The 126,154-nt window shown below is 41.3% G+C and overlaps 3 protein-coding genes across 8 annotated transcripts; 2 read left to right on the forward strand and 1 right to left on the reverse strand.

Annotated features, from left to right (window-relative positions):
- The first annotated feature begins 20,365 nt into the window (after positions 1 to 20,365).
- LOC131685038 (laminin subunit beta-1) lies at positions 20,366 to 92,783 on the forward strand. 5 transcript variants are annotated; one of them, XM_058968397.1, is made up of 18 exons: positions 20,366 to 20,484; positions 21,203 to 21,517; positions 43,935 to 44,043; positions 44,107 to 44,157; positions 46,001 to 46,256; positions 73,304 to 73,980; positions 74,038 to 74,723; positions 74,782 to 74,808; positions 74,873 to 75,283; positions 75,359 to 75,551; positions 86,462 to 87,426; positions 87,492 to 87,588; positions 87,662 to 88,638; positions 88,697 to 89,049; positions 89,115 to 89,256; positions 89,317 to 89,505; positions 89,567 to 89,711; positions 91,819 to 92,783. In XM_058968397.1, exons 3-18 carry the CDS (start codon positions 43,983 to 43,985, stop codon positions 91,956 to 91,958), a joined length of 5,370 nt encoding a protein of 1,789 aa, XP_058824380.1. In that variant the 5' UTR covers positions 20,366 to 20,484; positions 21,203 to 21,517; positions 43,935 to 43,982; the 3' UTR covers positions 91,959 to 92,783. The 5 variants fall into 5 exon arrangements, with proteins under 5 accessions (XP_058824380.1, XP_058824381.1, XP_058824378.1 ...); XM_058968398.1 differs by having other exon boundaries at positions 20,366 to 20,429; XM_058968395.1 differs by having other exon boundaries at positions 20,372 to 20,472.
- A 9,689-nt stretch (positions 92,784 to 102,472) lies between these two features.
- Positions 102,473 to 103,613, forward strand: LOC131681830 (venom allergen 5-like). 2 transcript variants are annotated; one of them, XM_058962884.1, is made up of 4 exons: positions 102,473 to 102,522; positions 102,667 to 102,938; positions 102,996 to 103,231; positions 103,293 to 103,613. In XM_058962884.1, the coding sequence occupies exons 1-4, from the start codon at positions 102,504 to 102,506 to the stop codon at positions 103,546 to 103,548; spliced, it is 783 nt and encodes a 260-aa protein (XP_058818867.1). In that variant the 5' UTR covers positions 102,473 to 102,503; the 3' UTR covers positions 103,549 to 103,613. The 2 variants fall into 2 exon arrangements, with proteins under 2 accessions (XP_058818867.1, XP_058818868.1); XM_058962885.1 differs by having other exon boundaries at positions 102,478 to 102,522; positions 102,670 to 102,938.
- A 9,117-nt stretch (positions 103,614 to 112,730) lies between these two features.
- Positions 112,731 to 114,324, reverse strand: LOC131681831 (eukaryotic translation initiation factor 6). Its single transcript, XM_058962886.1, has 4 exons — positions 114,056 to 114,324; positions 113,219 to 113,657; positions 112,959 to 113,140; positions 112,731 to 112,898 (listed from the first exon to the last, which is right to left on the reverse strand). The coding sequence occupies exons 1-4, from the start codon at positions 114,160 to 114,162 to the stop codon at positions 112,889 to 112,891; spliced, it is 738 nt and encodes a 245-aa protein (XP_058818869.1). The 5' UTR covers positions 114,163 to 114,324; the 3' UTR covers positions 112,731 to 112,888.
- Positions 114,325 to 126,154: the final 11,830 nt, after the last annotated feature.

Genomic DNA, 126,154 nt, shown 5'->3' on the forward strand with positions numbered 1-126,154 from the left:
ACTATTTTGTGGTAACCGGAAGTCGCCATCTTGGATTTCAAAATGGCGGTGAAAGTCAATTTTCGACGTCTGCTCACCATCTCCTTTCAAATGACACCCATATTGATGGTGGTTTTCACTATTTTGTGGTAACCGGAAGTCAGAATGGCGGTAATGGTCAATTTTCGGTGTCTGCTCACCATCCCCTTTCAAATTGCACCCATATTGATGGTGGTTCTCATTATTTTGTGGTGACCGGAAGTCGCCATCTTGGATTTCAAAATGGCGGTAATGGTCAATTTTCGATGTCTGCTCACTATCTCCTTTCAAATGACACCCATATTGATGGTGGTTCTCACTATTTTGTGGTAACCGGAAGTCGCCATCTTGGATTTCAAAATGGCGGTGGTGGTCAATTTTCGGTGTCTGCTCACCATCCCCTTTCAAATGACACCCATATTGATGGTGGTTCTCACTATTTTGTCGTAACCGGAAGTCGCCATCTTGGAATTCAAAATGGCGTAATTATCGATTTCCCATATCTACTAACCACCTCCTTTCAAATGATACCCATATTGATGATGGTTTTCCCTGATTGGTGATAAATCATTTTTGAAAACATTCTTAGAATAAAAATGGAATATATATCCTCTCAGGGCAAAAGTGGTATATCTTTTTAACCCACTTTTGCGCTAAGGTTTTTTTATCCCATTTCTGCTCTGACTGGTACTTAAACCGGTTTTGCTCTAAATAAAACGTATACCGCTTTTGCTCGCAGCGAATTTTTAACCCACTCTTGCTCTCAGCCTCTCATTTGTAGCATGAATATAAATGAAAAATTAAGTTCCACCACAAATATACACGACTTGTCGTGCTTTATTCAACGAATTTTATTATAATTTTACACGTGGATTGAAAATTACAGTAACTTTAAACAAAAGCACTTCAATGTATTTTTATTTGAATATTGCTGTAAAATACATGACATGAAAGTGTAAAATTGTATGCTTTTTGATGCTCCAATTGAGTGCATTGATTTAAACGTAATTTTCAATCAAATTTTTGATTCAATCCTTGTATGTGTACATTCCTATTGATTTACATGTCGTTTAAATTTCATTATTTTTTGGTGTGTATCTGTCATTTAGTAAAGTTTGTTGATGCTTCTAGCATGACCTGAAAATGACTAAAAGACCGTAAGAAGATAAAAAGGTAAACAAAATCTATATTTTCAACTTTTTGCCTGGAACCACATTCTTCCATCGTAGTTAAATTAAATTTGATGATATTGCTTGGAAATTTTAGGTGAAAATGAATTAATGCTTATTTTTAATTGTGAAACAATAAAAAACAAATAACTTGTAACGTGACAGATCAAAAAGTTGAAAAAGTTCACCCACAGCAACAGCTTGTATACAATGTCTAACCTCAGTCTATCTTCTGATCTCGCACAAAGCAGAAGCAAAAAAAAAATCGCTACGCTATAGCAGGCTATAGGCACCGGTGAATCAAGCCAGCTTTTGTTCTATATCAGTGCACACATATATTGTATCGTTGCCCCCGGCTGCGGAGTGAAATGAGTTTGCCAAGTGAAACAAAAGTGCCCGTGCTAAGGGATAACACGATTTCGATCGACTTTAATAAAACTCGTGTTAGATCCACAGTTCAGGAAGTGGAACAGTTAGATAAGGTTAAAATGGTGCTTAATCTCGCTGAAGTTACGTACATTCAGCTACACCACGCAAAAAACTGTGTTTTGATCACGTTTAGAAGCAGAAAACATCATTGCAAAAAACAACATGCAACACGAGGTCGAATTTAATAACACCAGTTTCAAGATCCCCGTGCATATGAAAACGACATGGTGGACGTACGTATCCATGATTTGGCCCCGCGCACTAGGGATGATTACATCAAACGAATCATGTCGCAATATGGAGAAGCAGAATCTATTACGAATGATACCTGGAGAAATTTTTTCGCCGGCATTCCCAACGGCGTTCGTATTGTGAGGATGCGAGTGACTGAACCAATACCTTCTTACATGAATTCACACCAAAAAAATCTTCTCGTTGGCGTAATTGCAAACATGACACAATTCAACAAACCGTAATTTACGAAATGACGGAACATTACCGTGTTCCGTTTAATTTTACATGAAATATATACTTTACATGCATAAAATTACACTTCCTACCATTCAGAACAAACGCTGTATGTGGAGTAATATTACATGATTTACAAGCGGCTTCACCGCCAAGGAAAATAATTTTTTTTTATTTTTACTTATTGTAAAAAAAATTAAAAGACCCACGGCTCAGTAGTGCTAACGCATTGAGCTGTTTCAAATGAATCATTAGATTTAAACAAAATGTCTAACCTACATGTTTGCCTTTCTCATGTAAATAAAGGCTATGCAATCACTCCAAAAACCGATTTTCGAACCTAAGCCCGGAAGGCCGAGTGTTATTTCCCATTTGATTCAGTTCGTTGAGATCGCAAAATGTCTGTGTATTTGTATGTATGAATGTATGTGTGTGGCAAATAATTTCACTCAATTTTCTCATAGATGGCTGAACCGATTTGCACAAATTTATGGTATAACGCTCCCATAAGCTGCTATTGAAATTTTTAGTTGATTGGACTTCCGGTTCCGGAGTTATGGGGTGAAGAGTGTGGTCACACAGAAAATTCACATATAAACTGGTAGCCCTATGATGTCCGAATGTTGTAATACATATTCATATACGTTCAACATTACTTGGATTTGTCAAGATCACTAATGATCAATTAAAGTAGTTTTGACCCTATTGGTCACCTATGACGGATCATGATGCCCCCTGAGAACTCGCCAAGTTCCTGAGCTAATGTCACACCTATTTTCCAGCAAACTGTTAACCGATGTTTACAAACTTTATTTCAAATGAAAGATATAATACTCCAATTGACTGACTATTGAATTTCATTCAGTTGTGACTTTTGGTTCCGGAGTTACAGATTGGTTATTGCGGTCACATAGGTATTTCTCATATAAACCGGTACAATCGAAATACCTCATAGGTTTTAAATCTATTGAAATGAAAGTCAAAGTACTTCAATTCGCAGGCCTAGGTCATTGATGGCGAATCAAAAATTATTGGAATGTATTCTCCCCTATCGATAATTCCGGAAGTTCCGGGGTTCCGGGCACATTCCAGATCTAAAGCCATTTCGGTGATGACTGAACCAAATTTCACTAACCTGGTCTCAAAAGAGGCAAGATATAATGCGGAGGATGCGTCAGAAATACTTCATTTTATTTCGGTATGCGATATGGATGAAGAAAATGCGAGTGTGATGGTGGTCCAAGGGGGAGGGGGGAGGTGATGAAGTAGGGAGGTGCAAGGGTAAGAGGAGGAAGCCGATGCAATGCAACTGCATACTATGCCTTCCATTTGAGACTAGATTTGTGAAAATCGGTGTAGTCATCACCGAAGAACCAGTGTGACTTTAATGCCCGGAATCCGGGACTTCCGGAGTCGTCGGTAGTGGACAATATATTCAAAGAATGTTTCATTCGCAATCAGTGATCTAAATCTGCGAATCGAAGTAATTTGGTGACCATTTCAATAGTTTTTAGCCTCTGAGATATTGCGATTGTAACGGTTTAAATGGGAAATGACAGTGTGACCTTACTAACCAACCTGTAACTCCGGAACCAGAATCCAAAACCGAATGAAATTTGTCAGCAGTTAATGGGGTTATTGTATCTTTCATTTGAAATCAAGTTTGTAAAAATCGATCGGAAATTTGCTGGGAAATAGGTGTGATATTAGCTTAGGAACTTGGCGAATTCCCCGGAAGTACCATGAACCGTCATAGGTGGTCAATGTGGTCAAAGCTACTTTGATTGATCATTAGTGATCTAGATCCACAAATTAAAGTAATGTTGCACCCATTTTAATATGTTTTACATCATTTGGACATCATGGTGGTACCAGTTAGGGGTCCGGACCCCCCCCCCCCCCGAAAATTTTTAACTTCCTGAGAAATTTTAAAATAGTTTCTATTTCAAATTCCATTGAAATATGTAGATGTAACAAAACGAATTCATCAAATACAACGGAATGTTACAAGCGTATTGAAAATTACATGACTATAGCACCATAACTTAGTCATCAAGTTCTCCTCGCCAAGGTCTCAGCCTGCAGCCCGGTCAATAGGCTAATCAAAGAAGACATAATGATCGCAAAAATAAATTTTTCTTGGTGATGCAAATATTTCAGTAGATACCGCAGCATATATCCACTCCAAATCTACAAACCAAGACTTGTTAATAGGACTTGGTGACCAGGTTTTATGAGATTACGAAGGTTTCAGCTCGTTAGGTGTGAGCTAACTAGCTAGCTGATACGTAATACTGTCAGAGCAGAGAGTTAGATCTAGTAGGTCTCTCCTCCCAAAACAATGTACCTTATGATCGGATCAAATAAGAAACACGATAGCATCTGCATTTTTCCAAATTCAAATATATGTATTGCGATTAAAATGCGGAGCAATTTTATAGTTGGAAGCACTACCGCTGAAATTCCAACAATAATAACCTTCAAAAAACATCTCGCAAATTGATTCTATAATTAATAGTACCCGGGATATAATCAAATGAAATACACCATGTTTGACAAATTGTCAAACATTGTTTATGATAAGTGAAATCAAAACTTTATTGACTAGCAAGTCAATGTGTCAAAGTAAGTAATTATACCAAAATTCCACATACAGTTCAAGCTATCGAAAATCGTAAAAAATTATTTGGCCTAATTTTTGGAAAATTATGCATAGAAAAATTTGAAGCTGATCGGTAAAGCTGTTCCCAACTTACAGTTACCACTGACTTTAAAATCACAGCTGTATTCCATGTATATATTTCTTTTTATTTAGCCTTCAAATATTAATTACATATTTTAAAACAAATATATCTAGCAAATAATTGTTTGGTATTGTTTATTTTAATGTGTGCCAAAAAAGCTATCTCTTTTAAAATAATTATAAAAACTGCAATGCTTCGAACAAAAAATAAATAACGCATGGCTTCCGAGATTCGTATGAAAAAAGGTCGCTTGAAAATCGCATAAAAAGAGATTATGCACTGAAAATAATCGACATGATAAAACCATATGCAATTAAACATCTCTTTCATGTGCGTTCTCGTGTTAAAAAGAAAAGGAAATGATTTTCCTTTGAATTTTGCATGAAAATCCATTAAAAAGCATATGGTGTTTCAAATTAAATTCAAATTCCATGTGAATACGACATATTTATCCATTCAATGATTATTACCATGCTATTGAGTCGTAAAATATGAACTTTCCACATGACTTTCGCATAAAAGACATGTGGCGCATTTCTACATGTAAAACAATTTATTTCACCAATTATTCTGCCGATGAAATCTATAAGCAAAACAAAGTGATATTCACGTTCAATTCATTTGGAAAAATTAAAAATCTTATGATTCTGATGTGCTTTTCACACCATGAATTTCATTTGAAAACCATATTTCCCACACTCGAATATTCAAGTGGCAACCGTGTGCATTTCATGTGTTTGTGGATTGAAATAATTCAATAGATTTCCACATGATGTTAACGTGTTAAGTTTTTTCAGTGTGCTTTCCCACCAAAATTTAAACTGAACCAGCATACATTTCTAGTGTCAATTCATTGAATCACCCTACAATCCCATACCATTAAGTACAATGGTCACACATTGTCGTTGTACTTTCAACCCTTTCCAGCTATGCAAATCTTCTGTCTGCTTGGTGCTATCAGCATTCCGACGACGTACGTTCTTGTTATCAGCTAGTTTGTGGTCGTACCAACATCGGACGAAAGACGCCTTTCCGCTCGTCAAAAACGGCATATTTCGATGGATCGTGCACATTGACCCGAGGTCAAAGCTATGGTGTAATCCTCGACTGATGAGCCGCTTCTTGTAGATTATGTTCCGGAAATTCGTGATGATAACCACGAGTAAGGTCTCACACAAAATGCTCCGGCAATAGTGAAGCGTTAAAGCCCGGTTTGGGTAATGGATTGCTTTCGACAGTGAACGTGGTGATGTTTCCTGATATTTTTTTACATTTTAACGACATTCAATTAGCTAGATATTACTGGGTAGGGAAAGTTATAAAAATTAGAGCCATAGTACTCAATTGAGAGCAAGGATGTGAAGTAAACAGATCGGAAAACTAGAAGTGGCATGGTCATTAGAACAGGCTTAATATCATACGGGCTTAATCTTTGTCTTCTGTTAATGAGGGTCGAGCTTCGGCAGTATAACTACGAATCACCCGAGTTCATTAACATGTGTCCTGGTATCGATAGACGTGTTCATCTTTACCGTGACAACCGACTAAAAAGAAAAGGAAAAAAGTTTTCCTGATACCTTCTTTGAATTGGGCTTGACGCTGTAGCAGCGACGAAGGGTTTCGTTCGAGCCTTAAACGTATGATCGTCGGTATAACGCTGCTGTCGATGTTATGGAGTTCAACGAGTTCAACGGAAGTCTATTGAATATTGCGTTTCAGGATAAAAGCTTGAAAATGGACATTTTCTACGAAGCACTGAAACTTATATGGATTATTGCTTGGTGCGAATGCATCCGAAATATCACACAAGTTAACGATAGTATCAGAATTGATTTTCGATTCGCCAAGTCTCTTCCATGGTGAATATCTTCCAACAATCTATGCAACCATCGCAACATATGAGTTAAGAGCCATGCGCCATTGCTATAGCGACCATTGGCAACGTATTCTGAACTTTACATTGGACCGCCAATATTCGATGAATGCTTCTCTATTCGTTTCGATGCTAACCTTCACCGGTTTGTATTCATACATTTTTTTTGACTCAGGCTTTCTTTCTCTTCGCTTTGGTCGTTTCACCGTTCTAATTTAGCTTCCTGTTGTTCTTAGCTAGGTTGGCCCCGACGCAGAGTTCAACTCCGCTGCTACCGCTATTACCCCTGAGAGCGATAAGCTCGGTCCAGCAGTGATGCAAGCTACGTGACACGGCAAGGCTGTTCTAGCGGGCCTTATCAACCCGAATGAGATGATTCAAATTTGAATTTGCCTCTGCCGCAGTTCTGCTGAACCAAAAAACAAAAAAAATCTCGCGGGCTAATGCTGAACATCGGCGCGGATCATTGATTCAAAATTTTTCATACATGTGGCCTCGATTCTTAAAATTAGAGTTCGGCGTTATCAGCCGCTCGACCGAGCGTTGTTTGCCACTTGATAAGTATACAACATGAATACGAAAGAAAGCATAACGAGTAGTGAAGTGGTGATAATGGGAAGTTCTTATCAGAGTACATTCATTTTCTCGGTCTATCGTAGAGTAATGAAATAAAAAAACGTTTAACCAAGTTTCAAAATTTCAATTGAATTGAGTTGATTTGTGGGGGAAACTTTAATGCGTTGCTATGGTTTGTATGTATACTAGCACTACTACTGAGTTTGTCTGAGAAATAAAATCAAATCCAATGCTATAGGTAGCGCTGGAATTTCCACTTCATTCCTTTCTTTCTTCTTATGGCCGATTATAGTAGAACTGTTTAACAAAATCATCGCTATCAAATGGGGTTTTCGATTGATTAACATCGGTGTAGTGGAGTGCACTGGAACTGCACCATTTTTGCACTTTCTAGCAGAAGTGCAGAAAACTGGGTATGTTCCATTGACACTTCTGCTAGAAAGTGCAAAACCAGTGCACTCCACTACACCGATGCCCATTAATCGAAAATCCCAAAAGTTTCCCCTAGCAGCTGGAAAAAGGCTATCGTCTGTTACACTTAACATCCGGTACTTTCATTTATTGTGAAGCAGCATCTCATCAGGATTTGAAATGTTTTGACGGCGATTTGTTTCAAAAATATACTTGTTGCAGTGGCGATAGTGGTGTCTCGATATATGCAGTTTTGAAAAAGTTGTGCTAGGTGGGAGACAAGAAAAGAAAAATTTGAAATATGGCGAAAAAATTATCAATGCGGATTTCAGGCAGGTTCCCGAATAAAAGTTTTATCGACTGACAACACGGGATGACACTCTCCTTCGCCGATAGATTCACCCGGAAACTGATCTGGCAAGCAATTTTCAGTTACGGACTCAACTCTAAGCTTTCTATCATCAACTGAACGCTCGAATCGCAAAATCTTATAATCTAGAGTGACTGGAAAAATGTACGTTCGCTCACAAAGGATCAGTGAAATTCCGACCAGATTTGATAAACTGTTTCTGGATCCAGGAGGTGCTACAGTGGTAACCTGACAAAAAGCTGGATTTTATCGATAAGGATACTTAACTGCCCAACCGAAAAGTATTGGGCTACTATCAAGGGAAAGTCCTCATTTGTTTTCGAGCGGTCGAGATACAAGTGTTTTGTTGCCAGTCCGTGCAGTGTATAGCGACAACGAATAGTGCTAATCCGCGTTCAAGGTTGTCTTGCGCACACTCCGCCTCGTCGAGGTTTCACTATTTTTTCCCTTGTTTTGTGTTTCTGAGTACTGTTAGCCGGCCAGTGACCAGTGAAGCAGTGCAAGCAGTCCGAATATCGTTACATACACAAGTTAAGTATTGTTTTACGTTTACCCTTTCGTTCTCCTACTAACGTGCACTGGGCAATAGGCCTGTGCAAAAATGACTTCCCCTGACGGCGGTTCATCTCAAGGTGAGATGGACGTCAATACAAAATCGGCTTTCCGGCTCAAAGTATATCCAAGCTCAGCCACTGGGCCCTTTGTGGTCTTCTTCCAAACCAAAGACAAAAAGTGTTTAAATCTGCTGCAAATTTCTCGAGTTCTGACGGATCGGTATTCGGCCGTGACAGAAATATCGAAAATTCGCCCTGATAAGCTTCGGGTGGTTGTAAACCAACCCTCCCGCAACTTGACATTTAACCTAAGTTGCATGAAACCTCCGCGTTTCAAATGATGTCGCCAACATAGAATGCCGTCCACTAATTGTGATACTGTAAATTTCTATGCGAGAAAATAATTCCGTGTCGTCTTTTACGAACTTGTTTTCTTTAATCAAGATGATCATTTCAAAACAACGTAATAATTTAATATAAATACAAACAAGTTAATTCGTCATTTTGGAGTTTCATAATGGGATCACAAATTGTGCCGAACGTAAATGTAAAATGCATGATTTGATTTGAGTGCGCTTCTAGGGTGAACTTTTTCTTCTCCCATCGCCCTCGATACATCTTTCGCATATAACAATTCTCGAGAGTTATTTACGGTGCAAAGGTTTCCACGAAATTCAGAAGTGATAACAACTCATTTTTTATCGGAGAGGGAGAAAAACAGTCCAGTACCATTGTGTGTGTTGATTACATTGCAATACAAATATTATTACCTAACTAAGACTTAATTAAGGTGCTTACTAACTAGTATAAGCGCCGCTTGTTTGTATGCCGATGATTTCAAAAATCATGAATTATTTAAAAATAATGCATCGGAATTTTTTTTATAACAAAACAACACCAAACATAAAAAGTCTTCAAAAATGAATTATCGAAAGTAAAAAAATTGAACAAGAAAATTCATTGTGAACAAGTTCACGCTTTTTTTAGAAATTGCTCTTGAATAAAGATTGATCCGCCATTTTAGACCCACAGACCCAAAAAAGTGGTTTCAACGATTTGTATAGGAGCTCTCAAGTTGTTCCCCCTCTGTTGTAAGCAGTTTAACTCAGGCAAACGATCTTGCTGGCTATGGGCCCTTTACGAAGGAGTACAGGGTGTATATTTAAGCTGAAGATCGGCTGGTCGGTATGCCCTATTAGTATACCCCAGCCGCCTTCAGTGGACAGGTGCTATCGGTGCCTAGAATCCGGCCATAAAGCTTACGAATGCAAAGGCCTAGACAGGAGTAAGCTATGTCGTCGATGCGGCGAGGAGGGGCATAAAGAGCGGGGGTGCACTAAGGCATATAAGTGCCTTATCTGCACCTCTAAGAAGCAAGCCCATAAACATGCTATGGGCGGACCTTCGTGTCCCTTCGGCGAGTTAAATAAGAAGAAGCCGTGAGAGTCACACAGCTAAATCTTAACCATTGTGCAGCAGCCCAACAGCTGCTGTGGCAGTCGGTCTCGGAGTCGAGGACAGATGTCGCCCTCTTATCAGACCCGTACAGCATCCCTGCCGGCAACGGCAATTGGGTGTCGGACGGGTCTGGAATGGTGGCAATCTGTACAACGGGAAGGTTCCCGGTTCAAGAGGTAATACACCCCTCCGCCGAGGGTGTGGCGATTGCCACGATCAATGGTGTGTTCTATTGCAGCTGCTACGCCCCACCAAGGTGGCCAATAGAACAGTTCTACCAGATGATCGACAGGCTCTCGTCGGACCTCGTGGGCCGGAAACCGGTAGTAATAGCGGGAGACTTCAACGCTTGGGCAGTGGAGTGGGGCAGCCGCTGTACAAATAGCAGGGGTCAAGCGCTAATGGAAGCGTTTGCGAAACTCGATACTGTGCTAGCTAATGATGGCTCCGCTAGTACATTCCGTAGAAACGGAGTGGAGGCGTGGATTGATTTGACCTTTGCCAGCCCGAGTCTGGCTCCAGGCATGGAATGGAGGGTAGACGAAGGCTACACCCATAGCGATCATTTAGCAATCCGCTTTAAGATCAACTATGGTGTGCAGCATCCGAGGGCGGGAGATCCCTGTCAGGTACGCGGGTGGAAGTCCAATCACTTCGACAGCGAAGCTTTCACCGCGGCCCTGGGACTGGAGGCCAACACCGACAGTCTAAGCGGGGATGCGCTGGTAGCTGTTCTATCACGCGCGTGCGACGCCACTATGCCGAGAAAAACACTGCCAAGAAACGGTAGATGCCCGGTATACTGGTGGAGTGCCGAGATTGCAGCTCTACGGTCAGCCTGTCTCAGAGCTAGACGTAGGATGCAAAGAGCTCGCACCGAGGATGCAAGAGAGAACCGCCGTGAAGTGTTTCGAGCTGCGAAATTAGCCCTTAACAAGGCTATTAAAAGCAGCAAGAGAGCGTGTTTCGACAACCTGTGTGAGAGTGCCAACGCGAATCCGTGGGGTGACGCCTACCGGATTGTGATGGCCAAGACCAAAGGGGGCTCCTCACCCCCAGAACGGTCTCCGGACCGGTTGGCAACGATTATCGAAGTACTCTTCCCGTCTCGAGCCACAAGCCCCTGGCCACCTGCACTACGAGACAGTGCGGGCACGGTCGAAATGGTGGCTCCAGTGACGAACGAAGAACTACTCGCAGTGGCTAAATCCCTAGCAATGAACAAAGCTCCAGGGCCGGATGGAGTCCCGAACAACGCTCTCAAGGCAGCGATCATAGCGAACCCGAACATGTTCAGGCTAGCTATGCAGAGATGCCTTGACGAGTGCCGTTTCCCCGATAGATGGAAAAGGCAGAAACTGGTGCTGTTGCCGAAGCCCGGGAAGCCGCCAGGCGACCCATCGGCGTACAGACCAATCTGTCTGATAGACACGACTGGCAAACTGCTTGAGAGGATCATCCTCAACAGGCTCACCCCGTACGCGGAAGGTACGGACGGTCTGTCAAGCAACCAGTTTGGCTTTCGGAAGGGTAAGTCCACAGTGGACGCTCTCAACTCAGTGATAAATACTGCCGAGATAGCGATCCAACGAAAAAGGCGAGGTATTCGATACTGTGCGTTAGTGACACTTGACGTGAAGAATGCATTCAACAGCGCAAGCTGGGATGCCATCGCGCTCTCGTTACACCGGCTTAGCCTACCGGTGGGTCTGTACCGGATCCTGGAAAGTTACTTCCAAAACCGCGTACTGCTATACGAGACCGATGCCAGTCAGAAAAGGGTTCCGATTACCGCCGGAGTCCCGCAGGGCTCGATCCTAGGCCCGGTGCTATGGAACCTCATGTATGACGGGGTTCTGAGACTGAAGTTCCCTCCTGGGGTCAAGATCGTCGGCTTTGCCGACGACGTAACCTTGGAGGTCTACGGGGAGTCAATTCCTGAGGTAGAACTAACCGCAGAACACGCGATTAGCACGGTGGAGGAATGGATGAGCGCGAGAGGCCTGGAGCTCGCTCATCATAAGACGGAGGTAGTTATCGTCAACAACCGCAAGTCGGCACAACATGCAGTTATCCATGTGGGAGAAGTCGCGATCACTTCACAGCGAAGTCTGAAGTCTCTCGGAGTCATTATAGACGACAAGCTGACCTTCGGCAGCCATGTCGACTATACGTGCAAGAGAGCGTCGACTGCTGTTGCGGCACTATCGAGAATGATGTCCAACAGCTCAAAGGTGTGCGCCAGTAGACGTAGGTTACTGGCAGGCGTTGCCGTATCTATCCTCAGGTACGGCGGCCCGTCATGGTCAAGAGCACTGAGGGTAACCAGTTACCTACAGAAACTGGAGAGCACCTACCGCGTGATGTGCCTCAGAGTGATATCTGCCTACCGCACGGTATCACACGATGCATCCTGCGTGATAGCGAGCATGATGCCAGTCGGGCTGGTCATTCGGGAAGATGAGGAGTGCTTTGAGCTACGTGGAAATAGGGGAGCCCGCGAGCGCACCAGGGTGACCTCGGTCGCCAGATGGCAGCGTGAGTGGGACAACTCCTCGAAAGGTAGGTGGACCCACCGGCTGATACCTAGCATATCGAGCTGGGTGGGAAGACCCCATGGGGAAGTTCACTTCCACCTGACACAATTCCTGTCAGGCCATGGCTGTTTCCGTCAGTACCTCCACAGGTTCGGACACGCGGAGGTCCCAGTCTGCCCGGACTGCCCAGGTGTAGACGAAACTGCCGAACACATACTGTTCGTATGTCATCGGTTCGACGTCGAAAGAAGAGCAATGTTTGACGTCTGTGGCTGGGACACAACCCCGGATACCCTTATCCAGCGGATGTGTCAAACGGTGGAGAAGTGGAATGCAGTCTCGGCTGCTACCATCCAGATTGCCAGTAGGCTACAGGTAATCTGGCGAACCGAGCAACAGACGGCGGGCACGGCTAACTAGTGATTGGTTAGTTGGAGCGAAAAAGGCCAAGCGCAAAATAAGAGAGTGAATGGTCTGTTCATGCCGAGGTAGGTTGGCGCAGCGAATGGCAACCGCGTAAGGGGTAAACCCAGCCACCCCGAAGCAAGACAGAAGAGTGAGTGTATAGGCGTATAAGTGGACTGCCTCATGCCAAGACGGGAGGGTCGTAGCGTAGTATGTTGGAACTAAGCTATCGATGCCTCATGGCGTGGCAGAGGAGTGAAAGGGTGAGCATCCAAGTCAGTCTCACACTGCATGTTAAGGGTGAGCATAAAAGTCAGCCTCACAGGTTGGTAGCAAGCAAGGAATGAAAAAGGTGAGCACAAAAGTCAGCCTCGCATGGTATGTCAGAAGTGGGGCCTAAGAAAAATGTCCCACATGGGATGCCAGAGGGAGTGACAAAGGTACAATAGAGTGGCACGATTGAGAGTGAATCAGGTGATAGGGTGAGCACCCAAGTCAGCCTCACATGTATGGGTAGGGCGAGCACAAAAGTAAGCCTAGCAAGGAATGAGTAAGGTGAGCACACAAGTCAGCCTCGCATGGAACGTAAAAGGTGAGCACAAAAGTCAGTCTCATGTGGGAGTGTTTGAGAGCGAATCAAAGTGTGATTGAGAGAGCACCCAAGTAAGCCTCATACAGGATGTATGATCGCGCGAGTGAGAGTGAATGAGTACACTTAGTACAGCCATCCCCCCAGAAGTAATACCGAGAGGTAGTTCCTGGGAGGAATGATGGCGGAGCCCAATGGAGTTTAGTCGGTATTAATGGCTGGTCACCATTCGAGTCCGACACGCCCCCAGTGCACCCCGTGTGGTAGATTGGACCCTACCGTTAGCACGTGTACTGGGCTAGGACATAAAGGTCTTCTCCATTGTAAAAAAAAAAAAAAAAAAAAAAAACAGGGTGTATATACCAGATCACAGGGTTGAAGTCTGTGGGGTCGTTTCCGTTTCCGGAGTGTAAACGTTGGAATTCAGTATCAATCCCAGCTGACGGGAAGAAAACATACGTCAACTCAGACTCTTTTCGGGTGACCTTCGTCGGTTCTGCTCTACTCAACTACCTCCTCTTTGACGAGGTTTGTCTACCTGTTCGCCTCTTTGTGCCGCTGGTCATGAACTGTACTGCCTATGATCGCATATCAGTCCCACAAAGATAGGAAAACCCATAGAAAACGGGACAAATATGCGATCATGGGCAGTGTACTAATTGCAAACAGTTGGGACACACAGCCTCCCGTTGTAGCAATAAGCCCCTTGTGGGAAATGCGTTGGGAATCATGAGGATGATTCCTGTGGAAAGGATGTCAAAAATTGTCTCTACTGTGGGGGAAACCCACATGATCTTCCGGCATGTCACGCGTACAAACAGCACGAGGGCAATCTTAAGCGTTCCCTTCAGAGACGCTCTAAGCGATCTTTTGCAGAAATGCTTAATATAGCTACGCCACCTGTCTCTACGAACGTCTATACCAACTTGTCTACTGACGAAGGCGACTGGGATGAACCCCAGGAGAGAACATCTCCTGCTGTGCCTAGAAGCAATTGAAAAAGAAGGAATATTTCCTCTCCCAAGCTTCGTCGTAAAGGCCAGAAGGTGTCTCTTCATGGCCTCCCTGAAATAACTACTCAAGGAAGTACTGGTGCAAAACCGAAGCAAGTCGCTCCCGGTCTCAGTAACCCGAGCTCAGAAAAGGAGTTCCCAGCACTTCCAGGAACATCAAAAACCCCAAGTGTTCCCATATCTCAGCCAGAGAAAGAAAACAGTGCTGGCTTAATAAATTTCTCTGACATTGTGGACCGTATTCTTACAGCGTTAAACATTTCTGACCCCCTTAAAAGTATCTTGATAAGCTTTCTCCCCGCAGTAAAAACATTCTTGATGCAGTTCACTGCGAAATGGCCCCTCCTTTCAGCGATTGTATCCTTCGATGGCTAATTCATCGACCGAGGTCACGGATTTAATCACTGTTCTACAGTGGAATTGCAGAAGCATTATCCCGAAAATCGATTCGTTTGAAATCTTACTAAATAATTTGAAATGCGATACATTTGCCCTATGCGAGACAAGGCTCACTTCAGGAATAACCCAACACTTCCACGATTTTAATATTATTCGCTTGGATCGAGAAGACTCGTAAGGAGGAGTATTTTTGGGGATCAAAAAGTGCTATTCTTTCAATCGAATGGACCACCCCTCGACGCCAGGCATTGAAGTTGTCGCTTGCCAAACCAGAATTAAAGGCAAAGACCTTTGCATTCCTTCCACCTACATCCCCCCTAGAGCCTCAGTTAGCCACCGACAGCGTTGCGATATTGCGGAACTCCTCCCCGCACCGAGGCTAATTTTAGATGACTTCAACTCCCACGGTACGGCGTGGGATTGTCTTCATGACGATAATCCATCTACCCTACTCGATGAGCTTTGCGACAACTTCAAAATGACCATTTTGAATAAGGGTGAAATGACATGGATTCCTGCCCCTCCAGCACGTCCGAGTGCCTTAGACCTGTCCCTCTGCTCGACATCGCTGCGGTTAGATTGCATGTGGAAGGTAGTCTCTGATCCCCACGACAGCGACCAACTGCCAATCGTAATTAATATTGCAAACGGTTCAGAGCCCTCGAATACAATCAATGTTTTGTGTGATCTCACACGAAATATTGATTGGAAGAGCTACGCGTCCGCGATATCCGACAAAATTGAGTCCACCCAAGAGCTTCCTCCGGAGGAAGAGTACGGGTACTTGGCTGACTTGATTCTCGATTCCGCGATTCAAGCTCAAACTAAACGCGTACCAGATGCGAACTTTAGCGGGTGTCCTCCCAACCCGTGGTGGGACAAAGAGTGCTCAGACGTGTACGCGGAGAAGGCCGCGTATAAGAGCTTCCGGGACGAAGTGCTGCCAGTCAGCTACCGACAGTACGCGATGGCGGAAATGCGCATGAAGAGTTTGATGAAAGCCAAAAAACGTGGTTACTGGCGCCGGTTTGTCGCCGGGCTAACGAGAGCACTCTTTGGAGTACGGCCCGGCGCTTACGAAACCGAAACAGTAGTAACGAGAGTGTGGAATATTCAAACCGTTGGATATTTGATTTTACCAAGGTTTGACCGGATTCCGCCCCGGCACAGAAGATCTACCGCGCAGCGTCCACTCACGATAACGCGAACGAAACACCGTTTTCGTTCTCAGTTGCCCTCTTGTCATGTAACAATAAAGCTCCAGGGTCAGACAGAATCAAATTTAACTTGTTAAAGAATCTGCTAGACTCTGCCAAGAGACGCTTTCTTGAGGGTAACATTGTCCCTCATGATTGGAGGCAAGTGAAGGTAATCACCATCCAAAAACCAGCCTCAGACCACAACTCGTATCAGCCGATTGCAATGCTGACCTGTATCCGAACTAACAATTGTTTTGCGTTGCTTTCGAAAGAAAGTCAAATGGCTTATGCTAGCGACGAGCAGATGGCATCTGCTTTCCTAGATATAAAGGGGGCTTTTGATTCAGTTTCTATCAAAATTCTTTCTGAGAAGCTGCACCAGCATGGTCTTTCAATGACTCTAAACAACTTTTTGCTGTCTGAAAAACACATGCAATTTTCGCATGGTGATTTATCGACATCACGAATTAGCTACATGGGTCCCCAGGGCTCATGTCTAAGCCCCCTTCTCTACAACTTCTGCGTGAATGAAATTGACGAATGTCTTGTCAATTCCTGCACGCTAAGGCAGCTTGCAGATGACGGTGTGGTCTCTGTTACAGGTTCCAAAGCCGTCGATTTGCAAGGACCACTGCAAGTTACCTTGGATAATTTGCCTGCTTGGGCCCTCCAGCTGGATATCGAGTTCTCCACGGAGAAAACCTCAGCTCAATCGAAGCTCTCCGTTCAATGAAACCTAGAAAGCACATTCCATGTTTTCTGGGGAAAATCTAGGAGCGCCTGCGTGCTTTGTCTGTAATATCGTACAAGATTACCTTAGTTTGGGTTCCCTCGCATTGCTCCATTCCAGGCAATGAAGAAGCGAACTCTTTAGCTAAGGCGGGCGCTTTAGAGGGTGACATATATGAAAGACCAATTTGCTTCAGTGAATTTTTCAGTATTACTCATCAGAGAACCTTCGAAAGTTGGCAAATGTCATGGAGCAATGGGGAATTAGGAAGGTGGCTACATTCGATAATCCCTAGAGTATCGACGAAACCTTGGATGTGGGTCGGGATTTCATTCGTGTGATGTCTCGGCTCATGTCCAATCACTGCACGCTGGACGCTCATCTCCAACTTATTGGGCTCGCGGATAGCGGTATCTGCACCTGTGGCAACGGTTATCACGATATTGAACATATTGTCTAGGCATGAGCCGAGTACTGTTCTGCCAGATTTCAATTATTGGATTCCCTTCGGGCCCGAGGAAGATCACCCAATGCCCCGCTTCGAAATGTACTGGCAAGCCGCAATCTTCTCTATATGTCTCTCGTATACATCTTCCTAAAAATCATCAATATTCAGATTTAACTGTCCCTATTATTTTTCTTATCATTCTCAGAAGTACCCTCTTCCGCTTACCGTACCCCAACGATGGTTTGATGCGACTCCAAGACGACACAAAACATCCCTGTCGAATGACCCAACAAACACGAGACGCGCAACGCGGTGTGTTACCGATCCGCATTTAGGGCGTACTACGAAATCCTCTGGAGGAACCCCTGCTGGCTCAAGGAAGACCGCCCGGCGTTCCAATACATCCGTCCGAATCTGTAATCCTTATCGTTGATTACTGATGCCGGAAACTGAATGTTAATATCTTCCTCCCCCTGTCAGCCTTGTCCACCCTCTCTCCCCTGTCTCTGATGCACAGATGTAGGACTTCACCCGTACTCCTCCCCCTTGAATATCTTCGCAAAATTTATGCACCCCCATATCTTCTAGTTTTAGTTGATCAATATTTAATCTCGTTAAGATATCCCCAGCAGTACCATTACTTAAAAATAGCTCTAAATAATCCCCCTAATCTTAATACAATTGAACCACTCCCTCTAGTTATTTTTTATTTTAATATGCTTGTAAAATATTTCGCTTAGTTAATAATTGATTGCCGCAATAATCTCCATTCTAAAAATCCTAAAGTGCATTACTATACAAAAACACACAAAATGACCCCCCTCCCCTAATCTTACTTTCGCCATACTAAGCAGGGTGCCTCACTAATTTATTAATTTCTCGACCTACAATCAATGGAATGCGCAAAAATTGACATCAACAGTTTTGCTTCGTTGTTAAGAACCAATATAATAACACAACAGCGCTGAAAACAGTGAAATTCTCGTGTTTGAGCTCAACGAAAACTCGAATCGAAAGCCCCTATTGTTGCGTTACCGTTTGACTCAATGCGTTCAACAAAGATGGCAAACACTGCTCTAACCAACGTCTTCAAATGGGTAGGGTGATAATAGAAACATAGCGAAAATGGGCTCATCACCCTAATATTTAAATGTGTAAACTTCTCGTTTTAAGAAACTCAAAATGTAGAACAAAGAAAAAAATGGCATCTTTAAGCTAACGCAAACGTGCCTTATCAAATATATGATTTGAATAAAAAAAAAACTAGGTCATATGATAAATAAATAAATAAAATAAAATAAAATAAGCGTAAAACACTCGATAATAACGTGGATTATCGTCAGTACTCAATCAGCCTCCTAAATGATCTGAAGGGCATTTGCATTACGGCCTACTTTAAGTGGAAACCCATTTCTGTCCCAATATGGTTTTTCCCTTTTGAAATCATCACAGATAGTTATGGAATCAATATACGGAAAACTAATTGATAATGTCATTGATATTCACAGGGTGTCTTTGGAGGAATTGTTCGTATGAATATTCCCCAAAATCTAATAAAAATTGAAATTAGGCATGGCTTACTATGACCGAACTAAAAAAAAAACTTTTTATGCTGACGAGGTAGAAAGTTTGTGTCTTCGACAAAGTTTTAGAAATGCTCGTAGGGAAGAATTTTGTTGAAGAACTTGACCTTGCAGGACTAAAAGTTATCAATTTATAAGGCGTTTTCTATGGCAACCCCCTTAAACCTAGTTTTTTAATATAACTTTTTTCATTGTGACTTTTCGTGCAAACAATGTTCCAGACAAATGTATAGGAATTAAAACAACATAATGTTTTCGAAGACTGTATGTAAAAATATTCATTTGTTTCAAAGTTATTGAAGATTTTTACATTTTATTATACAAACTTCCAATACGTATAAGAAAGAAAGGAGCAAACCAAAAGGCACGAACAGGTACTTTTATCACTGTCTAAACTATGCAAAATAAATATAAGAAGGTTTGGTGCGTGTCACTCTAGAACCCTACAAATAGGGTAAGCTTACTTTATCATGTTTTTTGACATTTTCCATACAAAAAATCAGCAAAAATTTTTTTTAAGCTTTTGCGAAAATTTTAGTAGTTCTTGGTTTGATATTCAATTAAAAGTATTATTTTCACTTATACCTAAATATTTCCGATTTTATAAAAGTGATAATTTTTAATATCATTGCATTGGAGATCCCAAACTGATATATACCCAAATAGACATGTTAGAGTGAATTCAATGCTTACAAAAGGTTGTCATACCATTATCCCTTTCATACCCAACTTTTTTCTAGTGTATGTAGGGTTTCAAAACTATTTTTCCTTGAAAACGGTGGGGTCAAGAAACTCGAAAAGCCTTTTTACATAAAGATAGGTGCTTCCCTCGCAGTGCTAGAAGCTACTCAATTTTTACTTTCCAATGCTTAATACAATTCTTCTAGAATATTTGCAATAGTCCACTTGATAGATAAAATTGCGATTCGCGCATTGGTTCGCTTGTAAATCTAGTATGTAGTATAATAGTTTTTGCAGATATCGAACTAAATTAAATAAATAGTTATTGGAAAAATTTATGGCATAACATTTTTATTGCCATACATCTTCAGTCAAAGGTTCGTTTTAGGTATTGAGAACAAGTCTCTGAGTACCACAGTCTGGTCCAATGTATCATTTGCTGAGTGACAATTATGCTCCGGAGAAATCCGCGCGTAAACACATTCATCCTCCCTAATCCCACCCTGCTCGTTGGCGCAATGATCTTTGCACACTGCCATACACCCTACACAGCTGCTACGATCCTGATCGTCGTAGTATTCGCTCGTACGGGGCATGCGACATAACCCAGACAGCGGCAGAGAAGCATGATCTCCCACATCCACACTGACGGTGGTGCGCCGTCGTCGTCGGGTATGTAGCTATGCTACACAGGCAGTCCTCTCGCAGTCGAGTGGATTCGGTCGTATCGAGTGGACGTGCGTTTTCTGGCCGATCGCGGTGGCCATTAGGGTCTGTGAGTGTGACAAGGAGAGAGGATCGCCTGGGCGTGTGGATTGGTTCGCGCTGTGGTAACATATGACGAAGACAAAGAAGAAGAAGAAGCAGCGGCAGAAGAAATCCTAAGAAAAATTATCATAAATCATCGACCGAATTCTTGGCTCTTTGCATGTGCAGCGCCAGGAAATTCGGGCATTTCGAGTGGAACCCAGTACAGGATTATAGTTCGTACAATGAATCTGGTTGTTATCACTTTCGGCCGGATTAATGTAACAGTTGGTGCGCTGAAAATGAGATTCTAGTGTATGAAGGTTTTTTGCCTACCGTTGTTTGTGGCGAAGGTGCTGTGTGAGAAGTTATGTTCTCGGTGCTGATCGACGTGACCAGAAAGAAAAATCTCAGCATATTTATGTGACCGAGAAGCCAAGTGGAGTAGCGCGCAGTTGTGGAAGGGAAAACTTCAAGTTACTTCTTTTGGTGCATTTTTCGACTGGGATTTACTCGAGATCGTCTTGTAACCGGGAGAGAACCGGAGAGAGCGAGTTTGGTGCGGTCCGCCAGGAGTGCATTTTTATTGTTGGGATATTCGGTGCATGCTCGAGAGCAAAATGCAGCATCGTAGTAGCACACATGTACGATTTGTTTTTATGTTTATTTTATGTTGCCCTTTTATTCGGTGCGACGGGCGGTGATTCGTTCTCTCTTTCAGTTGAATTGTGGTGCCGTAGTTTCAGCGGTCGTTGGCCAAGATTTCTTACGGATTTCGGTGTTTGTTTTTCTTTTCCACAGAAGTCATCGGTGAGATCGGTAGCGAGAAGTTACCAACAGTAGTAGCAGTTCCAGCAGTGCTGGTATATAAGTGTTCGGTGCCATTTGGTAGAAAAGTGTCAGTGCTTGATCAAAACACGTAATTGTGCCAACGTAGTTCAAATTAAAAAAAACGACAAGTAATTTATAAAAAAGTCCACTAAAGTGAAATAATCTGTGCAGTGTTCAGTTTAGGAAGGAGCCAATCCAACAGTCGTATTTTGAGATAGCAACCCATAGAGCAAAGAGTTGGAGTTTGTGGCTTTTATGAAGATTGTCATATCTTGGTGTTTGAGTGTAAGTGACGAGCATTTTATGTTAAGGCTCGGTTTTCAAACATAATAGTGAAGCATCATCATCATCATCGTCATCATGCTGGATTAATGGAGTTTTTGTACATGGTCTGTTCGTTTTATGTGCATACCGAAGTTCTTTTTCGTTTTATGGTGGGTCGAACAACAAAACAAACGTCTTAGCCCAATTTTGGAAACCTGGAATGTCAGATAAGTTTTAAATTACGTTTCATTTGTTTTGAAATTATGGCGGTGACAACCGGGAGCAGGCCTCCTTGGTAAATAGAATTAGGAATCCTCTTAATGATGTTAACAGGCGGGGCGTGCTTCATAATTATTGTATTTTGCCTAAATTGAATCCAAAAAACTATTGAGATGGTAATCTCAATGATTCAATTAGTTTAGAACTCTTAGCCGTGTTGTAATTCCTATGGTTGTACTTTTACTATGTGTATCTTCTTCAGCTACCTTCAGGCTCTATTAGCTGCATGACACGAGGCCTAATAATGCTGAAAAAAATCTGATCTTTGACAAAGTCGGGTTTATTCACGGTTTCAAAATGTCGTTACGGTATATTCCTCGATAGTACGATAGTACTTAAAACTATAAGCATTTTGTTTTTATTTGATTTTGTAAACTTCAAGAAATTTGCAAAAGGCAAGTCATACGGGCTTCTAGAAAATCACAGCGAATTTTGCTGAAGATTTATGCAATGCTGTTTGAACTTGAACTAAGATTTTAGAATATCAATCCTCTAATATTGTAGAAATTTGAAAGATTTCCAAGAATTTTTGTCGAACTTTATATAATTTATAAAATTTGAAAAAGATCCTACTACATATCTAAGTTCGTACGTGAATTTTATACTACAGAGTACACAGGGTCTCAGGCATATTCTACTTAACTAAGTTTGTTCAAATCCAATAATTTTAAATTTCTAGGAAGTCCTAGAAACATCAAAAATATTCTACGGAATCCTGGGAAGTTCTTTGAACTATTGGTTATTTTTACTAACTTGAGAAACTCCTTCGAGCTTCATCGAGTTTTGAATTCGCTCACGGACAAAACGACGAAAAGAATATGATATTTCTCCCTAGTTAAATTTAGGTAAAAACTAATTTTTCTCCACAAAGGGAAAATTTGGTGAAACCACTTTTGCGCATGAAGGGCACAAAACCTATAAGTAGATTAATTATGCAATTTGCGTTTTGACCTCGTCTCTTCAGAATCCGACACTAGGGGGAGAAAAATTGTTTTTCACCTAAATTTTGCTCCCCAGGGAGGAATATTTAGAGAAAAATGGTTTTCACAGTTTGATATCCATCTTGAAACAGAAACTTATAAATGACTATCGATCCGAAAATTTGGATTTTAATGTTTCGTGTTCAACTCGTTAGTAACTGACATCAACTTGCTATCAGTTAGATGACATATCAAAACTAACACCAAACCAAACAGTTCACACAACATATGTGTTTTTCTGAACCTCACGGAGAATTTGTATAAATTTTATTCATATAGTTTCAAGACAAATAGACCATTCAAAGCTGTCTTGAAAAGGTTACCGCAAGGTCAAAGTTTGAATGAAATACTCAACGAATTTCATTCTTACGAAGAGAAAGGCTAACGACACTAACACGCCACCACGCTCTGGAATTATCCAAGAGGTTTATTTTGTTTATTTTAACCGTAATGAGGTTAATAATTTGAAAGTATGTATTGGAAAAAGGAACGTTTTATGTTCCACGTGCGGATAAAGTGGGGACATTATAGGCGACATGGGGGAGGTATGTAAAATCGGATCCAGTGTCGTAGATCCCACGGCTTTTGGCACGGCTCTAAAAATTGTCATTTTGATTCCAAATGTATGATTTGCGGTGATAATTCGCACAGACGTTTGTCCGGTGAAAGAAACTACAGAATGTTTCAAATGTGCGGAAACAATGAATCGAATTTCTAGGCATGTTCTATTCAAGAAAATATTAGAAATTCTCGTGCATCGCAGTAAAAGCAGCAAATGAAAAATTTACCAACTTCTTTTGGTGCCTTTCAATAAAGCGTTTTCAACCGATTCAAAAGAGAAATACAACTTCTCTACTTACAAGGTTCTTCTATCTCAGTCCCTCCATCCTACAATGTACAGTGGTTTAAAACGCGAAAAACTTGATCGTTTTGAATAACTCCGAAATGGTTTGTTATAGCGATATACTAGCTTCGGATGATAATGAGATGAGTTGTAGTAAATTCTTCATTTTTTTCATTATAACTTCTTCCCAAGATTTTTTGGAAGTTCAAAATGTTCTATAAAACCCTCACAATTAATGAAATACAAAATTTCGGTGAAGGAAGCAACTCAATATGTTGATCAGTTTCTGAGATATTTACGATTTTTGTCCAAAAAAGGCCTACTTCGCACTTTAATAACTCATGAACGGGCAAAAACGGGCGATCCACTCAGTATGCATTTGAAAGTACAAGAAAGATGCTACAAGGTTCTATATCCATCCCAAGTAGCATTTCTAGTTTTATAGCACACTACAAGTGCATTCTAAGTTTTAAGAAGGGCTTCAAGAGTGCCATATAACCTGAATTGTCACTAGGGATGGCTCTGGTAGCAGGATTTAAAGAATATATTTTAACAGTTTAAAATATTTATGCGAAATATATTCGGTGAACTGAAAATATAATGTGGAACTGTCTTCGGCAAAATTTTGAGAAAAGTTCTCACAAAAACATTGTCGAAGACAGAAACCTTCTATCCTGACAGATACAGTGCCCGTGGATCGCCCGTTTTTGCCCGATCATGAGTTATGAAAGTGCTAAGTAGGCCATTTTTGGGTAAAAAATCGTAAATATCTCAGAAACTGATCAACATATTAAGTTGCTTCCTTCACCGAAATTTCAAACAAACATCGCATTTTGCCTGCTTTTGACACCGAGGTGAACGAGTGTTTGGGTATTGAAATTGAAACCGATCTTGGTACCATTTTATTGCTGCAGCGTATTTGCCTTTTAATGCACTGGTGAGCAAACTAATTTCTCGAAAGGAGACTTTTTTGAGACTGGTCCAACTTGAGCTAGTGATAATTAAGGTTTTATGGCGGTTTTATATCCACTCATAAAAGTTACATTTCACTTGGTGCGTGCTATGAAACTTCAATTGTTACTTGGGCTGTCAGATTCACTCACTACAGTTGCAGACGAGACATGGAATGCTAGCCACTAAAACACAGCTTGAGACCAATTGCAGCGAGCCGTTATTCTGATTGTGATATTGAATGTACGGTATCGTGTTCATTGTGCTTGGATGCTAGGTGCCTCTGAAGTTTCGATGGTTTCGTTGCTCCATTTGAGAGTACTTCGTAACATAGCACACATTGTGGAAGTTGCAAGTTCGAGCTTGCTGTACACGTAAATCTAATCGTTACTATAACTGCGCATTTTTTTTATTTTGACTTCCACACCTTTTTTCATCCGATGCATCGATCACAGGTAATTTGGATTCAGTTTTAGATATCAATCCATTTTAAAACCAGGTGTAAATACATTTCTGCAAAATATCGACGAAATTATAGCACAGACTAACAGACATAACACTATAAGGGAATTCCCTCAACAAACATCGATCCGACAATTTTCCCAGAACACTAGCTCCACCTTTTATTCACAGTCCCAAACACTCATTTATTGGTGGGTTACCCCTCAGGTTTGGGAACAATTTTTCACTAGTGGTCTATCCCCCATATGCTTGTTCATATGTCAGTGGCGCCATAATTTCAAATGTGGCCACAGTCCCAACTACAAATATATTTAAAATGACCGTTAAAGCGGGCGAAGCTTTGTTTTTGAGTGTTATGTCTGTTAGTCTGTGATTATAGTGCCATTCACATCCAGTTCTGAAACAGTAAATAACACTCATATGCCAACAGTTGTTAATTTTAAATTTGATATATTTACCTTTGCGAATGACTTAGAAAAAATTGAACAGGGCAATGATCGTCGAAATCGCAAAAACATTTTGCATCGATCTAATTTTATGTCACAACACTAGGATAATAAATATTTAACGACGCTGAATCCTTCTTGAGAAAGACTCGACATGACAATCGTTTGTTTACCATTTATCTGTTAGTGTCAATCCAATCGAGCACGAGACCTGTCAATGTCATTCCAATCAAGCAGAAGACTTGTCAAATGTTGCAATCTGACGAATAATTTTTGGGAAGTATTATGATAGTGAGTTAAAATATTTTGAATAAATTTCCGGAATCGAATCTCTAAGGCAAGGTAAAACATATAACTTTTATCATTACGGTGCCTTCTAAAAGTTGCTTCAACCCTTGCAGTTATCCGTAATGTTGTAATTTTCTGGTAGACTACAGAACCGGACACATTCCGCACGAGGGTCGTAGTTTACCAGTAAGAGAAAGAAACCAATATTTTTAAAACCGGTGGTAGTTTTATTGGTACAAAACTTCACACAGCACTCCAAAATGATAAAAATATCGATGTTGTAACTGTGCGGTAACTGTAGTATACGAGTAAATTGAAGTTTACGCTGTGACAGTGGTGCTAGTTTTCCGAAAATAATGTTGTCAAGTCATTTTATTTAGCTGCGATAAGATGGCGAGTCTTTATTCAGTAATTCAGCGTCTTTATAAATATTATTAATGAGAAAGCAAAAACGATGACCTTTTTCAATAGATGCAATCTACAAAAGAGAGCCTCTCTTTGTTTACTTTCTCTTCCGCGAATTACTCGGTCACCTTTCTGATTTCCCTTCAACTGTTTGCGTAATAAAACCTTGGTCTTTCGAAACATACTGATAAATGTTTAAAAAGTTTTATGGTTTTGCAGTAATAACCGAAAGAGAAAGCGAAAAAAGAGGGCTCTCATTTGCAGATTGGACCGAATGAAAAAAAGTCTTCAAATGTTTACCTCGATAGCGTTGTGTTGTTATTGCGTAAGTGGGAATGGGAACCAAGAGCCAGGGATACCAGGTACATTTTTCAAATGTCTTGCCATTTAATAAAAAAATGTCTTCATTTGTCTTCATCGACCAGGATTCTGAATCGATTTGTGATTTTGAGCCAGAATTCTGCTAGAAATCAGTCAGACATCCGAAAAAAATGGCAAAATGGAAAACCTGTCTTCACAACCTTTCCTGAGTGCATATAAGGAGAGTGACGACACTGTCAAAATTGGAACAATGATTATTTGTCAGTGTCATTCCAAACGAGTCAAATCCATACATTTTGAGAAGTCATTTGTTAGTTTGGAATATTACTGACAGAAAATCATGACAATTGTCTTCACTCTCCTTACATACACTCTGAACCTTTCAAATGTCTTCAAAATGAACACAAGTCTTCACATCTGGCATCGCTGTCAAGAGCTAACCTCGACCATGTGTGTTTCTACGAACTAAATTGCTTCATAGATTTGCGCTATGAGTTATATTTTACAGGTGAGGATGTTTTAAAAATACCGACGTTTAAAATACGCACACCGAGATCTCACGTTCTTACACTATCAATATATATAATGAACATTCTGATATAGTTTGATGAGATGGTACAACGGCTATTTGTTGGCTTTTTTCGGTAAATTTAAGACTAAGAGAAACGAAAACAATGAAAGTGAAAGACGGATAGGATTTCTAGAGCGAATCAGTTATAAACTTAGAACGAAAAACTAGGACTAGGCAGGCGTTGCAACACCCAACTCCTACTTAGCAGAAGGCAAAGGATTCTTCACATTTCCTCTCGACCATGTCCATAAGAGCCTGCCTAGTCCTAGTTTTCCGTTCTAAGCTTATAGCTGATTCGCTCTAGAATACCTATTCGTCTTTCAATTTCACTGCTTTGGTTTCTCTTAGACTTAAATTTACCGAAAATAGCCAACAAAATCGATACAGTAGAACCTTGCGGCAATTAAAAACATAGTAACATGATTCCACAATTACATTGAACATAACAAGCCAATGAATCATAGTTTGGATAAATAAGAAAGGCTACGTGGATTTATACAGGTTTTTTTCTATTATTTTTGTGATTTGTAATATATTATTTCCAAAATTGTATTTTTTCGAGAGTTGTCCTACTGGAGCTGTAGAGCTAGGGTCCCGGCAGGGCTCCCCGTCAGAATCACTCACTACAATTGCAGACGAGAAGGGAAATGTCACCCACTAAAATACCGCTTAAGGCCAATTGCAGCAGGCCATGATTCTGAATGTGATATTCATTGTACGGTTCAGAAATGTGCGGGCGTCGGGACTTCCTGATCACGTGTATCATCGCGAAGTGCTCGAGCGTTTGTGCGTTAACGTGTTCGATCGCGTGGGCGTATGTCGCGTGTGCTAGCGTGTATGTAACATCGGATAAATCCGTGAGTCGATTCGTATATTCGCGTGTGTTCTTGGATGATACCGCGCGGACCGTCAAGCTGAAACTGAATTTTCTGTGTACGGTGCTAGAATCGAGTGAGTTCTGCCACATCACTATAGTTCCCGGTCATGTCGCAATGGAACGTGTTGTTTAGTGAATATGAGCGTCATTTTTTATTGGTCCAACTGAAGGTATCCAGCTTTTTACGTGCCATAATGGCGGTCTAAATTGTTCAGTTCGTAATACGCTTAATTGCCCTTTTTTGACAATAACCGTTTACGCCAGCTTGACAGCAACGCTCAGTTGAAGATGTCGGGCGTTCATTGAATAATCCAACGCATTGGACTAACGTAGGATGACTTAATCTCGCTGGGCGGTTGACGTAAACGATTATTGTCAAAAAGGGCCATTAAACGTATTACGAACTGAACAATTTAGACCGCCATTATGGCACGTAAAAAGCTGGATAGACCTAGGCTGCTAAGACAGAAGAAAGAGATTTTCGGACGTGAACGGTGCATTATCACGCGAACATGAGCGTTGGCAGGTTTCCGCTTGAGATCGCGTTTATAAGTTTATTAGTGTTAAAACATTCACTTAATCACCGGTTGGTTTTCATGTTTGCAAGATCGCGGCTTTGGTCTGCATGGATGATCGCGGAAGTTTTAAGCGTTTGCATGTTTATGTGCTGAATGCTAAAAGAGAGTGGGATTCCTCATATCACTCAAGTTCCCGGTCATGTGGCCATGGGACGCGTTGTTTAGTGGATATTCATCATTTTTTCGATTTGTTCAACTGAAGGCAGGAGCCTATGATGCTAGGTACAAGGGTAAGGAACTTTCGGACGTGATCGATTCATGATCGCGCGAACACATGTGTTAATAGGTTCGCGCTTGAGATCGCGTTTATGAGTTTATAGGTGCTAAAACATTCACTCAATTACTGGGGTATTTTCATGTTTCTAATGCGTTGTAGTACGTGAGCGAAGCTCAAGTGTGTTTGTCGCGCCCGCTAGCGTATATGTAACTTCGCGTGGATAAATAAGATTTCATAACCGTTTGTTCATTTACATTTTCGCGTGTGTTCGAATGATCGCGCGGTCCGTGAATGTGATGCATTATTTTCAGTGCACGGGTTAGATACTAGAAGAGTGGTCCCCCATATCACTGGAGTTCCCAGTCATGTCGCATGGAACGTGTTGTCCAGTGAATATGAGCGTCATTTTTCTGAGTGGTCCAACTGAAGGCATAAACCTACGTTGCTAGAACCGAGGGTAGAGACTTCCGGATGTCCGGATTCGCGCGAGCGGCGGGTTGACGTTTGAGACCGCGATTTATAATTTATAGGTGCTCAAAAGTTCACTTAACCATCGGTTTGTTTCACTTAACCATCGGTGTGAGATCGCGAGCGTAAGTATGTGCGGATGATTGCATTGGCATTTTCGCATTAGTTACCAGAATTGTGTTATCGCGAAGGCCACGAGCATTTGTTCATTCGGAACAAGAGAAATTGTTAGTGTATATAAGAGAATATGCAATTGGTTGTGTTAGTGAGTGTTGTGTTATAATATAATTTACGATATAGTAATAAAAGGAAAAATAACATGCCGAATTATGGAATTACTGTGCAAAAAGATTAAGTAGAAGCGTATAAATTGTCTGATATTATTTTTGGTATACATGAGTAATGGAAAAGCAAACTAATAGAAGTAAAACAAAAACAGACTAATGAAGTAGAAGAGAAGAACACATCAAACTACTTGAACTCGTCTAAATGCCAGCAAATGATACTTTTTTACCATTAACGACAATTGCATTCTGTTAGAATTTTCGCATGCTATGCAGACCGGGAATGAGGATTTACGTGCGTCGGTAAATTAATCGTACCTTAATTTATCCAATCCGTTCTTCCCGAATGAATAGAATCGAATGCACGAGAAAAGTGATCAACGCCAGTTCTGTATCCATTCCCTGACTCAGCTGTCACAAATTCTCAGACGAACACATGCACAGAGTACACTAGTACTAAATGTTACAGTTATTAGTACGTTAACACTAATAGGCTAATATAATTTATAAAATTTCCTTTTTGTTTTTGACATAAGTGCCAATACCTTATTTAAGCTTTTGGTGATATCCAATGGGGACAAACAGATCGAAATGGTGAGTTAAGCGAAAGCTATTATGTGAAAAAAATCCCCCCAGAGGCAGGTTACAATCACTGTCGTCAATGCGATAATCATATGTTCTTTCTGGGACGTCACCATATCCCAGGGATAGCATAAGGGTTTGTGCATTGCGGAGTCCCAAGGGTTGCATTTTCGAATCCTGCCTTTCGGGGGATTTTTTCACATAATTGCTTTTACTTAATTCACTATTTCGATATATTTTTCCCCGTTGGACCTCACTAAAAGGACTAAAAGGGTTTTACTTTAACATTTATTTATTTGCCTGTGCCCGAAGTCGACCGACAAATCGACACACAATAACCCTCACTGCGAGTCGTGTCAACTAACACTGCCATTAAACTATGGAACAATGTTTGCAAACACGGCCCACAGAAAAAGTCAATCCATGTCGACCCGCCTGTCAACCACGCCAGCGTGCACAGTAGACTGCCCAGGAAAACAAAGAATTTTTGAAAACTCAATTGGCCCATTCCTGAGTCGATTGCTAGTCCCACCAGGAATACTTGCTTCACATTTGAAGCAAATTGGACAAGTCTACCTACCGGAATAACCTGACTAAAGTTTGTATGGGATTTTTCGACAATTTACAGGGAGAAAACCCACTAGCGCGCACTTTTGCCGGCAGGTGGCACTGTATGCATCGTATTGTCACTGAAAGTGAAAGCAAGAATTTTTTTTTAATTGTCTACAACCTCGTCGACGACTGCTAGTCAATCCGGTTTTGTTAAAAGAAGTTATTAAAATGTTAACGAAGTGATGTCTGAGTCCGTTTTGCATGGGGCCTAGCAGTGCATGGTTGTGTATAGGTACTCGATTCCCACCAACTTTACGTTTTTGTGAGTTAATGGTTAGATTTAGCTGAATAGTATGTTCAGAAGAACCATATATAGTATTTTCAAAAGAATTGTAATTGAAACGAGTAATGTTTTGGACAGCAAATTTTAGTTCAACCTGTAACCGCATAGAGGGCGCCAATGGTAACTTTTCATAGAAGAGAGATTGAATATCGAGATGTTTGGAAAAATTACTGAAAAATGCCTGTTTTATAACTTGGTAGAAGGCATCTAATTCCTATCTCTCTCCATTGAAAAGTCGGTGTCGGCGCCCTCTATGCTATCACAGGTGGAACTAAAATTCTCTGTCCAAATCATAACTCGTATCATGTACTACATTTCTTCTGAAGATACTGTTCAGCTAAATTTAACTATTATCTCACAAAAATGTACTTCTTGTAACAAATCCGGATTAACTACCAGTCTTCGACAAAGTTGTAGACAATTAAATTATCTCTCTCATTTTCACTTATAGTTATAATAGGATGCATACAGTGCCACCTAGTGGCGAAAATGCGCGCTAGTTGGTTTTCTCCATGTAAATCGTCGAAAAATCTCATGCAAGCTGCAGGCACGTTGATCCGAATTTTATCGTTGACGTAATTGCAAGCATGACACAATTTAATATACCGTAATTCACGAAATGACAAAATATAACCGTGCTGCGCTTAATTGTACATGAAACATATACTTTACATGCACAATGACATAAAATTACGCCTACTGCCATTCAGAACAAACGCCATATGTGGTATAAAATTACATGATTTGCGAAATTCAACGTCATGTCATATATTAAAACGAAACGTCAAATTTAGTCCTAGAAATCGACCAGGGGTAGGCCGACCCGATCAGAATGAAATAACGGTTGTCACGGTAAAGATAGATACGTCTACCTTTATCAGGACACATGTTAGTGAACTCGGGTGATTCGTAGTTATTCTGCCTAAGCTCGACCCTCATTAACAGAAGGCAAAGATTAAGCCCGTACGATATTAAGCCTGTTCTAATGACCCTGCCACTTCTAGTTTTCCGATCTGTTTACTTCACATCCTTGCTCTCACTTGAGTACTATGGCTCTAAGTTTCATAACTTTCCCTACCCAGTAATCTCTAGCTAGTTGAATGTCGTTAAAACGTAAAAAATGAAATAACAAGATTATAACAGAACACAGTTTTTGTGATATATTGCCTTATAAATTAGGTCTCGTTAGTAGTTAAAATAACAGAAATTTATAACAAGTTACAATACGAGATATAGTTTTGAAATATTTCTGTTATGTATTTCTGATCGGGGATCAGATAACAGAAATATTTGAAAACTATATCTCACGTTGTTGCTTGTTATAAATTTCTGTTATTTTAACTACTAACGAGACCTAACTTATAATACAATATGTTTCAAAAATTGTGTTCTGTTATAATCTTGTTATTTCATTTTGATAGGGATAGGGGTCATTTTTTTCTTGTCACTCTAGTGCACAAGCTAGTGGTTGATCGTTAGTTAGGGGTGGTGTAGAGTATAAAAACACAAAACATAAAAAAGGCCCATAAGCCGTCTCGGTCTACTCGATGCACCACTATCGAAGCGTAATGTAATAACCATCTTAAAGCAATTGTCTGTCAGATGTTCTTTAGCACTGATGCACGAAATATGCTGGATGATGTTTGCAATATCGTCAAACTCATCAACCGAGGAGGGGGGAATTGTGTTGGCTATTTTCAGCCAAATGATGACTAAATAAACAAACTTAGAACGGAAAATTAAAACTAGGCAGGCTCATATGAGCATAATCAAAAGGAAATGTGATGAATCTTTTACCTTCTGCTTGGTGCCTGTTGTGCGGTCTACCCGAGTCTAACAGTATAGTCAGCAAGCGAGCATAACTCATCACCCATTCTAACTGAGAGAAACAGATCTAAGTGATGAAGAAGTGGAATAGTGGAAATGAAAATCCGGTAGAAAAATCTGATTACTAGCACCAAGACACCATTGTCATAGGCGATATGGTCGTGCCCGACAACAAGGCAGAAATTAAAATTTTCTCTAAACTGACCACAAAAACAGCCTTTACGGGTTGAAAATAGTGTCATGTCTCGTAGTCGCATACGCGCCAACACATCATTCTAGCATAAAAAGCAACGCAATAGTCTACGCATAAAACAACAGAAAACTGCAATAAATCTCGGAGCGTGTACTAAAACACAATTTGAATCGAAACGAATAAATACTGATACGATTAGATCAGTATGATTGTTTTATACTTTATACCTTTGCCATGTATCAAGCAAAAGAACGCGGCCATGAAAATGACAGAAACGGCTGAATTAAATGACGCTGGAACTTACCAAAAATTTAACCCAGTTAAGGAAATGATGTAACAAGAGTTAGTACGCCCTGCAGCGAAACATTGTCACGTCTCTATAAGTTGATTGACATTCGTGTTTCATTAGTTAGGTTCCAGCGAGCTTTTACTTTTCGATTCCTGGAAATAAAATACCGCCTGTACTATTTAATGAGGCAATATCAACGACCCCACGCTACTTACTTGTTCTATGAACTGTTTCCTTGATGCTCACGATTGAGCTGCACATATTTAAATGCTAATGTCGCAAAACTACATTTGGTTGAGCTATTTTTAATTGCCTTGTCATAACTCTCATTGATGCTAAGTAAAGCCAAACACAGTGCACGTACCATGAAACGTAGTTGGTAGTTGGTCGTATACAGGCAGTATATTATTGACACTAACAAGAATTATAAGAATGACTTGCGAGGTTATTTTGAACTACAGTGGCTGCTACAAGTGGCGGAACGGAATCAGAGTTCAACGACTGAAAAATTGTCAACTTGCTGTGAGTCGTGCTGAATGAAAAAAACTATTTATTCATCATTTCGAATGGCATGGATTCTGAAAATGAGCTATATTCTCATTAATAAATGTGCAAACATTTCCGGTCTACAGTGTAAACTCTTTCTGTCAAGTTTTTAATGAAATCTCCGATGCATAGTTAGGACAAAAGTGCAGTGCAAACGATACACTGTCTCATCTTAATCGCTGTGACTTCCATTCTCCACATAGTTGATGGTTTAGGAAGCTCATTGCTCAGTGCCAGCTTCATTACTATGCACATTTGTTTTAATTTGTGCAGCACCGTTTGCGTTGTTATGCTTATCGCTACTGCCACATAGTATAAAAATAAATCTGACATCAGCTTCCGTCAGACTGGCCAACTAACTGGGTCTTAGAACTTCACAATACTCCGACCACCACAAATGTGCACGCTTGGTCAAATATGATGCTTCCTTTTCGGTCGTTTCAACGGATATTGAACTGAACGAATCGATTCACGAGCCATGTGGCTCCAGTTACCATGCAAAAGCACATACCTTGCAGAAAGCCTCGAGCACCTGACTGCGCGTCTGCACCTTTACTACCAACATCACCAGTAATGAGACGTTGCTAGGGCTTCGAATTCAAATCGTGTGACCGCTCCATAACTTCGTGAACTTTCTCTGTGGTCATAGCTAAACAGTGCGACCGGGGCTAATACAAATATTGCAGGACCGACTTGTCGCTCCATTTGTTTGTGCTCTCCGTGCCAGCCAGCAGGTATCGGGCGCGGCACACGGGCCAGCCTCGCTCATCTAAGCCGGCAGCAGGGTGCAATGTGATGATGCGTGCGAAACATAAAATCGTACCGCGCAGACATAAATAAATGTTTGTCTGATCGTTGCGCCACCGCCGCCACCATCGCATCGTCACCCAATGATATCGAATCTGGTCGTTAGATCAGTCACTGCGACATGCGGGGAACGGTACACGTTGGATTGGAAAGAAATAAATTGTTCCCTAGGCGGGGTAGATAGTAATTCTCTGTTGCGATGTGTTAGGGGCTATTTTTATTGCTCCATTTTGTGCCACGTGCCTGAAGTTTGTATAGATTAGAGATGTAGCAAATCGCTAGAACGAGTTTAGTGTTTTCTGCTGTTTGAATTTGCATAGTGGATCGATAAAAATTTCCGTATGTTTATTGTTCCTTTTGAGAAGATGAAACTAATTTAAGAAGTAGCCCAATGTGGATTGTAGTTGTTTTTAAACAACGGAACAATCTATTTCATTTTTGTCTAAGCAAAAATGGAAACATTGAGTTTGCGGAGGTTGCATGATTATATGCTATATAAAATGACAGTAAGATAATGAAATACATGGCGAAATTTCCATGAATTTCAGTATAGCTAAGGATTCAAATAAATTATTATCTTTATGCAACCATCGGTCAGTTTCATGCATCTAGGTACCTACCGATCATCTCCATCTAGTTTCTACACAAAAAGTCTGTATTAGCACATTTTCGCCTTTCTCAAAGGTTATGCAGTCGCTCCAAACAACGACTCTATAACCGAGGCCCGGAGGGCCGAATCCCACATACCATTCGACTCAGTTTGACTAGATCGGAAAATGCCTGCGTGGGTATGTATGCGTGTGTAGTGTATATGTATATGTGGCAAATAATATTGACTCTGTTTCTCAGAGATAGCTGGACCGATTTGCACAAATTTAGCCTCAAATGAAAAGTACAATCTTCCGATAAGCTGCCATTTGATTTTTCATTAACCAGACTTCCGGTTCCGGAGTTACAGGTTCAAAAGTGCGGTAGCACAGCAAGTTCTGATATAACTGGTACCACCATGACGGCCAAATGATGCAATACATATTGAAATGTATGCAACATTATTTCGATTTGCGGGTCTAGATCACTAATGACCAATCGAAATAGTTTTGACCTCATTGGTCGCTTATAACGGTTTTTGATGCCCCCGGGGAACTTACCAAACTCGGTCTGCGATTGAATTTAATTCATATCTGACTTCAAGTTCCGGAGTTACTGCAACCACATAGGAATTTCCCACACTGAAAAAAAATTGTTCCCAAAATCGTGAATAAAGTGCCATGAATTCTGTAACAGTCACGTTTTTACGTTACGAAAACAGGACCATGAGCAAAAATCATGGCTTTTATAATTATGTTAAATTTCTCTTCAGTAACGCCCGCATAACGCTTTCATTAGTGGAAATATTTGTTTTTGTTTTGTGAATTCCATTCACGGATTCCGCCAAATTATTTCTAATTCGATTCTCAGTACGCGAACTAATTCACAACTTTATGAACATTATTCATAAAACAAAAAATTGACTCATGATTTTGTTCATAGATATAGGAACACTAGTTCACAAAATCAAAATATTGTGGCTATTTTTACGTGAACTATTTCACGAAATTCAGATTTTATTCATGAATCCATTCAATCCTTGTGAACTAATTCATGATCCCTAATATATTAGTCACGATCCAATATCCGTGCTCGTGAAATAGTTCACGAAATCATGAAATATATATTCGTGAACCGGTTCATGAAACCTGGTATAATAGTCACAAATTACCATTAGTTTTCGTGAAATGGTTCTTGAAATCATAAAATATTATTCATGTATTCGTGAACTGGTTCATGATTCCTAATATATTAGTCACCATCCAATATCCGTGCTCGTGAAATAGTTCACGAAATCATGAAGCATCATTCATGTATTCGTGAACTGGTTCATGATACCTAGTATAACAGTCCCGACTTATCATTCGTTTTCGTGAAAAAGTTCACGAAATCATAAAATATTATCCACGTATTCGTGAACTGGATCATGATTCCCAGTACATGATTTACGATCTATTTGCATGCTTGTGATATTTAGAAGATATACCCAATCATTTACAAATTCATGCAACATGGTAATGAAATTTTTACGTGAACTCTTTCGCAAAATTTGGAGTATTATTCGTGGAATCATTTTTGTTCCATGCACTTTTTCATGAAATACCCAACTGCTACAAACCAGTAATAGGCACGAGCAGTAGATATAAAAAAAACTATTAGGACCTCGAACATCGTTATTCATTTGATAAGGTTCATTGTGATGTCTGGATAGAAAACGAAATCTGCACTGAGAACCACAAATAATGTGCGTGATATAGTTCACAGAACCAGTTATCGCGAATGAGTCTTATTTTAATGATCCAGTTCATATTGTCACGTTATTCCGAATACAAAAACTGTTAGTAACCAAAAATAATTGATCACGATAAGGCAAAGAGAATTTACGGATACCATGATAAAACTGCTGATATCATTAACATTAGTTACATTACTTTTTGAAAGTAAGCTCTAGAATAAAATATCATGATAACATGAACAGAAAATATTAAAATCGTGACTAGAATCCTGAAATCATGAACACAAATCACACAACTAGTGACAAAAATATCTAAAATCGTGACAAAGATCCTGAAATAATGATCATGAATTGCTCTATTCATGACTAAAATATCACGATAACATGAACAGAAGTTACAAAAATCGCGACTAAGATCATGAAATCATGAACACAAATCACACAACTCTTGACAAAAATATTTAAAATCGTGACAAAGATCCTGAAATCATGAACATGAATCACTCTGCTCATGACTAAAATATCACGATAACGTGAATAGAAATTACGGGCATCGCGACTAAGATCTTGAAACCATGAACTTTGATCCTGCTAAAGTCATAAGCATTCACAAGAATCGCGAATAAGCTCTTGAAATCATGAACAACGTTTGACTGTCGACTATGTATTCCCAAATCGTGAACAAGAATCACGACAAAAACTAAACATGTACAGGGAACAACAACAGTAACCCAGCCAAACATTCTAATGTAACGCCATGTACGTATTCGGGGCGAACTGGTTTTAGAAAACACAAATAGTTTCATGAATATGAGGTTTATTATTCATAATTTCAGCAAGTTGGTCACGGTTTTCGTAAATCGTTCAGTTCACGAAATCGTGACCTTTCATTCATGAATTTATGAACGGATTTTTTTCCATGCATATAAACCAATTTAATAGTAATACTCCGATGGTTCAAAAAATGGACATAAAATTACCAAACTTTTTTCCCATTTTTTTCCAAACTTTTTTTCCCAATTTTTTTCAAATGGCTGTAGTCTAAAAACGACAAATCCTACAAAAAAAATGTTGTAGGAGTGGTTTTCACAAAATTACTCAAATTTTCGAATAAAAATTTTGAAAAAAATCTTCATTGACTTCTATACTAACAAAAATCGATTTTAAAAATTTAAAGTCATCTCAGAAGCCATTTTCCCAGCTGCTAGTTGCCTGATACATGCAAAAAGTATCAGTAACGAATTTGGTACATATTTATAACAAACTTGAATGAAGACTGGAAGATTGGAAGATCGGAAGATTGGAAGATTGGAAGACTAAAAGACTGGAAGACTGTAAGACTGGAAGACAAGAAGACTGGAAGACTTGAAGACTGCAGTTCATTTATTCCTCTCAAAACTGATAAATTTTATGAAACAATTGACACTTTTCTAAAACAAATTTTATGTCTGATGGAGCAGCAGCACAATACAAAAATAAGAAAAACTTTGCAAACTTGTGTAGATTCCAGTCAAAGTATGAGTTAAGGTTGGAGAGAGAATGGGCCAAAATCGAAAACAAAAAAAAGCAGTTTTTTCCACACCGAGTGTTAGATCTTCATAAAAATCAATCAACTTATGTAAAATGTTGATACAGTACTGCTGATTGATTTTTATGAAGATCTAACACTCGGTGTGGAAAAAACTCCTTTTTTCGTTTTTGATTTTTGCCGATTCTCTCTCCAACCTTAATTGCAGAATGGCATTTTGTTGCAGCATCCCATTGAAAAGGACTCTTTGATGCTATTGCTGGCACTCTCAAGTGAATGACAAAAGAGCTAGTCTTGTTCGCGACTATGGAAATACCATAACAAGTCCCCAAAAGTTAGATAACAGTTGAACAAACTGATAAAAATATCACAAAGTTAATTGATCTGCTACATATTCACTGAACAGCACAACAAAATGTCAGAAGAACTCTAAGAGCTGTATAATAACGCCAAAACAATATCTGGAACTCAAAAATTCCACAGTTTTGTGCCTATTCCTGGGGGCAAAATGGAGATGAAAAGGTTTTCTAATTCAGAACCAAAAATATTTTCCTTGTATAGAAATAATATAAAATAGCATGCATGAAGATAGTTTTAAGACAAATTAAAATATAGAAATAAATAATTATGTAAAATTCAATACATAATTTTGGGGGAATTATTTATTTCTTTGATTCTTCCTCAGCACTAAAAAAGAAAATAAAAAAGTAATAATGGAATATTTGTTTAACGACATAAACTCTTTAAAATGGGTTTCTTGATTAAGGGGTTACATACCATTTAGTGATAAAAATGTCAAGAAAGTTTGAATTTACGTAATGAAAAAAAGGAATGATTTAATTACATCAAATTTATAATATTTTGGTAGTACATTTTTCAGTAAAATAAACAAGCATAAGTTTATAAAAATAAATGGATAACTGGCGAAGTTATGGCTTTTTCCCCGAAACCCTTTTTTATTTAAGAGATTTGCGGTGATCACGATTTTTTATTAGTATATGAGTATTCCTCGTACCTTAACGATTAGTTCAATAAATAATAATTTTTTCCTGCAATCGAGAACATTTTTAGTAAAAAATCGATGTTTTAAGCTCTAAAAATTGTATTAAAAAATTCTTATCCATGAAACAAAAATTTATGAATAAAAAAGGAATTAATTACGATCAATTGAAAAAAATTAAGAAAATTGATTGAGTAGTTTTTCGGCAATCGTGATCACGGAAAAACCATTTTTAGTAAAACGTCATTTCGAGAAAATCGAGCTTAAAATTTCAAATTACCACTGCTCTTGGTAGACGAAGCGCTGTAACTTTCGATCTATTTCTTGGATCTTTATAAAAATTTGGGAAACCATTCGCAAGGAGTTGTACTTTCAGATAATGTAATCAAAAAATTTCGATTTCATGAAAATTGAAAAACCCCTTAATAAAAATATGCTTAATTGCTAAATTAGACAATATCTTCTCACAAACTGAGCTTTATTGGATTCTGAGATGATTATGACTTTCATTGGTGTAGTTTTCGATAAAAATACACTGAAGAAAAAAAAATTCAGTTTGGACAAGGAAAAGTTTTTTTTTCAAATAACATTTTTTCTCAAAAGTGGCCAACTTGAATTTTTGACGGTAGGTAGGGAACATAATTATCTATCTTGGAACAAAATTTCATCCAAATCAAAAATGTTTTTTTTGTAAATCGAATTTAAATTTTTAAAATCGATTTTTTTCAATATAGGAGTCAATGAATATTTTTTTCAATATTTTTATTTGAAAATTTGACTAATTTTGTGAAAATCACTCTTATAACATTTTTTTGTAGGATTTGTCATTTTTAGATTATATCCATTTGAAAAAAATTGGGAAAAAAAAGTTTGGCCCTTTTCAAAAGACAGTCTAGATCATTTTTGGAAAAACACTTTGGCTTTTTGTGACAAAGTCTTCATGTACAGAAAGTTTCATTAGAATCTGTTTCCAGTTTTATAGCACACTACAAGTGCACCATAAAACCTTAATTGCTGCTAGGGTAGTGCTCAAGTGAGAGCAAGGATGTGAAGTAAACAGATCGGAAAACTAGAAGTGGCAGGGTCATTAGAATAGGCTTAATATCGTACGGGCTTAATCTTTGTCTTCTGTTAATGAGGGTAGAGCTTAGGCAGTATAACTACGAATCACCCGAGTTCACTAACATGTGTCCTGGTATCGATAGACGTGTCCATCTTTACCGTGACAACCGACCTTAACTATTAGGATTTTCGAGAAACGAACCATATCCATTTTTCGTTCGTTTCTCGAAAATCATAATAGTTAACATCACCATTTTAATGATTCAGAAGGTTAACTTTTAGATAAATTAGTTTTAAAGATTACTTAGCTTCATTAACAGAAACAAGTGAGGACACCATTGAATAGGAAATTTTCTTAACTTACCAATGGAACTAAAAGATTTTAAATACAAAGTACTGTTTTTGAATTAGATCTATTTAAAGACGAACTAGTTATTGACAGAAAAAGTTAGCTAACTCTGTAACGGTTGAGATTTGATGGTACGTCTAGAACGATTTTTCCCCCAATATGATCTTTCTTCCCCCTAGAGAGATTCTTAACCATGAACCAAACACACTGTATACACTAGCCAATAAGTCTCATGGTGTCATAATTGGGGGGGAGGGGGTGAGTGAGATGGGGAACTCGCTTGTTTACTTCATCTGATTTAAAAGTTACCACAAATAGTCAAACGCCTCACATACAGGACATAAAAACGCCCACGCGATCATACACATTAATATTGAAACGCTTGTGGCCTTCGCGGTAATACAAATCTCATCTCACGCATGCAAACATGCGCACCCACGGTCCGTCGATCCAAACAATATGTTAGCACTTATGAATTTTTAAACGCGGTATCAAGTGTGATTATACCAACTTTTGATCCTAGCAACCAAGGCCCATGCCTTCAGTTTTCGTCTATAAAAAACAAGCTCATATCTACTAGGTATTGAAGTGTACGCAATAGCGAAACAAAACATGCATCCAAGGAATAGATTAACAAAGAAGGCTTCTGGGAGCATTAGATAACTGTATAATAACAGCTCTTAAGGTAACATTAAAACAATATTTAGACTCTTTTGTATGTTTTGTTTTATATCCAGTTCAAAATATCCACCATTTTGCTCAATACAGAAGTTTCATCTTCTTTTCATATCCTTTTCGAGATTTACGTAGCATTTTTTTCTCGCGCGTTGTTTTCAACAATAAATATTCTTTCTTTAAGCTGCTCGAGAGTATACATTTGGACGGAATAAACCTCTTCTTTGATATACCCCCGTAGGAATAAGTCTATCGGAGTACAATAGAGGCTTTAAGGAGCCACAGAATAGACCCAAACAGCCCAGTTCCCCAGCGATCTTGAACGGCAGCATTGAAATTTTTAACAACATTCGTCTAGCCCGATCTTGCTGGAAGATCAATTGGTGCCTCCTTTCGAATGCAACATCTTTCAGCAAGTTGCGAAACTCGCTCCTTCAAAACTCCAAATACTTCATCGCGTTCAGAATCCTTTACATAAAGTATGGACTGACAAGCTGTCGCTCAACTATACCTGTCCAAACGTTCACCGATAGCTGAAACTGCGGCTCAGTTTCAGTTTCCCACGTGTGTTCATTATGAGTGTTGAATGAACTTGCCTGCATAAACGTGCATTCATCAGACCAAAGAATTTGCTTGAGGAATTGAGTATCTGCTTCCACCTTTGTGTTCAGTAGTTTGGAAAGGGAAAACTGTTTCGTTTTGTCACTTTCCAGTAGTTGCTGTACTTGGAGGACATGGAACAGGTGCCTATTTTCATGGTTCCATACACTATGCATTCCTACGCGACAAACATACTGGCCGTTATTCTCATTGTGCTCCTCCACTGAGGAGAAAATTGGATAAAACCATATTTGTACGTTGAGGGCACAAACCAATAACTAAAATAATTATGGAATTAGCGTTTCGACTTGTCGCATCAGAATACTACAGGAACTCTTCCATTTCGGGCGTCAATAACCTCCGGGATATAGGTATATTAGGGCACTATGGCTGGATACTTCAGTAATTCCTTTCAAGAGTTAAACGGTACAATCAAACTCATGGTTTGCCCAAACATGTAAAAACGCATACGAATATGCTAACGCTTACATAACCGAACGAATTTATACACGCGAAGTTACTTACACACGACACTCAGAAGCCCACGCGATCAATCCGTAAACATACAAAGGCTCGATTCCGGCGCGATAATGCACGTTATTGCGATCATCCACACAATACGACGCCCGTGCTCTCACAAATATGAAAACGCCTCGGTGATTAAGTGAACATTTTAACGACTACGAATTTATAAACGCGGTCTAAAGTGCGATAACACAAAGGCATGCTCCCGCGCAATCATGAATCGGTCACAGCCGTAAACCGGTAAGCTCTCACTTTTAGCATCTTAGGTCCATGCCTTCATTTGGACCATTCACAAAAAGTGGCGCTCATATTTAAGGTGACATTGCCGAGAACTCTAGTAATATGCGGGAACTTACTCATTTCTAACATCTGAATCGTGCATTCAAACTTAAATATCAAACTCGTCTGCATGAACATTCAAGATGCTTGAGAATAGGCAAATGACACACACTAGCACACGCGACATACAAACATCCACACGATCAAATACATTAAATGCAAACGCTTGAGTCCTTCGCGATCATTCACTCGTAAACAAAAATGAAAAAGCGCTGGTGATTAAGTGAACGTTTCAGGCTCCAATAATCCAGCTACAGCTCCAAAAAAAAAAAACAAAAAATAAATCTTTTTTCTGCTTGCACGCTGTACATATTGATACAAACTCGAAGCAGTGTATGTAACATTTCGATATCGGCACAGCTTCGAACTTCCTTCTTTTACTATCGGACTGTAGGCACTATCAATTGCTTCTTATCTTGAAAAGTCACACTAGCCGTTAGTAAGGCATGAATGCGAATACCATTCATGAATGCGTCCGATAAGACAACACTCCATTCATCCAGCATACATATTTACATATAATTATGTACCAACATCTGCTTGTAGTTGTAGTAGAAGCGCGCGTTCGTCGAGTTGACACACAATAGCCTTATCGTAGCTTAAAAATAACGACTTCGCCACTTAAAACAGTATGCACACAAACATTCTGGTATATGTGATTGTTATTGATTAAACACCAACCTGCAGTTCGGTTGCAAATCATCAATAGAATATGTAGACCAAAACATAAAACGTACTTATCAGCGGTAGCCAACGAGTGGAACTATTTAATAATACATTTTTTAACGAAGAAAATTGAAATGAACTATACGATGATTGTGTTTCAACGCCGAACTGAGTGCTCCGATGTGATAATGAGGGATGAATGCTTCACAGCAAATTGGAATAATTATAATGATTGGTTCTTGTTTGTTTTATCCATTTCAGCCAAGGACGTTATATTAACGTCCTACTCATGTATAGTTGGCCGCAGAAATGGCCAAACCGAACAACTCGTCATGTATAGGTTTTGTAATTAATTTATTTATTTTTATTAGTAAGTATATTGGTTATTTGTGATACTCTTGCAAAGGGTAATTTTTCCTGTCTTCACTTTCAGATTTAATTTTAAGTAGTAATGCACAGCGAAGACCGTTTACTAGTAATAGGTGTAAGTATGTCTTAAACTTATCAAAACTAACCGACAAATTTGGCATTCATATCAAATCTTTTCACACACCATTTTGGCTATCAAAAACACTAACCGCACTGCACGCGTTCACAATTGTGTTAATCATTTTGTGTTCCACTCATATCTTTCAACATTCATATCATCACGCGATAAGTTTCGTCCACAATGAAGACATTCCCCTCGCTGCAAAAGCACTACTTCCCACATACGAAGTTTATGATCGTTCAAACAGAATTGCCGCCACCGGTTAGCAGCAGTTCCGCTGCCAGTGTTCAACGAGGCGATCAACAACCACCGTCCGGCGATGATCAGTCGGGCGAAGTGTACCGACGGGAGCGCGGCGAAGAGGACGAGGAACCGGATGATACTATTGATAACTTTCAGCGACCGGGCATGATTAACAATCACATCAATTATAACAAGTATAATTCGATTTTTATGAGTTCGAATCCGAAGCGGATAGCTTCGTCAGAGGAGGAAACCGAGCATTTGGGATCTGGAAGACGATCGTTCGCGGTTTATCGTCATCATGGAGGTGGTTTGATTTCGGATTGATTACGCATGGCAGAAGGGTCTAGAATTGGTTTATCTAATGACACCAGAAAGAGCTACGAAACGCTTACAAGTGTCGCTTTGTTAAGTGATTTGGAGGTGTCTCAGCATATTATAAACGTTTACACTATTTTGGTACCGAAACTTCAAGCAAAAGAGCTGGGCATGTTGGAGACGCACGTGCCACTCAAGAAAAAAATAATCGGTTTTATATGTTTCTTCCAAAACTAATTATTTTCTGAGAACTTTTGGCTATAGCTTATTGTAAAAAATGAACTATTAGACGGACAAGATTTGTTGAAGAACATCCCCATTTCAGTACCAAAATAGCGGAACCTTCCAAGCATCCCGTTACACTCAAATGGATTTTGTTTCCAGGTGAAGGAATTATGACCCAAGTGTTAGAACACAAACGACTCGCTAATTTTGTAGCATAACCTAAGCCGTGACCCCAAAACCACCGGCATACTTCTCAATTAGCACATGAAGTCGAATTGCATCATCGTTTTTCTCAGACCATTTCAAGCCGTTCCAAAAAAAAGCAAACAAATTCCACCAAACCAGCGTCAAACATCATCTAATCTAAACACATTTCCATCAGTTAGACTTGTGATCTAATGTGCGAATGGTGAAGTCACAACTTGGCCGCGGATTCACCCGCCCTATCTCCTCATCGAACGAAAATAAATTTGTTATAGTCAGCCGCACAAGTCAGTCGCAGTCCAGAGGCCTACAAAAAAGCCAAACTGCAGCCAACCTGAGGACGGTTAGGTTCTTGATAGCATCATAGCACCGTTGAAGCCGCCATACCTAGAAACAAGTGGAACCGAACAAGTTTCTGTCAACGCTTCAAGGTGGCGGGTTCTGGCCGATTCCGGCTCTAACAATAACGTTTGACATTAATCCGACTCTTCCCGCTTCCATTTCGATATAACATCTAATTTCGATTCAAATCATGTGTGACAGCCGCATATGAGAAACGAAACTCTCATATGCTAATGATAATTTTAGACTCGCATGTATGTTTACAGATGAGGTTTCCTTCTCACACTTATTTCATCTTCGCTTCGCATAAAGTAGCTTCCAACGCATATTCATGTCTTTAGTTTCGGCTTAGTGGCCTAGTGGTAGACTTGTGGCTATATACCCACCATCGGGCATCGGTTTATATTTGTACTAAAAACATCTTGACCATGTTTTCTCCACTTTTCTCTCTCTTTCCCGTACCTGCCTACGCTGCCTGCCTGTGTCTGACCGGGCGTGAGTGTAGTAGCAAGTAGGCCCGTCCATCGTGTTCATCCGTGCGAGCAGAGCAGTTGTTACCCAGCGACGGGTAACCTGCTGATCGGCCGTGAGAACCGGCTGTACGCATCGTCAACGTGCGGTACGGAGCGACCCGAGCGCTACTGCATCGTGTCCCATCTGGAGGAGAAGAAATGCTTCCTCTGCGATACACGGCCCGAGACGGCCAACATCCCGATGAAGAACCATCGGGTTGGGCAGATCATCTACAAGAACCAGCCCGGGTAAGTTTACTTCCGTAGCTAATCGTGTGCACTACTAACTCACATGTGGACGACTGAAATTGAAAGTCGAAAGAGTAGATCCTGCTCCGTTATTCTATTCGAGTGTGAAGACAAAAACTTTAAGTGTAAAACGTGGACGAAGGTTCCCTAGAACGATTTAGGCAGTTTTCTTGCCTTTCTCGTGTAGTTTTATACTATTTTCTCATCAGGGAGAACAAAAATTTTTAAATCCATTTTGTTAATCTTGGGGAGAAGTGTATCTTAGTGCATATTGCATAGAATTGTTAAGCCGAACCATGTATTTTTTAACCATTTACATTTACTTTATTGGTTTCCATTTGTATAGGTACATTTTTTTTATTCAATTCGTTTATTTGATAAGGCACGTTTGCGTTAGCTTAAAGGTGCCAATTTTGTTTTGTTTTACATTTTAAATTACTTAAAACTAGGGGATTACACATTGATTTTTTTAAAATGAAATTAATGCGTTTTTATAGCTATCTTATATATCTACACAAGGGGATAATATGATTTTCGTAGGATTAGGGGGGTCATTTAGTTTTTATGGCAAAATGGTTTGACATTTTTATCAGTGAGATTATTGGATCAAATAATGTTTAACTAAGGGGGACAATTTTTACGACTATCTTAAAAGTAGGAATGACTAGAGGGCATGAATGAATTTTGTAAAGATTCATAATTAGAGTTATTTTTAGTGGGTAGTAGAGTAGGGCATTTTCAACGAGATTATATAATATAATAGTTAAAGATTACTGGGTAGGGAAAGTTATGAAACTTAGAGCCATAGTACTCAAGTGAGAGTAAGGATGTGAAGTAAACAGATCGGAAAGTAAAGGTGGCAGAGTCATTAGAACAGGCTTAATATCGTACGGGCTTAATCTTTGCTTTCTGTTAATGAGGGTCGAGCTTAGGCAGAATAACTACGAAACACCCGAGTTCACTAACATGTGTCCTGATAAAGGTAGACGTATCTATCTTTACCCTGACAACCGGCCGGTGTAGGGGTAGGGGTGTAGGGGTATTTCTTCTGGGTATAAGAGTCAGGGGAGGGAGCGTAGACAAAGATGGCAGGAAGAGAAAATTATTTCAGCTTCAGGCATCGGGAGATCAACGGATGGATTACAAACTCAGGTGGTCTTCATCAGGAAGAATCATGTGCTGGGATTTGTATATTGATGGCTTTCACAAAGGTGTGTATAAGGGACATATAGAGGACATTGCGGCTTGCCAGCACATCTCGAACCGGGACGTTGATTGGTCTTCCTCGGGCCCGCAGGGTATCCATTAGCTGAGACCTGGCGGAAATGTACTCGATGCACGCCCAGACAATGTGCTCGATGTCGTGATAGCCGTCGCCATAAGCGCAGATACCACTATCCACGAGCCCAATACGCCAGAGATGTGCATCCAGCGTGTAATGGTTTGCCATGAGTCGGGACATCACACGAATGAAGTCACGACCCACATCCATCCCCTTGAACCAAGGTTTCGTCGATACCTTAGGGAATATCGAATGTAGCCACCTTCCTAGCTCCCCACTGCTCCACGAAGTTTGCCAACTTTCGAGGGTTCTCTGATGAGTGATACTGAAAAATTCGCTGAAGCAGATTGGTCTTTCTTAAACGTCACCTTCTAAGGTACCCACCTTAGCTAATGAGTCCACCTTCTCATTGCCCGGAATGGAGCAATGAGAAGGGGCCCATACGAAGGTAATCTGGAAAGAGTTGTCAGATAAAGCACTCAGTAGCTCCCATATTTTCCCCAAAAAATACGAGGAGTGCTTTCCATGTTTCATCGAGCGAATAGCGTCAATGGAACTGAGGCTATCCGAAACGATGAAGTAATGGCCTGCGGGTAATGTTTCAATGACTCCAAGGGTATACTGAATGGCAGCTAGTTCTGCGGCGTAAACTGAAGCAGGGTCACTGAGTTTGTAGGAGGCGGTGAACTTTTGATTGAAAATACCGAAGCCAGTGAACCCTTCGAGGTTTGATCCCTCAGTATAAAACATCTTAGAACAGTCGACTTCTCGGAATTTATTATAAAAAATGTTTGCAACCACTTGTGGGCGTATGTGGTCCGGAATTCCACAAATCTCGTCTTTCATGGATGTGTCGAAGAAAACAGTAGATTCAGAAGTATTTATGAAATGCACACGGTTGGGATTGTAAGAAGAAGGGTTAATATTCTGTGCCATGTAGTCAAAGTACAGGGACATGAAACGGGTCTGAGAATTGAGCGCAACAAGCGTTTCGAAATTTTCAATCACCACCGGGTTCAAAATATCGAATGATATGAGAGTTCCCAAAATCGATTTTTCAACGGGAGAACGCCCGACAGCACTTCAAGACTCATCGTATGTGTCGAGTGCAGGCACCCTAAGGCGATACGCAAACAACGATACTAAATTCTTTCGAGTTTGATGAAATGTACACTGATAATATGAATTCGTAAATATAACGAAATCGAGCATGCAATGCACGAATTCATTCATCGTTTTCTGCAACGAAGTATTTTCGTGCATTGTAAATAGTAGGTTTCGTTCATTTCATGAACAAGAATAGTCGCTTGCTGAACGAAAGCTTTTGTAAATTTTACACATTTAATGTACACTGCACGAATGTTATCGTTGATAACGACATTATTTTTCGTCAATTAAACGAAATGTTATGTTTATTTGAATAAACGTTTGTGTATATTACGGACGATTTCATTGCTCACACGAATTTATTTCGTTCATCTTAGAAAACTTTGCGTATTTATTAGCCTGTTGTTGTTTTCAGTCGATCTTTTGGGATCGATGTTTGACAACATCGATTTTTTTTTATTTAAAAAAAATCGATGTGGCCAATCGATTTTATTGTGGTACGAAGAAATGGCCAGTTGATGAACGAAAGCTTTCGTAAATTTTACTTATTTAGTTTACGTTGCACGAATGTTATCGTTGTTAATGACATTTTGTTTCGTGAATGAAACGAAATGTTTCGTTTATTTTAATAAACGTTTATGTACATTTCGAACAATTTCATTGCTCACACGAATTTATTTCGTTAATCTTAGGAAAGTTTTCGTATTCATTAGCATATTCATTTTTCAATGCATAAGTTAAGATCGATGTTTAACAACGGCGATTTTTTTTAACTAACTAAAAGGATCGATCTGGCAAAATCGATTTTATTTCAACCTGCTCACCTCTATTGGGGACTAGAAAGATTGTGGTGTGAAGTAATGGCCGCATGATGAACCATAGTTTTCGTAAATTTTACGTATTTAGTGTACATTGCCAGGTTGTTAACGACATTATTTTTCGTGAATGAAACGAAATGATTCGTTTATTTCCTTAAACGTTTATGTATATGATTAACGATTTTGTTGCTCGCACGAATTTATTTCGTTTATGTTAGAAAGGTTTTCGTATTTATCAGCATATTATTGTTTTCAGTCGATCTTATGGGATCGATGCTTCATAACATCGATTTTTTTTCAATTTAAAGAAAGTGATGTGGCCAAATCGATTTTATCGTGGTACGAAGAAATGGCCGGTTGATGAACGAAAGTTTTCGTAAATTTTATTTGCTTAGTTTATATTGCACGAATGTAATCGTTGATAACGACATTATTTTTCGTGAATGAAACGAAACGATTCGTTTATTTCAATAAATGTTTATGTATATGATGAACGATTTCGTTGGTCGTTCGAATGCATTTCGTTTATTTTAGAAAAGTTTTCAATATACATAATATTTATGTATATTACAAACGATTTCGTTGGTCGCATTCGATCTTTTAGGATCGATGTTTGACAGCACCAATTTTTTAGATCTCGCAAATTCGATTCTACTTCAACCTGCTCATCATTGTTGAGGACTAGAAAGATTGCGGTGTGAAGAAATGGCCGCTTGATGAACGAAAGTTTTCGTAAATTCAACTTATTTAGTGTACAGTGCACGAATGTTATCGTTGATAACAACATCATTTTTCGTGAACGAAAAGTTTCGTTTATTTTAATAAACATTTATGTATGTTACGAACGATTTCGTTGGTCGCACGAATTCTTTTCGTTCATCCTAGAAAAATTTTCGTATTCATTATCGTTTCATTTTTTCATTCGATTTTTTGGGATTGATGTTTGACAACACCGTTTTTTAATTAAAGAAATAGATCCGGCTTAAACGATTTTATTGTGGTATGTAGAAATGGCCGCTTGATGAACGAAAGTTTTCGTAAATTTTACTTATTTAGTGTACATTGCACGAATGACGTCGTTTAAAACGACATTATTTTTTGTGAATGAAACGAAATGTTTTGTTTATTTTATTAAATGTGTGTGTATATTACGAACAATCTCGTTGATCGCACGAATTCATTTCGTTCATATAAGAGAATTTTTCGTATTTAATAGCATATTATTTTGACATTGCTCCTGCAGAGAAAAACTCAAACTTATTCATACAAATCCAACGAGCAGTTCGCGATGGCTCAACTGAATCCGTACTGCTCCGGATTCTGGATCAAATGGAAGCGAAAGAGGTTCAGGAAATCTTCCTGAATCCGGCGGACACGGATATGGCTACTAAATAGTCAGACCTAGACCGTCGTGATGATCAACAATTATCTGACGTATAGCGACAATGACTCCATATTCTATTTCTATTGAAGCTCCTTTGACGTTGACGGTTTGACGAATGGTGCTCGTAAATATTATAAAGACTTTCGTATATACCAGCGAACAATTCGTTTGCCTAATGAAGCCATTTCGTAATAAGCCAACGAAAGTCGTTTCGTGGTTTTCACGAAAAACTCGTAATAAAAAATAAAAGTGTTTCAATAGAACTACGAACGATTCATTGTATGTTCGAAAAATTCGAATATTTTATGAAAATTTTCTGTACGAAACTAATTCGAAAGCAGAACAACCTAATTAGGTCTCCTGGGTGGGCACCCCACCATGTTCCGGTTATTGTACGAAAAAAGTTGATCCTTTGCTGGCATTTCTGTTTCAGATACCGAATATGGCATCCCCAAGTACCTTTCGAGTCGAATCAGACCCCTAGATATTTTACTGTGAAGACCTGAGCGATAGTTTGACCCATTAATGGAAGCTGTAGTTGTACTGGTTCACGCTTTTTACAAAAAAGACAACTAGCTCAGTTTTCTCCGTGGAGAATTCGATGTCCAGCGTAGTAGCCCATGCAGACAAATTGTCCAAGGTATTCTGTAATGGTCCTTGTAGATCGACAGCTTTGGGTCCCGTAACAGACACCACGCCATCGTCTGCAAGTTGCCTTAACGTGCAGGAATTGTCAAGACATTCATCAATGTCGTTGACATAGAAATTGTATAACAGGGGGCTTAGACATGAGCCCTGGGAAAGGCCCATGTGATGTCGATAAGTCACCATGCGAAAAATGCATGTGCTTTTCCGACAACAAGTTTAGTAAAAAGTTGTTTAAAGTCGCTGAAAGACCATACTGTTGCAGCTTCTCTGAAAGAATGTTGATCGAAACTGAATCAAAAGCCCCCTTAATATCTAGGAACACTGATGCCATCTGGTCTTTGCTAGCATAGACCATTTGAATTTCGGTTGAGAGCAACGCAAGACAATCGTTCGTCCCTTTGCCTTTACGAAAGCCAAATTGTGTATCTGACAGTAAGACATTTATTTCGATCCAATTGACGAGGCGGAATAGGATCATTTTCTCGAAAAACTTCCGCATACAGGACAACACTGCGATCGGATGATACGAATTGTGGTCGGAGGCTGGTTTCCCTGGTTGTTGGCAACCCAGTCCAGCGATGACATTACGGTACAGCAGAAACACGATTAGCCCCTTGGATCATCAGTACATGCAAAACTTCAAACCAGTAAAACGTCATATATGACACCTACATCAGACAGAGTCAGAAGTTCGAGGCAAACGTGATTAGAAGCAGTAGTAGTTCAGTTGATTAAAAACCATAATTTTTCATCAGTTTCGGAATAAAATTAAAATTATTGTAAGTCATTTGAATTATATTTAAACACACCTAGGTACAAATTAAAATGTTACATACAGATACGATCAGAACACACAATAGCACTGTTTCGGTAGGACGAATTACACAAGAAGACTTTTACTGTAAGTAACCTAAAAATTAAAACCTAGAGAAGAACTCACAACGAATTAAAATTTCAGCTTAAAGCTTACTCCAACAATAAACCCGAGTTTGCTAAAAGGAGAAGTCCGAACCGTCCTTCGTTACCGTAACAGATCTTTAAGAGTAAAATAAAAACCCACGTGCCGGGTCGAAGAAACGCTCGCCAGATCTACAAAATGGCGGAATCATCGACCGTCGCTCGGAATTGCAGATTGTGCAACCAGCCGGATGAGGTCGACAGTCAAATGGTGCAGTGCGATGGATGCCAGGGATGGTGTCATTTCACGTGTGCCGGAGTCGACGACAGCATAGCTAACGAGAGCAGAGCATATTTCTGCAGTTTCTGTCCACCACCGCACCCTCGATCCACAGCCCCATCATCGACCGCTAGTGCAAAACTGCGGCTAGAGATGCAGCGCTTGTCGGAAGAAAAAGAGCTACGTGAAAAGATGCTACTAGAGAAGGAAACTCAGGAAAAAGAAATGCAGGAAAAAGCTATGCGTTTGGAAAAGGAGAGGAGAGATAAGACAATCGCGGAAATGTTGAATTTAGAGAAGGAATTTATTGCTAAGAAATACGAGCTACTGCAGGCACGGTTGGATGAAGAAGATGACGACAGAAGTGTGCGCAGCCATCAAAGCGCCGGCCAGAGTGTTAACAAGGTACGAGAGTGGATGAACATGCAGCCAGTAGTGACCCTGAATTCCAATCCTGGGACAATTAACCCCACTGGACTCACGTCACGCACGGCTATGAAGACCCCACATTCGCAGTTATTGGCCACGACTAACAAGATCGGTGGTGACGCTCGCGTGTCCTTCCCATCCGTAACGCAAACCGTCGAGAATTTTCGCATGAACTATTCCGGAACACATTACGTCGATTTAATCTCACCCGTTACGACATCCCGTTGCAACTTACCTCCGAATACATTAGCAACGTCTCCGATGATGCAACCGACACATCAATCAACACCACGTTCTCTTCTGTCTAATGAGAACAATTTCGTTCCAGTTCCAATACGGTCCACCGATTTCAACTTATTTAGCGGAAACGTTTATCCAAGAAGCGTCGGTTGCAATCTAAATCCGACAGCTGTATACTCAACTAGTAACCGACTCTCAGATAATGTCGGGTTCGGGGAAAGACAGCGTATAGGTTTCAAGCAGAGTTTCATCACTCCAGATTCTAATCTTATACCGCCCAGTGGGCATACGTTGTCGAACACGGTTAATTATGATCCGCGCCCTTATATTAGTAATGGACATTATGCAGCCCATACATTTGAGAGCACGGCGCAAAATGTACCCTTTTCATTATCCACATACACACCGGGTATAAATCGCGTGGCACTCGATATACCACAGTATCGTCCACCAGTGGTGAGCGTATCTAGCTATCAGACTCCCATATTTTCAGTTCAGCCACCTGCAAATGAGACTTCACTGTTCCCACAAGGGCCAAATGCGCAACAGTTAGCAGCCCGTCACGTTGTATCTAAAGAACTTCCAATATTTTCGGGAAATCCAGCAGAATGGCCGCTGTTTTGGAGCAGTTATACAACGTCCACGCAGATGTGCGGATATACGGACGCAGAAAACCTGATGCGGTTACAGAGGAGTATCAAAGGCGATGCGAAAAAGGCAGTAAGTTGTTTTTTACTACACCCATCGACTGTCTCGGAGGTGATGAATACTTTGCGGACCTTGTATGGTCGTCCTGATGCCATTATTAGTACACTGTTGAACGAAGTTAGAAGCACACCAGCTCCAAAACCAGACAAGCTAGAAACGCTTATTAATTTCGGTTTAGTAGTGAGAAATCTGTGTGCCCATCTTGTGACTACCGGGCAGGAAATGCATTTGGCAAACCCAATTTTGTTGCAGGAGCTCGTGGAAAAACTTCCAGCCAACATAAAATTGGATTGGGCGATGCATAAGCAGAAAACGTTATTAGCGGACCTTCGCGCTTTCGCAGATTACATGAACGTGATAATCACTGCGGCCAGTAGCGTAACGACAATTGTTGAACCCAGTGTACAGAGAAGCGATCGTCAGAAAGGTAAAGCTATCATGAATCCTCACGTGTCGGAATGCGCAACACGCTTTGAGTCACGAAACGCTGGCGAGTTAAGAACATCAGAGCATAGAATTGAACGGCCTTGTGCAGTTTGTAATTCGGTGGGTCATAAGCCGAAGGACTGTGACAGATTCAAAAGAATGGATCTAGTAGATCGGTGGGAGAAAGCAATTGAAGTTAATTTATGTAAACGATGTCTGTATCCACATGGAAGATGGCCGTGCAAAGCTACAGTATGCGGATTAAACGGATGTCAACAACGACACCATAAATTTCTCCATCCGGGAAACCCTGCTGCATCCGGTCATAACCGTCCAAATCCCACCTCGGGAACAATAGGCGTTCATCAATATTTGCATCAACGAACACTTTTTCGGATAATTCCAGTGTTACTGCACGCGAACGGAAAGTCTGTTCAAACCTTTGCTTTCCTTGACAGTGGTTCAGATTCTACGTTGCTAGAGAAGAACATCGCAGACCAGTTAGGTGTAACAGGTCCGGTGTTACCGCTTTGCATGCAATGGACTAATGGGGTAAAACGTGTTGAAGAGGAATCCCAGAGACTACAACTAGCCATTTCGGGAACGGATTCGGAGAAACGATTTGTCTTGAAAGGAGTGCATACCGTGAAAAGCCTTGACTTACCACGACAGTCGATGCGATTTCAGGAGTTAGTGCACAAATTTCCGTACCTTCGAGGATTACCTATAAGGAGCTATGATGAGGCAGCACCCGGAATACTTATTGGACTAGATCACACCAATATGATGACGTCACTTAAGGAAAGAGAAGGTAGAATGGATGAACCAGTAGCAGCTAAAACCCGGCTTGGATGGGTATTGTTTGGGAACTCTGGTACGCCCGACGACGTTTGTTCTAATCGTGTGATCCATGTTTGCACACAGTCAGCCGACCACGAACTTCACGAGTTGGTGAAAGGATTCTTTAGCGTAGAAAGTGCGGGGGTGTCATCACCGAATGCGTTAGACTCGACAGAAGACAGGCGTGCCAGAAATATTCTGGAGACCACTACAACCCGTACACCGGATGGCAGATTCCAAACAGGACTCTTGTGGAGATACGATCAGGTAGAATTCCCCAACAGCAGACCTATGGCAGAACGCCGTTTGTTCTGTCTGGAAAAGCGACTGTCCAAAAGCCCAGAACTGTATGCTAAAGTGAAACAGCAGATTACGGACTACCAAGCAAAGGGATACACTCACCTAGCCACGGAGAGAGAGCTTCTAGGGACAGACCCCAAACGGGCATGGTATCTGCCATTAGGGGTAGTAGTCAACGCAAAGAAACCTGAAAAGGTGCGTGTAGTGTGGGATGCGGCAGCTGTAGTGCAAGGCGTTTCGTTGAATGCAGTTCTACTGAAAGGGCCGGATCTGATGACACCACTGTCCGCTGTGCTCAGCCGGTATCGGCAGAAAGAGGTGGCCATTAGCGGTGACATACGCGAGATGTTCCACCAAGTGCTAATTCGACCAGAGGACCGTCAAGCACAGCGCTTCTTGTGGCGGGATCATCCATCACTGCCAATACAGGTGTTTATTATGGATGTAGCTACCTTCGGCTCCACTTGTTCCCCATGTTCACTACAATTCGTGAAAAATCGTAACGCTGAGGAGAATGCAAACGAGTTTCCAGTGGCTGCCGAGGCAGTAGTAAAAAATCACTACGTTGATGATTATTTGGACAGCGTAGATACGGTCGACGAAGCGGTGCAATTGGTAAAAGATGTCAGAACAGTCCATGCTAAAGGAGGATTCGAAATAAGGAATTGGTTGTCGAATTCATCGGATGTCCTGAAGCAAATAGGCGAGCGTGATTCAACAATGGCAAAAAGCTTCGTGATGGACAAAAGTAGCAGCGTGGAGCGCGTGTTGGGAATGACTTGGCTACCGAAGGAGGATGTATTTTCCTATTCAATCATTCTACGTGATGGTTTGCAGAAACTGTTGACTGAAGACGTGGTTCCAACTAAGCGTGAAGCTTTGAGCCTGGTCATGAGCGTTTTCGATCCGTTGGGATTTGTAGCTGTTCTTCTAATTCATGGGAAGGTATTTCTACAAGATGTGTGGAGAGCTGGTATCGAATGGGACGATAAAATCCCAGCTGAGATGTTTTCCCGTTGGCATTTGTGGATCCAGTTGTTACGTCAACTCGAAGAGGTGAAAATTCCACGATGTTATTTCAAAGGATACAATTCGCACACATATGATAGTCTAGAATTGCATATTTTCGTTGATGCCAGCGAATCCGCATATGCTGCGGCTTCTTACTTTAGAGTGATAGACCGTGGAGTGGTGCGGTGTACTCTCGTCGCTGCGAAAACCAAAGTGGCGCCTCTGAAGCCGCTTTCCATACCTCGCTTAGAGCTTCAAGCAGCAGTCTTGGGGACGCGTCTTATGAAAACCGTTGTCGCTAATCACACACTGCCGATTACGCGAAGGGTTCTGTGGACCGACTCAAGTACGGTGCTGTCCTGGTTAAGATCAGATCCTAGGCGACGAACCCAGTTTGTCGCTTTCAGAGTCGGTGAAATATTGGAAGAGACTGACGTCAACGAGTGGCGATGGGTACCGTCGAAGTGGAATGTAGCGGACGATGCCACTAAATGGGGTAAAGGACCAAACGTGCTCGACTCGAGCAGATGGTTTATAGGACCAACCTTTCTCTATGAAAGTGAGGAGCACTGGCCACTATACGTAGTTCCGGTATCTGAAAATCAAGAAGAGTTACGACCAGCCTACGTTAACTCTCATATCGCCGTGAATCAAGTGGTACAGTTTCAGCGCTTCTCAAAATGGGAACGATTGACACGTGCGATCGCCTTCGTGCGTCGTTTCTATGACAACTGCCAAAGAAAAAGACGACAAGAACCAACATATACCACAGATGTATTGACGCGCGAAGAGCTGAGAGTGGCTGAATACACAATCTGGAGACTAGTGCAAGCAGAGGCTTATCCGGATGAATTTTCGTTACTTCAACAAAACAAGAACGGTCAGACAGTTCAGAAGATTAAGAAAGGCAGCAGGATTTATAAACTATCTCCACTTCTCGGAGAAGGTGGTATCGTGCGCATGGAAAGACGCATGCGCGAAGCAAGTTGGGCTTCCGAAGATATGAAATGTCCGATAATACTGCCAAAGGAAAGCATCGTCACTTACCTATTGATTGATTGGTATCATCGTAAGTTCCAACACGCAAATGGAGAGACCGTCGTGAATGAGATCACCCAGAAGTATTACATCCCTGCCTTGCGAGTTGCGGTTCGAAAAACTGTTGGCCGTTGTAACTGGTGCAAAGTTTACAAGGCGAGACCACAAATGCCACGAATGGGTCCACTTCCAGCAGTACGGGTAACACCATATATCCGTCCATTTTCGTTTGTAGGGTTGGATTATTTCGGACCACTCTCTGTCCGAGTCGGACGCAGCAAAGTTAAACGGTGGGTAGCACTCTTCACATGCCTGACAATTCGGGCTGTCCATTTAGAGGTGGCCCATAGTCTATCAACCGAATCCTGCAAGATGGCAATTCGTAGATTTGTTGCGCGCCGAGGTGCCCCATTAGAGATATACTCTGATCAAGGAACAAATTTTCAAGGAGCGAACCGCGAGCTCACGCGGGAGATTCATGCAATCAATAGCTCATTAGCAGGAACGTTCACGAATGCTTCCACTCAATGGAAGTTTAATCCCCCGTACGCTCCCCACATGGGAGGAGCATGGGAGCGACTCGTACGCTCTGTTAAGGCTGCGCTAGCCTCGCTTCCCATAGCCAGAAACCCAGACGAGGAAGTTTTGAAGACGGTAATAATCGAAGCAGAATCGATAGTAAACACACGCCCGTTAACCTACATTCCACTTGAAAATGTGACAGAGGAGGCACTTACCCCAAATCACTTCCTGTTACTCAGTTCAAGCGGGGTGAGTCAACCAACAACGATCCCAGTGGACTCGCGTCTGGCGTTGCGGTCAAATTGGAAGCTTGCTCAGGCAATGTTGGATCGATTTTGGACACGCTGGATTCAAGAATACCTTCCGGTCATTACAAGACAGACAAAGTGGTTCGGGGAAGCAAAGCAAATAAACGTTGGTGACTTGGTGCTAATTGTGAACGAGAACGTCAGACACAGCTGGATCAGAGGAAGGATTCTACGCGTGTATCCTGGGCGAGATGGTCGAGTACGGAAGGCGGACGTACACACTTCAACGGGGATTCTTCAACGACCGGCAACAATGCTCGCTGCCCTGGATGTTCGAGGAGTCAATGAATGTACAGCTGAAGAAACTTCGAGCAATACAGGCGGGGGCATGTTGGCAACCCAGTCCAGCGATGACATTACGGTACAGCAGAAACACGATTAGCCCCTTGGATCATCAGTACATGCAAAACTTCAAACCAGTAAAACGTCATATATGACACCTACATCAGACAGAGTCAGAAGTTCGAGGCAAACGTGATTAGAAGCAGTAGTAGTTCAGTTGATTAAAAACCATAATTTTTCATCAGTTTCGGAATAAAATTAAAATTATTGTAAGTCATTTGAATTATATTTAAACACACCTAGGTACAAATTAAAATGTTACATACAGATACGATCAGAACACACAATAGCACTGTTTCGGTAGGACGAATTACACAAGAAGACTTTTACTGTAAGTAACCTAAAAATTAAAACCTAGAGAAGAACTCACAACGAATTAAAATTTCAGCTTAAAGCTTACTCCAACAATAAACCCGAGTTTGCTAAAAGGAGAAGTCCGAACCGTCCTTCGTTACCGTAACACTGGTTTTTGGATGGCGATGACCTTCACTTGTCTCCAATCGAGTGGGACAATGTTAGCCTCAAGAAACTTATTAAATAAGTTCAACAAGCGTCTCTTGGCAGAGTTTGGTAGATTCTTCAACAAGTTGAATTTGATTCTGTCTGGCCCTGGAGCTTTATTGTTACACGACAAGAGAGCAAGTGAGAACTCCACCATCGAAAAAGGTTCGCGCTATCGTGAGGGGACGCGGCGCGGCGCGGTAAATCTTCTATGCCGGGGCAGAATCCGGACAAACCTTCTTGGCGAAATCGAATATCCAACGGTTTGAATATTCTGCACTCTCGTTAGTACTGTTTCGGTTTCGCAAACGCCGGGCCGTGCCCCAAAGAAGTCTCCTAAAACTAGTCGCGGTGCTGGCAGGGATTCTAAGATGTCTTGTAGCCGTCGGTGCCCAACCGCGGTGTTGGGGGGAATATATATGGAAGCTATGCAATGGCCTTTGCCTTTACTTGACAAGCGACAACTTCAATACCTGTTATCGAGGGAGGGTTAATTCTGTAGAAGGAATAGCACTTTTTGATCCCCAAAAGCACTCCTCCATAGAGGGTGTCTCGATCCATGCGAATAATATTAAAGTCGTGAAAGTTGAGATCTATATCGAAAGTTAACCAAGTTTCACATAATGCAAATGCATCGCAACTAGAATTATTTATTAAAATTTTGAAGGAATCGATTTTCGGGATGATACTTCTGCAATTCCACTGTAGAACAGTGATCAAATCCGTGACCTCGTTCGATGAGTTAGCCATCGAAGGATACAATCGCTGAGAGGAGGGGCCATTTAGCAGTCAACTGCTTCAAAAATGTTCTCGCTGTAGAGAGAAAAGCTAACATAAGACTTTTAATAGGATCAGTAATATTGGCACCCTAGTAGATGTTCCTTCTTGTGGGTCACCAGCCTCGCCCTCGTTAGGAGGCAAGTGAGCATAGATGTTTGTTGAGGATGGTGGCGTAGCTTTCTTTAGCATTTCTGCCAAAGAATGTTTGGATCGTCCCGTAAGGCGTTTATCCGCGCGTAGTTTGTACGCGGGACATGCCGAGATATAATGCAGACGCTCTGCACAGTAAGGACACTTTTCGGCTTTCTTACTGCACGAATCATCTAGATGATTCTCCCCGCATTTTCCACAGCGGGCCTTATTGCTACAATAGGTGGCTGTGTGACCCAATTTTTTACACTTTGTGCTATTCATGACCCGCGGTATAAACAGACGCACAGCAGACGAAACTTGTGCATGAGGACGTAATTTGGCAAAGCGGTACCAGCGAAGGTCACCCGATAAGAGTTTGATTGGGGGTACGTTTTTGAACCATCCCCCGCAACTACTACTGAGTGCAAACGCTTGCACTCAAGTATTTTCACCTGCTGAAGTAAGCGGTCTCTAAAACGGCCAACCCCGTACTTCAGCAGATCCTCGCACGTCCAACTCTCATCGGTGACGACGCCTTCGGATTGTACTTTTACAGCTGGAATATACACGGTATAATCCCGCGTACAGTGCTCACAGCAAGCAATATCGTTTGCCTGCTTTGAGTTGGCTAGCAACACCCTTATCTTGACCGAGCGGACCTTTGAAATTACGGTCACAGCCGAAAACCGTTCTGTCAGGTCTTTAGAAATCTGAAGAAGAAAGAAGACCACAAATGGACCAAAGAGAGTTCTGGATAGCATTTGGGCCGGGCAGGAGCCTTAGAAGTTGAACCCGATTCAACTTCCATTTGACCATCCGGAGAGGGAACCATAGAAAACGTCAACGCACGGGATCAGCGCCCGCTCAGACGGAAGAAAGCAATAAATGTGTTACAAAAGACAAAAACCACTTAGCTTTAAACTGGTATCCAACAACGAACCGATCCAGCTTATACAGCTGGTTATTGTTCAATCCTCACACGCGAACAAAAGACTGAGGACCGAACCGAACTGGCAAAATAACCTTGAATGCGGATTAGCACTATTCTTTATCGCCACACACAGCACTACGGACTAGAAAAAAACAACCTCTGTCTCTCGAAAACGAATGTATAGGTACATTTACATGTAATGGGTCTTTCGAGTGGTGCAGATATGATTTTTTCTTTAACTTTGAGAATCCTTGCGTATTTTGTTTGTTTTTGGTTATGATGCATTTGTTATAGACTTGCCAAATGGGACAGAATTTGTTTGTTTTTAGAACCATGTTTCGATTTCGCTGGTCTCATCTACCTGATCAGAATTTCTTTTCTTGCGGGACATTAAACTTGACTAGTTGTCCACTAGCATGTCAAGCAAACCAATCACATAATTACGCCGACAACGGAAAGTGAACTACAAAAATGGAACCGGATGCTCAATACCTTAAGCACTTTATTTAAGAATACACGTCTACATCCTGTGTTCTATTGTGCATTGAAGTGTACGCAATGGCGAGACAAAACATGGATCCAAGGTTTAGATTAACAAAGAAGGTTTCTGGGAGCATTAGATAATTGTGTAATAACAGCTCTTAAGGTAACATTAAAGCAATACTTAAACTCTTGTATGTTTTGTTTTATATCCAGTTCAAAATATCCGCCATTTTGCTCAATACAGATGTTTAATCTTCTTTTCATATCCTTTTCAAGGTCAACGTATCAATTTTTCTCGCACGTTGTTTGCAGCAACAATTATTCTTTCCTGAAGCTTCTCAAGAGTATGTATTTGGACGGAATTAAGCTCTTTTTTGAAGTATCTCCTTGGGAAAAAGCCCATCCGAGTTAAATAGGCACTTTAAAGGGCCACAGAATAGACCCAAACATCCCAATCCCCCAGCGATCTTGAAAGGTAGCATTGGGAAAAAATTGTTAACAACATTCGTCTAGCCTGATCTTGCTGGAAGATCAATTGGTAGCTCCTTCCGAATGGAACATCTTTCAGCAAGTTGCGAAACTCGCTCCTTAAAAACTCCAAATACTTCGTTGCGTTCAGAATCTTTTACATAAAGTATGGACTGACAACCTGTCGCTCAACTATACCTGCCCAAATGTTCAGCGACAATTGAAACTGCGGGTTAGTTTCAGCTTCCCACGTGTGGTCATTATGAGTGTTGAATAAACCTGCCTGCATAATCGTGCATTCATCAGACCAAAGAATTCCACCTTTGTGTTCAATAGTCTGGAATCGTTTCGTTTTGTCACTTTCCAGTAGTTGCTGTACTTGGAGGATATGGAACGGGTGCCTGTTTACACTATACTTTTGTACGGGACAAACATGCGGGCCGTTATTCTCATCGTGCTTGTTTTTGAATCTTAGAATCCTCTCTTCCATACACCAATTTTCTTTCATTGAGAAGAAAATTAGGTAAAACCATATTTGTACGTAGAGGGCACCAATAACTAAAATAATCATGGAATTTGCGTTTCGCATCAGAATCCTACACGAGCTCTTCCATTTCGGGCGTCAATAATTTCCGAGATTTGTTAACTTGACGTGACAGGAACAACGTCCCTTCTCGAAAGGAGCGCGCCGCGGCGGTTGGTCGATGTCTGCATCAAAAAGATTTTAAATAAAATCAATACCTTAAATTTATCCGTACTTATGTTCTCATTTTGGTAAATGGAAGGCGGGGAATCTGCGACTTATAATCCTGGTGAGCTATTGTTAAATTAGTTATGGACATGCGTTTCGAGCTCGTCTCATCTTAGTGACAGGAGTAACATAGCGTTGGATTGACGCTAGCTCCAAACACGGAAACGCTGTTTGTGTTTCTGAGCAAACCCCTAGTCTTGCGTGATGTCCCTTAAGAAAAGGAGTAGAGGAAAAATTTAGGAAAAAACTATTTTTACTCCTGTCACTAAGTTAGTGTCGGATTCTGATAAGAGAGACGCAACATGTATCTTCATAACTAATTTAGTCATAGGTATGGGGCACAGAGCAAACGTTTTTTTAGAGCAACGAAAATTCAAAAAACGCAAGGAGAATAGTCTACCGAAATTGATGCACCTAGGTGACGGAACAAAAATGTAAACTTTTTTCTCAGAACTTCTGAAGCGTTTTCGATGATCGTATCCCAACAACTGAGGAATCAAGACTGGCCCTGTACTCAATTCCAAGGGATGTTTTAGATTTTGATGTGTTTGACGTTTCTACAGCGATGGTTAAAACGGCGTTTAAAAAGATAAAGATCTTTCCGCATATTGCTCGCTCGCGCTAATGTATCATAGCAGCACTGCAAGTACGAGAAGAAAAGACAATTCAAATCTATCTAATGTCCCAGCTGCTGAATGATCGTTTTGACTATCGTGAGCGTTCGTAATGTTTTTAAAAGGGTTGAAAGTGTTCTGAATGGTAGTACTTGATTTATATTGCAATCAAGTTGCATAGATTTTAATAAATATATTGTTAATAATATTAAGCATAATTTATATTCGCATCTAATTTTCTATATTTTTGGCTTAGTTGCAGTGTACGAGATGCAAACCATTGATCATAAAGTCCATCGCACCATTATGGTTCCTTCATAAAAACACTGTAATTTCCACCATTTTTAAGAATTGATCGAAAATATTCTGTGTCCTATTCACCTACTAGCGGATTTGGGGAGCTTGTAACATAATATCTATCTATACGTGTATACCATACCAGGCCCGTGCGCAGAAAATTCTCAAGGGGACGGTTTCGATTTTTTATGTTTCTTCTAAAAGAAAGGTTAGAAACTTTGAAGATTTCTTTCGAGGACCGAATCTTGGGTACCAATCGATTCAGCGCAATAAATTGGGTAAATGTCTGTTATCGAGATGGAATCTTCAACAGACACCGCTGCCTGCTGGTTCGTAGTTGTGTCGTATTGCTATCGACTAAACCTAAACCTCTTGTTTCCCGCAATCCTCATCCATCCGGGGCAACCGTAAGGTACTACTTCAGTAGGGCTTGTGCTCTTTTCTATTTTGTGTTATTCATTCATGTTTATTCCATTGCTGCTTTTTCTTGCTTGTAATCCAGGAATTAGAATATATTGGTAGTCAGGGATTTGTGCCTTGCCGTGTCTTCCTTCCTGAGCGGAAGGAAAGAAGAAGGAGGAAGTAGAATTGGAAGGGTGGGAAAAATAACAGCACAAAAACAAACAGCGGGTAAGTTAAACCGAAGACTTAGGGTTCGTCGCGGTGCGGATGTGGGCGGTAAATGGATTGTCCGCACCGCAACCGCAAAAAAATATCAAAACCGCACCGCTTACCGCAACCGCACTTTATTTACCGCACCGCACTGCGCGGTAATGCGGTAAATGCGGTAAATTATTTATATTTTTAAAAATTGTGTTGAAAAATTGTTCATTTGTATAACCACATATAATAAAATGTTATTCTTATTTACACGAAATTTAACTTTAAGAGACTCCTCAGAATGTAATGTTTAAGAAAAAATCAACTTTTGCATTTTCTATTAATAAAACTCCGTACATTTAAAATGCAAGCATTATACATTCAAAAACGTTGTACTGCAGTAATAGGAAAACTTTTATTTTAGCAACCTAACTTTTTAGTTAATTGAAAAAATGTAATGAAAATGTAATAAGAAATGAAGTATTTTTTCTTTAAATTTTCATATTTTCAATGTGTTTGACATATGAAAATGAAATGGATGATTTTCGCATTTACGCATTTACCTTTCATTCTAAAAGGAATTTCAACAACAAAAATTTAAAGTCGAAATACCAGTACTTATATATAGTAGCGCATATATTCCAATACAGTGAAATAAAAACATTGTATTTCTTCAATAAGAACGACGCCATATTTGACGAAAAAAATTGCTCTATACATTACATCTAATCAGGAGTCCGGTCTCAACCGGTACAGAATTATTGAACATTAGAAAAACTGCTAAAAATGTATGATTTGTAACATACAGCAGAAATGTCATTAAAAATAGGGGGTTTTATGGACAAAATATCCCAAAACTCTAACTTCCGCATTTTTCAAGAAACATATGTATTCTCATTCAGAAACTAAGATTGCTCCCTTTAAAAATATATGAAGTGTAATTTTCTAAAGGCTAGTTCTAGAAAGTTCTAGCATTTAATGTATTTTCCTATAATATTTTCCCAAAGAGCCAATGGCAAAAACTTGAACTAAAGTGGACGGAAGTCAAACGATGTGGTATTTGGCAAAAATAGTTTCAAAAAAGCTACAAAATAGTCTTAACCCTCCAGCACACGCGCCGTTGTATTTTGTGAAACACCTTCCGAAACTCTAGCGAAATCTTCTTTCAGCAACATCGGCTGCTCATTCGGGGAACCATTCGCGCGAGTGCTGGAGGGTTAACTGAAACATTTTAGGACTTAATTTGGTAGATTTCGTAATATGAATGGAAGTACGCGAAAAATGTAGCATACTTTTTGAGAAAGAGTCCAATAAAGTTGACTGCATTGACTCACATTGAATTTACACAGCAATCAAAGAAGATAGAATACGATGTTGATGAACGAGTGATAGAATAATCATCCTAATTTGGACCTCTCCTTATTTTGGACGATTTAATTCATTTGTATCCTTTACTGCCAATTACTTCAAATTCGTTTGGTTTGATGAAAATAATTATATTCTTTGGGTTGTGTTTGAGTCCCAGCATAATTAGTTTATCTCTAATTTCTTTAAATTAATCAAAATTCACAGTTGAAAAATTGATATCGGAACCGATTCATAATTCAACGATTACCAACAGAAATCGGGAGAAGTGATGCACTTTTAAATTGGATTTAAGAGTAAAAATGTATTGTTTTTAAATGATCTAATAATTTTGTCTCTATTTGGATCTTGCATTTTATGTATTTGAAATGGTTAGTTTGTGAAGTCTTATTTAGTATAAAATAACTAGTGTCCAAAATTATGTCGTAAAAATAATAGCGTCAAAATATTTCGGACACAGCTAGATTTTCTTTCGTAATAGCAGTCCGTTTATCAATTTGAAATAACCAAAATTATCACCTTACCATTTTTTTTTTTTTTGCGGTGCGGTTGCGGTAAAACCGCGCGGTAAAAGCTCTTTCCCACACCGCATCTGCGGGAAAAAATGTCTTACCGCACCGCAGATTTTGCGGTGCGGGTGCGGTAAATACCGCGCGGTTGCGGTAATTACCGCAACCGCGACGAACCCTACGAAGACTGCATATCAAGAAGACTGGCAACTCTGTCCAGAACCTGGAGACAGTAACAGCAATGACACTTGCGGGTAAAGGTGGTACTTCCCATAGTGATACACACACATGTTTTACATTAAGCTTCCTACCTTCCTCCAATATCTGTCGCTTCTCGTTTGTATGGGGGAAGAAAAGAGATATCAGTCTTCTTAATATGCAGTCTTCGGTTAAACTCACAAATGGTTTAAATCGCCTGCGAGTAAGCCTAACGCTCTTTACCGCATTGGATAAGAGACGTTAGTATGTCTCCGAGTTTCAGTCGTCCAAACGCGGTGTCATCTATGTAAGAAGGTCTGAAAACTCGAAACTGTAATTGCGCTCCATATCAGATGATATGAGGTTCCGTAGTCGGATTCACAAAGATCACAAGAAAATGACTCAGTGCGCTGAATAGTTGTCATGTGATAATTTAGTTTGCAGTGGCCGGTTAAAGCCCTGGTCAGCATGCCTCGGTGAAGCTTCGAAAAATGTAAGAGATTTTTCGAAATCACTGCGCACGGTTGTTCTAGAAATTGGCCTTTGTTTTGCGACACGTTTGTAGATTTCTCCCAAAAGCACCGCCATGTGCTCGGATGAAGCCGGGACAGGGCGGGCTCAGGACCAACGACGTCAGTCGTTACACCTGTCCTGGTCTATTCGTCAGCTCATTCATTTCCAGTAATACCGGAATGTCCGGACACCCAGACAAGGTGTAGATAATGCTTTGTTCTTCGATTTGGGTTCGGCATGCGAGCGCTAGCTTAGGCCGTGATTTGTCTGTGCTAAGGGCCTTGATTGCAGCCTTACTATTTGATCAGAAATTTATTACTTCGCCGGACAAGCTCTGTTAAAGGGCCGATAGTACCTCGCACATAATCGGTTTCTGCTTGGAATACAGTACAGTATCTACCTGGCGAGTGAGATTGTTCCAATTTCATCTCACGACAGTAGACACCAGCACCAGCACGTCTTTCCATCAGAGAGGCATCAGTGTAACAGGCCACTTGCGTTTGTTGTTGTCTCTTCATATAAAGGGCGAACACGAACTTATTGCGACACCGAAAATGTCATGCCAATTTTCTTATAATGTTTAAAATCAAACCAAAATTTTAGGGTAGTTTTATACTTATATTTACTTCAAAAATCAAAAGAAAAGTTAATCGATGGAGCCTTGAGTGTAAAATTGAACGCATTTTCGCTTGATGCCCTCCATCAAAGTCTTTACAGTGTCATCCGGTACCAGTTTCTCAGTTTTTTTCCATTTTCTTAACATGTCCTTCTCGTCTTTGATTGTCTTCTTGCTCTTCCGAAGTTCCCGCTTCATCATTGCCCAGTACTGCTCCACCGGGCGCAGCTCCGGACAGTTTGGCGGATTCATGCCTTTTGGAACAAAATGGACAGAATTGGCCTCATACCATTCCAGGACACTTTTAGAATAGTGGCATGATGCCAAATCTGGCGAAAATAGCGGAGCTTCGTCGTGCTGCTGCAAGAATGGCAAAAGGCGCTTCTCGAGGCACTCAGGTTTGTAGATCTTGCCATTTACTGTGCCCTTTGTCACGAAAGGCTCACTCCTCCAGTCCGCAAGAGCAGATGACCTGCCAAATGAGATATTTGGAGGCGAACTTCGACATTTTCTTCTTCTTAAATTTGTCGTCCACATAGAACTTGCTCTTGCCTGTGAAAAACTCCAACCCCGGAATTTGCTTAAAATCGGTTTTTATATACTTTCGTCGTCCATCACACAGCAGCCATACTTTGTCAGCATCTTCTCGTAGAGCTTCCGTGTCCGAGTTTTAGCCGTCGATTGTTGCCGCTCATCGCGGTTTGGGAAGTTCTGTACCTTGTATGTATGTAGTCCAGCTTTCTTCTTTGCATTCTGAACGTAGCTCTGCGACATGCCGATCTTTTTAGCCAAATCACGGCTTGAGACGTTGGGATTTGCTTTAATCATCCGCTTCACCTTTCCCTCCGTCTTTTTGTTCTCCGGTCCCGGTTTTCTTCCAGCTCCTTTGCCGTGTCCAACGTCAACCGCTCCTGGAACCGCTTCAACACTCTGGAGACGGTTGAATGGTGAATGTTCAACATTTTTCCCAACTGCCGGTGCGACAGGTCAGGAAATTCCAGGTGTTTGGAAAGAATTTGTTCTCTCGACTCGCGTTGGTTCACCACCATTTTCGTTGAATCGAAAAACACGACTTCGAGTTTGACAGCATGTAAACAATCAATGAGAAAGTGTGCAAAATTTGGTTGATTTTTACCCAATGGTAAAAAAGTTATGCCCTGTTGAATGTGTCGCAATAATTTCGTGTTCGCCTTTTAGCCAGACAACCACTCCTCTCGAATAGGAATCTTCACATGGAATGGTCTGTAAGAAAAACTACATGTGAGTGTGATATCGCTGGGAGCAAGAATATCGTCACCCCATTTGCAACCATTTGTGACTACAGTCGTGTATGACCGGTAGCAAGATTAACATGGTTACTGTTTCAAAGCCCAATAACCCGCAGTCTTTATGTACATGGTAGTGCATCTTGTTTGAGGTATATGTGTAATGGTTTGACATTTGGAGTGGTCACGGGCTGGTGAAAGCACCAGTCAGCGCCATAAGCGCCATTCTTTGCAGATGGTTTTGCTTTGACTAGACCTCCAGCCCCTCTCCCCTATGCCACCACACAAGGTATCCATATGACAATATTGGACGTACAGTTGTGTTGTAAATCCAATAGATGTATTTAGGTTGGAAACCCCAGGCCTTTCCAAAAGTTTGACTTCACTGCCCGAAGGCCATGCACGCTGACATGATAATGAACTCGATTTGTGCTGACCAGTTCAATTTGGAATACAATAAACTCCAACGTATTTGACCTGATCTACAAACAGTAGCTCAGAATTAAAGAACTACAAGGGAGGAACCCCGGTTGTTATTCGCCTCTTGCTGCATTAAGTCGAAGCTTGTTCCGATGCAAAGTTCAGTAATTAGTATTTGGTAATCATCAGCAAACCCGTAGGTTGGAAATCCAAGCTCATTCAGTTTCTTCAACAAGCCGTCAGCTACCAAGTTCCATAACAAAGGTGACAGAACGCCGCCCTGAGGACAACCGCAAATATTCAACTTCCGTATCTCAGCCTATCGCAGTGACGAGCAAAGAATGCGGTTACTAAGCATTGCGTTTATCCAACCCGAGATACATGCAGGTATCCCATGACCGCACGTCGCTTCCAGAATAGACTGGAAGGACACATTGTCAAAAGCACCCTCAATATCTAGGAATACAACCAAGCTAGATTGTTTGAGCGAGAAGGCTTTCTCAACGTTGTAAACAATATCGTGAAGCAGAGTGATCGTGGATTTCCCACACTAATATGTATGTTGCATTTTGTACAGTGGATATTCAACTAAACTAACGTTCTTGATGTGATGATCAATTATCCGTTCCAAAGCTTTCAGAAGAAAAGAACTTAAGCTGATAGGCCTAAAACTCTTAATTTCTTCATAGCCTGAGCGCCCCCCTTTGGAAATAAATCTAACAGTTATTTCTAGCCATGCTTTTGGGATATACTCAGTAGCAAGACTGTAGCATAATCTTTTTCAAGACATGTTTGAGAATATCAAATATCTTTTGCAGTAGCACGGAAAGTATTCCATCTTTTCCGGGTGATTTGTATGGAGCAAAGCTGTCAACTGTCCACTTGACCGATTTAGTGGTAACCAATGTGCGTGCTAACGCCCACGAGTCCGAATCACCAGAATGAGATCTGGGAACCTGGGAAGTCACATAAGCCTCGTTCAGACTAGAGACATTAGTGCATAGGCTTTGCCAGCCAGCCCGTTCTGCAGATCGAGGACATTTCTTATATGCACTTCGAGCTGACCTGAAAGTCCTGGAGTCATCACGCTGACGCCGGTTCCAAGCTCTTCTCATATTCTTCTTTATTCTTTCAAGCTCAGCCCTCCACCACGGGGTTCCCCTAGTCGTTTTAACAATACGAAGTGAACAAGCTTCTTCGTAGGATGCTACGATGAATGAGTTTGTCGTATCCACGTCGTTACCACAGTGGTCTAGTTGACTAATTGTATAATATTCATGAAATTTAGTCGCCAAGTTTTTCAATAGGATTATATTTCGGATTAAACATTGAGAGGGACATCGAGATGATCGAAAAAGATATATTTTTGATCGGATAGAGACGGTTCAGTTTCATTTGGAACCTGCCATTTTCCCAGCTCATGTGAAACTCTTTCAGACCAAAGCATTATGTCTAACACCTCCTCTCTTCCAGACCTCGCAACAGTTGGTCAGTTTTCCTTATTCAGAATATGGAGATTTGTACTACTTACTCCATCAGTTCAGCGCCTCCATCAGTACGCCGCCCAGCTTTATTTGTATGAATACAAGCACGAGGCATTTCACGTGGGTTAGTCATGCATGTCTTGTTGTAAGCAATGAAGGCAGTGTTCAGTCATTTTCCAACTTAGAAGTTGTGCTGTACGTTTATGTTGGAGATTGATTTGACATATTTTGGACCCTTCAGTTATCAGGATTTAATTTTGAGAAACTTTGTTGAAGATGCAATATGTCTATCTTTTAAGAGCAAAAAGTTTTAAACGTGAAACGGATGTACATGTCGATATACCCCCTTAAAACGAGTTTTTTTTGCTTTATCTATTTTATTTGATTTTTGATATTTTTGTAATGTTTTGGAAAATTGTAGATACTTTAAAAAGCCACATTTTTGTGGCGTATTCCAACTCTCTATCTCTGCTTTTTAAGGTTTTATGATTGTTTTTTGGACTTTTTCACTTGTTCAACTTTAAAGGGCCGATAAAACCGAAAGTTGCAGGAATTTGCAGTTAATAGTTACAAAGTTGTTGAAAAAATGCCTAACGAACATTTAGCAATCGAAGCGAATCGAAATTAATTGGATCTAGTAAGACTTTTAACTTAGCCATTTTTAAATTAGTGTTTATTTCGTACAACTATTAACAATTTTCAGACAATAAATTATTGTAAGTTTTTCGTGCTTGTCACTTGGAAGAAAACAGAATGATGCATTATTAAAGAACATACCTTCAACGTGAGAGTCCATCTTTTTTAACTATCATGGGCTAATTCATTGGCGAATACTAAATTTTTGAAAAACCGATTTTTTTTACACTTGCATTTGATTTAATGTTTTCGACAGCTACACTGTCGGTAATAACTCAAAGGTTCACAGGGTCATCTGTGGTGAACTGACATCATTACATGGTGCAATGGGATTGTAAATAATGTAAAAAAATCAACAGCTGTAAAGGAACAACTTCATTTTTTGACTTTTGGCCAGCTTTTCGGAATTTTTGGCCACTGTGCGGCCTCTGCGCAGGTTCGTCTGTACGCATCGAAATTTGATAATCAAAACCCAGTAAAGCTCCACCGAACTATCATCATTCAAAAGTCTTAGCAAATCCCCAGCCAAAAAAAAAAATCCGGCAAAATAATGCCGATTATCGGCATACTGGGGAGTTTGCCCGGCTCTTTCCAGGCGCCGTTCGCCATTGAGAATATTTTAAACCCCCGCAACAATTTTAACCATAGCACCATAGTTCCGTGGCTTTTTCACAGGTGGTCCGTAGTGTAATTCTTAGCCGATTGAAAAAAAACACTACCGACACTACACGGTTTATCTAGGCTGTTCGGAGAAAGAATCTGACATTGAAGAACAGCTTCTTAGATGGACGAAGAGGCGGCAGGGTCTTCTTTTTGACGCACGCTAGGAGCTTTGGTAGGCAACTATTTGAAGTTAATATAACATTGAAGACACTGAATTCGTTATGTTCTGACTTAGAAAGTGGAAAATATCAGAAAAAATACCACGTTTCTCCATTGAATTTGTTTAGTGGAGACACATGACCCTTTGACACAAGTACATCAATTGATTCATGGACTTTGCGTAAAAATACCAAAAACTTGTGCTTGAGCCATCTAATGCTCGAGAACGCATTGAAAGTGTTTCTTTTATATTATCAGGAGCACTAGAATATATAGACGCGTTTAGAAGTTGTCAAACGAAATTGGATACAGGCTTTATAAATTATTAGTAGAAACTGCTCAATAATTAAAGATTGATCATAACTGATCGATCGTTTACAGTTAGCTTGAAGCACTATTTTTGTGATATGTTAGTAATATGTGTTAATTGATTAGATTTTGGAATTTGAAATATCCAACTGTTAAATTTTGAAAATGTGACCTCCAACATTCGAAGTTTTCAACTAATCACTATCTCACTCTACGCCGGACCACATGTATGTATGGAGATTATCACCAGATGTGACAGCCGAAATCCTGCAAATATTACAATATACATATAGCGACACAACCTCGGCTGCCAGTTGACTTTGCGTACATATATGAATGCTGCGCACACATCTACACATGACATCATCTGCCGCTTGAAGCACATGGCATCATGGCGCGGTTTAGCTAATGTTGACGGCTCTTGTGATTGTCGTTTTTTCCGGTCACTCCGCGCCGCCAGTGTGTCTTGCTGATGTGCGTCGAAACCAGAATTTAATGGCTAATCTTGATGTTCGAATAAATATCCCCTGACTTCACTATTAGCCGGGCCGGTGACATAATCGTGTTTCGACTTCTGAAGCTGGGTGGAGATGGCAGATGTGTGTACTTTCGTTCTCGCGAGAATAAATATTTGTATTGCCATGGCTTATGAATCCACAATGATCGCCGTTTGGGACGGTTACGTGCCTCGATGGCGTAACAGCTTTTTTTCTTCTCATGTTTAGATTATTTTTAGATTATTATCACTGATTTATTTTTTTACAAATTTCCAGCACCCTGGAGCAATCCTGGTGGCAGTCGGAAAATGGCAAGGAAAACGTCACGATACAGCTGGACTTGGAGGCCGAGTTCCACTTTACTCACTTGATCATTGTGTTCGCCACCTTCCGGCCGGCAGCCATGTTGATCGAACGGTCGTATGATTTCGGCAAGACGTGGCACGTGTACCGATACTTTGCACATAACTGCCGGGAAGCGTTTCCCCATGCACCGACCATCGGGAAGAACATCACCGACGTAATCTGCGATCATCGCTACTCGGGCGTGGAACCGTCGAAGAATGGTGAAGTCATCTACCGTGTGCTGCCGCCGATGAATATTGAAAATCCCTATGCGGAGCACGTGCAGAACATGCTGAAGATGACGAACCTGAGAATCAACTTTACCCGATTGCATACGCTGGGCGACACGCTGCTGGATGATCGCCAGGAAATCCAGGAGAAGTATTACTACGGTATCTCAAATATGATAGTGAGAGGTTCGTGTTCCTGCTATGGTCATGCATCGCGGTGCTTGCCGCTGGAGGGCGTTCGGAATACAATCGATATGGTGCATGGAAGGTGCGAGTGTACGCACAATACCAAGGGCTTGAACTGTGAGGAGTGCGAGGATTTCTTCAATGACCTACCGTGGAAACCGGCGTTGGGCAAGCAGACAAATGCATGCAAGAGTAAGTTGTTTTAAAACGTTTAGAAAACTATGTTAATAATGTGTTTTTAATCCACAGAATGTCATTGTAACAATCACGCCACAAGCTGTCACTTCGACCAAGCCGTATACGAGCACTCGGGTCGAGTTAGTGGTGGTGTGTGTGACAACTGCCAGCATAACACCCAGGGATATCACTGCGAAGAGTGCGCTCCGTTCTTCTACCGTGATCCGAACGAGGACATCCAGAGTCCGTATGTGTGCAAACCGTGCGATTGTGATCCACGCGGCTCGCTAGACGATGGTATCTGCGACGCCATAGGTGATGAGGAAAGTGAAGTTGAAGCTGGTGCATGCCACTGTAAGCGTCATGTGGGCGGTCGCAGATGCGATCAGTGTAAGGAGGGTTTCTGGAATTTTAACGAAAGCAACCCCGATGGTTGTCAATCCTGTACGTGTAATATTCTGGGAACGGTAAACAACGCTGGTTGTAATGTGTACACGGGAGAGTGTATATGTAAACGATTGGTAACTGGACGGGATTGCAACCAGTGTATTCCCGAGACATATGGTCTTTCGGAAAGTCATGAAGGATGCACCCCATGTAATTGCCATCCGGGAGGATCGCTGGATAACGATTGTGATGTGATCACCGGTCAGTGTCGCTGCAGACCTCATATGCAGGGACGAGATTGTGCTGAACCAAAACAACATTACTTTATTCCTACTTTGCATAAGGTCTTGGAAGCGGAGTTCCCTGGAACGGTAATTTTTTTTATATCAAGAGATTGTTTAATGTATCACTCAAGACAACTCATTTCAGATTTGTGATCACCATTCATCAGTCGGTGTAAGTATCTTGTCATCGGGAAAGAATCACCAAATAACGCGATTTTACTTTTATCACACCTTAGAACTGTTCTGTTGTAATTCGCGAACATCCGCATGATCGCCAACCAACCTGGACCGGACCAGGATTTATACGTGCATACGAAGGAACGGAACTGAAGTTCACCGTTGATGACATTCCGAAAACAATGAATTACGATGTTCTGATGCGATACTCACCGCAAATGAAAGGAGACTGGGAGGATATTCGCATGACCGTCGTTCGCCCGGATGAGTACGATCCGGAAGGGCCGTGTGCCAATTCGCCTCCAAATTACGACACGGACATTCATTCGACGCTACACGAGTACGACACGACTGCGGTTGCCTTGCACGACGTTTGTCTGGAGACGGGAAAAACGTACAAGTTCATTGTGTCGTTCAAACGACACGATCCGTACGATGATAATCCGGCGGCGCAGATTTTAATCGACTCGGTAGGATGTGATTAGTTTATCGCATTTAAATACTTTATAGGAGAATGATTAACAAGATGATTTTTGGTATTGCAGATCGTACTGGTTCCGAAAATTGAGGTTACACCAATTTTCCATGGTTCTCAACAAGCCGAAGTTCGCTACAAGGAGTACAAGGACCTGGGATGTAATCAAACGTACTATGACGTGAATTACGATATCGATGCAAGACCCGAGTGTAAGGATCTGCTGAACACGGTTAGCGTGTTTGTCTTCAACGGAGCGACACGTGAGTATTGTTGAATCTTAAATATGGGACATAGCTGATAGTTGATCCCTTATTCTGTTAGTTTTCTTATTAAGACGATCGTCTCGTGACACCTTGTACTTTTAACTAAATTTCAGTGATTTATCCGGTCGTAATGGTCTTAACTTTCAAAAATCTTTTTAATTTTTCGTTCACGGCAAAATAGTTCAATTGAATATCCGTGCGAGAATAGCTAATCCTGTGAAGCTATTTTATAAATATGAGGTCTCACAACAAGTGATCATACTTCATCGATCAATTTTAGATTGATTTACAACTCTCCACACAGTTGTAGGTAATAAAATTGTCTATCAGATTTTCATTTATGGTGATGGTGACAATAGATGTCTGAAGTGCCATTTACCGACATAATGTGACAAATAAAAAAGTCATGGTAATAATAATAAAAAAAATCTACCGGAGAAAATGATACTTATCTATGTTGTCCTTCAAATACCAGACTAACATGGCTGGAATATCCCAAACATCTAGATTTGAACGGTATTCATTAAATTATGAGCAGCAGGTTCTTACGATCAAAATTTGGTCAAACAAGAATGTGTGTAAAACCGTCAAACAAATCAAATATTGTTTCTGTAATTAAAAAACATGCTTCTTTTTAAAAAAAAACATCATGTTTCAATTCATACAGAATAAAGAAAAAATATTCACTCAAGCTTTCTTTTTGGCGAATTCGAATTCGGCCCTTTAGTTTGACTCTTACCGTCAAGTTTTACATAGTCTTCTTAGTCCCTTTCTCGTTGAAGAACGCCAGCTTGTCTTGAACTGCATCTCGCTGACAGTTGCCCAATATTTTTCCATAGGGCGGAGTTCTGCGGTGTTGGCAGAACGAGACAATTGTGTTGCTTGAGGAATGACAATGGATAGGCACTCTTACTCAATTTTTTTTCGAATTGATGGTCCCGGTCTACTCAAATCCAGTTAAATATGAACTTTTCCAGATTTTGAGTAATATCTACTCAAATCCAATTAAAAGTGGACTTTTCAAAATTTTGAGTAACTTCTACTCATTTTCAATTAAATGTGGACTTTTCCAAATTTTGAGTAATATTTACTCAAATCCAATTAAATGTGGACCTTTCCAAATGTTGAGTAATATCTACTCAAATCCAAATTTTGAGTAATATCTACTCAAATCCAATTAAAAGTGGACTTTTCCAAATTTTGAGTAACTTCTACTCATTTTCAATTAAATATGGACTTGTCCAAATTTTGAGTAATATCCAATTAAATGTGAACTTTTCCAAATTTTGAATAATATCTACTAAAATCCAATTAAAAGTGGACTTTTCCAAATTTTGAGCAACTTCTACTCATTTTCAATTAAATGTGGACCTTTCCAAATTTTGAGTAATATCTACTCAAATCCAAATAAAAGTGGACTTTTCCAAATTTTGAGTAACTTGTACTCATTTTCAATTAAATGTGGACTTTTCCAAATTTTGAGTAATATCCAATTAAATGTGAACTTTCCCAAATTTTGAGTAATATCTACTAAAATCCAATTAAAAGTGGACTTTTCCAAATTTTGAGTAACTTATACTCATTTTCAATTAAATGGGAACTTTTCCAAATTTTGAGTAATATCTACTCAAATCCAATTAAATGCGGACTTTTTCAAATTTTGAGTAATTTCTACTCATTTTCAATTAAATGTGGACTTTTCCAACTTTTGAGTAACTTCCACTCTTTTTCAATTAAATGTGGACTTTTCCAAATTATGAGTAACTTCTACTCATTTTCAATTAAATGTGAACTTTTCCAAATTTTGAGTAATATCTACTCAAATTTTGAGTAATATCTACTCAAATCCAATTAAAAGTGGACTTTTCCAAATTTTGAGTAACTACTCATTTTCAATTAAATGTGGACTTTTCCAAATTTTGAGTAATTTCTACTCATTTTCAATTAAATGTGGACTTTTCCAAATTTTGAGTAATATCTGCTCAAATTTTTAGTAATATCTTCTCATCTCCAATTAAATGTTGACTTTTCCAAATTTTGAGTAATATCTACTCAAATCCAATTAAAATACTGTACAGGAGAGGGGTATGAGAACGAAACCGCAGACTGTTTGCTGGCACTGTCCTCCAGCGACCATGACGTCATTGCTCTGACCGAGACATGGCTGCGTGACGACGTATTCAATTCAGAACTTTCGTCGGACTACCCATGTGGTCGCAACCTAGCATCTAGCCATCAGCGTCGTGTAGGGGGCGCTCTGATAGCGTTGAAGAACTACCTCGCAAGTTCTCTGCTGAGCTTGAGTGGAGTTGAAAATTTGGAGCAAATTTTCAACTGCACTTTACTTGCTCCAAATAGCGACAGAGGTTTGTACAAAGCACAAAGCCAATGCCAAAATACTTATACTTCTATGTTGTGTCCTATCATCAAGAATCGCCAGCAGGCGGATTCAGTTTATATCGACTTTCCAAAGGCTTTTGATAAAGTATCTCACAACATCGCAATCATGACACTACAGCTGCTAGGATTTCCAGCTTGGCTGACTAATGGTTTGCAATTGGTTCAATGTAACCAGCGGCGTCCCGCGAGGCATTCACCTAGGCCACCACATTTGTACCTTTTTCATTAATGATATCTACAGTCGTAAAACTATTTGTTCCACAAAGGAGAAAATTCTTTAAAACCACATTTGCGCACGAAAGGCACAAAATCTGATGAGACGAAGTCGAAACGGAAATTCCATAACTAATTTGGTATAATAGTATTTCTCATAATACTGAACAAGCGACGTGGTATATCATTGAAACTGGTGAAACATTGACTCAAATATGGGCCCTTGATGCTACGTGAAAATCTCCCGGAAGATCCGAAACATCCGTATAACAATTATGAATCTAATACTAGAACTAGTCAAAGTTTTACGAAAATACTTTTTCAAGAAACACCTGGTTGTAAGGTCAACTTATGAATTGATCAGTTGAGCGGATGCTAGATTTTCCGGATGGTCATTGTTTGACCAATAGGGTCAATTTCCATTCATAACTATGAATTTGTGCCAATGCAATTTGAACAAATGTTTTCGAAAAAACTCTAGATTTCTATCAACATATCAACACCATTTTACATAGGATTTAAATCGGGGGAACTGGCTCAATTCGTACTTATTTTTTTTCCTGAAATGCTGATCATTAGCTCACGTTTGTTTCTAATTCGACTTTTTCCGATCCTTTATCGTATTATTCAGTGCAAAAATACATTATCCCAACCCTGGTCCAATTCGAAACATTTATTTCTTATCGATTTGACAGAGTTACATGACAGTCATGAACATGATATTTGCGCTTTTCATAGTATCATCATAGTTGAGAAGCAGCTGAGGGTCCGAATTAGTCAGTAGTCCAAATTGGCCCACTTCCCCCTAAGCATTCATGAATATTAAAAAATGTTGGAATCAGTTTCATTGTCGCTTGTTCAAAACGATTAGTATTGTAATCGTAATCCTGAACATCCAAGATTGGTCGTACCATGTACAAAGTTGATATACACATTCTCATTTATGTTTAGTTTATGTTTATTATTAGTATTCTGTCTATACACCTGTGATTTGGCGGTTCTGCACACACGGTAAAAATTGTTTCCAAAATCGTGAATAAAGTGCCATTAAATCTGGAACAATCACGTATTTACGTTGCGAAAACAGGACCATGAACAAAAATCATGTGTTTTATAATTATGTTAAATTTTCCTTCAATTGTTGTATTTGAATCACCCTACACTGCAAATAATCTGCATATTAAACTCAAGTGTTTAACACTTAATTTTGCCGCAACTGTCTTGACACTTAGAACTCATGTGTCAGGTACTTAATTGCGCACTTATTTGAGAACACATTAGTGCCAATAGATGACACACTTAAGTTTCATATGCCTGGCGTATTCAAATTAAGTGTACGACAAATAAATATTGTATGTAATTCTTATATAATTCAATTTTGCTTCAACTTGAATATTATATCATTTCCTATAAAAGCCATGCGCTGCTATAATAATTTTTAAATGGGAGAACATTTGTTTTTAAATGACAATAAATATTCTTTAGCTTGATTAAATATTTTTTATTTAATTTTGAATATTTCTTAGAACACTACATTCTGCAAAATAAGTAATAAATAAATTAATAATATATTATTCTTACATTTAAAAAATGAATTTAAAAAATCGCCCCTTACGCGGCTCATCTTCTAAATGATATAAATCATTTATCTGCTAAAACATGATTGACCATCAATTTCTTTACCTGCAAAAATAAGCTAATATATCAATTATGCAAATATTTTCAAGTATTAACTTACCATCCAAAACCTTCCAAATATGCCATGCCTTCATGTTTTTGCGCCGATGTTGTGGAAAAGTGGACTTGTACTGAAGCGTTTAACACTTAATCAACGTCGAAACATAGTTTACACGGGCAAAACATTTACGATTTAATAATCTTACACTTTAAATTTAAATGCGATAACAGTCGACCATGTCATTGAGTGACACACTTATACTTTAAGTGTTATTTTATTGAAGAACAAAAGGAAAATTCTTAAGTTTTCAGTGCGGTTAGAAACATAAATCTTATGTGTCAAATCTTTTCGAAGAAAAGTTTACATTATTCACTGTTATGCGCAAAACATTTATGTTTCAATACGCTGACCTTTAAATTTTAATTGCGACGATACTTAATGTTGCCGCAATTGTTAAAAACTTGGATTTTATGGGCAAAACATATATAGTTTAACACGCTGACATTTAAAATTTAAAAATGACAACAGTCGATCGTGTCATCGGGTGGCACACTGAAGTATTAAGTGTAATTTTATTAAAGGGCAAATGGAAAGTTCTTGAATTCTCGGTGCGGTTGGAAACATAAAACTTATGTGTCGAATCTCTTCGATAAAAAGTGTAGATTATTTGCAGTGTATTATAATCCACATATTTGTACCACCCTAAGTTTTCATATGTCAATAAACAGTCATATGAAGATACTCAACAACACCACATGTCTTATACAAAACATGGTGTCATAAGTGGGATTGCGTTAGTTTGCATAGGGATGATCCATAAATGACGTAGCATTTTTTGAGTGATTTTTAACACCCCCCTCCCCCATCGTAGCATTTCGTCACAAACCTCTAAATACCCCCTGGCAATTACGTAGCTTGACGGTAACTCTGCCCCCCCCTTTTCCTCGTAAATTTTTTAAAAATTCTATTCTATTCTCCTTTAAAAAAGCTACGTAGCATGACTTGACCCCCTACCCCCCCTGTCGTCACACATCATCACAAAATACAAAACTCCCCCCTTCCCCATATAATACTACGTCATTTATGGATGATCCCATACGGAATTGAATATATTTGCCTTTGATAGAAGCTCGGGAGTAATTCTTTGTAACTGTGTGAAGGATTTCCTCAGCAGCGTCGAAAATTGATAAATTTCGCTAGTGAAAACCTAACCTAAAAATAGCGAACATCCCGGTTCCCGCTCCGCTTAAGTTGGGCGTAAATGATAGTGAGGCAATAAAAATATTCAGGCTACAGTGGACTTACTACGCGCTAGCCACGGAAGTAGCGAAAAACCGGCTTATCAACAAACGGCAACATTAGGTTTGTTCCAGTACCAGGAAAAACTGGAAGTACTCCGGAGCAAAAAGGGAGAAAATCGTTCCTGTATTATCTTCTTTTCGTTTTCATCTTCTGGTAGCAAATCGAAGTGAAAAGGAGCAAGAATTTTTTGCTCCGGAGCAACAGGGAGTGACTTCCGTGTACTGGAACAAACCTATTGATGGCGGTTATGGGTGTAGAAGGAGTGATGCTAGTAGAGGAACTACAACTGATTGAAGCGGATCGTGCGACACCAGATGCGATTTTGAAGAAAATCGAGGATCATCTGACTCCACAACGGGACAAGCGTATGGAAAGTTTAATACATTGTGCCAAAACGATGAAGAAAAAATAGAACATTTCATGAAACGTCTCAAGAAGAAAGCGACAGATTGTGGTTATACAGTGCAGTGGAGTAACAAAAAGAACTGTTGAAAGATCGGTTGATGCGGGAGTTCGAGATCACCAGATAAGAAAAGAGTTACTCAAAGCTGGTGATATACCACTGGATGATATGGTGAAGAACTTGCGAAAAAATATGAACGTATGACGGCAGTGAATGATTCTTCGAGAGACACCTTCAAATTGACAACAACGCAGCGAATGGAAAACAACTGCAGATACTGCAAGGGAAAACATCAGAAGGATAAAAACAAGAGTTCCTGCATTAGGTAAGAAGTGCCTTGAATGCAGCAAGCTCAATCACTTCAAGAAGGTCTGTTGGGCGAAGACAACGAAGAAGAGATTCAGGAGCAAACATGTGCGGCAAATGGAAGACCATGTAGGAAGCACGGAGAGCTCTGACGATGAAGAAGAATGCTAGTTCGTCGATATCGCGAAGGTCGACAGTGTGGATACAAAAAACGCTGGCAGAATCATGGTACAACTGAAAGTAGTGGATGGCACTGTAACAATTAAGCCTTTGGAGATACAAGTTGATACAGGTGCGAGGGTGAATGTACTGTGCTACCGTGATTTAAAGCGTGTGTCGGCCAAGGTGAAAATACGCAGCACAAAGATTAAATTGAGGTGCTACTCTGGAAGGATAATCAAACCGAAAGGTAGAGCGGAATTAGACATCAAACTGAAGGATGGAACCAAAACGCTGACATTTCTGGTCGTCAAGAAAACACGACCGCCTTTACTGTCAGCGCAGTCAGCTATAGATCTCGGTATCATCAAGGTCCATGATATATATAACGTGAATTCACTACATCAAGATTGTGACCAACTACTACGTAAGTACAAGGCAGTTTTTGAAGGTGTGTTCCGTGGAAAATTGAAATCGATGACTCCATTACAGCTGTTCAACAAAAGGCCCGACGGATCCCCCTCGCATATCTCCCAGAGCTAAAGCAAAACATTGACGATTTGGAGAAACGAGGAATTGTGGAACCAGTGAACAAACACATGGAGTGGTTAAGTAATCTGGTGCTAGTGAAGAATGGCAACAAAATGCGGCTGTGCCTGGATCTGGCAGAGCTCAACCGGGTTGTTAAACGAGTCAATCATCAAATCCCCACCATAGAGGGACTGCTTCCGGAATTCACTAAGGCTAAGGTGTTCAGCGTGCTAGATGCTAAAAATGGATTTTGGCATTTGGAAAAGGACGAACGTAGCTCGGATTTAACAGCTTTTTGGAAACCAATGGGCGTATATCGTTGGAAGCGGATGCCATTTGGTATTTCGTGCGCACCAGAAGTTTTTCAAAAGCCGCAACAACAGATTTTTGCTGGTCTACGAGGCGTACGTTTTTTGGCTGATGATGCAGTGATATTTGGTTGTGGAGATACTAAGGAAGAGGCAATGCTTGACCATAAATTTGGAGGAGGTACTTCAAAGATGCAGAGACAGAGGACTGAAACTGAACCGAGAAAAAGCGAAAGTTGCGTTGACATCGGTACCGTTCTTTGGACATATTTTAACCAACGAAGGAGTGAAACCGGATCCCGGAAAAATATCAGCTGTTGTGAACATTCATCCTCCGAAACATAAGAAGGAACTACTGACATTTCTAGAACTTGCAACATATCTGGGACGATTTCTACCAAGAAACTGGCTGAAGTTAGTGCTCCTCTTCGGAAACTTACCCGTGACACAGCAGAATACATCTGGGATGAGGAAGCAGCAGATGCTTTTACACTCATAAAAAAGTTGGCGACAGAGGCACCAATATTGCGTTATTATGATCCCACAGAACCTCTCGTGATTCAATGCGATGCAAGCATGTTGGGTGTTGGATGTGTTTTACTTCAAGAGGGTCAACCAGTGTCTTACGCTTCTCGAACACTCAACAAGACGGAAAGCAACTACGCTCCCATAGCACGCGAATGTTTGGCAATCGTGTTTGCGTGCAAGAGATTTGATCAATATGTAGCCGGACGGTTTGTCGTAGTAGAATCAGACCACAAACCTTTGGAAGACATTTTCAAAAAGCCGATTACGGATGCACCGCTCAGATTTCAGAAAATGAGAATGACGTTGCAGCGATACGATGTACTTGTTCGATATCGGAAAGGTAGTGAGATGCATATAGCTGATTTGCTGTCTAGAACTGCCACGGAAACGCAAGACTCGAATAAATTTCCAGGAGGAAAAGTGGACAAAGCGTTTCCAGAGATCGCAGACATTAATGTAATGGAATTTATTAACATTTCGGATGAACGTTTTCAAGAAATTTCGACAGAAACCAAGAAGGATCTCACTTTAAGCAAACTATCGTAACTGCTCATCGAAGGATGGCCAGAACGAAAATCTGATCTTGATGACGAAATGCACATTTACTGGACAATTAAAAACGAGCTGTCAACGCATCAAGGAATTATCTTCAAAAATGGTAGAGTATTGGTACTAAAAAGTCTTCGGAAGAAGATGTTAGACAACCTGCATATAGCGCTTTTGGGAATTGATTATACTATACGTGCAGCAAGGGAGTCTTTCTTCTGGCCAGGAATGAGTGATCAGGTCGCAAACTACATAAGAAACTGTGAAGTGTGTAGGGAGTTTAGTTGACACCAATGTAAACCTCCAATGACAACGCACCAAATACCAGAGTATCTATTTCAGCGGGTTAATATTGATCTGGGCGAACAGACAATAAGAAGTGAACAGACAACAAGAAGCTGACAATAATGGTAACAGCAGACAGTTATTCGGATTTTGTGGAAGTGGATTTTTTGAGCAATACCAAGACAAAAACTGTTGTGAGCGCATGCAAACGCAATTTCGCACGGCATGGCAGTCCTGAAGTAGTGGTTACCGATAACGGACCGCAGTTCGATAATGAGGAATGGCTTAAGTTTGTACATGAATGGGATTTTGCACCAGTAACGTCATCTCCATATCACGCTCAAGGCAATGGAAAATCAGAGTCAGCAGTAAAATCAATGAAACAGCTCTACAGAAAATGCACAAAAAGCGGAACCGATTTTTGGAGAGCTCTACAGCAGCATCGCAACACTCCGAACTCCATAGGGTCAAGTCCGAACCAGAGATTATATTCCAGGGATACGAAAAATACAGTACCGGTCATCACAAATCGTTTAAAAACCACCTAAAGCACTGCAGGTGGAGGAAAGTATTCGTCATAAGCGAGCTATCACCAAGGTGAGCTACAATAAAAATTTAAGAAAGTTACCAGGTTTGCAAGTCGGAGAGAATGTACTGGTTCAACGCAGGCCGGATCTTCAATCAGCATGGGAGCAAGTAATTTTGTTGCGGCGACTCGAAGATCAATCATGTGAAGTACAAATGAAGGATGGAGCAGTATATCGCAGAAGTGCTGTGCACGTGAAGCCAGGTAAACGAGTTCAAGGCAGTAAAACTAAAATTCAGGCAGAAAACACAAAATTTGCAACTAGAGCCGGTGGAAAAATCAGTTCGGCAGGAATCAATGGTTGAACACGATGAGGAACATAATGCCTCGGCAGAGTCGCGGAAGCAGCGTGTGTTTGAACGATATGCATACAACAAGGTAAACTCGACTGGAAACAAAGGTATATTAGCTAACCAGAATAGAAAGCATCCCCGTGCGTTAGATATAGAGGGTCATCTCGATTAAACCGTAGAGGAGAGTGAGGTCGCGTCAACATCTTCTGCAGCTCGACCTAGGCGAGAGGTAAAGAAACTTGCGAGGTTCTCAGATTATGCGATGTAAACTAGACTTGCCTTTATATTTGGTTAAAAATTGAGCTTCCCGACAAAGGGAAGATGTTGTATTTGAATCACCCTATTATAAACCAAAGCTTGACTTGTGGTGTTGTTCATAAATTTCAAAACATTAGTTCACAAAATCAGAACATTCTGAATATTTTCTCGTGAACTATTTCACGAAACTCGAAATTGTATCCATGAATCCAGTGAATCCTTGTGAACTAATTCGTGATCCATAATATATAAGTCACGATCCAATATCCGTGCTTGTAAAACAATTCACAAAATCATAAAATTTAATTCATGTATTTGGGAACTGGTCATAATCGCGACTGACCATTCGTGCTCGAGAAATAGTTCACAAGATCATGAAATATTATTCATGGATTCGCGAACTGGTTAATGACTGGTTTTCCGTGTACATCTAGGTATGCAAACATGACCCAATTCGGCGCCGATTCCTACAAACCAACCCTGACAAAATTGGTAATAATTACCAGAAACTAAAAATTGAAAAACTCCAACAAACAATTTAGGTATAAGTACATATAGATTGGGCTGAAATATGTTTCTTAAAACTCTGTTTGAAACCCGAATCAAGAAATTTCAATACAACAGGTTTATATCCTATCCGTTCTAAAAATGGGTATAAAGCCAATTTGAAATTCAAGGGTTAAGAGTATGCATACGGAATTTCACTCATCCTAAACAAGACTTCCTTTTCGCTAATCCAACAATTTCTGACCGTCAATATAAAAGCGACCTTCGTTCAATTTAAACTGCACGCAATCTAATTACATCATATCTTATCATGACGCGAATATCTGATTCAGCACGCATTGGTACGTACTAAATTGGACGCGCGTCGTTATCTAATAAACATTTCCCGGCGATAGACAGTCTGTGCTTTGTCTTTCTGCCTCTTAGATCTTAGAACAATGCACTGTTGGTCATTTATATCTGCTACGATTTTTCTACTTGCATCGACCATCGGGCAGGATATCGATCTCGGAGAACTTGATCTCGATCAGTTTACTAAACCACCTGGTTTGCTTTTGGTCGCAACCATTCATTCAACTAATTAATCTAATCTTTTCTCTTACAGCATGCGAGTGTAATCCGACCGGTTCAACGACTAAGAAATGCGAAGAGTTCGGAGGATACTGTTCCTGCAAGTCGAACGTGGTTGGCCGGCAGTGTGACAAATGCGCCCCGGGAACGTACGGATTCGGTCCGGAGGGTTGCAAGGCTTGCGATTGTAACAGCATTGGCTCAAAGGATAATGACTGTGATTTGGTGACCGGTCAATGTAGTTGTCATCCGAATACCTATGGGCGGGAGTGCGATCAGTGTCAACCTGGATTCTGGAACTTCCCGAACTGTCAGATGTGTGAATGTAATGGTCACACTCCGGTTTGTAACTCCAAGACGGGTGAGTGTTTGCAGTGTCAGGACTTTACGCGCGGTTGGAGGTGTGACCGGTGTATCGAGGGATACTACGGCAATCCTCTGCTTGGCTCGGAAATTGGATGTCGTCCATGCCGCTGTCCGGATACGATCGCCTCCGGACACTCATACGCCAACGAGTGTCTACTGGATCCAAAGACGAACGACGTGATTTGCCTGTGCGATCAGGGTTATTCCGGGGCCAAGTGCGATGTGTGTGCGGATAATCATTTTGGCAATCCGGATCGACCGGGTGGTATCTGTCAGCCGTGCGATTGTAGCAACAACGTTGATCTGAATCAGCCGGGTAATTGTGACGCCAAGACGGGTCAGTGTGTGCAGTGTTTGTACGAAACGACGGGTGATCATTGTGAGTTCTGTCGGGACGGATACTACGGGAATGCACTGCAGCAGGATTGTAGACCGTGCGATTGTAACGTGCTGGGAACGAATCAAACGGTGCAACACTGCGATAGGTCCAGCGGGCAGTGTCCCTGTTTGGCAAACGTACGGGGCCAGTACTGCGAGGAGTGTATTGAAAACCATTGGAAGATCGCCAGTGGCGAGGGATGCGAGTCGTGTGGTTGCGATCCGGTTGGGTCGGTTAATGAGCAGTGTAATCCGGTGAGTTGTGTGTTGTTGGGAGGGGAATCAGTAACTTAGAGTTTATATTAACATTCTTTTTTCAGTACGATGGTCAATGTACTTGTAGACAAGGTTTTGGAGGCCGCCAATGTAACCAGTGCGAAGCAAACTTCTGGGGTAACCCGAATGTGCAGTGTAATTGTAAGTTTTTTTTAAGTCGCAATAAGATCTTGACCAAAAAAATATTGCAATTCTTACTAAATCCCTATTTCAGCCTGCGACTGCAACCCATACGGTGCGGCCACTCACCAGTGCAACCGTGAAACTGGCAAATGTGTTTGTAACCCCGGAATAGGCGGATACAAGTGTGACCAGTGCGCTCGTGGCTATCTGGGCGAGGCACCGTACTGCCAACCGTGCGGTGAATGCTTCGACAACTGGGATATGATACTGGATGGCCTACGGGAGGAAACCAATCGTACGATCGAGGAAGCCAAAACGGTAAAGACGCTTGGTGCCACCGGTGCGTACAAGAAGGAGTTTGATTCCATGGGAAAGAAGATTGAGGTGATAAACGGTTTACTGACGAATACTATTTCCGATCGGGAAATCGAAGCGATTGATGCAAGAATTGCCGACATCAGGAAGCATCTAAGGGTGTCGTTGAAGGCGTTGGAAGAATCGGAGAAGCGTCTGCAAGATACCGGAGCCAGTATCAATTATGCGAACATTGAGATCGACGATTTGAGTAAACGAGCGGAAGAAGTGAAGCAACTGGCAAATTATCTGAGGGAGAACGCTACCAAATTGCAGGAGGGTAACATTGAGGGTGCCCTGAATTTGACTCGAGATGCCTGGAATAGAGTAACCCTCTTGGGTGAGACCAATATGGAGATTCAGGAACTCAACGACAATGCCGAAAGACAGTGCAAGCGAACGGAAGTTCTACTGAAGAAACAGCAGGAACATTTTGATAATTTACACGACACAAACGAAGCGTCTTTCCTGAAGTATCAGGCTGAGTTGGACACTTTGAACGCAAATATTCCGGACTTGAACGAACGGATTTGCGATAGACGAGGTGACCCTTGTGATGAGTTCTGCGGTGGTGCTGGATGCGATGGCAAATGCGGTGGGTTAACTTGCGACAAAGGGGCACTAACAAGGTCCGAGAAAGCGCTGTACTATGCCAAGAAAACGGAACAAACTAGCAAGGAAAAAGAAGAATTGGCAGATGATATACTGCGATCGGTAAGGATGTGGTTAATTTCAATGTTTGACAGAACAAATTACAGTTTTGTATTTTCAGATGTCCCAAGCGAAAACGAACGCATCGGAAGCCTACAAGAAAGCAAAACGAGCCCACGATAAGGCTCAGGCACAGTACAATCAAACGCGTATTCTGATAGAACAGGCTACGGCTGTCGTTACCGCGCTGACCGATATTATCGACAACAATACGGCGTCACCGGACAAGATCAAGGAACTGACGGAGAAAATCAACGGCTACACTCTTCAGTTGGACCCGGAACAGATACAGAAACTAGCCGAACAAATTGATGATGCCGTTTCTCATCTAGAGAATGTGGAATCGATTATTCGGAACACGGAGCACGACCTGCAGCTTGTGGAACAGTTGAAGGAAGGCACTCTGATAACGAAGTATGGCTTTTGTATCCACCACTCGAAAGAGAATATTTGGCTTATGTGAAGTTTATTTTTCTTAGGGATCGTGCCGAGAAGGCCCTCGAGGAGGCTATCGAAGTGACTAAAGCGCTCGATGATGCAGACGAGGCACAGAAGAAGGCACGTCAGTCGATTAAGCGAGCCAATGAAGACATTCAATCGGCTAAGATTGATTTAGAAGAGGTAATTATCGGTGAACTGAGTTATCGCCCCGCTAAAACAAGCACATATTCATGATTTCAGATCGACAAAGAAACCGACGACGCCTACAATAGAGCCAACGTGACGGCAAACAAGGTTGATGAACTGAAGGCCCGTCTCAACAAATTGCATGTAAGTAATGTGCAGAACGAGCAAGATGCCGAGGAGATCATCAAACAGGCGGAAACGGTTAAGGAATCGGCAAATACCGCGCATGATTTGGCGACACAGGTTAGTTCGATAAAAAAATCTTGAATGCATTTGGTCGACAATTTTCTTCTGGTTATTTCAGCTAAAAGATAACTACAAAACTGCCAACGCAAGCCTCACGGCTAGATCTAACGCGTCGGAAAGTGCCCGTGAGCGAGCTCAGAATCTGCTGAACCGTGCTTCCAAGATCACCGTTGAAACTACCAATCAACTCAAGAAGCTCCAGGGTAAGTCTTTGCGGGAGCACGTCGTTTGGCATAAGTTCGTTTGGCATAAGTTCATTTGGCATAAGTTCATTTGGCATAATGTTCATTTGGCATAACCGTAGGTGACACATACGGTCGTTTGGCATAATGTTCATTTGTGGTCATTTGGCATAATGTTCATTTGGCATAATGGTCGTTTGGCATAATGGTCATTTGGCATAATGGTCGTTTGGCATAATTTGAAATATACATTGAAATCTCTGTTATATTAGGCGTTGACGATGCCTAATGTGGCTACGCCACATCGCTTTAAGCGTGGTGTTGTCCGACATCGCTCCGCTCCGTCGGACTTAAACTAGCTGATAGCCCCTATGTTTAAGTAATCCGGGCAAACGAGTGGATCACAGATTCGCTTGCAAGGGGCTGCCGTTCCGACGGGGGTATACAGATTCAAATAACTGCTCATGTTTGAAAGAAGGAGTCAACTCCTAAGTTTAAGTAATCCGGGCAAACGAGTGGATCACAGATTCGCTTGCAAGGGGCTGCCGTTCCGACGGGGGTATACAGATTCAAATAACTGCTCATGTTTGAAAGAAGGAGTCAACTCCTAAGTTTAAGTAATCCGGGCAAACGAGTAGATCACAGATTCGCTTGCAAGGGGCTGCCGTGCCGACGGGGGTATACAGATTCAAAGAACTGCAATATATATATATATATATATATATATATATATATATATATATATATATATATATATATATATATATATATATATATATATATATATATATATATATATATATATATATATATATATATATATATATATATATATATATATATATATATATATATATATATATATATATATATATATATGTATATATATATATATATATATATATATATATATATATATATATATATATATATATATATATATATATATATATATATATATATATATATATATATATATATATATATATATATATATATATATATATATATATTGCAGTTCATTGAATCTGTATACCCCCGTCGGAACGGCAGCCCCTTGCAAGCGAATCTGTGATCCACTCGTTTGCCCGGATTACTTAAACTTAGGAGTTGACTCCTTCTTTCAAACATGAGCAGTTATTTGAATCTGTATACCCCCGTCGGAACGGCAGCCCCTTGCAAGCGAATCTGTGATCCACTCGTTTGCCCGGATTACTTAAACTTAGGAGTTGACTCCTTCTTTCAAACATGAGCAGTTATTTGAATCTGTATACCCCCGTCGGAACGGCAGCCCCTTGCAAGCGAATCTGTGATCCACTCGTTTGCCCGGATTACTTAAACTTAGGAGTTGACTCCTTCTTTCAAACATGAGCAGTTATTTGAATCTGTATACCCCCGTCGGAACGGCAGCCCCTTGCAAGCGAATGTGTGATGCACTCGTTTGCCCGGATTACTTAAACTTAGGAGTTGACTCCTTCTTTCAAACATGAGCAGTTCTTTGAATCTGTATACCCCCGTCGGAACGGCAGCCCCTTGCAAGCAAATCTGTGATCCACTCGTTTGCCCGGATTACTTAAACATAGGGGCTATCAGCTAGTTTAAGTCCGACGGAGCGGAGCGATGTCGGACAGCACCACGTTTAAAGCGATGTTGCGTAGCCACATTAGGCATCGTCAACGCCTAATATAATGGAGATTTTAATGTATATTTCAAATTATGCCAAACGACCATTATGCCAAATGACCATTATGCCAAACGACCATTATGCCAAATGAGCATTATGCCAAATGACCATTATGCCAAATGAACATTATGCCAAACGACCGTATGTGTCACCTACGGTTATGCCAAATGAACATTATGCCAAATGAACTTATGCCAAATGAATTTATGCCAAACGAACTTATGCCAAACGACGTGCTCCCAGTCTTTGCTTAGCTTTAGGATACAATATATTAGCTAGACATTTCATCAATATTACACGAACCAGAGACGTTAAAATAGATATTTCCAATTACGCAAGTCTTTTTATCGGTTCACTGGCTCGAAGGAAACTTCAGAAGCCTCACGAAATTTACTGACTTCATAACAAACAATAAGCTAATTCAATCTACCTTCATATTTTCAGAACTATACAAAACCTACGAATCGAACCAGAAGGACCTCGACTCGCTGGAGGTGCAAATTCACGGCCTGACCGACCAGATCAACAACTATTTGAACAAAATCCAGAGCGATGCCGATCGTTACCGACAGTGTACGACGTGAAGAAACTAAACGGAGCGAAGCATAAACAAACAAACAAAAAACACTAACGAATAAAAAATAACTCTTTTAACAAATTTGTGTTCAAACGATGGTTTTTAACAAGAAGGATTGGTGATTTTTATCGAAACTGCCTGTAGCTGAGAGCCTTTTTTATTATTCAATATGCAATTCGAAACTAAAAATTAATTTCTATCGTAGGCTTAGAAGGAAAATCGCTACTAATATACGAGTTTATGACACAGTCCATATCGGCTAAGCTCTTGCAATTGTTGTCTAGACTAAATTTCGTACAATTATTAACCACTGTGCCAGTGCCCTATACCACACTGATTAATATTCACTAAACGAAAAAGTGCCAAAAAAGTAAATCGATAGACTAAATCTGCTTCCAAGTGCTTTTTTTAAACTAGTATCAACTAATAACCTATAATAGAGAACTAACGTATTATGTAGCAGAAATCTCACTCACTAGTTTGAACACTTGTAATCCTCAAATAATATTCTCCTGTATAAAAAATAACAAGCCAATAAATGTCAAGCAAAATGCCATTTAGTCTTACCAGTGGGTAATGTTTAGTGTTTAAGAGTGTAAGAATCAAAACGTTAGGCTTAATATAATTTGACCCAGATCAATAGAAGCAATAGACAAGTTGTTTTGCAATATGAAGAATCAACTATTAAAACAAGAAATAAACCTATTATACATGTGCACCATTTATTGTTGTAGGCGTCAACGAAACTTTTAGCCTGTAAGAGGAACTAGCAATACTACACCGCGAACGCGAATAGTCATAACGATTTCACTGCTACTAATTGTAATTCCGGTCGTAACAGAGATGCCAGGTACTTTTTTCAAATGTCTGCGATAATAATTTTAAAAGTCTGGGAAGAACAAAAATGTCAGGAAAGCTAGTGTAACCAAAAGCCTTTATATTCAAAAATCTGCAAATATCTGCAACAAAACTAAAAAATCTGCAAATATCTGCAACCAAACGGAAAAATCTGCAAATATCTGCGTCATCGAAAAAATCTGCAGCTTAAATTAAAAGTCTGCGAATTTGCAGACTTGTCTGCAAATCTGGCATCTCTGTCGTAAATATAAACGTTTTAGCACAGATAACAGACGTTTAGGCTAGAACAAAATTTCTTCAAAAACGTGTGTAAACTTTCAAATTAATAAACGTTGGAAATCCGTGTTTCACTATTGCCATCTGCGCAACTGTTTGCTACACGTGTTTGACAGCTGCACCCTAACTGCATTGTATCGATCACTGCGCCATCTGCAAACGTTTGCCAAACGTGTTTCAGACGTCTAATTTATTCGGAATTTCAGTAGCGGGTATTTACACACGATTCAAATCGAGCCTAAACGTCTGTTATCTGTGGTTTTAGTATAACCACCACCGCAGATTGGTAGCATTTTAATCCGAAAATCTGCACGGCTGGTCCAAGCCAAGAAAATTCCCCTCAAGGTGATATCGATATCGGAATAAAATCAACTCCCCGGGTGAAACTATATCCATGCTACTCAACCTGACTCTTTGTAATCTTTTTCCGGGCTGAAGACAATTTTTTTTAATCTTGGAGGTTTCTGTAGTAGTGAGGGAACGATTTTCGGCCGTGACAGAAATAAGCTAAGGATGTTGGCAAATATTTTAAAGCAGGCGAATGTTATTGCTGGATATGGGCCTTTTACGAAGGGATACAGATATTACGTACCAGCGAACCATGTTGAAGTAGATGGTGTTGTTGCCGATTCGAGTTTGAATTTTGCGGCTCTGTTGAAACATGGGATTGGCTGTTTCAAAGATCCCATACTTCAGCCAGTGAGATACTGGACTGCTAGCAATTGTATTCAGCATCAGTGGCAACTGATGCTAGGAGGACCTACGTCAACTCAGACTCTTAAAGGGTGACCTAGGTCGGGCCTGCTCTACCTAACTATTTCCTCTTGGACAAGGCTTGTCTGCCTGATCTACGTGTGGGTACATTGATGATATATATGTAAAACGAAAGGATGAGGTTGAGAACGATGCACATCATGCAAAGGTAGGATGAATACCCAGGTAACCAACAAGCATTAGTGCATGCAGTAAAGTAGCATAAAATTTGCATTTCAGCTGCTTCTTGCAGTATACTAGCATTCGTTATGCATGACTGTTTTTAATCAGCATTTAAAAAACTGTTTAAAAACTTCTTGTCAGTAAGCAGTATTCTGAATGCACAACAGCTGTAAAAAGCATTTTCACGGCACAGCAGTAATGTAGCCGTATATTTTGCCAAAAGTGGCTTTTAAATAGCATTTAAACCTTAAATGCATGGAACTCATTTTTCCTTGGTACTCATTTTTCTTGTTGATTACAATCTATACCTCCTGTTAAGGCTTTATATCACTGTATTCGGTATGTTGCCAACTGGCAACAGTATGCATTCAATGCTTAAAACGACTTAAGTGCTTATCAAATAGCTATTGAGACGCATTCAGCATGCTTATTGGTTACCTGGGTAATATAATCTCTGTACTGACTTTCCAAGTAGGTCATTTGCAAAAGATGTGTTTTGAAATAGAGTTTTTAAGAAAGGTGTGGCAATTTTCTTCTTGATTTATTTTTGGTTCTGTATTTCCCCATGACCTAGGTATTAGCAAGACTGAAAGATCCAAGCGTCGAGCTTTATAGGTGTAATCGATGTAGAATTTTTGGGACATCGTTATACGTCAGGGTTATTAGTCATTAAAAGATCTTTCGAATAAAGGAGTGCATTTAAAATGGATCGAAGGAAACGAAACATTTTTCGAAGAGTTTATGTCAGAGTTCTGGGATTTTTTAGGATGGGAAATAGCACACTCGTGGTGGCGGATGCGAGCCGATTCGGCTTAGGAACTTGCTTGATCCAAGTTGCCGTGTGATATCCGGCGGCTGAAATCTCTCGCAGTATCTCAGCACAAAATTGACCCACTACCACTGGGTTTCTATTCCCATATCGTAAGAGCTGACTAACAACAGGCTATGGCTGTGGTCCACTAGGAGGTTGACAACTGTCTATTATTTTTCTCTGGACAAAACCAGCCTATAGACCGTGTGTCATCCGGCGGTTTGAAGCATCTCAACCAAGAATTGATCCACTGGGTCCCTGTTCCAATGTCGTAAGAGGCGTCTTCAGAACAGGTGTCCTCTAGTCAAGGTGTTTCTCCGTGCCGAGGACTGAATGGCTGGCAAGACTAAATATGCCTGGCGCGCACTGAGTGTCGTTGGTCTTACCCTTGCTCTGACACACTTAACCCCGTCTTTGTAGCTTTCAATAAAAACGGTATGAGAAATCCACGTGAAATGCCTCGTACATGTACACGTGCGAATAGTGCTATTGACGTATGTCTTACATCCTAGAGCACTCTAGTTAGAGTGTGGCCAAGAGGCCATGACGTATCCAAACGAACATGAAATTTGACGTATACACAATAGAAATACGTCAGATTTCTGCTCGTTTGGATACGTCAAACGCGTCTTGGCCGCACTCTAACTAGAGTGCTCTATTACATCCGACCTCACAACTCGCGATATTTGTGCTGTCACGGTCAATATGAGAATGAGTCTATTGTTCGGCATATTTGTCGCATCCCTGTCAAAAAAATGCGGACGAACATGGTCAGGCGATTTAAACAGTTTGACGTTTAACTCAACTCGCCTGTGCTAATTGCCCCTAGGAACAAATGCAATTTGCGAATGCGATTTAAAGGCAATTTCAACACTTGGGACGCTTACAGAGTGGCGACGAGAAGCTTAACTGGTGCTGGTACTGACATTAGAATGCGAGATGCGAGAAACCTGCCTGCAGCAAAGTGAAGGGATGATGTCAGAGTGAAAGCGGGTAGTCGGCGCAGATCCACTCGGTATTCACTCTGACATCACCCATTTGGTTTGCAGCAAGCAGGTTTCTCGCATCTCGCATTCTAATGTCAGTTTCAGCGCCAGCTCAGCTTCTCGCCGCCACTCTGTAAGCACCCTTAGACAAATTTTCTGGCGGTTGTATTTGCGTTTTTTCAAACATGGCGGTTCATGTTTGGCTTAAGCTTAAAATAGTTTTTTTAACGATTGGCGTATTCTCGCTTGTATTTTGTTTGTCTAGTGCACTTCATTTAGCCAACGAATGTGGGAAATTGTGGAATTGTGTGTAAATATAATGGAACAAGATATCTGACCTAAACTCTTAATAAAAGTCAGATTGTGGTAAGCTTTGGTGTGCAATGCCAATTTAACCATTGATTCTTCCTATAATTTGGTGGTGATTACCTAGTGTAGTGATAAGTTTATGTGAGTAGATAATGAATCCGAAAATAAGTTATATTTGTAATTTTCATATTAGACAATTAAGGGCGATTAAATGGCGCGTTCCCTGGGCGATTTGAGGGCGATTTAAGGGCAGGTAGAGCGGCTAAAAAATGACAGCGGCAAATCGCCCAAATGTTGCATTTGAAATAGCCCCCTAATTGCCAGCAATTTGCTGGAAAATTGAAGGGCAATTAGCGCATCCGAGTTGGCAAATAGCCCCCCGTTAGCCAGCAACTTGCCCTTTTTGACTGGGATGATGAACCATCACCATCTGATGATTTCAAAAGGATTTTATCATAATGAGGCAGAAATGCGTTTTTCCCTCATAATCAGCGGTGATACACACCACATAATTTGGGGCAGCTCAGATATCAATTTGAGAGGCACCGAATTGATGGAATACGTAAGTATTACAAATATGCATATACTTAATGTAAAAAATCGCCCAGCATTTGCACGATGTGGTAGAGAAGAGGCGTTAGATGCTACTCTCTGCTCTGATGTTATTAAGCATGAGTTGGTAAACTGGCTCGTACTCAACAAGTTCGAACCGTCATTATCTGATCATAAGCACATCGTCTTTGATCATTTAAACGGCTAGATGTAGCACCCTTTTGCGGTTCTATTGTGCAATAATTAAATTCTGAATAAGTGGTAGTGCAAAATTGGATTTAATGGTGTGAACTTTGCCAGAATGTTAATTTCCACTCTTTTTGATCAAACTGTTGATGCGTGCAGATTTCCAGTCATTTTCGTATTTTCGACGAATCGAAAATCGAGTCTCTTCCCTTAATATCAGGTGTGAATACCGATAGTTGCGAGAGCGTGCTCCTTCTAATGCTTAAAAAACGGATAAATTTTTTAATAAAAATCAAAGTAAAAAGTACAATCGCAGAAGTTCTCTCTGGAACAATGGTTCGGCTCATTGAATAGAGTCCTCGAGTCTCAATACTTTTCGAGTGCAAGCAAGATTGAAGAAAGGTCATTTTTCGATTATGCTGACGAATGATCTGTTAAAAGATCTTCACGGGTGTCTCTTTTCAATCCATCCTATCTCTTTCACTCCCAGTTCCAGTGGGTTTGGCTTAAGGTATGGTATTGTTTGGTTCCTTCAGGATGACGAACAAAGCTACATGGCTGAAGCAGAAATTGGAAGAGATAAGTGAAGGGCAGAGGAACCATATAGCCTTCACTAGAATACTTGTTTTACATTCCGTGGAATCCCACGGAACGTTTGAAGAGTTCTGCTTCCATAAATCTTGATGGCGGGAAGTTCTGAGAACCAAGTCGATTACAAAGAAAATACAGCAGTATTTTTGCAGTATCGACGAACGTTCTCTGGAATTTCTAGCGAAAAAGCGTTATAAACGTATGCTTCCAAAAATTCAAGGCGAATGTTTCTAAAATCGGTTCAAACCGAATTTAATTGACAATATCTCTTCGGGGGTATTGTCGTTCTGTTATCTCAATATCCCTTCGTGGGTGTTGATATATCCACTCATCGAGAAGTGTCTTGTTCCCTTGGTAATGAAGAATACTTCCGTATTGTCTATGTTCTCTGTGACTTTATTTTCCTTATTTCTAATCTTACCAATTCTTCAATACTTCCCATCAGGGAAATGATGCAAAGACAAATCACGGAAATTCTTCGATCAACATGGAGGACGCACCATTTGAGCCAGTTGCTACTGATTCCTGAACCATCTTCTCTCGAGTCACTGCCTCCTCCGTGAAATGCACCATGATCGTTCTACCTTCCATTAACGTAAAGCTACTCCAGTCGACGGTAGAAGTCGGCCACTGGCCGATCCCACAACTTGTGAAGTTTGCAGATCCAAATTTTGCTGTTACTGGCATCGATATGATTCTGGGCACCGCCCATTTCTTCTAAGTTCTTCGATACGGCAGAATATCGCTTGGAGAAGAGTTACCGTTTCAGCGGATAAACAGAATTCGGCTTTTTCGTCTCCAGAGAATGTTTGGTAGAGAACCACGATCACAGCGATCCACATTCCACTTCAGTAATCTCTGCACGATCGATGAATTGGTCAACCGATTCTGGTAGCTTGACGAAGTCCACGGTGCAAAAGGATGGTCTCCATCGGAACGATATTGCGAGAAAATTTCGTAAAGAACATTACCCAACACCCAACAGCAACTGCCAAGCATGACGAACTGCTTTGTCAGTTAAGGGACAACAATCACAACTCTACCCGACGCTTCTTCTCTCTGGAACGCTCACTCGGTTCGAATCCCGATGAGAAGGCGATGTGCCAGACGTCCACGAGTACGTGAGATTAGTACATGTGCGAGAGATTGACCCCAATAAAACCGACGTGCAACCGCAGTACTTCCATACCACGTTATAATGAAACTTGACAGTACCACTACAAAGGTTCGCACCGTTATCGACGCATCTCGCTGAACGATATCCTGCTTCCTGGTGCCACCATCCAGGATACTCTCGTCACGGTTGTCTTCCGGTTTTGAATCCATCGATTGCGGACATTGAAAAAATGTTCTGGCAGATTTTGGTCCACCCCACCGAAAAACCGCAGCTGCGCATTCTCTGACGCGATGATCCTGAGGCTCCACTGAAGAGTTGCCAGTTCCACAACGCCACCTACGGTACAAACAGTGTCGCATTTCTGGAACCAGGGTGCTGTAGAAGCTCGCCGATGATGAAGGGCAAAATTTTCCGCTGGCGGAGCCCGATGTCCGCCATGGCTTCTACGTCGACTATTCGCTGCCCTGTTCAGACGATACTAAATCGATCGCCGTTAGCACCTTCATCTCTGACAATGGTCTTCGAATTGTCAAGCTGATCTTGATACCATTCCGTTGGAGATCCAAGAGACGAAACACTACTCGATTTGGACCACGAGTCCTCTGTGATTGCATTGGGCCTTCGCTGGGAAACGTTGACCGATTTTCTTTCGTTCAAGACGTCGAATTGGGAGGAATGCATTGCTCGGAACAAATGAGCGATCCTCTCTTAGATCAACAGTCTTTTAGACCTGTTAAGTTTGACTGGAACAACCACTGCAAAGGCGAAACTCACGCTGCAAAGTCATTGGAAACTTCATCTCGACTCCACACCCAGGGATAACAGATTTGCTATAGAATAGCAGGAATGCTTGCTGCAGGAGCTTGCTGCACTTGTTGGTCTTAGAGTTTCATGCAATGTTTAACGACCGGGTTGCATTTGCTTGGACATTTACGGATTCAGCGATGCTTGGGAGTCTGTATATGGCGCATGCATCTATCTCCGGTCAATACCAGCAGATGGCCCTTGTACAGTTCGCCTATTGATTTCTAAGATCGCTCATATGGGGACTCAAACCACGCTTCTAGCTATGTGCAGCTCAACTCCTGTCCAGATTTCTAAAACAAGTTCAGGACAGTATCGACAACACTGCCACCACATATATGTGGACCGATTCTTCCATCGGCTTGCGCTGAATATCCGCAACTCCATCGACATGGAAGACGTTCGTTGCCAATCGAGTGGCTGAAATTCAAGAGCTACCGTCTCACGCCGTTTGGAATCATGTACCATCCGAAGACAATCCCGACGATTTCGTTTCTCGAGGAATGAATCTTGATCAACTCTTCACCGGTGCACTGTGGTGGAACGGATGAAATACCTATCGACGAAAGGCACCCGATCGCTCTCCCCAAACATCGTCTCACCGAGATGATCGCCGCAAGAGAATACCACATGCCGTTCTCAGCCTATTACTGTCCTTGCATCACCAGAAATTCTGGTCTGTCGGCGGACGGAACTTAGTTCGCAACATTGTACACGGCTGCATGGTGTACGAACGTGCCAAACCCAAATCGTTGCAGCAACTGATCTGTTTGGGTTAACGAAACGTACCCGTTCCAGAATGTAGGCGTTCACTTGGCTTGGTCAATGTACATGAGAATGTCAGTCAGAAATAAGCAATCGCCCTGCTTCAAAGCCTACATCACGGCCTACGTATGTATGGCTATCAAAGTCATGCATTTAGACCTCTTGCCAGAGCTGACCAACGGCACATTCATTGAGAGCCTGCGAAGATTCGTTGGCCATGGAAACATGCGCATATCTACTGTGACAACGCCACGAGCTTTGTTGGTGCATAGCTGTGAACTGGACGAACTCCGGAAGTTGTTTCTAAGCCAAGGTAGCCAAGATGCAATAGCAAATGAATGGAATACAGTTTCACTTTATCCCACCTCGCTGTCCCACGTTCGGTAAAATCTGGGAAGCCTGCGTAAAGTCCGTGAAGTTAGTTCAGATCGTGTCAATGTTAAACTCTCGCCCAATTACGGCGTCACTGGACAATTCTTCCGACGAGCTTGCTCTGACCCCGGGACATTTCCTGATTGGTCGTCCGCAGGATGCGGTACTTGGTCTAGATTGCCACGAGGTTCCTGATTCCCGATGGTCTCGATGGGAAAGAGTACAACAGTTAACTCAGCACTTCTGGACGCAATGACACAAGGAGTATCTCGCCACCCTGCAACATCGCTACCTCTAGACAGAAGCCAACCTAGCCGTTGGTTCCATCGTCGCTCTCAAGGATGAAAGAATGCCGCCGATGGCCTTGTTCGTGTCGCCACCGTGAAGTCGACCTTCGGTATCGTTCAACGCGCCATCCCGAAGCTCTGCTTACTTTCGGTTGAAGTTGCGCCATTCAGCGTACTGCGTAGCACCGAGTCCTGTATCCTGCATCAACAACACCAAATGAAGGCCCTTGCTCAGAGAACAGAGCCGCCAGACGAGATCCTGGCCTTTGCTCAGGGAAATGAGTCTCCAGACGAGATCCTCACGAGTCAAACCGATATCGTACTATGCGAATTAAAGTCTCCTAGAACTACTCCGTGATATTACAAAGTATTCGGTGCCTTATAGAGGCTCTAGGACGAATGTAAACTGAAGCAATGCAATGGTCCTGATGGGGGTTCGGGAAGATCGACAGAAATAATTTTAAAATCGCGGAAGTTGAGATCTATATCGAAAGTTAGCCAAGCTTTGGATAGTGTGTGACATCTTAAGCTGTTAGTAATATTTTGGAGGAATCGAATAACGGAAGAGAACCTCCGCAATTTTACTGTAGGACAGTGATCGAATCGGTGACCTCGTTCGATAACTTAGCCATCGAAGGTTACGATCGCTGCAAGAAGGGACCATTTACCAGTCAACTGCTTCAAAAATGTTCTCAGTAAGAGAAGAAAAGCTATCAGAAGGTTTTTAGTAGTATGAAAAGTTGCGAAAATTAAGTCCACGATATTAGAAAATTTCACTGGTCCAGTACCGGTCTGAACATCTGTTTGAAAGAATGGGACGCTTGGCATTTCAGGTGTCTCTGAAACTGGTGAATACTCCTTTTTGGATTACAATTGCGTGTATTCCAGAATCTTCACATGCTGAAGTGAGGGGTGCTCGAAGCAGTAATCTCCGTACTTCAACAGGTCTACGCACTGCAGACTCGGTTTGGCAACGACTTCATTGATCTCCACTGCCTTAGCAGGTACGTATATCTAAACTGCTTCGTAAAACGCTCACAAGTAGAAGTTTGGTTTGTCTAGTCGTGGTCATTCACTATAACATGTATCTTATTAGCTCGAACAAATGTTATCTGAGTTACAACTGAGTATTGAGCAGCCAGCGCCCGTGAGATTTCTAAAATATTCAGTGAGGTTGAGTTGTTTAGTTTAAAAAAAAACAAGCAAAATAAACTAAGCGAACTTTAAAAAAATACACAATGAGTGTGATCGTTAGGAAAACCGCTATCGATTCATATGAAACAATTTTCTAAATAAAATTCCTCTATTATTATAATAAATGGGAAGAAACCAGTTTCAGAATTGTTTTTCGGGTGTGGTAGAACCTGGTTACATGTGTCAATATTGTAACGAGACTATCTACTACATACTGTTGTTCGATCAAGAGATCTTTTCTAAGAATACAAGATTTCTAGGTATTCATCAAAGCTTCGCAAAACAATTCTCTAATGGAGTTATAAATCATTCTAGCATTGTAAAGTTATCAAAATCATGATCGTGATAATTTTGTGTGTTGTGTGCCGGACCTAGTATAATGTATATTTCATGCAACCGAACCCCCATGTAGCGAATATATCTTATCTATATATCATTTGAACCAACTGTATTGAACTATAAAAGTGCAACCATAACGAGAAAGCTTTTAGTCTTGTACAGCGAAAAAATGAAGCACCTAATTGCGGGTAAGTTTAAAATTAATATTTAGAATCCACTAAAATATCAAAATTTCAAAACTAGAGAGCCGTTACCCTAGCCATAATCAAACTATGCAAGCCAAACAAGTATTTTGCAATGTCCTATTCAAACAAAGAACTCTTCCTTCGCAGCAGTGGTCCTCTTGGTACTGGCCGAATCATCCGTACAAGCCAGTTTTTGCGACGCTTCGTTATGTCCAGCGGGAACCATCCACATCGCTTGCAACGGGCTGACATCGATGGCACCTTCCTGCGGACCGGAAGCCTTTGAGGTTGACTTGGACACGGATAAGCAAGTTTTGATTCTTGATTTGCACAATCAGCTTCGCAGTAAGATTGCACAGGGATTACAGAACTACACGTCGAACCAGTACTTCCCGCAGGCTAGACGAATGGCCACTCTGGTATGTCTTGAATGAAACTTGTTTTCGATGCGCCATTCTGAGTACCGTTCCTTGCAGGTGTGGAGTGATGATCTGGCATATATAGCGGCTGCTAATGCGAGGCGATGTGTATTTGGTCACGATTCTTGCCGAAACACTCCACAATTCGTAGCTGCTGGGCAGAACATTGCCATCAAGTCTTACTATGGCACGACCATATCGGACACTGATCTTATCATTGGATTCGTCGACGCTTGGTATTCCGAGTATGCCGACGCTACTCCTAGTCACATCGCAAGCTTTCCGAGTGGCGGGTGAGTATCTGTTGGTTTTTTAAAGTAATAGTTTGTGTACTCACGGTTAGCTTCCCGATAGTCCCACTATTGGTCACTTCACTCAGATAGTTTCGGATCGGACCACTGAAATAGGATGCTCCCTGGTTAGCTACTACACATCACCGTGGATCAACAAGTTATTCGTTTGCAATTATGCGCTGACCAACATCATCAGCCAACCTGTCTATCAATCTGGGAATACCTGTTCTGCGTGTACAACGGGATGTAACGCGATGTACCAGGGGTTGTGTAATGAGGCCGAGGACATTAATCCAAATCCATGGTTTGCTAAGTAGTGTTGGGCTATCCATAGCAAATTTCACATTTGAAAAATTGTGGATGAATAAATTTCATGCAGATAAAAAACGTAAATAACAAGCTTTGTTATTAGTTCATTTTCATAAAACCTTTTTTTACTTCACCTATTGGTGCAATTGTACCTTTCTCACTTATTCAAACTACGAGTTCATGGCATATTGTGTTCAATCTAATTTTGATTGGGGGCATCCACGAGACTGCATAAAAATTTTACATCGTGAGGAGGCTGATTGTGCTTTTTCGCACCTCACCACACAAGTTTATACTCAAGATTTTTCAGCGTGTGCGAATAGCCGGAACGTCAGTTTGCCTTAAAATGCATCTCGCTGACAACTGTCTTTCTAATCTTCTTGAGGTTCCGCTTGACGATTGCCCAATATTTCTCTATTGGGCGGAACTCTGGCCGGTTCAGGGTTCACATTCATGGACTTGACCGAGACGTTGTTCGTGGTATACCACTCCATGACCTTTTTTCATAATGGCAAGATGCCAAATCCGGCTATAACAGTACGGAACAATTGCGTTGCTTGAGAAAAGACAACGTATGTTTTTTCCAGGCACTCCTGCACATAAAAATTCTGGTTGATGGTACCGATTACGATGTAAATATTGTTCTTTAAGCTACAGGAACAGATGGCCTGCCACACGAGATATTACTTTGTGAAACTCTACGGCTTAGTGTGTTTGGAAATGTTTGCAATTTTTCTTCTTCCAATCAACGTGTAATATTCCTGTCAAGCAAGCTGTTTAAAAACCTGCCTTGACGTAGGTTTCGTTCTCCTGTACCACACAGTCAAACTTCGTCAGCATCTCCATGTACAACTTCCGCGATCGTTCTCTGGGCGACTTGTTTTGATTATCGTAGCGATTTAGAATCACCAACTCCTTATATGTCGATAGTCCAGATCTTCTTTTGGCTTGATGCACGGTTGTAAATGACACTCCTGTCGTATTTTTTGGACTCCATCTTGTTTTTTATTCGCACCGAAAGACTATATGTTTTAACGCTTAAGATCGAATACTGAATGCCTGTACAAACACGCTCGCGATTTCGTCAACTCAAAATGGCGAGGGGAACCCTCTCACTTTCTCTTTACCAGAATTGCTCTCATTCACTCTTCATTGCTCTCGCAGTCTATAGATGCAGGCTAACGAATTTCTCGTCCGTTCAAGATTTTCTGTCTCTCTTTTTTATTCGCTTTTTCCCTTGTTTCCGGTCGTTGTACAAACATCGCATTTTATTTACACTGTTATTTCAATGTATAAAATAAAATTTTATTTTTTTTTGAACTTTTTTTCGATCTAAGGTGTAGGAATCTTTCCGAACAAAACTTTTATCTTACAGTTCCCGATCGGTGCACAAGCTTCCTGTTTTATCTACACTGTTATTGAAATTCTAAATTAAGGAGTTATCTTTGTTTCACTACTTTTTTGTACTTCGGTGTGGGAAACGTTTAGTATTGAACTTATATCCTACAACTCTTAGCTTGCTTGCAACATCTTGGCTTCTGGCTTTGGATTTCCCTCCACTGCTATTTTCTTGGCTGTCGACAAACGTTTACCGATCACTTTTATTACATTGGCTTTGTCCACATTCAACAATTTCCCCAATTTGAAGTGCGAGTAGTTCTGATTTTCTCGATTAGCGATCAAAATGTTGCTTCGTTACTCCTCTTGCTCCGATACCATTTTCACAACATCACAACTAAAGAGCAAATGTCAAATTCAACCAGTAGGCGCCTTGCTACACGCATGCATTTTTAAAATGAGGAGTGTGCATGTTATCTTTAACACACGATGAAAAAAATGTTGATCCATTTTTTATCGAAAACTCTTTAGTGGGTATCGAGCTCGGGCCGGTGATTTCGGTTGAAGCGTAGCTTCCGGCTCGCTGATGCCTTGACGACCAACCCCTGGCACTTCATACAATCTAGTCGATCTAGTCCCCGGCTGTGAAACAAGCCTGCTCGCAGGATTTTCGGTAGGTGCTAAGGTCGGTCCGGCGATTCCGCGTAGAGTGTGGCGTCCGATACTCTGCCGCTTCTACGAGAAGCTTCAGGTGTATCGCCGAGAACTACTCGAGCTATTCCGGTGGTGGATCTAGCTGGAAAAACTCTAGAAAGAGAACTGCGGAGAGAAAAACAGCATTTTTGGCAACGTATGCCCCGGCTTTGTATGGCAACACGTCCAATGTCCGTACGTTTTTTGACAGCTAAACCCGAATCCAATCGATCCAAAATGGAGTCTCTGCAGTTCTCTTTCTAGAATTTTTCTAGATCTAGCCTGCCCAACGAGGCGAGTACCCGCTGTTTCATTCAACCACTCGCTTGATCATCCCGCGATTTTCACTGCAAAGCCGACTTGATTTGCACAAGGGCTCCGTTAATTGACTTCGCTGTGGGCAATCGTCTCTTCAACAACTGTGCACTCCAGACAGAGAGAAAACTCCACATTCTCGACTCTGTGCTGGTAACTCCTGTAGCAGCCGTGGGCTGACAGAAATTGCATCAGATGGAAGTTGACTTCTGCGTACTTCCTGTTCATCCATGTGGCCACGTTCGGGATCAATCGGTGCGTCCATTTACCAGTCGCCGCGTAGTTCCATTCTTCTTAGTACTTGTTCATGGTCTCAAACGGCGTTCTTCGTCGGACTCCCCTGGTGTCTCTATTCCTATAGCACTACTGATACTTCTCCAGTAGCAATAAAATGGAAAACTTCCTGGCAAAAACGTAAACTGCTTCCAACGATATGGTCCGGTAGACGCTAGCCACCCTAATGCTTAACAACCTTAGCGTGCTGTTCAAACACGACTTCTTTCTTTTCGTCATTATTACTGGATACCAGCCCGGACTACACACCACACTGGAAAATTGACGCTTGATACGCTCGTCAAGAGCTTTCTCTTGTTACTGCTTATCGCCGAATTATTTGACATTGATCTGACCAAACTTGTGGTCGTACTTGCCGTCTTCTTACAAGTATTTTCGCAAGGCTGTTTGGGCACCATATTACCAAATCAATATCCAGCGCATCGAAGCTATTCAACGCAAATTTATTCGTCTCGCTCTTCGTCGACTTCCTTGGAGAGAACCACGAAACGTCCCGAGCTGCCAGGATCGTTGTCAACTTATCAATTTCGACCTGCTGTCCGTTCGACGAGATGTCTCTAAAGCTGTTTTCATTGCTGATACGCTACAATCACGAATTGTTTGCTCAAATCTCCTACAATATGTGGACTTCAATGTTCAACCTTGTAGTCTTCGATTTCATCCCTTTTTAAGAATACCTCATGCCAGAACCAATTACGGGTATAATGAGCCGTTTGCTAGTATGTGTCGTCTATTCAATCGTTGTTCTAATGTTTTTGATTTCCACTTGTCCCTAGATGTTGTAAAGCGATTGTTCCATAATACCCTCTCATGTCAATAGTAATATCAGTGTTAGTTTGTAAGCGTGAATATTTTTCTCGTAGTATTAGTTATAGTGAATCGTTTATATATATCATTTGGAGGTTTGTAATCTGTTGGTGCAAAAGATGAGGTTTTATCCCTGCTCTCAAATAAAACAAATAATCGTTGTGACTGTTTTGAATTCCGCACGCTTCAAGTTAATAATATATTCTACGACCTTGATTTCTCCTGTTGCACTGCCGAAAGTTAATCTACACTAGCTTTGTTTTATGATGGGCTATCGATACATCCCGTTTTCCACTGAATCTATCACCTCCGTTACGAGTACATCTACCTGTTTTATATTGATTCCCAGACTACTTGAAGCATTACATTACACGAGAAACGGAAAATCTTCACGACCTTGGAAAGGTTCAGCTTCCATACTTTATCGTGCATTGCATTCAATAGCGTCGGGCCGAGGACAGGGTCCTGAGGAACGCCCACTGTAATTGTCATTCTTCTCACGTCCTTGTCCGTCTCGTAGATCAGTGTTCAGACGATAGGCTGCCAGCCCCTGATCTCCAAGAAGTCAAGGAGGAGATCGGTCGGCTGAAAAGCAACAAAGCTGCCGGTGTAGATCAACGACCCAGCGAGCTATTAAAATACGATACTGGCTAGAGCGTTGCACTGGGTAATCACCAACATTTGGGAGGAGGAGATTCTTCCGGAGAAGCGGATGGAGGGTGTCGTTTGCCCGATCTACAAAAAGGGTGGATTGCTGCAACTACCGCGCAATCACACTACTTAGCGCCGCCTCTCATCCCGAGTTCGGATCAACTATGACGAAATCGAGATGGTCGACGAATTCGTGTATTTGGGCTAACTGGTAATCGCCGACAATGATATAAGCAGAGAAATTCAGAGACGGATCTTAGCAGGAAATCGTGCCTACTTTGGACTCCGGACGACGCTCCGGTCGAACAAAATTCGCCGCCGCACGAAGTTGATTATCTACAAGGCGCTGGTAAGACCGGTGGTCCTCTACAGCCACGAGACCTGGACTATGCTCGTGCAGGACCAACGCGCCCTTGGAGTTTTCGAACGAAAGGTGTTGCGTACCATCTATGGTGGCGTGCAGATGGAAGACGGAACGTGGCACAGGCGAATGAACCATAAGTTGCATCGGCTGCTGGAAGAACCATCCGCGCATACCGCAAAAATAGGGCGTTTACGGTGGGCTGTACACGTCGTAAGAATGTCGGACGACGACCCGGTGAAGATGGCTCTTGAAGGCGACCCTACAGGAACAAGAAGATGGGGCGCACAGCGAGCACGGTGGATCGACCAGATAGAGGACGACCTGCGGACCCTTCGTAGTCTGCGAGGCTGGCTACAAGCAGCAATGGACCGGGTGGAGTGGAGATGGCTCCTGCATACAGCAAGGGACAACAAGGCTCTTACCTGAACGGTAAGGTAAGTCTGAATGTAGCTCTTCAATATTCTGCAGATGTTGAAAATCTTAGGTGGCCACCGCGCAATAGCGATATGCCCTTATTTTTCTCCGTGCTGTCTCCGCAACTTCCACAACCGTTCGGATGTCATCCACAGTAGATCCACGGAAGCCGAATTGAAAGTTAGATAGGCTTTTCTCACTCACCGTGCTTTGTCTAACAGTTTTCGACTGAATCCAGCGGACATACTAGCCTATACGCTGAAGAATTTCCAGGAGGTCTGCCCGGTTTCGACGGCCAAAAAGACTGAAAATTTGCAGTCGATTATAACCCACGGGTTGACACTTGCGCAATCCAATGTTAGTGCACGAGTTGGTCGAGAAGTTTCCGCCACAAATGCGAATGTAGCGTTCCAAGTATAAGCGCACAATTTTGGAGATCAACTTGGTAACGTTCGCTGATTTCATGTCGGAATTGGTGAAGACAGCGATGGTTGGAACGATCCCTGGAGATAATTCAACCAAGCATGTCAACGCAGTACGAACGCATGAGAAGCTGTACGCCCAGGCGGAAACACGGATGGTCCTCAATCAGCAGCAATGACAGCGAACAAGCCCACACATTTGGGTAATTCAATATCGGTGAAGAGAGTCTGCGTCTACTGTTCGGGTGATACTCATGAAGTAGTGCGCCATGTCTTGCTACATTCTCGAGCAGTGATGGAGTTAGCCACTGATTATCTAGCTTCCGGTGAAAACGCGGCGGAATCATCATTCTGGAACCAATTTGTCTCTAATTCGCTATCTGCCCGTATTCCGCTCGAAGGAAACGGAAAGCAAGTGAAGACGTTTGCATTTTTAGACGCTGGATGTGAGTCTGCGCTGATGGAAGCCAGACTTGCAGCGGATTTGGAACCGATGGCCCAGAGGAGTTTCTCTGTCTTGCATGGACAGACAATGTATTTCGAAAAGAGAAGGGTTTACAACGGATTTCAGTAACCGTTTCTGGAACGAGAGATAATTCCGATTGAGCAATGTCCACAGGGTACAGAAGATGAAGTTGCGAGGTCAATCATTCAACTATATTGAGCTTCAAAATATTTATTGATACTTCAAAGGTCACAGGCTGAATAGCTACTCCGACGTGATACTTAGGATAATCATTGGTGTTGAGCACACGCAATGGTCACTACGTTGAAGGTACGAGATGAAAAATCCAACGAACCAATTGCAGCAAAGACACGACTAGGTTGGTGTATGGATGGTAAACTGGTAGATGATAGCAGTTCTGTTACACGGTTCCGTGTCCACTCAGAGGAGATCAGAAACCAGTAACTACACGATCCAGTGACAGTATCACATCGAGGAGGCTGCAGTGGCTACCTCATTAGAGTCAGAGGACGAGAAACGTGCATGCAAAATCCTAGAGAGTACAACAGGAAGAGTCGTTAGAGGTTTCGAAACTGGGCTTCGGTGCTATCCACTTCCCCTGCGCATGAGGCACTTGTTGGAGAAGCGGCTCGCCAAGGAAGTAGATCTTCGCGAGAGAGTGAACGCACTGATCGTAGAGTACAAGTCGAAAAGGTATGCTCACCGAATCACATAAAGAGGAAAAGTTGACGAATCCTGATCGCGGATGGTACATGCCACTCGTAGTCGTGAGAAACCCGAAAAAACAGAAAAGATACACCTGATCTGGGATGCCGCTGCACGGGTAAACGGTGCTACGCTCAACGATATACTCTTGAGAGGACCAGGTATGCTCACGTCACTATTCGCAGCTCTGGACATCAAAGAAATGTTCCACAAAATCCGGATCATCTTTACAGAGGTTTGTCTATCGAGAACAGCCTAGTCACGCACCGTAAGTCTTCATAATGGACGTAGCAACGTTTGGTGTGACGGGCTCACCGTGCCTCGCACAATATGTAAAGAATATGAACGCACAAGACCTGGAATCCCTCTTCCCGACGGCAGCTGAAACGATCATTAAGGCCCATTACGTTAATAAGGGACCATCCATAAATGACGTAGCATTTTTGAGTGATTTTCTACAACACCCCCCTCCCCTATCGTACACACTTAATTTTTTCTGCCGAATCTCAGCATTTTTTGCCTATTTTGCCGAGAACTCAACTGCTGAGATTCCGAGACAATTTAAGTGTGTAGCATTTCGTCGCAAACCTCTAAATACCCACCCTGGTAGTTACGTAGCTTGACGGTAACTTCCCCCAACTTGTCCCCATAATTTTTTTAAAAAATAAATAAAACGATGTTAGTTATTCCCCTTTAAAAAATCTACGTAGCATGACATGACCCCCTACCCCCCTGTCGTCACACATCATCACAAAATACAAAACTTCCCCCTCCCCCATATAATGCTACGTCATTTATGGATGGTGCCTAACTACTTGGATAGCGCAGACACGATTGACGAAGCGGTTCAGAGGCTAGAAGAGGTAAAACACGTTCATGCATAGAGTGGTTTCGAAATACGCAACTTCTCTTCCAATTCGTTGGAAATACTGCGAGTGCGACTTAGGTATGCAGCCTTATTCTGCGCGGCGCGTGACGCGAGGTGACTAAACTCACCTCACTCTACGTGACTTTTTTCACCATATTCTGAGAGTCGACTCGGGTGAGATGAGATTCCCCATTGCGGTTAAATGGACGTCTCACGTCACCCGAAGTGATTCTTCAGAATTGGGTGAGAAAAGTCATGTAGAGTGAGGTGAGATTAGTCGTCTCACGTCACACGCCGCGCGGAATAGGGCCGATGGTACTAGTATGGTATGAAGATCAGCGTTAGACGTTTTCGCATTCAGAGATCTGGCACAGACTGGGACGAAAAGATTGTTGAAGGTCTACACGAACTGGGGAATGACTGGACGCAACTTTTGAAAAACTTGTGCGAAGTGGAGGTTCCGTGCTGTTTCTTCAGCATGGCGAGTAGCAAGCTGCAGTGGATTACAACTTTGCGTGTTCGTTAATGCCAGTGAGTTGGCTTATTGGCGTAATTGTGCTTGTGTTGAATATCTTCGCGTCATGCAAGAGGAAAAAATAAGACGTATCCTTGTTGCATACGAAAGTAGCGCTTCAAGCAGGACTGATAGGAGGACGGTTGGTGGGGAATATAGATCCAGCCGTTGATCTTCCTATCGAAAAACGTTTTATGTGGACTGATTTCAGAACTTTTCTTTCGTGGATTCGATCGGATAGTCGCCATTATCACCAGTACGTAGTCAAGTTTCGTCAAAGCACAACGTGGCTGATGATGCAACCAAGTGGGGTCTCGGACACAGTGTTAGCGCTAGCAACAGTTGGTACATGAGCGAGCAATGGACGACAGAAGAAGAATTGCGTGTAGTGTTTTGATACTACCAGAAAATGTCGCCACCGTCGATCGACGTGAGCAGGTTCTCGAATTGGGATCATCTATTACGAGCGACGGCGTACTCACTGGTATCAGTTAAGCTGTTCCGAAAATAAATGCAAGCTGGACCACTGACTAGAAGTGAGCTGCCGCATGCGGAAATGCTTCAAACTGCACCAGTCACCACAACAATTATTGTTGTGGTGACTGTAGCAGTTTGAAGCATTTCCCGACGAGTACTGTGTGCGGAAATTGACCGAACCAGAAAAGGAACAGAGACGCATCGCAAAGTGTAGTCCACTGTACGAGCAGCCACCGTATATGAATGATGAGGGTTTGATAAGAAGGAACAGCAATATTGGTGGTGCGCCAACTGTCTCATTCGGAGTAAAATATCCTATCCTGTTGCAAAAAGATCGCGAACTAATATCTCTTCTCGTCGACAGTTATCACCGACGTTTCAAACACTAAAATCGTGAAACGGTATTCAACGAGATTCGTCAGATATTCCTAAACCCAAAGTTACGCCTTCTGATACAACGTGTGACCAGAAGGTGTCTGTGCTGCGAAGTTCGAAAGGCAATACCGAGGTCACTAATGATGACACAGTTTAATGATCTGTAACAATATTTGACATTGACCGATATCTGAGAAAACTGTAAGACTTATCTATGAGCCACTAGCACGTGGACATAAATTTTTCATCGATATCGACTACTGCTGTTCCGATTCTTCGAGCTACCTAAGAACTCTCTCGTCCTCAAAACATTTTTTGACAAAATCAACAAAGCAGCTCCATTTTTTCTTCGGTTCAACCTTCCGGGATTTTTCTGAGCAATAAGCATTTGAAAATAAAGTTTGTGAACAAAACCCAGCTCCAAAAAAATTCTACGTAACATAGCTGTTCAGCATTTGATCGAGTCATCTTAACAAAGAAAGATCTGTTGGCAGATAATAGTGATTTACTTGGCTTCGGTATATTTTACAAAAGACCGCTGTTATTTGCAATATTGTACATAATATAATATATGACATTTGCAATGTTCATACTTTTAGTAAATTTATTACTTTAATAACTTGAGTTATCAGACACCTGTAGAATTTACGTCATCCTACAAAAAATCAAATATGTTAATAAACCATAATTTATACCAACACTCTAATAAACTTACGCCTCGATCAACGACGCTCGCAGATTGTTCGTTACTCCTGCTGGCTGTGCTTCGTTCAATTTGAATACACTTTCCACCACTGAAAGTTCGGTCGAAGTCGTACTCATTCCGCAGAAAGCACACCAATCATTTACAACCACACCGGCCGCAAGCACTTCTGATCCGCGATTAACTGTGCCGGCCTAAACGGATAAATGTATTAACAATTTGTACCAGCATTACCAACCAGTTGGTGGTTCACTCATTCCATTCTATCTTACCACCAACGGAATCTGTAACAACGAAGCCAACTCATCCAGCTCTGAGGTAGGCGTCTTTGCGTGGATCAAACCACCCTGGTTGCTTAGAACGGAGTACGCTCCCACCAGCACGTTGTTCGCTATAGTTTGACGGTAGACCTCTACCCCAAGCACATCACCTATGATTTCTTCTGTCTCTTTATCGATATCGGGATGCACCAGTGCAACGTAATCGTTGCAAGCAATCACATTTCCCAAGGCTGATAACCGTTCTTCGACGCGTTGAATTTTAACCGAGTCTGGCAAGGAGTTTCTCAGATGCTGCAGTTCAACGTCCGTTGTGCTTCCGGGAACGATCAACCCATTTTTGTTGGCTACCGTCAGCCGACCGATGATTCTACAACCGGCAATGCTGGCGTGCACCACCGGAATGGTTTCAGCAAGTTCCGATTCAAACGAGCTGAAAATGTAATGATTGTTATGCATTATTGTGAAATGAATCCGCATTTGAAGATAAGGGGTGTCGCCTGTGTAACTGCGATATAAATTTTAAGTTTCTTTTCCATTTGAAGGGATAGTCAGCAAATTCGAAATTTTGTAGGTATTAGAAAGAATAACTTAGCAGCTGGAATGCTGAACATGTTTAAATCTGGAAACAGCGACCAATACCTTACCAATAACACTAAAACATAGAACTCGAGGCACATGTAAAAAAAACCTAACCTGCACAAGAGCATTCCATTCTATACACAAATTGGGCTCCTTTTATATGACGAACTGAATAATTATTTGCAACTTGCCATGAAAAACATGAAGGCAATGTAGTAAAATTCATGGTTTTAACTATATTAATTGTACCTGTAGAAAGCTTCCGATCCACCAATCGCGACCAGACAGTAGGAATTTGTTAGTTTGCTGAATACACCTATATCGTCATTGTTTTCGAACTGCGCACGAAGAGCCATTCTGTTGTTAATGAAGTGACTACCGCTTAAAATTTATAAGCAATTTATAGAGATTATTTAAAGCACAATTTACAAATAGCAACGCCCGAACCGAACTTGATATCAACAAAATATGGTTCACCGCAAACAACGAACCACTTGGACTTAATGTTTAGCGTGCGATGTTTTATATTGGCTGTCATTTGTACTGTCAAAATAACCGACAGGCGGGTTTGCAAAATGAGCAGTTCGGCTTCGGCAAGATGTTATTTTATTAGAGAGTATAGGGAGAGAGACGAATAGTGTGAAGCTAAAAATACCTTTTTGAGCAGCCCGCTGAAACCCGGTCAAACCATTCGGAATCGGTCGTTGCATTTGATTTGGAATCTAGGGGCAGATCACTTGTGATGCATTTTTAAAAATCAGCGAAATTAAATGCATTTCTTTCCATCAAAATAGAAATTCATAATGTATTTTGCGTTGCGTGCAATGTTTTTGCGTTGCCTGCAATGTGGTTTGCGTTGCGTGTAAGGCGTCAAAACCGTACAGAAAAACTAGCCCTACATTTAACAAAACGTCGAACAAAGTGGATCAGCGTAGGACGTTTGTTAAACAAACTTTTCTGCGAGGGAGTGCCAAGCTAATGCAAAAATGGAAATTAAATGCATTTTTTCTAATTTGATGCAAATTTGTTATACATTCTTAGAGTGATCTACCCCTAGTTTGGAATCCATAATGACTCCATTAAGAAATCCAAACCGGTTCCGGAATGAGTTTAACTGGGAATGAGAGGAATAAATGGATAATTTGCTAGTAAAAATCTAAATATGTCGCTATGGAATCAATAACATTTCATAAGACTTTCTTATGAAATCCATTTCATAAGAAAGTCTTATGAAATTCTTAATTGTACGTATCGAAGCGTCCTAAGATTTTATTATGAAATACACAAGTAAAACTGTTAAGGAGTGTATAAATAAATATAAATGAATTTATAAGTCTGTCTTTGAAATTCTTATAACAATTTTTACTAGAGATTATGGTAAAAATAGAGAAGTGCGGGAAGAACAATACAAAAAACAACCCAATAACCACCCGAATAAAAATGTATAACAGAGGTGTTGGAAAATGTGCAATAAAAATATAATTGGTATGGTTACACCTTTATATTTAATTTTGATTTACTGGCTACCCTATATTCAATCTTTACCATCAAGATGGAGAGAAAGGTGGGAACATTTGACACTTTTGAGTGTATTAGTATTATACTTGCAAAATTAAGCATGGCGGCCGGGGCCCTTGAAGTAAACATCAACATCCGAACGAGCATCCTGATTCTTTGGCGCACGATGAAAAGTGAGAAAACGCCGAGCTTCACTTCGGATCTATCGATTAGAACACTTATGGGCACTTTTTACCTCGAAAAAAACCGATTAAATTAACTATGACCGAACCGAAACAAAACTTATGGCAACAGAAGGGCCCGCTACGTCAACTGTTTGTGCTTTTCTTCTTCATATCCTCTTGTTTTTTCGGCTTCATCAAAGAAAAATGACAACCGCACTCACACACAGAAAAAAATGTGCACACCTGTATCCGTCTTGGTGTACCAAGTACTTACCATCCCGGTCAAAAAAAATGCGTACGAACATAATTGCTTTGTGCTTTAAACTTTTCTTTCCTTACTTTGTACAGTTAAACAGAAACCGTCACTAAGTTGACCGCGCGAATAAATGAAAACGCGTGTTTTTACTTCTAGTGAACCCAAATTCTACGCTCGGTTACAACAGTTTTGGTACCAAGAATGCTAGGTGACGAAAACCCGGATGGGGGTAGAGTTCTTGCCGTAGGTGCTGCTGCTGTGGCTCCAATCGCGAAGCAGTGTACATTCCCAGTCGAACCGTTTGATCGCCAAAAGATGAAGTGGTCCTGCTGGGTCGAGTGGTTGGAAGGTGCCTTTCGCGTTGAAGCGAAGCTGCCGATGCTGCTGCATTACATGGGAGCCGAAACATACGACGTAGTTTCGGACAAACTAGCACCGGAAAGGCCGCAGACTAAAACATACGACGAAATTGTGCAGACCCTAGAGAACCACTTCAATCCGGAACCGCTGAAAAACGTTCGGTTCAAATGCCGGAAGCAGCGCGATGATCGTGCAGAGGAGTCAATCGACGATTATCTTATTGCTCTTAGGAAATTGGCGATAACCTGCAATTTCGGCAATTACTTAAGTATTGCGTTGCGGAACCCGTTTGTTTTCGGAATCAAGGATCGCGGGAAACAGACACATCTATTTGAGGTACGTGGCCGTACACTGGATCGAGCCCGGTAAATTGCTGTGTCGATGGAAGCGTCGGCCAAAGATGGATAGGACATCCATTCACGTAAGGGTAAACGGGAATTGAATCTGGTTGAATATCCGCCTACAAAACCAGCGAAGTCGAAGGTAAACAAAAAGTTTACCGTATCTACGAAAAAGGTGGGTGCGCCGGCACACAGTGATGCAAAGAAGTACTTTCGATGCGGTAGCTCAACCCATTTTGCGATCAAGTGCTCGGACGTTAAGACCACCTGTAACTATTGCAAAGTGAAAGGTCACCTGTAGAAAGTGCGGCTGAAGATTTCCGCGGAGGGCGGTGGATAAAAATGTGATTCACATCAGGTGGAGGGAAAGCAAAAAATAAAAATTGCAAAAATACCGATGAGATCTGTGGAGTGTATGATGCTGTTGATTTTAAGAAGTGTTGACAAGATCTGGTTGGAACTGTCGGTAAATTGAAAAAAAAATGAAATTTGAGGTTGATAGCGGGTCTCCTGTTTCGATCATGAGTGTATCAGATGACCTATGACCGGACTGTCTGGAAAGATCCCAACAGACCTGTCGGAACTATGCGGACAGCGAACAACCTGAGATCCGGAGAAAACAGCTTTATGGGGGACTTTACTTTAGCACTAATATTTAAACGCCTCCGAACGTTGAGACTTGTAAACTGGAAAGAGACTATCTCATCATTTATTTTCATTAGGTCAACTGACAGCAGTGTTGCGCGATTGCGCTAAAAGATTTGCTGAATACAAGCTAAGGTGTAAATAACCACTAACGTGTAACTACAATACATATCACTGCTTTGGTCAGCTACAGTAAAAACATGATAGAGCTCTGAGGAATGTGTGCTGTTCATGTGAATTACGGTAGAAAGCGCCACGAGATGCTACTGCACGTTGCGAAGAATAAGAAGCACCCGATCATTGGTCATGGTTGAATGAAAGTGTTTAAGATTGATGTAAACAAGTTCTATGAGAACATCCACACGATCGCAACCGAAAATAGTGCCAATTCAGCTTATAGAGCGTTAGAGAAGTGTAAGTAAGAAGTCGATAGGACAAATCTAGGGGCTCACAGCGAAATTGCAATTGAAGGCAGATGTACGCCCAGTGTACCTGCGAGCACGGCTAGTTCCGTTCTCTATCCGCGATGCGGTTGAATAAGAAATTAACAGTTTGGTGAAGAACGGTGTTAATAAAAGTGAATCACAGTGATTGGGCCACACCGGTAGTTCCAGTGATGAAACTGAATAACCGAGTGAGGCTATGTGGTGACTATAAGATCACGGTAAATTCTAATCTTGTGGTCAATGAACACCCCTTGCCCACCGTTGAGAAGCTGTTCGCTAATGCTGCGGGTGGTGAGAAGATTACAAAAATTTACTTATCCCAAGCCTATCTGCAGTTGGAGGTTAGTGCAGAGGATCAAGAGATTTTTACGTTCAACAATCATAAGGGGTTGTACAAGCCAACCAGGTTGATGTACGGCATTAGTGCATCTGGCAGCGCTTGATGGAGGAAGTACTTAACGGAATTCCAGGTGTCACAGTTTTTCTAGACGACATTCGAGTCACGGGACCAAACGACGAGGTCCATCTGCAGCGTCTGGAAAAAGTACTAAAACGGTTGAACCAATACAATATGAGAATTAACCTGGACAAGTGTTAGTTCTTTGTTGATCGAATTGAATACTGTGGATATTTAAATGACCGAGATGGAATACACAAGGTGAGAGATAAGATAGAGGCTATTCAGGAGATGCCAATCCCTGAGAACAAAGAGCAAGTCCGTTCATTCGTTGGATTGGTCAACTATTATGGTCGTTTCTTCCCACATTTCAACAAGATCATTTACCCGTTAAACCGTATGCTGCGTAATAACGTGGCATTTCAGAGGACAAAAGAATGCAACGAAGCGTTCCGACCAGTTCTTGGTGCACTATAGTACGGAGTTACCGTTAGTGTTAACGACCGATGCGTCTCAATACGGCGTCGGTGCAGTACTCAGCCACATTATGCCAGAGACAAAGCGTTCAATCATCTACGCGTCGAAAACATCGAACGATACTCAGCGCAGATACAAGCAGATAGATTTTGAAGCATATGCGATTATTTTTGGAGTTCGTAAGTTCTACCACAGATAACAGACGTTTAGGCTAGAACAAAATTTCTTCAAAAACCTGTGTAAACTTTCAAATTGATATACGTTGAAAATCCATGTTTCACTATCGCCATCTGCGCAACTGTTTGCTACACGTGTTTCAGACGTCTGATTTATTCGGAATTTCAGTAGCGGGTATTTACACACGATGCAAATCGAGCCTAAACGTCTGTTATCTGTGGTTCTACCAATACCTGTACGGACGAAAGTTTTGGCTTGTAACGGACAACGAGCCTGTGAAGCAGATCTCAGAAACAAAGGGATTGCCGGCGATGTCTGCGCTACGAATGCAGCACTACGCGACTTTTCTCGCCTCGTTCTGCTATATTATCAAGTTTTGTCTAACAAAAGAGCATTTCAATGCAGTGGCGTAGTAGCGGGGGGGTTTTGGGGACGAAACCCCCTCCGAAATATTTTGGAGAATTTTGAAAAAATTCAATATGTTAAACAAATTTCTGCCTAGAATTTTAAATAAAATTCTCAAAGTTTCATTTGCAAAAGTCATCTTGTGAAAATATTTCCTTGTAGTGAAAATTGGCTGCAGACTCGACACCTACCTGACGGCAAGTTGTGGAGGCTAGCTCAACCGCCGAGGACTATAACAAGTAGATCGCGGCGAAGCGAGGAGCTTATTGGTTCACGAAACGGATATCGGTACCGAGAGAAATTTCGCCACATTCTGTAGTTCTTGACTGACGGCGAACATGAACTGGAGAGTGTGAGAGAAGTATCCTCATAGAGACCACCACCAAGCGATTCGCTACCGCATCGGCCAATGGAACCCTGCTGCAGCACGAAGAATTACGAGCCGCAAGCTAAAGTGGAAGACGAAAGCCTTTAACGAAAACCTCTTTGTTGAGTTACTTCGGCGAACAACGGAATCAAGTACGTTGATGCAGCTGATCTAACAAGAAGGATTGTGACGGCTTGTGACGTTACAATGTCACGAAAACTAGGGCCATGCAGTAGACGGTGTGCAGCTTACGGGTTAAATGAGTAGCTCAGTATGCTACACGCTGCTTGTCTTAGATCCAGAAGGCGGACTCAGAGCGTAAGATCGGAGAGTGAGAGAGCAGCGCAAGCAAAGTTTTGAGAAGGTAGGGACTCTTTAAAACGGGAGATCAAGCTTAGCAAGCCAATTACCATAAGTAGCTGTGCTGAGAAATAAACGCCAATCCCTGGGGGACGCGTACTGAGTCATCTTGACGAAGACGAGGGTCCGTCAACACCAACTGAAATATATCCCGGGTAAGCTAAAGATAATCGTTGAGGGTCTCTTCCCGAATCACGATTCAACTACCTACTACCTACACCGTACGGCGAAGAAGAAGGAGGTAACACAGCCGAGTGGTAAGTGACTAACGACGAGCTCAAAGAAGCGTCGATGTGACTAAAATCAAAGAAAACCCCCGGTCCGGATGGAATACCAAACGTGGCGCTGAAAGCTGCGATCCTGGCATATCCGGACATGTTCAGGATGCTACTGCTGAAGTCTTTAGATGATCCCCGAAATGAGGAAGGTGCAGAAACTGATGTTGCTGCCAAAGTGTGGGAAGTCACCGAGCCATCCAGCCTCGAATAGACCAATGCCGCAGCGTGGCATAAAAGAATGAGCCAGTTCCTGAAGATATACTTCTAGAGTAGAGCACTGCTGTACCAGACGAACAAACGGGCAATAGGCAATGCGAGTCACAGCGGGCGTTCCTCGGGCTCCATTCTTTGTTTAACAGTTTGGAATGGGATGTACGATGGGGCTTAACACTGCGGCTTCCCAGGAAAGTGAAAATCGTTGGTTTCGTGGACGATGTGTCACTAACGGTGAGACACTTGAAGAAATGCAGGTTTCGGTGACGGAGACAATGAAACCGCGAAAAGCTGAACAGGACGCTTCGACTGCTGGTCGTACGAGTTTCGATTGCGTACCGGAGGCAGTATGCCTTGTCGCCGAGATGATCCCCATCTGCATTACCCTGACGGAGGATATCAAGTGCTACAAACAATGAAACGTCAGAAACATGAGGAAGATGATGAGAAGCGATTCGATGGTGACGTGGCAGCAGGAATGGGACAATACGGAGAAAGGAAAGTGGACCTACCGGCTCATCCTAACCTGTGGGTCAATAGAAAGCACGGAGTGATGACTTTCCACCTGAAACAGCTCCTATCGAGTCACGGCTGCTTAAGGAGTATCTTCATCGGTGTGGGTACGCAACGTCAACACTGTGCTTGGAGTGTGAGATCGTCGAGGAGACACCGGAGCGTCTTTGAATGTCCGAGGTTTGAAGTCTTTGAATGTCCGAGGTTTGAAGTGACGTGCAGGGAGCTACTCAACACGGGAGGACCGGACATCAACCCGGATAATGTAGCCTACATAATGACAAGCGACGTAGAGACGTGGAACGCAGTAAACAGAGATATGATGTAGATCAGTGATTCTCAACCTGGGGTCCGCGGACCCCTAGGGGGCCGCGAAGTCATTGCTGGGAGTCCGCGAAGAAAAATATATTTTCCGAGTGCATATTGAAATTTCAAGTCATGTTTCCTAACAAATTGAAAATAACATATTGATAGCATATAAAATTGATGTTTATCTATGGGGGTCCGCAGCAACCCAGTGTGATATCTAAGGAGTCCGTGGTACGAAAAAGGTTGAGAACCGCTGATGTAGATCATGATCGTCTTACAACGGAATGGACATCGAACAACGGTTTCGAGAGAGCAATCACCGCCAGGGAACTCTCCGCAGGAATAAGCTAGATTCACCGCCGAGGATTAGTTGAGTAGACTGCAACAGAGCAGCGAGTATGAGTCGTCGAAACGCCAGCGAACCGGACGTCACGCTCCATGCGGATTCATCAGACCGACCACGGCACCCCACCGGTTGTTCCGATAGAAAAATAGCGAAAACCAAAGAAGAATCGATATTGGGAGAACTTTTTTCGCCAGGGAACTCTCCGTTAGCGTAAGCTAGATTCACCGCTGGGGACTAGACTGAGTAGACAGCGACAAGACACCACTAGTCGCGGGTCATCGGCGCACCAGTGCACCGGACGCCCTGCTTTACCAGAATCGCCGAACTGACCTCGGCATCTAGCTGATTAGCTCGATCTCGGGAGAACTTCTCTCGCCAGGGAATTCTCTGTCGGAGTAGGTCAGGTCCATCGTCTGGGAATAGACCAAATTGTACGCGAACAAGTCGAGGAGCGGAATGGATCATCATGGAAGTGGTGCTAAGTGGCCCAAGAAGAGAACTTAAGGGCTTAAAGCAGTTGCGGTACTAAATGGCACCGGTCACGGAGCCAAAGGGCTCAAGAAGTTGTAGTACTGAAACCAAATAAGAATCGGTATCGGGAGAACTTCTTTCGTCTGGGACTTCTCCGTCAGCGACAGTCAGATTCACCGCCGGGAACGAGACCGCGTAGATCGCGACGATACACCGCGCCGGGGCTCCATCAAACCGGATGCCCTACTCTATCGGAGTCGCCGAACTGACCGCAGCACCTGGCAGGTTGGCTAGCTTTCGAACTTCTCTCGCCGGGGAACTTTTCGTCGGAGTAGGCTAGATCTATCGTCGGGGACTAGACCGAGTAGTTCGCGAACCAGTCGGAAGCTCAACGAGGAAGTGGTACTGAATTGCACAAGGGAACTGAAGGGCTCAGTAAATAAGACAGTCTGAAGTTTGCCGCCCAGATTGTCCTCGCAGGGGAAGAGCATTAATTCTATACGAACAGCTAGCTTTCCAACCTTGACTACCCAAACCCGTTCCCTGAGTTGTTGGTTATGAACATTTTTTTCCTGCTCAGAATATTTTTGAACATTTTTTCATATATATACCAAAAAAATCATATCCCCCCCCAGAAAAATTTTCTTACTACGCCACTGTTTCAATGCTGATGCATTTTTCCGCTAACCGCCCGGTTAGTACACAGACACCGGATGACGACGTCGAAGAGGCTGACCTGTTGGAATTCAGGTGTTGCTGCTGACTGTTAACGATTTGGCGACGTCGACCGGTGTACCTCATTAGGCATAAATACGTTAGGCATACGGACGTTTGGCATACGTACGTTAGGCATAATGGACGTTAGGCATAATGGACGTCAGGCATAAATTATCATGTATCACTTAGAGGGATCTATTTTTCGGCGGTGATGGCTTCGGGTGGTGCGAGCCTGTATGTTTGATTTTTATATGTTGTCGAATTACGCTCAACAAATAAATTACTTTGATTTTAAGTGATTATTCACATAAATGAATAAATTTCATCTTTCATATCACGTGGTTCCTGTAAACCACATCTGGCATACTGTAGAACCTATGTGATACACACATAATCCTTAAGTGATGCGACGAAGAATAGTGAAGTAGTGAAATGAATTCGAATTTGGCGAATTTTTCAACGTAAGTTTTGCTTTTTATTCAATTACGCGGTGGAAATTGATATTTTTTTAGTATTTCAGAGCCTTTTACTAGTGTAGACTTGGCGGAGTACAACACATCAGGGACAGCATCAATATTATAATTTTAATGTAAACAGTTCCACGTAAATTAATTTGTTTACAGAGCGCATTGAACGATAAATTTAGCATATCATGAAAAAAAACAATGACCCGTTTTAGATTTAAAATGCATTTTAAAATAATTAAATAATTGGGATCGTTATAATAAACCTATAATATATGTGGGGTATCATGTGATTGTTACGTTTAGGCTCCCGTATTTGTCTATTCTGCTTCATTTAATTTTTACGTGAAATTATTTTGGTAGGTATGTTAAAAACCGTAAAATAAAAGAATCAGACCGAATGCTAAACATGCGGGAACTCAGCTTGCGTTAATTTCCCGACGTACAATTGATAAAATGTACATTTACTTAACTTAGATTAGCTCTTACATACATGCATGTAGTAATTGCCCAAAAATATATGTTTCGAAGAACAGCTCATGAAAGAAAGAATGATGCATTTCATCCTTCATTCAACGAGTGTACGAATCTTGCTGTATCTATATCTATTATCTCCCATATTATTCAGTTCAATGATTATATTCTTGAGGCCATCAAAGATAGAACTATGGAAACTGGTTTTTTTCGTGTACGGTGACGAGTTACCGAAACAAATAAGGTGTCGCCACAAACGATACATTTATAGCCTAATGCTGATACTGTCCACAATACTGCAAGTTTCCATGGGTTCCAAAACTTAATTTTTGTTCGTTATTTTGCTTTATTTTTCAATATTTGGATGCATTTGTATTGGTAATAATCTCAGCTTGATATGTGCAGCTTAATACGTACTTGAACCAAAACAGTCTCTTATCAAAGTTGTACGAAGGCATGGCATAGCAAAGCGAAGTTTTTCTCGATCCCGAAAAAAATGAGCGTAAGGTAAAAATATCTAAAGCCTTGCGATTACTTTTATATTTTTGTGAATTATGCCTATCGTCCATTATGCCTAGCGTCCATTATGCCAATCGTCCATTATGCCTAACGTATTTATGCCTAACGTCGCGCACCCGACATCGACAGCTACCGATGCTACGGTGCAGGTTCTGCCACAAGGCCTAAAGAATAGAAAGAGAATCGATGCATGAGATCGTTTTGGAATCGATCAAAATGAGTTTGCACTACAACGAGGATGTATCATTCGAGGAATTCGTGTTTACATTCCACCTGAACTGCGACATAAGGTACTTACGGTACTGCACTCTACATATTTTGGAACAACACGAATGAAGTTGCTTGCCAGAGGATACGAGCTGAACCACCGAGGGGAACGACACTCCGTGATTTGTTAATGAAATGAACCTATAATCACAGACTAATAGATACAAACACTCAAAAACAATGCTTTGCCCGCTTTAACGGTCATATTAAATATATTTGTAGTTGGGACTGTGGCCACATTTGCAATTATAGCGCCACTGGCATATAACAAGCATATGGAGAATAGACCACTAGTAAAAAATTGTTCCCAAACCTAAGGGGTAATCCACCAGCAAATGAGTGTCTGGGACCGTGAATAAAAGGTGGAGCTAGTGTTCAGGAAAAAATTGCCAGACCGATATTTTTTGAGGGAATTACCTCATAGTGTTACGTCTGTTAGTCTGTGCTATAATTTAAAATTATGATTGGATTGATAAAGATTGGCATTGGCTAGTTCGGAGTGAATTCGAATTTCCAACATGATTTGAAATGTGTCATAAAAAATTGATTTGCTCGAAATTCACGTTTTGACAGTTTCAGTGCTCGTTGCAATCTAAGACAAGACGTGACACTCGGCTTCTTATTTTTTCTTCGAAGTTATTCGGCTCGTACATTTTCACCCTGCTGAAATAATTTGTATCTTGAATCCACTATATTGATGAAGGGCATCGTTTTCCCATGTCAAGAGTGTTTAGTACGGTTTGATGAAGCTGCTGGTTGCTGTCTTATTTCTGTTAATCAACCACGTATACGGCAAATGTGTGGTAAATACTTGTTCTACTTTGCCGCACACTTTCTGTTCAATTTAATCATTTTTACTCTTTTAATCATAATAATTTTATTTATCAAAAATAATGACAATATTTTCCTATAAATTAGGCAACACTGCCAAACATCATTTCGCTATCCCTGTAGTAACATTGCGTACGGTGCAAAAAGTCAGAATCAACCAATCAGGAGCTGGAACATTCTGACTAAGACAAGACGTGACAATCGGCTTCTTATTTTTCCATCGCACATTTTCACCCTGCCGAAATCTTCTGAACAGTGTTGCTATTTTTATTAATAAAAATGGATTCTTGTTAATTTATTTTAGGCCGACAATATTTTATATCTCGACAAACATATGATTACGGCCTAAAAGCCAACTGTCAAAATCCACTTTGAATCGAAATTCCAGACAAACCGTTATTAGTCGAACACAGTTCACAACAGTTTATGAAAGAGAAAACTTTTCTCTTTCATTTACTACCAACATCTGTGATTGGCGTGTAACGGTTTGTCAGGAATTTCCATTCAAAGTGGATTTTGACAGTTGGCTTTTAGGCCGTAATCATGTTTGTCGAGATATCTTGAATCCACTATATTGATGAAGGGAACCGATTTTCCATGTCATGGGTGTTTAGTAAGGTTTGATGAAGCCATTTTTTGAATAATTTTAGATTCTAATGTGGTTTCTGTAGTATTTTTGTTAAAGTTGATTAACCACGTATGCGGTAAATGCATGATAATTGTAGCCCCTAGACTTGCTCAGGGTGGTGAAATAATGCTGGGGTGGATGAATTGGTAGCAGTCGCATATGCGCTAGAGGGAACTCATTCATTGAGCGGGGGGGATCAACCAACACACATGCAAGCACCGATGTTGCAAACCAACATAAGGCGGGCAAAGTGGAAATGCTCACTGCAGGTTGCTCACAAGCACTACACTGAAACAAAACTCTGGTGGAATAACAATGACGAGGGCTGATAACTCCTTTTTGAGTTCGCAAGCGAATATTAAAGCTAGTGGTGTAACTTGCTAATAAGGGCCAATACTATTTGAA

This window comes from Topomyia yanbarensis, chromosome 2, assembly GCF_030247195.1.
Source record: "Topomyia yanbarensis strain Yona2022 chromosome 2, ASM3024719v1, whole genome shotgun sequence".
Classification (NCBI taxonomy): Eukaryota; Metazoa; Arthropoda; class Insecta; order Diptera; family Culicidae; genus Topomyia; species Topomyia yanbarensis.

Coding starts and splice junctions, on each gene's coding strand:
- LOC131685038 (XM_058968397.1), top strand. CDS start 43,983: ATGGCCAAACCGAACAACTCGTCATGTATAGGTTTTGTAATTAATTTA. Junction 87,589..87,661: donor CCCGAATGTGCAGTGTAATT/GTAAGTTTTTTT, acceptor TCCCTATTTCAG/CCTGCGACTGCAACCCATAC. Junction 89,506..89,566: donor CGCATGATTTGGCGACACAG/GTTAGTTCGATA, acceptor TGGTTATTTCAG/CTAAAAGATAACTACAAAAC.
- LOC131681830 (XM_058962884.1), top strand. Junction 102,939..102,995: donor CTAGACGAATGGCCACTCTG/GTATGTCTTGAA, acceptor CGTTCCTTGCAG/GTGTGGAGTGATGATCTGGC. Junction 103,232..103,292: donor GCAAGCTTTCCGAGTGGCGG/GTGAGTATCTGT, acceptor GCTTCCCGATAG/TCCCACTATTGGTCACTTCA.
- LOC131681831 (XM_058962886.1), bottom strand. CDS start 114,162: ATGGCTCTTCGTGCGCAGTTCGAAAACAATGACGATATAGGTGTATTC. Junction 113,658..114,055: donor GGATCGGAAGCTTTCTACAG/GTACAATTAATA, acceptor TTACATTTTCAG/CTCGTTTGAATCGGAACTTG. Junction 113,141..113,218: donor TGTTACAGATTCCGTTGGTG/GTAAGATAGAAT, acceptor TTATCCGTTTAG/GCCGGCACAGTTAATCGCGG.